Source organism: Scyliorhinus torazame, chromosome 30 (assembly GCF_047496885.1).
Source record: "Scyliorhinus torazame isolate Kashiwa2021f chromosome 30, sScyTor2.1, whole genome shotgun sequence".
NCBI lineage: Eukaryota > Metazoa > Chordata > Chondrichthyes > Carcharhiniformes > Scyliorhinidae > Scyliorhinus > Scyliorhinus torazame.
The window spans coordinates 29,743,406-29,864,090 of NC_092736.1; the positions used below are offsets into that span (position 1 = coordinate 29,743,406).

The following is a 120,685-nucleotide window of genomic DNA, read 5'->3' on the forward strand; positions in this document are numbered from 1 at the left end:
ATCCGGCTGCGCACCACTACATCCGGCTGCGCACCACTACATCCGGCTGTGCACCACTACATCTGGCTGCGCACCACTACATCCGGCTGCGCACCACTACATCCGCATGGGCACCACTACATCCGGCTGCGCACCACTACATCCGGCTGTGCACCACTACATCTGGCTGTGCACCACTACATCCGGCTGCGCACCACTACATCTGGCTGCGCACCACTACATCCGGCTGCGCACCACTACATCCGGCTGCGCACCACTACATCCGGTTGTGCACCACTACATCCGCATGTGCACGACTACATCTGGCTGCACGCCACTACACCTGGCTGTGCACCACTACATCCGGCTGCGCACCACTACATCTGGCTGCGCACCACTACATCTGGCTGCGCACCACTACATCCGGTTGTGCACCACTACATCCGCATGTGCACGACTACATCTGGCTGCACACCACTACATCCGGCTGCGCACCACTACATCCGGCTGCGCACCACTACATCCGGCTGCGCACCACTACATCCGCATGTGCACGACTACATCCGGCTGCACACCACTACATCTGGCTGCACACCACTACATCTGGATGTGCACCACTACATCCGGCTGTGCACCACTACATCCGGCTGTGCACCACTACATCCGGCTGTGCACCACTACATCCGGCTGTGCACCACTACATCCGCATGGGCACGACTACATCCGGCTGCACACCACTACATCTGGCTGCACGCCACTACATCTGGCTGCGCACCACTACATCTGGCTGCGCACCCCTACATCCGGCTGCGCACCACTACATCCGGCTGCGCACCACTACATCCGGCTGCGCACCACTACATCTGGCTGTGCACCACTACATCTGGCTGTGCACCACTACATCTGGCTGCGCACCACTACATCCGGCTGCGCACCACTACATCCGGCTGCGCACCACTACATCCGGCTGTGCACCACTACATCCGGCTGTGCACCACTACATCCGGCTGCGCACCACTACATCCGGCTGTGCACCACTACATCCGGCTGCGCACCACTACATCCGCATGTGCACGACTACATCCGGCTGCACACCACTACATCTGGCTGCACACCACTACATCTGGCTGCGCACCAATACATCTGGCTGCGCACCCCTACATCCGGCTGCGCACCACTACATCCGGCTGCGCACCATTACATCCAGTTGTGCACCACTACATCCGCATGGGCACGACTACATCCGGCTGCACACCACTACATCCGGCTGCGCACCACTACATCCGGCTGTGCACCACTACATCCGGCTGCGCACCACTACATCCGCATGTGCACGACTACATCCGGCTGCACACCACTACATCTGGCTGCACACCACTACATCTGGCTGCGCACCAATACATCTGGCTGCGCACCCCTACATCCGGCTGCGCACCACTACATCTGGCTGTGCACCACTACATCTGGCTGCGCACCCCTACATCCGGCTGCGCACCACTACATCCGGCTGCGCACCACTACATCCGGCTGCGCACCACTACATCCGGCTGCGCACCACTACATCCGGTTGTGCACCACTACATCCGCATGTGCACGACTACATCCGGCTGCACACCACTACATCTGGCTGCGCACCACTACATCTGGCTGGGCACCACTACATCTGGCTGCGCACCCCTACATCCGGCTGCGCACCACTACATCTGGATGCGCACCACTACACCCGGTTGTGCACCACTACATCCGCATGTGCACGACTACATCCGGCTGCACACCACTACATCTGGCTGCACACCACTACACCCGGTTGTGCACCACTACATCCGCATGTGCACGACTACATCCGGCTGCACACCACTACATCTGGCTGCACACCACTACATCTGGCTGCGCACCACTACATCTGGCTGCGCACCCCTACATCCGGCTGCGCACCACTACATCTGGCTGCGCACCACTACATCTGGCTGCGCACCCCTACATCCGGCTGCGCACCACTACATCCGGCTACGCACCACTACACCCGGCTGCGCACCCCTACATCCGGCTGCGCACCACTAAATCCGGCTGTGCACCACTACATCTGGCTGCGCACCACTACACCCGGCTGCGCACCACTACATCTGGCTGCGCACCACTACATCTGGCTGCGCACCCCTACACCCGGCTGCGCACCACTACATCCGGCTGCGCACCACTACACCCGGCTGCGCACCACTACATCTGGCTGCGCACCACTACATCTGGCTGCGCACCACTACACCCGGCTGCGCACCACTACATCTGGCTGCGCACCACTACATCTGGCTGCGCACCACTACACCCGGCTGCGCACCACTACATCCGGCTGCGCACCACTACACCCGGCTGCGCACCACTACATCCGGCTGCGCACCACTACACCCGGCTGCGCACCACTACATCCGGCTGCGCACCACTACATCCGGCTGCGCACCCCTACACCCGGCTGCGCACCACTACATCCGGCTGCGCACCACTACACCCGGCTGCGCACCCCTACATCTGGCTGTGCACCACTACATCCGGCTGTGCACCACTACATCCGGCTGCGCACCACTACATCCGGCTGCGCACCACTACATCCGGCTGCGCACCACTACATCCGGCTGTGCACCACTACATCCGGCTGCGCACCACTACATCCGGCTGCGCACCATTACATCCAGTTGTGCACCACTACATCCGCATGGGCACGACTACATCCGGCTGCACACCACTACATCTGGCTGCACGCCACTACATCTGGCTGCACGCCACTACATCCGGCTGTGCACCACTACATCCGGCTACGCACCACTACATCCGGCTGTGCACCACTACATCCGGCTACGCACCACTACATCTGGCTGCGCACCACTACATCTGGCTGCGCACCACTACATCCGGCTACGCACCACTACATCCGGCTGTGCACCACTACATCCGGCTACGCACCACTACATCCGGCTACGCACCACTACATCTGGCTGCACGCCACTACATCTGGCTGCGCACCACTACATCTGGCTGCGCACCCCTACATCCGGCTGTGCACCACTCCATCCGGCTGTGCACCACTACATCCGGCTGTGCACCACTACATCTGGCTGCACGCCACTACATCTGGCTGCGCACCCCTACATCCGGCTGCGCACCACTACACCCGGCTGCGCACCACTACATCCGGCTGCGCACCACTACATCCGGCTGCGCACCCCTACACCCGGCTGCGCACCACTACATCCGGCTGCGCACCACTACACCCGGCTGCGCACCCCTACATCTGGCTGTGCACCACTACATCCGGCTGTGCACCACTACATCCGGCTGCGCACCACTACATCCGGCTGCGCACCACTACATCCGGCTGCGCACCACTACATCCGGCTGTGCACCACTACATCCGGCTGCGCACCACTACATCCGGCTGCGCACCATTACATCCAGTTGTGCACCACTACATCCGCATGGGCACGACTACATCCGGCTGCACACCACTACATCTGGCTGCACGCCACTACATCTGGCTGCACGCCACTACATCCGGCTGTGCACCACTACATCCGGCTACGCACCACTACATCCGGCTGTGCACCACTACATCCGGCTACGCACCACTACATCTGGCTGCGCACCACTACATCTGGCTGCGCACCACTACATCCGGCTATGCACCACTACATCCGGCTGTGCACCACTACATCCGGCTACGCACCACTACATCCGGCTACGCACCACTACATCTGGCTGCACGCCACTACATCTGGCTGCGCACCACTACATCTGGCTGCGCACCCCTACATCCGGCTGTGCACCACTCCATCCGGCTGTGCACCACTACATCCGGCTGTGCACCACTACATCTGGCTGCGCACCACTACATCCGGCTGTGCACCACTACATCTGGCTGCGCACCACTACATCCGGCTGTGCACCACTCCATCCGGCTGTGCACCACTACATCCGGCTGTGCACCACTACATCTGGCTGCACGCCACTACATCTGGCTGCGCACCCCTACATCCGGCTGTGCACCACTACATCCGGCTACGCACCACTACATCCGGCTGTGCACCACTACATCCGGCTACGCACCACTACATCCGGCTGTGCACCACTACATCCGGCTACGCACCACTACATCTGGCTGCGCACCACTACATCTGGCTGCGCACCCCTACATCCGGCTGTGCACCACTACATCTGGCTGCGCACCACTACATCCGGCTGTGCACCACTCCATCCGGCTGTGCACCACTACATCCGGCTGCGCACCACTACATCCGGCTGCGCACCACTACATCCGGCTGTGCACCACTACATCCGCATGGGCACGACTACATCCGGCTGCACACCACTACATCTGGCTGCACGCCACTACATCTGGCTGCGCACCACTACATCCGGCTGCGCACCACTACATCCGGCTGCGCACCACTACATCTGGCTGTGCACCACTACATCCGGCTGCGCACCACTACATCTGGCTGTGCACCACTACATCCGGCTGCGCACCACTACATCCGGCTGCGCACCACTACATCCGGCTGCGCACCACTACATCCGGCTGTGCACCACTACATCTGGCTGCGCACCACTACATCCGGCTGCGCACCACTACATCCGCATGGGCACGACTACATCCGGCTGCACACCACTACATCTGGCTGCACGCCACTACATCTGGCTGCGCACCACTACATCCGGCTGCGCACCACTACATCTGGCTGTGCACCACTACATCCGGCTGCGCACCACTACATCTGGCTGCGCACCACTACATCCGGCTGCGCACCACTACATCCGGCTGCGCACCACTACATCCGGTTGTGCACCACTACATCCGCATGTGCACGACTACATCTGGCTGCACGCCACTACATCTGGCTGTGCACCACTACATCCGGCTGCGCACCAATACATCTGGCTGCGCACCACTACATCTGGCTGCGCACCACTACATCCGGTTGTGCACCACTACATCCGCATGTGCACGACTACATCTGGCTGCACACCACTACATCCGGCTGCGCACCACTACATCCGGCTGCGCACCACTACATCCGGCTGCGCACCACTACATCCGCATGTGCACGACTACATCCGGCTGCACACCACTACATCTGGCTGCACACCACTACATCTGGCTGTGCACCACTACATCCGGCTGTGCACCACTACATCCGGCTGTGCACCACTACATCCGGCTGTGCACCACTACATCCGGCTGTGCACCACTACATCCGGCTGTGCACCACTACATCCGCATGGGCACGACTACATCCGGCTGCACACCACTACATCTGGCTGCACACCACTACATCTGGCTGCGCACCACTACATCTGGCTGCGCACCCCTACATCCGGCTGCGCACCACTACATCCGGCTGCGCACCACTACATCCGGCTGCGCACCACTACATCTGGCTGTGCACCACTACATCTGGCTGTGCACCACTACATCTGGCTGCGCACCACTACATCCGGCTGCGCACCACTACATCCGGCTGTGCACCACTACATCCGGCTGTGCACCACTACATCCGGCTGCGCACCACTACATCCGGCTGTGCACCACTACATCCGGCTGCGCACCACTACATCCGCATGTGCACGACTACATCCGGCTGCACACCACTACATCTGGCTGCACACCACTACATCTGGCTGCGCACCAATACATCTGGCTGCGCACCCCTACATCCGGCTGCGCACCACTACATCCGGCTGCGCACCATTACATCCAGTTGTGCACCACTACATCCGCATGGGCACGACTACATCCGGCTGCACACCACTACATCCGGCTGTGCACCACTACATCCAGTTGTGCACCACTACATCCGCATGGGCACGACTACATCCGGCTGCACGCCACTACATCTGGCTGCGCACCCCTACATCCGGCTGCGCACCACTACATCTGGCTGTGCACCACTACATCCGGTTGTGCACCACTACATCCGCATGTGCACGACTACATCCGGCTGCACACCACTACATCTGGCTGCACACCACTACATCTGGCTGCGCACCACTACATCTGGCTGCGCACCCCTACATCCGGCTGCGCACCACTACATCTGGCTGTGCACCACTACATCTGGCTGCGCACCCCTACATCCGGCTGCGCACCACTACATCCGGCTGCGCACCACTACATCCGGCTGCGCACCACTACATCCGGCTGCGCACCCCTACATCCGGTTGTGCACCACTACATCCGCATGTGCACGACTACATCCGGCTGCACTCCACTACATCTGGCTGCGCACCACTACATCTGGCTGTGCACCACTACATCTGGCTGCGCACCCCTACATCCGGCTGCGCACCACTACATCTGGATGCGCACCACTACACCCGGTTGTGCACCACTACATCCGCATGTGCACGACTACATCTGGCTGCACACCACTACATCTGGCTGCACACCACTACACCCGGTTGTGCACCACTACATCCGCATGTGCACGACTACATCCGGCTGCACACCACTACATCTGGCTGCACACCACTACATCTGGCTGCGCACCACTACATCTGGCTGCGCACCCCTACATCCGGCTGCGCACCACTACATCTGGCTGCGCACCACTACATCTGGCTGCGCACCCCTACATCCGGCTGCGCACCACTACATCCGGCTACGCACCACTACACCCGGCTGCGCACCCCTACATCCGGCTGCGCACCACTAAATCCGGCTGTGCACCACTACATCTGGCTGCGCACCACTACACCCGGCTGCGCACCACTACATCTGGCTGCGCACCACTACATCTGGCTGCGCACCCCTACACCCGGCTGCGCACCACTACATCCGGCTGCGCACCACTACACCCGGCTGCGCACCACTACATCTGGCTGCGCACCACTACATCTGGCTGCGCACCACTACACCCGGCTGCGCACCACTACATCTGGCTGCGCACCACTACATCTGGCTGCGCACCACTACACCCGGCTGCGCACCACTACATCCGGCTGCGCACCACTACACCCGGCTGCGCACCACTACATCCGGCTGCGCACCACTACACCCGGCTGCGCACCACTACATCCGGCTGCGCACCACTACATCCGGCTGCGCACCACTACACCCGGCTGCGCACCACTACATCCGGCTGCGCACCACTACACCCGGCTGCGCACCCCTACATCTGGCTGTGCACCACTACATCCGGCTGTGCACCACTACATCCGGCTGCGCACCACTACATCCGGCTGCGCACCACTACATCCGGCTGCGCACCACTACATCTGGCTGTGCACCACTACATCCGGCTGTGCACGACTACATCCGGCTGCGCACCACTACATCCGGCTGCGCACCACTACATCCGGCTGCGCACCATTACATCCAGTTGTGCACCACTACATCCGCATGGGCACGACTACATCCGGCTGCACACCACTACATCTGGCTGCACGCCACTACATCTGGCTGCACACCACTACATCCGGCTGTGCACCACTACATCCGGCTACGCACCACTACATCCGGCTGTGCACCACTACATCCGGCTACGCACCACTACATCTGGCTGCACGCCACTACATCTGGCTGCGCACCCCTACATCCGGCTGTGCACCACTACATCCGGCTACGCACCACTACATCCGGCTGTGCACCACTACATCTGGCTGCACGCCACTACATCTGGCTGCGCACCACTACATCTGGCTGCGCACCCCTACATCCGGCTGTGCACCACTACATCTGGCTGCGCACCACTACATCCGGCTGTGCACCACTCCATCCGGCTGTGCACCACTACATCCGGCTGCGCACCACTACATCCGGCTGCGCACCACTACATCCGGCTGTGCACCACTACATCCGGCTACGCACCACTACATCTGGCTGCACGCCACTACATCTGGCTGCACGCCACTACATCTGGCTGCGCACCACTACATCCGGCTGTGCACCACTACATCTGGCTGCACGCCACTACATCTGGCTGCGCACCACTACATCCGGCTGTGCACTACTACATCCGCATGGGCACGACTACATCCGGCTGCACACCACTACATCTGGCTGCGCACCCCTACATCCGGCTGTGCACCACTACACCCGGCTGCGCACCACTACATCCGGCTGTGCACCACTACATCCGGCTACGCACCACTACATCTGGCTGCACGCCACTACATCTGGCTGCGCACCACTACATCTGGCTGCGCACCCCTACATCCGGCTGTGCACCACTACACCCGGCTGCGCACCACTACATCCGGCTGTGCACCACTACATCCGGCTACGCACCACTACATCTGGCTGCACGCCACTACATCTGGCTGCGCACCACTACATCTGGCTGCGCACCCCTACATCCGGCTGTGCACCACTACATCTGGCTGCGCACCACTACATCCGGCTGTGCACCACTCCATCCGGCTGTGCACCACTACATCCGGCTGCGCACCACTACATCCGGCTGCGCACCACTACATCCGGCTGTGCACCACTACATCCGCATGGGCACGACTACATCCGGCTGCACACCACTACATCTGGCTGCACGCCACTACATCTGGCTGCGCACCACTACATCTGGCTGCGCACCCCTACATCCGGCTGCGCACCACTACATCCGGCTGCGCACCACTACATCTGGCTGTGCACCACTACATCCGGCTGCGCACCACTACATCTGGCTGTGCACCACTACATCCGGCTGCGCACCACTACATCCGGCTGCGCACCACTACATCCGGCTGCGCACCACTACATCCGGCTGTGCACCACTACATCTGGCTGCGCACCACTACATCCGGCTGCGCACCACTACATCCGCATGGGCACGACTACATCCGGCTGCACACCACTACATCTGGCTGCACGCCACTACATCTGGCTGCGCACCACTACATCCGGCTGCGCACCACTACATCTGGCTGTGCACCACTACATCCGGCTGCGCACCACTACATCTGGCTGCGCACCACTACATCCGGCTGCGCACCACTACATCCGGCTGCGCACCACTACATCCGGTTGTGCACCACTACATCCGCATGTGCACGACTACATCTGGCTGCACGCCACTACATCTGGCTGTGCACCACTACATCCGGCTGCGCACCAATACATCTGGCTGCGCACCACTACATCTGGCTGCACACCACTACATCCGGTTGTGCACCACTACATCCGCATGTGCACGACTACATCTGGCTGCACACCACTACATCCGGCTGCGCACCACTACATCCGGCTGCGCACCACTACATCCGGCTGCGCACCACTACATCCGCATGTGCACGACTACATCCGGCTGCACACCACTACATCTGGCTGCACACCACTACATCTGGCTGTGCACCACTACATCCGGCTGTGCACCACTACATCCGGCTGTGCACCACTACATCCGGCTGTGCACCACTACATCCGGCTGTGCACCACTACATCCGGCTGTGCACCACTACATCCGCATGGGCACGACTACATCCGGCTGCACACCACTACATCTGGCTGCACACCACTACATCTGGCTGCGCACCACTACATCTGGCTGCGCACCCCTACATCCGGCTGCGCACCACTACATCCGGCTGCGCACCACTACATCCGGCTGCGCACCACTACATCTGGCTGTGCACCACTACATCTGGCTGTGCACCACTACATCTGGCTGCGCACCACTACATCCGGCTGCGCACCACTACATCCGGCTGCGCACCACTACATCCGGCTGTGCACCACTACATCCGGCTGTGCACCACTACATCCGGCTGCGCACCACTACATCCGGCTGTGCACCACTACATCCGGCTGCGCACCACTACATCCGCATGTGCACGACTACATCCGGCTGCACACCACTACATCTGGCTGCGCACCAATACATCTGGCTGCGCACCCCTACATCCGGCTGCGCACCACTACATCCGGCTGCGCACCATTACATCCAGTTGTGCACCACTACATCCGCATGGGCACGACTACATCCGGCTGCACACCACTACATCCGGCTGTGCACCACTACATCCAGTTGTGCACCACTACATCCGCATGGGCACGACTACATCCGGCTGCACGCCACTACATCTGGCTGCGCACCCCTACATCCGGCTGCGCACCACTACATCTGGCTGTGCACCACTACATCCGGTTGTGCACCACTACATCCGCATGTGCACGACTACATCCGGCTGCACACCACTACATCTGGCTGCACACCACTACATCTGGCTGCGCACCACTACATCTGGCTGCGCACCCCTACATCCGGCTGCGCACCACTACATCTGGCTGTGCACCACTACATCTGGCTGCGCACCCCTACATCCGGCTGCGCACCACTACATCCGGCTGCGCACCACTACATCCGGCTGCGCACCACTACATCCGGCTGCGCACCCCTACATCCGGTTGTGCACCACTACATCCGCATGTGCACGACTACATCCGGCTGCACTCCACTACATCTGGCTGCGCACCACTACATCTGGCTGTGCACCACTACATCTGGCTGCGCACCCCTACATCCGGCTGCGCACCACTACATCTGGATGCGCACCACTACACCCGGTTGTGCACCACTACATCTGCATGTGCACGACTACATCCGGCTGCACACCACTACATCTGGCTGCACACCACTACATCTGGCTGCGCACCACTACATCTGGCTGCGCACCCCTACATCCGGCTGCGCACCACTACATCTGGCTGCGCACCACTACATCTGGCTGCGCACCCCTACATCCGGCTGCGCACCACTACATCCGGCTGCGCACCACTACACCCGGCTGCGCACCCCTACATCCGGCTGCGCACCACTAAATCCGGCTGTGCACCACTACATCTGGCTGCGCACCACTACACCCGGCTGCGCACCACTACACCCGGCTGCGCACCACTACATCTGGCTGCGCACCACTACATCTGGCTGCGCACCACTACACCCGGCTGCGCACCACTACATCTGGCTGCGCACCACTACATCTGGCTGCGCACCACTACACCCGGCTGCGCACCACTACATCCGGCTGCGCACCACTACACCCGGCTGCGCACCACTACATCCGGCTGCGCACCACTACACCCGGCTGCGCACCACTACATCCGGCTGCGCACCACTACACCCGGCTGCGCACCACTACATCCGGCTGCGCACCACTACACCCGGCTGCGCACCACTACATCTGGCTGCGCGGGACGGCCGGCATTCTTGAAAGCCGGTTATGGCCGCTGGGCACATCACCCGTCATTGGGAATGCGCCAACCGATGTTCTGCACCCCTCCCGACACCTGCCCGCGAGCCTGAGTTTGAAAATGACTGATCTACAAGGCACAAGTCAAACATAGAAACACACAATAGGGGCAGGTGGAGGCCATTCAGCCCTTCAAGCCTACCCCGCCATTCATTATTATCATGGCTGATCATCCAACCTTGGATCACGAGAGATATTGCAGGTATCGTCAAAAAGAAAAAGGAGGCATTTGTCAGGGCTTAAAGGCTGGGAACAGTCGAAGCCTGCGTGGAATATAAGGAAAGTAGGAAGGAACTTAAGCAAGGAGTCAGGAGTGCTAGAAGGGGTCACAAAAAGTCATTGGCAAATAGGGTTAAGGAAGATCCCAAGGCTTTTTACATAAAAAGCAAGAGGGTAGCCAGGGAAAGGGTTGGCCCACTGAAGGACCGGCGTGGGAATCTATGTGTGGAGCCAGAGGAAATGGGTGAGGTACTAAATGAATACTTTGCATCAGTATTCACCAAAGAGAAGGAATTGGTAGATGTTGAGTCTGGAGAAGGGGGTGTAGATAGCCTGGGTCACATTGAGATCCAAAAAGACGAGGTGTTGGGTGTCTTGAAAAATATTAAGGTAGATAAGTCCCCAGGGCCTGATGGGATCTACCCCAGAATACTGAAGGAGGCTGGAGAGGAAATTGCTGAGGCCTTGACAGAAATCTTTGGATCCTCACTGTCTTCAGGTGATGTCCCGGAGGACTGGAGAATAGCCAATGTTGTTCCTCTGTTTAAGAAGGGTAGCAAGGATAATACAGGGAACTACAGGCCGGTGAGCCTTACGTCAGTGGTAGGGAAATTACTGGAGAGAATTCTTCGAGACAGGATCTACTCCCATTTGGAAGCAAATGGACGTATTAGTGAGAGGCAGCATGGTTTTGTGAAGGGGAGGTTGTGTCTCACTAACTTGATAGAGTTTTTCGAGGAGGTCACAAAGATGATTGATGCAGGTAGGGCAGTGGATGTTGTCTATACAGACTTCAGTAAGGCCTTTGACAAGGTCCCTTATGGTAGACTAGTACAAAAGGTGAAGTCACACGGGATCAGGGGTGAGCTGGCAAGGTGGATACAGAACTGGCTAGGTCATAGAAGGCAGAGAGTAGCAATGGAAGGATGCTTTTCTAATTGGAGGGCTGTGACTAGTGGTGTTCAGCAGGGATCAGTGCTGGGACCTTTGCTGTTTGTAGTATATATAAATGATTTAGAGGAAAATGTAACTGGTCTGATTAGTAAGTTTACAGACGACACAAAGGTTGGTGGAATTGCAGATAGCGATGAGGACTGTCAGAGGATACAGCAGGATTTAGATTGTTTGGAGACTTGGGCGGAGAGATGGCAGATGGAGTTTAATGCGGACAAATGTGAGGTAATGCATTTTGGAAGGTCTAATGCAGGTAGGGAATATACAGTGAATGGTAGAACCCTCAAGAGTATTGAAAGTCAGAGAGATCTAGGTGTACAGGTCCACAGGTCACTGAAAGGGGCAACACAGGTGGAGAAGGTAGTCAAGAAGGCATACGGCATGCTTGCCTTCATTGGCTGGGGCATTGAGTATAAAAATTGGCAAGTCATGTTGCAGCTGTATAGAACCTTAGTTAGGCCACACTTGGAGTATAGTGTTCAATTCTGGTCGCCACACTACCAGAAGGATGTGGAGGCTTTAGAGAGGGTGCAGAAGAGATTTACCAGAATGCTGCCTGGTATGGAGGGCATTAGCTATGAGGAGCGGTTGAATAAACTCGGTTTGTTCTCACTGGAACGCCGGAGGTTGAAGGGCGACCTGATAGAGGCCTACAAAATTATGAGGGGCATAGACAGAGTGGATAGTCAGAGGCTTTTCCCCAGGGTAGAGGGGTCAATTACTAGGGGGCATAGGTTTAAGGTGCGAGGGGCAAGGTTTAGAGTAGATGTACGAGGCAAGTTGTTTACACAGAGGAGTGGGTGCCTGGAACTCGCTGCCGGAGGAGGTGGTGGAATCAGGGACGATAGTGACATTTAAGGGGCATCTTGACAAATACATGAATAGGATGGAATAGAGGGGTACGGACCCAGGAAGTGTAGAAGACTGTAGTTTAGTCGGGCAGCATGGCTTGGAGGGCCGAAGGGCCTGTACCTGTGCTGTACTTTTCTTTGTTCTTTGTTCTTTGTTCGCCAGATCCTGCCTTTCCCCCCATATCATTCTATTCCTTTTCCCCCAAGTGCTGTATCTAACTGCTTCTCGAAACCATACAATGTTTTGACCTCAACTACTTCCTGTGATAATGAACTCAACAGGTCGTCGACTCTCTGGTGAAGAAAGTTCTCCTCATCTTAGTACTGAATAGTCAACCCCTTACCCTCAGACTGTGACCCCTGGGTCTGGACACCCCCACCATCGGGAACATCCTTCCTGCATCTACCCTGTCCAGTCCTGTTAGAATTTTACAGGTTTCTTTGAGATCCCCCCTCAATCTTCTGAACTCCAGTGAATACAATTCTAACCAACTCAATCTCTCTTCCTACATCAGTCCCGCCATCCCAGGTATCAGTCTGGTAAACCTTCGCTGCTCTCCCTCGAGAGCAAGAACATCCTTCCTTAGAGAAGGAGACCAAAACTGCACACAATCCTCCAGGTGTGGCCTCACCAAGACCCTGTATAACTGCAGCAACACATCCCTGCTCCTGCACCTGAATCCTCTCGCTATGAAGGCCAATGTACCTTTTGCCTTCTTTACCGCCTGCTGCACTGCACGCTTACCTTCAGCAACTGGTGTGCGAGGACACCCAGGTCTTGTTGCACAGTCCCTTCTCCTACTTTATGGCCATTCAGATAATAATCTGCCTTCCCGTTTTTGCGACCAAAGCGAATATCCTCACCTTTTTCCACATTATACTGCATCGGCCTGTTATTTGCCCACTGACTCAGCTTGTCCAAGTCACTCTGAAGGATCTCTGCATCCTCCTCACAGCTCACCCTCCCACCCAGCTCTGTGTCATCTGAAAATTTGGAGATATTGAGCAGGATTCTCCACTTCGTGATGCCAGAAGCGGGAACTGCGATCGGGCGGAGAATGATGCGTAAATGAAGGATGGGGGTTTTGCACCTGGTACTGATTCCAGTGCCGTGCTCCAGTGCCTTGCTGGCGGTGGCGTCGAAGTTTGTGCCCCGTACCAGTGGGCCCATGTAAAAGCGTCAATTGCATGGGTTCAAATCACGTCAGCGGGTTGGACACAGTATGCTCCACCCCTCCACGATGCTCCGCCCCTCCACGATGCTCCGCCCCTCTTAGGCAGAAGCCACATGAATTGGTGAAAGTATTTCCGAGCGGGGCCTGGGCATCATGGCTGATGAGGGGGTGCGAGAGGGTAAGAAAACTTTGAGAAAGTCTCCAGATTTGTCACACTTGCTGGGAGGGGTGGCCGTCTGGGCGGTGGGGGGGGGGGGGGGGGGGGGGGGGGTGCGTGGTGTAGCGGGAAGCAGCTTGGCGACACGTCTGTAGCCTTGGCTCAGACCGCCATTGCTGCAGTCTGGGTTTTAAACACACCCCTTTGGTGCTCCTCACAGGCCCCTGGCTGCTCACTCTGCTGACTGCTCACTGCATCCTGGAAATGTTCACAGAGCCTCTGGTCATCTGGGAGTCCACCCAGGCCGCCCCTCTGGAAACCCTCAGACCCCGGCTGACCCATCACCGGGATGGGCGTGGCCAAGCTCAATCAGTGGCCAGTCAGGTGCTGCCACTCCTCAGTTCACTCATCAGAAGCTCAGCCCCCCTGCAGGGGAAGCTGGGGAATAGCAGAGCTCACCCCAAACAAAGCACACAGGCACCGTGGCCTTTGGCACCCTCCCTGGCACACTGCCCCTCTCGGGGCAGAGGCCTCATCAGTGACACGATCAGCTAACCGACTCCGCAGGACCACTGGCTGTCTCCAATTCCGCCGATCCACCTTGCCCCTGCTCCCATCCATTCTACTCCCGGTCAGGTTGTCACAACTTGTGTGTCACGCCCTTGAACCCACATCACACTGCAGCTACGCTGCCAGCAGACGCACACTTTCCTCACTCACCACCGTCTGTAGGACCTGCCCACACAGGGAGGCGATCGGTAGCACCAGGTCATCTTCTCAACTGCACAACCAGGTGCCACCCTGCTGGCGGAGTAACACATGGCCCACCCAATGAATAAACGCACAGTAGACCCCACTGTGGGAAAGAGGAGGGGGCCACAGAGCCTATCGCTGACATGGGTTGTGGTCCCTACCGGTATCTCTGTTGACAGGGATGGGTGGTGAGGATGGAGGCTCATTGTCAGCATGGTTTTGTTGAGGGGAGCTATTGTCTGACCAACTTGATTGAATTTTTCGAATTCGAAAAGGTGACCAGGTGGTTAGATGAGGGCAGTACATTTGACGTGGTCTACTTGGACTTCAGCAAGACTTTTGATAAGGTGCCACACGGGAGACTGTTGGCGAAGGTGTCCATGGCATCCAAGGAAATTGGGCAAATTGGATCCAGAATTGGCTGGGTGGCAGGAAGCAGAGGGTGATGGGCGAGGGGTGATTTCCTGACTGGAAGCCTGTATCCAGTGGGGTCCCGCCGGGATCAGTATTGGGATCTTGCTGTTTGTGGTTTATATGAATGACTTAGACATGAATGTAGGAGGGTTGATCAGTAAGATCACAGATGACACGAAAATTAGTGGGGTAGTAATAAATTCTGGGGTCTCAACAGGTGACCCTCGCCTCTACCGCCTTCTGAGGTGGGGAATTCCAAAGCTGGGCAACGCTCCAAGAAATAATTCATCCTCATCTCTGTCCTATAATTTTAAAATAAGGCCCCTGATTCTAGACTCACCCACACGAGGAAACATCCTCTCCACATCCACCTTGTCAAGATCCTCATTCAGAATCTTATCTAATTCAATCAAGTCACCCCTCACTCTTCTATTATTAGTCTATCTGCGATGGAACAATGACGATCCGTCTGATAGCAATGAATTTTGTTCCCCTTTAAGCCAGGAATTTGTACAAATAATTGGAGTCTGTTACCTTTTAGTGGTTGAAAATAATCTGATTCATCACCACTTCACCACTTCACATCACCATTCATCATCAAAGGATGATGGTATTCGGGTAAAAGTTGGACACCTCGCAATACCTGGCATGAGGTAACATAAATCTAGAGGGCTGGGACAGGTTGTCGCAGGTGTATCTAAAGAAATGCTCCTAACTGTGCAGTCACGCATAGAAAAGAAAGGAACAAGTTGCATTTCTGCAGCGTCTTATGACATTTTCGATTGTCCAAAGTAACGCTTTGAAACCAAAGGGTTGAGTTTGTAAGAGTTCTTCCTGTTATTTCCTTTGTTCCCATTTATTTTGCTTTATAATTTTTGGTCCGTGGACCCATATTTGGAATGTTCCTTTAAGTAGAAGACTCCAGCTGAAGCAGCCTGCTTTCCAGGACACTGTGCTCCCAGGTTTTGTGTTTGGAGAGGAGAAACGCACTCCTCGGCATCGAGTGAATCTTCGGAACCGGTCTTCGCGGAAGTTGGTTTGATTGGCTAACCGACAACTGGTGTGTTGGCCAGGGGCAGTGTTCTACCTGACAACAGTTTGTCATTGGTCCCTGCGTGGTGCTTTCTGAGAGAACTGGACAGAAGTGTTTAGACCTTGGAAGGAGAAGGAACTCTCTCGCTCTCTCTCAACTTCCCTCCTGCTTGCTGAAGTGAAGGAGCTGCTCTATTGCTCTGAAAAAGCAGTGAGCACCTGGCACATTCTTTGCTGTGGACCTGAGTCTGCAGAGAAAGGAGACAACCTGCCCAGAGAAAAAAACATCTTCTGTCTAGAAGGAAGAAGTACCAAAACGGAAGCCTGAACTTCAGAAAGAACTTGACTGGACGTCATCAAAGACCTTTATCCCTTTATTTTTATTTATATTTTCTTTCCCTGTCCACGTCAATGATTTATACATATCCAGCAGAACCTTCCTGCTCTTAAACTCTCTGCCTCGGCGACCTTAAGGGACCGGTGTACATGCACACCAAAGTCTCTCTGATACTTGGAGTTTCTCAGTGTCTTGCCGTTCGTCATGTATTCCCTTGTCTTGTTTGTGTTACCCAAGTCCATCACCACACACTTATCCGGATTGAATTCCATTTGATCAACTACAACTACAGCGTGTTGTAGTAAAAACATTTATTTAACAACAGTATTATCTACACGAGGCCCAGTTACATCTCACCGGCCGATCTTTGATATCACTGCTGGTAAGCTACCCCGCCACACAGCATCACCCTCTCCTTCCTGCCACTCGGCCAATTCTGGATCCAATTTGCCAAATCTCCTTGGATCCCATGCGCTCTTACCTTCGCCATCAGTCTCCCATGTGGGACCTTATTAAGTCTTTCTGAAGTCCAAGTAGGCTACTTCAAATGCATTGCCCTCATCTACACATCTGGTCACCTCTTCGAAAGATTCAATCAAGTTGGTGAGCCGCTGGAGGGAGGGAATAAAGTCACAAAGTACTGGGGAAACTCCGCAGGCTTGGCAGCATCCGTGGAGAGAGAAAGAGCGTTAATGTTTTCAGCGCAATATGACTCCACTTCAAAGCTGAAAAAAGTTGTTTGGCTGATGGAGGAGCATGACCGTTACGAACAAGGAGCAGGAGTAGGCCATTCGGCCCCTCGAGCCAATCTGATAGTAGCCTCAAATCTGCATCCCGCCTACCCCCCCGGTAGCCTATCACCCTGTTGCTCACCAAGAATCTCTCCATCTCAGCTTTAAACCTATTCAAAGACTCTGCTTCCATTGCCTTTTATGCCTTCCACGGCTGGGGCCGGTTTAGCACAGCGGGCTAAACAGCTGGCTTGTAATGCAGAACAAGGCCAGCAGCGCGGGTTCAATTCCCGTACCAGCCTCCCCGAAAAGGCGCCGGAATGTGACGACTAGGGGCTTTTCACAGTAACTTCATTGAAGCCTACTTGTGACAATAAGCAATTATTATTATTATTATTTTCAGGAAGGGAGTTTCAGCGACTCGTCGCCCTCAGAGAGAAAAATAGCTGGCCTTCTTGCCAATGATGACTGAATTTCTATTCTCCGTCGCTAGGGCATGCATGTTTTTAAAAAAAAAATTAGAGTACCCAATTAATTTTTTCCAATTAAGGGCCAATTTAGCGTGGCCAATCCACCAACCCTGCACATGTTTGGGTTGTGGGGGGGCGAAACCCACGCAAACACGGGGAGAATGTGCAAACTCTGAGGCTGGTTTAGCACACTGGGCTAAATCGCTGGCTTTTAAAGCAGACCAAGGCAGGCCAGCAGCACGGTTCAATTCCCGTGCCAGCCTCCCCGAACAGGCGCCGGAATGTGGCAACTAGGGGCTTTTCACAGTAACTTCATTTGAAGCCTACTTGTGACAATAAGTGATTTTCATTTTCAGCCCAGTGTACAGTAATATGGTATACCTACACATTTGAGGCCAAAACATTGTGTGTTTTCAAGAAGGAGTTAGACTTGGCCCTTGAGTGGGAAAGCAGGAACAGATTACTGAGTTGGATAATCAGCCATGGTCATACTGAATGGAGCAGCAGGCTTGGAGGGCCGAATGGCATCCTCCTGCTGATATTTTCTATGTTTCTTTGTTATTTCAAGCATCATCCAATTGGATAATAAGTCTTTTTCTTTTCCAATTGGTGTAGGAAGGCCATGTGTCACACATTAGTTGGCCAACTAATGGCTGGAGCGTTAAAACTTCCAGGAATACATTCGATCGCAGTTGGCGAGCCGAGTTGGTAACTAGCCGTGGCTGATTTGAGATAACTGTCCAGAGAAGCGGGGTCGGAGGTGAGGAGATTTCTGGGCAGGGAGTTGTTAGGAGTTGGAAGGCATTGGCTGAATGACAGCTGCCGACTGCTACATAAAATCAACAGGGATTTGTGATTGGTTTGATTTGGGTCGCAGAGTTGGGTGAAGCGGGAATGAAATCAAAATCTTTCATCATCAGGGGCCAAGTCTTTGAAAGACTCTGGGCGATTCTGTCTGCACAGTTATCAAATGTTCAACCAAGATAGAAGAAAAACTTTATTTAATCGTCCAATGATTTTTTTTTTTTCTGTTTGTGATTGATCAGTGTGTCCAAGTGATGAATCCTTCATTCCGTGAAGACTGCAGGGCAGTCCTGCAGTGTTGGCAACCATTGGTGGAGTGGCACAGTGGCAGTGATGGGGCGGCAGGGTGGCACAGTGGTGGGGTTGTACGGTGGCACAGTGGTGGGGTTGTACGGTGGCACAGTGGTGGGGTTGTACGGTGGCACAGTGGTGGGTCAGCATGGTGGAACAGTGGTTAACATTGCTGTCTCACAGCGCCACACTCCCGGGTTCGATTCCGGCCTCGGGCGACTGTGCGGAGTCTGCACGTTCTCCCCGTGTCTGCGTGGATTTCCTCCGGGTGCCCCGGTTTCCTCCCACTGCCCAAAGATGTGCAGGTTAGGTGGATTGGCCATGCTAAGTTGCCCTTAGTGTCCAAAAGGTTATTTGGGGTTTATGGTCATAGCTTGGGGGTGTGGGCCTCGGTAGGGCCCTCTTTTGGAGGGTCGGTACAGATTCGATGGGCTGAATGGCCTCCTTCTGCACTGTAGGGATTCCATAATTCAACCTCACAACTTTCAGGACTCATAGTTACCAAGTGTGCCAAATTTGTACAATCTCTCCTTTTCACATTTACAACCCAAAGGGGGCGTAGTGTGGGACGGTGAGTGTATTGTTTACCCTTACCCCATGGACGGATTGGTCTGAACCCCCCCCACACACACTTTGATTGACAGCTCCGGCTGAGTTCACTGCACCTTCTGCCTGGCATGTGTTTGGGTGAGTCAGAACACCCTGTCTCATTAGCACGGCCCAGGACACGCAAGCTCACCACCAACAACAACTCGGCCATAAGACAAGCTGTAAACATCAGCAGCGACCCTCTCCAAACCTCTGCAGTCTGCATTGCGCCTGGTGTGATTTTTCCACGGCCTGTGTGTGTAATTTTTTTTGTTATATCCAGATTGCAGGGAAGGGCAATATTTTGGAAAGTCTGCGCGATTGCAGACTGCAAGAGCTCCTTTAAATAGTCCAGGGACTGCCAAAGGGGAGGCAAGGGAGAGTGGTGATTGACAGCTCCAACCATTTCTACAAGAGGGCAAAAGGCAAGCCTGAAGAGGGAGGAGGTGAGGACAAAATAAAACTGCTTCGCCATTGTATGAGGGCTATTATTTTCCACATTTAGGAACCTTTAAAGTCTGGCTCCAGTTGTGAAACACACTTCTAGTGACAAAGGTAAGTGAACTTCTCTGGAGAGTAAAGTATGGCTCTCTCCCTCTCTCTCTCTCTCACACACACACACAGCCCTCTGAGGCCATCGTTGGTCTATTTTTAAACTCAAACATGCCAAAAAATTTTCACCCTGGCTGCGTTCGATATTTAGCTTGCAAAGTTTCTTAATTCCCCTCCCTTCCATAATTGCAAACGTTTAAAAAAATGACACTGTGAGGTTTGCTGTTTCAGTGTTGATTTCTACGTAGATTTACTGTTTTGTTTCGGGTCTAATTCGATGATTGCAGGAACTAATTTCCCTTTTCATGTTGAAACTTCCTTTAACAGCTGGTTGGATTAAAATCGCAAGGAGTGGTGAGGAGGGACGAGAGTTTGAAAGGATCTGCGGGATTCTCCAAGGGTAGAATGAGTTCCAAACGAGTAATTCGATCCTACTCCGCCAACGGCCGCTTTTCTTGTGACAGCCACCAGGAGGAGGAACCTCCTTCCAGGGGAGATGCCAGCCGCAGTTACTTCCTCAACGTGCGACCTGAGAACAGGTGAGATGTGGAGCAAAGGAGACTCCCGCCCTGCTGATCACAGCAACGTTCAGTCCAGCCTAACCTGGCCCTCCCTCCATTCAGTTGGATCATGGCCCGTCTGTATATTAAGCCGCACACGCCTTGGGACTGGGTTCTCCACTCCGCCCCCACAGCCGCCTGTTTCTTGGCGGACGGCGCCATTCGCTACTCCCGTCGCTCGTCAATGAGATTTCCCATTGAGGCCGCCCCCCCCCACCCCCCCCCCCCCCTCGCCGCCAGGGGACCCGCTGCCGGGATTTGTCCTGCCAGCGGAAATGGAAAATCCCAACAGGCGGAGAATTCCGGGAACCCTCGCTTCCCCATTCCTTAAGGACCCCGCCCATCAGAAATCTACCAACCTCAGCTTTTGCCATTTTCAATTATTCCCCCCCCCCCCCCCCCCTTCCCCGCCCTCCTCTCCCCAACCTTTTGCTTTTTTGTGGGGGAGAGAGAGCGTTCCAGATTTCTGAGACCCTTCGCAATTGGAGCGCCAATGTTATTTCAGCCGGAGGCAGGACTCACAGCAGATCTGGGTGGGTGGCTTGTGCGTCTTGGGTTGTGACGATCGAGGGAGCCGTTTGGGAGGGGAGGGGGGCTGCTGTTGTCAATGGCAGGGAATCCCAGAAACTCAGGAAAACTGGAGTGCCGGCGGAAGTTAGTGACAGGATGTTATTTTAATTTTTGTCCTTAGTTCAAACCCGCACACCACCACCCCATCCCAACTCTCCTATAGTTGGCCCCAACTCTCCTATAGTTGGCCCCAACTCTCCTATAGTTGGCTAGTGGGACAGCCAGAGACAAAGACTGAAGCTGGGGACAGGAGAGGAGGGAGGGAGACATCGTGAAGGGATGGTGAGATTATGGGGGGAGGTGGAGTTTGTAGAGAGTGAGAGGCAGATATGTCTGCAAGACCTGTGTGTGTGGGGGGGTGGGGGGCTCCTCCTGACCCAGAGCACTGCTAGAAAGGCTTCTCCAGACTGGTTCTGACCCTTCTCAGCTCCCGTCAGCTGCCAGGTTTCCCAAGTCTGAGAGACAGGTTAAATACTTTTGGGTGCTTGATGACTTGCAACTAATGTCAGAACAGGTTATCAGACTGGTGGATGACTGATGGTTCTCATTGATCTGTTTGGGTCCTGGCGTAATAAGGGTGAAATCCCTGAAACTAGTTTCGATCCTATGACCAATTGGGGAATACTTCTGAGGTCAACCCATTCTATTATGGATGGGGAGAGGACTCCCTGATACAAAGGGAAATTGATAGTGGTCATTGAGTTTCGATCTTCCCTTTGGTCTGGTGTGAAACATGGAGACAGACAGTCAGGAACTCCATAGTCTTTAGGTGATAAATAAATAACCTTTATTGTCCCAAGTAGGCTTACATTAACACTGCAATGAAGTTACTGCGAAAAGCCCTTGGTCGCCACATTCCGGCGCCTGTTCGGGTACACAGAGGGAGAATTCAGAATTCTCAGCTTGTACGGGAATTGAACCCGCGCTGCTGGCCTCGTTCTGCATCACAGACCAGCTGTCTAGCCCACTGAGCTAAACCAGCCCTCTGATCTACCCTTAAACAATGAGAAGTGTGAATTCCCCTGATAATATTCACCTTGCCATGTCCATTCCAGGGGGGAGGTGGTCCCACCCAGGGTGAGCCAATTAGATCTTTGCAGAAGCTTTTTAGTCTGTGTTGAATAAGCTACGATCACCTGACCCCTTGGCAGCCTTCTTAACAATTCAGCAGTGTCCATTTATTTGACCATTTACAGTCTCAAAACCTTTCGTCAATTGAAAATCTCCCGTAAGCTGTTTTATGAAGAAAGGCCTAATTTTTTGAGTCCTTTACAACAACAGAAGTCTTTACTGTGGCCTTTCCTCTCTTAGTTTTCCTCAAATGGGGAATTCCAAGACTGATGCCACATTTTAATTGTAGCCTAAACACTTGCACAAACCCACCTTCAATCCATTGCTTTTATATTAATGGCTCCCATTCGCCCCCTCACGGCCTTTTCTATTTTCCCCTTTAAAGATCGACGTGTTTTCACCCAATAATCCTCTGTTTTCCTGAATTTTAGTTTTCCCTTTCCCCTCCCCCCAGTCGCACTCCACATTTCGCCCCACCTGCCATGAGGATGTCTGTTTCGATAAGCTCTCTGTCATTCCATGCAGTCTCTCACATTTGATAGCACCCCTCCACAACCATTCCCCCTTGTGCCTGTGAGCTCACAGCGTTTATTTCACTGGAAAGGGGAGGTACCCTCAATAATGACGCTTAGAGATTAAACTGTAAAGAAGGCTTTATTAGACTAATAACTATGCTAGAGCTAGAGACGAGAGCTGACTGTTACACAGACCATGAGGCAGCCCTTTATGTATGGCTCACAGATGGGCGGAGCCAGAGGCGGAGTCCCCAGGGTTCCAAGCCCGGTCTTAAAGGGGACATCACCTTACATGATGATAAGGCAGTAACTGTTCATCACAAAAGGTAAAGAGGTCCTGGACACTTCCGCAACGGCAGAACCGTTACTGTGCCAAAGGAGGCCATTCAGCACATCGTGTCTGTCCCCAGCGCTCCGAATGAACATTCCCCCCCGTGCCATTTCCACTGCCTCCTCCCTGTATCTCGGCACACCCTTGCTTTTCAGAGCGCGGCCTAACTTCCTTTTGAACGTTTCGATTGAACCTGCTTCCAGCACACTCCCAGGCGCAGCATTCCAGCCTTTAAACACGAGCTGCGGGGAAATACCTTTCCCTCGTATCGCCCTTTTGCTCCTCTCGCTTTAAACCAACGCCCTCTCGTTCTCCATCTTTCCACGAGTGGGGACAGTTTCGCCCAATTATCCTCTGTCCAGGCCCCTCATGATTTTGCACCTTAGAATTCCCACAGTACAGAAGGAGGACATTCGGCCCATTGAGTCTGCACCGGCCATCTGCAAGAGCACCCTACTTAGGCCCACTCCTCCCTTAACCCCATAATCCCACCTAATCCACGCATCTTTGGACACTAAGGGATACTTTATCATGGCCAATCCACCTAACCTGCACATCTTTGGACTGTGGGAGGAAACCGGAGCACCCGGAGGAAACCCACGCAGACACGGGGAGGACGTGCAGACTCCGCACAGTCAGTGACCCAGCGGGGAATCGAACCTGGGATCCTGGCGCTGTGAAGCCACAGTGCTAGCCACTTGTGCTACCGTGCTGCCCAAGTTTAATAATCCTTCGCGGAACTGCTTCCAATGCATTTAAATCTTTCCTTAAATAACAAAACTAATACTGTACAGAATACTCCAGATGTGGTCTCCCCATTGCCCTGTACAACTGAAGATAAGCTCTCTAATTTTGTATCCAATTCCCCTCACAGTAAACGATAACTGTTAGCTTTCCTAATTACTCGCTGTACCTGCTTCCATGCATTGGGACACCGAAACCCTCTGAATCTCACAGCTCATTTAGATAATAAGCTTCCTTTATATTCTTCCTGCCAAAATGGACAATTTCACATTTTCCCACATTATACTATCTTTGCCAGATCTTTGCTCACTCGCTTATCTTATCTCTGTCCCTTTGTAGCCTCCTTATGTCCTCTTCACAATTTACTTGCCTACCGACCTTTGTGTTGTCAACAAATTTACAACGGCAGCACTGGAAGATCTTGCCATTGGCCAATGGCTGCCTCTGCCACTGGAAGATACGCCATGGGGGGACTGAAATCCCCACCATATGTCTTGGTCCATATTCTCTCTTCGACTCTTTAATCTCGCTTTATGCTTCCTTTCTGCACTCAGTCGTCCTATAGTTTTCTTCTGTATTCTACTCTTTGGGCGAGATTCTCCGATTGCCAAAATTGCGTGTGGCGATTGGCCGGAGAATCCCTTTTGGCGGCGAAATTGGGGGGGGCGGTGCCGTTTTTCGGACGCTCCGCCTCCTCAAAAACAGCGTAATCGCTGTAAAGGCTCACGCCGTTGGGATGGCCTCAGGACGTCGTCACCTGAGGCCCTCCCCCAATGCTCCGCCCCCGATGGGCCCACCTCCTGATGCCGTCGGGGACCTGGCATGGCGGCTACGGTCTGCGTCCGGCGCTGCCACGGTCGGGGTGGGGAGCCGTTCCGCCTGCTGGGGCGGCTTCGGCGGGGGCTGGGGGGACTGGTGGTGGGGGGGGGGGGGTCCGGGGATGGCGAGGGGGGTTACAGGGGGCCACTATCTGGCAGGCCAAGTCTGCGCGTGGCCGGCACTAATGTCGTACGGCACGGCCGCCGCAGGTCGCCGCCTTGCGCATGCCGCGGCCACGGACCCGGCAATTCTCCGTATCTGCAGGTAAAGCCGGGGCTTTACGTGGCACGGCTGCTCGCCCCCCCCCCCACTGGGCGGAGTGTTGGCGCGGGAGCGACGCCGACTTTTTCATTGCAAAACTAGACACTTCCTCTGGACTCAGCCTCAAAATCGGAGAATCCAGCCCTATGTCTGCCAAATGCCTCTTCACCTTTCTGTCTGTCCCTGGAACCCCACCTTTGATGGGACTTCCTTATGCCTGTTTGGAACTTACTTAATCTGCATTTTCTCTCTCTTGTACCTGTGCTGGAAGGGTTTTTCCACTGTACATTCAGTGTTTGATCTGCCATTTTTCCAGCCTGTTACCCTGGGCGAGCTTTATCCCACTCCGATCAAACCAAATTCTCTTCCCGCATCGAGTGCTGCGCTGAGTGCGTCTGTTCCACAGCTAGTTATTCTCGGAGCAGGTCGCTGGTCTGCTGCTAGTTGCTTATACCTTGAGGGGCGACTCTCCGCTTCAAGCGGCGCTGACCAGGAATCTCTCCCGCTCTTTAGGGCAGCACGGTAGCATTGTGGATAGCACAACTGCTTCACAGCTCCAGGGTCCCAGGTTCGATTCCGGCTTGGGTCACTGTCTGTGCGGAGTCTGCACGTTCTCCCCGTGTCTGCGTGGGTTTCCTCCGGGTGCTCCGGTTTCCTCCGCAGTCCAAAGATGTGCAGGTTAGGTGGATTGGCCATGATAAATTGCCATTAGTGTCCAAAATTGCCCTTAGTGTTGGGTGGGGTTACTGGGTTATGGGGATAGGGTGGCGGTGTTGACCTTGGGTAGGGTGCTCTTTCCAAGAGCCGGTGCAGACCCGATGGGCCGAATGGTCTCCTGCACTGTAAATTCTATGATTCTATGATTCTACCACCAGCCATTGGCGCGTTTGGAAGGATTTTGCAAGTTGATGCACTCAAGCTGTTTGACCGCGTTACGAACGCACCTTCCTGGGGTCGGACTCGAAACCGGAGTTTCTGGCTCAGAGACAGGAACGCTAACCCGCTGCGCCACAAGACCTCCTAGTTCCATTCCAACGAAACGATTTAATTTCTATCCCAAAAGCATTAGATTGGATTGCATTTCTCTTTTTCTATTTTCGATGGTTAATTTATTTGCATTCAGCTTGGGCCAAGTTCTGACACACAAAACTGGCCAATCGCAAAGATGGGGCAAGGCATCATGACCCCCTGACCCCCCACTGATGTCACCCCCAAGGGCATATGTCAGGTAACGTCAAGTGCCACAGCCCATGGAGTACGTGGAAAACCTATCCCCTCACAGCGCCATCTCTTTAATATTCCCCTCAACTACTCGTTTTAGCAGAATCCACATTCTACTGTGCAATGTGCAGTCCATTGCTCTGCCTATTATGGTCTTGCTCTTTACGTCAGTGAATGGAAATAGGAGTGTAAACTCAGGTTGTTGTAGATTGGCGGATACTTGAAAATTCCAGCTGGGGGTCACAGGAGACCTTGCGTTTTTCACTTTTGAGACCTGGAAGGTGGCATCGAAAGTACGATTCGTATAAATAATCTGACCTGTCAGGACATCGCTCAGTCTTTTCTTCCCCTTATTTTTAAAGAGGCAATTTAACGTGGCCAATCCACCCACCCTGCACATATTTGGGTTGTGGGGGTGAGACCCACGCAAACATGGGGAGAATGCGCAAACTCCACACGGACAGTGACCCGGGGCCGGGATCGAACCCGGGACCTCGGCGGCGTGAGGCAGCAGTGCTAACCCACTAAGTACAGGAGCATTTAATGCATTATTTCTCGAATAGAAAAAAGGCACGGAAATGGATAGATTGCTCATATTGTTTACCGATCTGCTTTTACCCCCCCCCCCACCGCCTCGTTACCTAGTCCATCCCTTGATGGACTGTTAAAATTGTACCAATGAAAACAGTCCTACAGACATTTCACAAGTTTTGCTCCAGCTTACTGAGAAAACGTAAGTTTGCCCCTAATTTCGATTTGATTTGATTTGATTTATTGTCACATGTACCGAAGTACAGTGAAAAGTATTTTTCTGTGGCCGAGGGAACGTACACAGTACGTACATAGACACAAGAATAATCAACAGCGAACATTGACAAATGGTCCATCAACAAAACAGTGATTGGTTACAGTGCGGAACAAGGGGCCACACAAAGCAAATACATGAGCAAGAGCAGCATAGGGCGTCGTGAATAGTGTTCTTACAGGGAACAGATCAGTCCGAGGGGGAGTCGTTGAGGAGTCTGGTAGCTGTGGGGAAGAAGTTGTTCCTATGTCTGGATGTGCGGGTCTTCAGACTTCTGTACCTTCTGCCTGATGGAAGGGTCTGGAAGAGGGCAAAGCCTGGGTGGGAGGGGTCTCTGATAATGCTGTCTGCCTTCCTGAGGCAGCGAGAGGTGTAGACAGAATTAATGTGGGGGAGCAAGCTTGTGTGATGCGTTGGGCTGAGTTCACCACAACTCTGCAGTTTCTTGCGATCTTGCACCGAGCAATTGCCGTACCAGGCTGTGATGCAGCCGGATAGGATACTCTCTGTGGCACATCTGTAGAAGTTGGTGAGAGTCGATGCAGACATGCTGAATTTCTTTAGCTTCCGTAGGAAGTAGAGACGTTGTTGGGCTTTCTTGGCTGTTGCATCAACGTGAGTGGACCAGGACAGACTGTTGGTGATGGTGACCCCCCCAGGAACTTAAATCCATTACAATTCTCTCACGGCCTCAAAAGACACAAAATGCCTTCCCAATCCCATCCTTGAGGTCCTTCTACCGAACAGAATGTGATGCTGTTGGCCAGTCTACAGAACATGACACAGAACATTACCATTAGTAAAATCTTTACGGCAGTTGTAACTTGCGCCATTCATTTTGTTTCTCTCTCCCCAGGGCGTTTGACTTCGGGAAAATAAGTATTGATTGAAACATATAACAGTGTGCGACACAGCGGCACAATTCCCGGCTTGGGTCACTGTCTGCGCGGAGTCGGCACGTTCTCCCCGTGTCGGCGTGGGTTTCCTCCGGGTGCTCCGGTTTCCTCCCACATTCCAAAGTTGTCAGGTTGGGTGGACTGGCCATGCTAAATTGCCCCTTAGTGTCCAAAAGGTTAGATGGGGTTATGGGGGATGGGTTGGGGGGGTGGTGGGGATAGGTAGGGAGAGCGTCAATGCAGACTCGATGGGCCAACTGGCCTCCTTCTGCACTGTGGGGATTCTATCCTTCTCTGAAAATTTACCTCGACCTCACTGATGGCCTTCTGATTGGTGCATCATTTCCATGGCGAATAAAGCGTGAATGCTCCTGTACTTTAACCTGGTGTCACCTGATGTAGGAACAGTGTCGTCACAGAGCTGATTATTTATGCTCATTGTGTCTGAGATGCCGCTCTCTTGTGTTAAAAACGCAGGGTATCCAATGGGCCTCAGCAGGGAATCTATAAGCATCCGCCAATCTACAGACTTCCCTAAACCAATAGGAGTTACCATTTCTGTTTAAGAGGCAGGCCACAGTTAGCAGAGCTCCATCTCGACAGCAGATTAATACACAGCACTGTGCGTCGTAGAATGTGAAACTTTGTAGGACAACGATTAGTTGAGGTGAATATCATCGATCCGGGGTTTTGAGGGGAAGTTAGGTGAGTTTTCCATTGTCCAGTGAAGCTCAGGATTTCCCAACGTATGCTCTTGGGGCGTAGTCAGAAGGGAGGTCAGGGGTCGTGACCCCTCACCCCCCAACAATCACTTTGCGGCTGGCAGGTTTTGTGTGTCAGAACCCCGTGAAAGCGGACTGCAAATACATGACTCCACAAGCTTTCCGATTCTCGATCATGACTGTGGCCGTCACCGCTGTTGTATTGTATATACTGCATACAAGGGTATTACGGTAAGGCCCCTGTACTATAGGTACGGGGGTAGATTCCTGCCTGCTGGCTCCGCCCAGTAGGCGGAGTATAAATGTGTGTGCTCTCCGAACTGTAGCCATTTCGGCGGCAGCTGTAGGAGGCCACACATCTCTGTGTAATCATCGAGAGTAACACATCTACTCTCGTCTGGCCGTAGTTGATAGTGCATCAGTGACTGAGCTTCAGTTGTGAATCTGTTGCCCGCACCCTCAATCCTTCGAAGTTGTGCTGCTCCTTTGTGAAGTTCTGCGTCCCAATTTTTCCCTGAAGCCTTTCTTACCGAAGATGTTGGGTTGGATTCTCCTTACCCCAGCTGCATTGTTTCCTGGCAGCGAACTGTTCGGGGTGGCGGGATTCTCTACCCGCTGTGGGTCAATGAGATTTCCCATTGAAGTCACCCCCATGCCACGGGGAAACTGGCAGGCGGGGGCGCACTGCCCTCAGGAAAAGGGAACCATTATCATCTCTCTCGATGTTATTTTGGCCACATTTCAAAACAGGTAAAGAAAAAGGCAACTATTTTTATAAGATTAAAAATTCTGGAAAGTATTCAGCTGGATTCAGTGCACCTTGGCACAAGAAATGGAGTTAAAGATTCAGAACGATGGCCGTTCATCAGAACCCTCTTTCAGGCCTGCAGAAAGGTCACTATTAGCTCTGCGGCTCTCGCGACCAAAACTGCCGGGCCTGCTGATCGTTTTCCAGACTTTTCCGGCACCTTGTCCTGTTTCAGCTGAATTTGAATTTGATTTTGTTTTATTGTCACGTGTACCGAGGTACAGTGAAATGTATTGTTCTGCGTACAGTCCAGACAGATTGTTGCATACAAGAGAAATAGGACGTACGATAGATACACAATGTAAACACATAAGCACAGACATCAACATCGGGTGAAGCGTACGGAGTGTAGTACTACTCAGTAGAGAAGTTGTGTGGAGAGATCAATTCAGTCCATAAGAGGGTCATTCAGGAGTCTGGTAACAGTGGGGAAGAAGGTCTTTTTGAACCTGTTAGCGCGTGTTCTCAGACCTTTGTATCTCCTCCCGAAGGAAGAGGTTGGAAGTGAGAATAACCAGTGGGAGGGGTCTTTGATTATACTGCCCGCTTTCCCCAGGCAGCGGGAGGTGTAGATGGAGTTAATGGATGGGAGGCAGGTTCGTGTGATGGACTGGGCAGTGTTCACGACTCTCTGTATTTTCTTGCGGTCCTGGGCCGAGCAGTTGCCATACCAGGCTGCGACGCAGCCGGATAGGATGCTTTCTATGGTGCATCTGTAAAAATTGGGTAAGAGTCATTCTGAGTCAATGTGGACATGCCGAATTTCCTTAGTTTCCTGGGGAGGTCTTCGTCGTAGCGTTGACGTGGGTGGACCAGGGCGGATTGTTGGTGATGTGCACAACTGGGAATTTGAAGCTGTCGACCATCTTCACCTCGGCCCCGTTGATGCAGACAGGGGTGTGGAAGACACTTCGCTTCCTGAAATCAAGGACCGGCTCCTTAGTTTTGCTGACATTAAGGGAGAGGTGGATTCAGGGTTCATAATTCAGACAGCACCAAGTATCCTAACGCTGTCAGATTTGCGGTAAGACCCCAACTTGTCATCGGTACCTTTTTGGGAAGGAAACCTGTATCGTTAGATACACGTGACTCCTGTCCTGCACATGGTTAACTCATAAAAGCCCGCTGAAGTGGTCCAGCAAGTTATCAACCAGGAATGGGTGATAATTGCCAGCGTTGCCAGTGGTGCCCAATTCGTGAGAATTAGTTCAAAAAGTTTAAGAAAACGTTTAAGGGCAGCATGGTAGCATGGTGGTTAGCACAATTGCTTCACAGCTCCAGGGTCCCAGGTTCGATTCCTGACTTGGGTCACTGTCTGTGCGGAGTCTGCACGTTCTCCCCGTATGTGCGTGGGTTTCCTCCGGGTGCTCCGGTTTCCTCCCACAGTCCAAAGATGTGCAGGTTAGGTGGATTGGCCATGCTAAATTGCCCTTAGTGTCCAAAATTGCCCTTAGTGTTGGATGGGGTTACTGGGTTACAGGGATAGGGTGGAGGTGCGGACCTTGGGTAGGGTGCTCTTTCCAAGAGCCGGTGCAGACTCGATGGGCCGAATAGCCTCCTTCTGCACTGTAAATTCTATGATTCAACACTAAATTGAAACAAAGAACTCACGAAACAAAGCAACAGATCCCCTGTGGGTATGTAAGGTCATCCTGATCAATGGTACTCTATTCTTCAGCGCACGACATCGGCGGATCGATTCCTGTACACGTTCCACCCGTAGTCTGTGCCAGCTGTAAGTGCTGGGAGGCCATTGGGCACTAAATCCCAAGATGGTTCTGGCTGAGGAAGACCATTGGGCCCATCTTCGCTCATCGATCCTGCCAATCATTTGCTCCATTTGTGACAGTGATGACCCTCCGAAAGGACTTCAGAGGCCGTAAAGCACTCTGGGACGTCCTGAGGTTGCGATAGCCGCAACAAAGGGCGGAATGTTCTTGCCTCCCCCGCCACGGGAACCATCACGGCGGAACGGGATAGTGGATGGGCCCGACAAAGGTCCATTGACTTTGGGTGGGAATTCCCCGCCTGGTCCTTTCAGTCTGCTTCCCCCATCATGCCTCTATTGATCGTTTCCTTAAATTATTCCAGGGTTTCCACCTCCGCCACTCTATCTGGGAATGTTAGTCATTCTTCGTGTGAAGAATTCCCAGCCTTAAATTTACTACGGTCACTTGTTTTATCAAGGCCTATTTTACCATTCTCTGTAATTTATCATGGAATCCCCACAGTGCAGAAGGAGGCCATTCGGACCTTCGAGTCTGCACCGAACCTCTGAAAGAGCACCCTCCCTAGGCCCACTCCCCCGCCCTTTCGATGTAACCCCACCAAATCTTTGGACAGTAAGGGTCAATTTTTAGCGCGGCCAATCCACCTAACCTGCACATCTTTGGTCTGTGGGAGGAAACCGGAGCACGAGGAGAAGGTTCAAACGTACCACGGCAGTGAGCTCTCACATTGTGGAGAACCTCAGTGCCATTATAGGGGCAAGCTGCTCGAATCGGACTGTGTGGTGACACACTGGGACACTGCAGTGTGGAGACCGGGAATCTACTGTCCCCCCCCCCCCTGACCATTGTCCTGGAGCTGCCAGTAGTCTTCAGGGCACTGGCGTGGTCCCAGGGTTTAGCATGGTTGGACATCCCAGCTCCCTAAATACATATAATTAAAAAAAGCTGCCTTGCCAGTAACAGCCTGGCTAGGCCGCGCGCAGACTGAGGCGCCCTGAACATGGTGCAGGCAGTGTCCAGGGCAGCCCGTTTTTCTGAAGGGCCTCTGTTTGCATGGGCACGTGGGGGGGGTCTGTTCCCTCACTTTCAGCTTTGTCAATACGGCAGTCGGCCCACTCCTGCCAGGGCACCACGCCCTCCTCGCCAGGATTGGATACCCTGGGTCACAGGTTGCAACATCAGCAGGTTTCTCGGCCAATGGGTTTGTGACATTACACGAGCTATCTGGTGGGCTGTTTCGGCCTCCACAGTGGCGAACATCGTCATGGGTGGGATGGGAATGTTTGGAGAGCGGCCAGAAGTCAATTGGGCCCGATTTTCAGCTACTGCCCCCAACGATGCCCGGAATGGGAAAATCCCGGCCATTGTACTCCCTTGATTATGATGAATGGGGTGATGCCTTTTCAAAATAGCAGACGCAGGAATGTTACACCATGAAGGTGTGGATTATTATATTATCTTCAGCTGTCAACAGTGGCGCAGTTGGTCCTGCTGTTGCCTCTGAACTGCAAGGCTTCGGGTTCAAGCCCCACTCCAGGGCTTGACTGCAGAAATCCAAGGCTGTCACTCCAGTGCCCGACGGAGGGAGTGCAGCTCTCTTGCAAGTGTTGCCCTCTGGGTGAGTTGACAGCCTCAGGCCCCACCTGTCCTCTCAGGTGTAAAAGATCACCTGGCCCCATTTTGAAGACAAGCAGGGTTTTGGTCAAGATTGGTCCCTCAGTGGGCGTTACGGTGACACAGTGGCTAGCACTGCTGCCTCACGGCGCCGCGGACCCAGGTTCGAATCCCAGCCCCGGCTCACGGTCCGTGTGGAGTTTGCACATTCTCCCCGTGTCTGCGTGGGTTTCACCCCCACAACCCAAAGATGTGCAGGGTAGGTGGATTGGCCACGTTAAATTGTCCCTTAATTGGAAAGAAATAGATTGGTCCCTCAAGAAACAGTACAAAAGCACATTATCTGCTGATTGGGCAGGGTGGTTTGTGGGATTTTGCTGTGGGTAAATTGGCCGCTGTAGTTTTCTGCATTGCAACAGTGATGACAGTTCAAAAATACTTCACCGGCTGTGACGTGCTTTGAGGCGTCTATAAATGCAAGTCATTTTTTGTGAAGGGAATGTATCCATTAATCTATACAGATGTCGCCTTAACCCACCAATAAGATTACAGTGCCTAACTCACTCCCATGGATTCATCACGTTAGTTACATCGATTAAATTTAAACCCATTATTATTCGCATCCACTCTTTTTTTTTAACCTGTAAACTGTCCGTACCCATCGATTAGTTTGCAATTTTTAACTTGCATCCCTGGAGTCAGCATTCACAATCTTGGTCCGCTCATTTTTAAAATCCTTTCACAAATTGTGCTTGTCGCTGGCTAGGCCAGCATTCACTGCCCATCCCCAATTGCCCCTTGAGAAGGTGGCGGTGAGCTGCCTGCTTGAACCGCTGCAGTCCCTGAGGTGTAGGTGCACCCACTGTGCTGTTAGGAAGGGAGTTCCAGGAATTTGACCCAGCGACAGTGAAGGAACGGAGCTATATTTCCCAAGTCAAGGTAGTGAGTGGCTCGGAGGGGAACCTCCAGGTGGTGGGGTTCCCATGTCTCTGCTGCCCTTGTTCTTCGAGATGGTAGTGGTCTTGGATTTGGAAGGTGCTGCCGAAGGAGCCTTGGTGAGTTGTAGCAATTCATTCTGTAGATGGTCCGTACGGCTGCTACTGTGCGATGATGATGGAGGGAGTGAAAGTTTAAGGCGGTTGATGGGGTCCCAAACAAACAGGCTGCTTTACCCTGGTGGTGCCGAGTTTTTGGAATCTGTCAGTGGTGGGTAGTCTGGGGAATTCTTGCTATGATTTTCACTGACATAAGAAATGTTTTTATGATTCAATTTAAACCTTAACTTGGCCAGATCGACCTTGCACATATAGGTCAATGTAAAAACAGTGATGGCAAAATTATGTATTTTCATTTGTAATGAATTATGTCCTTTTGATAAAAAGAGACATGCTGTCAAAGTTTTTCATCTTGTACCCATCAGGACAGATGTAAGAAATTTCAAAGGAACAATTTAGAACCTAGAACATACAGTGCAGAAGGAGGCCACTGGCCCCATCAACCCATTTAAGCTCTCACCCCCACCCCAGCCCCGTAACCCAATAACCCCTCCTAACCTTTTTGGTCACTAAGAGCAATTTATCTTGGCCAATCCACCTAACCTGCACGTCTTTGGACTGTGGGAGGAAACCGGAGCACCCGGAGGAAACCCACGCAGACACGGGGAGAACGTGCAGACTCCACACAGACAGTGACCCAGCGGGGAATCGAACCTGGGATCCTGGCGCTGTGAAGCCACAGTGCTATCCACTTGTGCTACCGTGCTGCCCAAGTTTAATAATCCTTCGCTGAACTGCTTCCAATGCATTTAAATCTTTCCTTAAAGAACAAAACTAATACTGTACAGAATACTCCAGATGTGGTCCCCCCAATGCCCCGTACAACTGAGGATAAGATCTCTAATTTTGTATCTAATTCCCCTCACGGTAAACGATAACATTCTGTTAGCTTTCCTAATTACTCGCTGTACCTGCTTCCATGCATTGGGACATCGAAACCCTCTGAATCTCACAGCTCATTTAGATAATAAGCTTCCTTTATATTCTTCCTGCCAAAATGGACAATTTCACATTTTCCCACATTATACTATCTTTGCCAGATCTTTGCTCACTCGCTTATCCTATCTCTGTCCCTTTGTAGGCTCCTTATGTCCTCTTCACAATTTACTTTCCTACCCAGCTTTGTGTTGTCACAAATTTCTACTGCATGAAAAATATTCTGTATTAACTGTTCAAAAGGGTTAAAATTGGATTTTACTCTGATATTTAGGAAGAATATCTTGATCATTATCTTTTCTCTTCAGGCAAACGTTTTGCAGCATAATTGCTCAGATAACCGAAGAGACCCAGCCAGGTTTTGAAGCCACACTTAAATGTCACGCAGTATCTGACAATTCTGATGTCAAGTTTACCTGCATTGTGACAGGTAATTATATGGGAACTCAGTTATGTTCTTTGATGCAGGCATGTGATGTTGAATGGTTTTGTGTGCCAAATAAGCTTTTATCTTTCTGATCAAAACATTATCTGTGCAGCTTGCATAGTGCAGGCCGTGCAGTAAGGTGCCACAAGCTCGATGCCAGTTTTCAGAGCAAGGCCCACAAGACGAAGGCTACATTTGAATATTCAGAGGGCTCCAGCCTATGGTGTTCAATGGGGAGACCCTGGATTGAATCCCAGTATTGAGCATGCAAACCAAATGCTAGAATCTCACATTGATAATCAGGAGACCGAGCTCGAGCTGTTCCCTACTGTTTCGGAGATAGGCCAGCAGAGGATTTGTCTTGTGCTTATGACATAGAACCTCAGGGAGCTCACAAGTAACATGTCTGAACTCAAATACCAATCGCTAGCATTGCCCAAGAGCTCAATTCGTCTTTGGCTATTCCATATTTACATAGAAACAAAGAAAATAGAAGCAGGAGGCCATTCGGCCCTTCGAGCCTGCTTTGCCTTTCATTATGATCATGGCTGATCATCAAGTTCAATACCCTGATCCCGCCTTCCCCCATATCCCGTGATCCCTTTAGCCCCGAGAGCTGTATCCAATTCCTTCTTGACATTACTCAATGTTTTGGCCTCATCTACTTTCTGTGGGAGTGAATTCCACAGATTCACCGCTCTCTGGGTGAAGAAATTTCCCCTCACCTCAGTCCTAAAAGGTTTACCCCTTATCCTCAAACTCTGACCCCTAGTTCTGGACTCCCCCACCATCGGGAACATTCTTTCTGAATCTACCCTGTCTAATCCTGTTAGAATTTTGTAAGTTTCTATGAGATCCCCTCTCTCTCTTCTGAACTCCAAATTGATTTAATCTCTCCTCGTACGTCAGTCCCGCCGTCCCGGGAATCAGTCTGGTAAACCTTCGCTGCACTCCCTCGAGAGCAAGAACATCCTTCCTCAGAGAAGGAGACCAAAACTGCCCACAATACTCCAGGTGTGGCCTCACCAAGGCCCTGTATAATTGCAGTAAAACATCTCTATTCCGATACTCAAATCCTCTCGCTATGAAGGTGAATTGGACATTCTGAATTCTCCCTCTGTGTACCCGAACAGGCGCCGGAGTGTGGCGACTAGGGGCTTTTCACAGTAACTTCATTGCAGTGTTAATCTAAGCCTACTTGTGACAATAAAGATGATTAATTATGACTGGGTTAGAAATGTCCTTCTCTAACTGGGTGGTTGGTGGTGTAAAGGTAATATCCCATGCTTAAGGATTCAGGTTAAATGTCACTGGAACATGGGTTCAATCCCCAGCTGACGGAATTTTAATTTAATGATTGAATCTGGAATTGAATGCCAGCCTCAATAATGGTGACCACGAAACCAGTATCCCATCTGTTCACTAGTGTTCGTTAGGGGAGGTAATCTGCCAACTTTACCTGGTCCGGCCTACAGGTGACTTCAACATACCATTTGCCTTCTTTACTGCCTGCTGTACCTGCGCGCTTACTTTCAGCGACTGATGCACGAGGACACCAAGGCCTCGCTGAATATCTACCTCTCTAAATTTACACCCATTCAAATAATAACCTGTGTTCCTATGTTATGGGCCAGGGTTTAGAGAACACCAAAGTATATCATGGAGTTCACCTGACCCACAACTTTTAATATATTTTGGTTATGGGGAACACAAGGGTCCACTCTCCAGGTGTGATGCAACAGAGATCTAAAGTATTTTAAAAACAAAACAATGTTTATTCTATGAATTCAGTTAACACTTTATAAACACACAGTAAACAGTGTATCAACTACCAACACTGATAATCCCCACAGATACAGTACTCTATAGGTAACCCTTAATAACTTTCCTAACAACATCCATAAGTCAAAGACAGCAGGTTTGAAATCTCTACAGAAAGCAGGTATCACTTTTAAATTATCAAGTGATCTGAACACTTTTTTAACATACAGAGAGAGAGAAACCCCAACGTCCTTGTAGTCTGAATACAGCTTTCAACTGAAAATAAAACTAAGACACACGGCAGCTTCTAGCTCCAAGTAAAAGATAGAATCACATTCCAGCTCCACGCACACAATGACATCACTGCAGCCATTTCATAAAACACACTTTTCTTAAAGGGACTCTCAGATGACACCTATTTTTTTGCTACCGAATTCACTGGCGTTGAATGACAAATACCCCAAATAGCAGCTAATTTGGAATATCTTACCTGTTACCAGGGTCTCACAATACTTCACAGCATAGGCATGATGGATCAGTTCCAAAGGAGGTCCTGGGAATATGTTGACACATGTGTTCGGGATGGGTTTGTGCAAACCATCAGGAGTTCACCATTATATAGTCCTCATTGTGGGGTATGAGTGTACATTCTCCCCGTGTCTGCGTGGGTTTCCTCCGGGTGCTCCGGTTTCCTCCCACAAGTCCCGAAAGACGTGCTGTTAGGTGAATTGGACATTCTGAATTCTCCCTCTGTGTACCCGAACAGGCGCCGGAGTGTGGCGACTAGGGGCTTTTCACAGTAACTTCATTGCAGTGTTAATCTAAGCCTACTTGTGACAATAAAGATGATTAATTATGACTGGGTTAGAAATGTCCTTCTCTAACTGGGTGGTTGGTGGTGTAAAGGTAATGTCCCATGCTTAAGGAGTCAGGTTAAATGTCACTGGGACATGGGTTCAATCCCCAGCTGACGGAATTTTAATTTAATGATTGAATCTGGAATTGAATGCCAGCCTCAATAATGGTGACCACGAAACCAGTATCCCATCTGTTCACTCGTGTTCGTTAGGGGAGGTAATCTGCCAACTTTACCTGGTCCGGCCTACAGGTGATTTCAGACCCATAGCAATTAACTGCCCACTAAATTAGTCTTGCACGCCACTCGTTTGTACCTAACTGAGACAGAGAAGTTGAACCAGGCAGATTGCAGTGGTCCAAGAAGGCAAATAATTAATACCTCCTCGAGGGCAATTATGGGGGGGGGCACTAAATGCTAGCCCAGCCAGAGACACCCACATCCTGTGAGAAGAATAAATAGGAATGGCAGCACAGATTTGACAGGCCATCTGGTCTATTCCCACTCCTATTTCTCGTGTTCTTGAAAGGGTCACCAACATCATATTAATTGATTCAAGAAAGTAGAGTAGTGTTTTTGCTTGAGGTGGCGTGAAGAGTGTGTCCTGAATTTGTTAACCATCCTACTTAGGCCCACAACCCCATCTGACCTGAACTTTCTTTGGACTGTGGGAGGAAACCGGAGTACCCAGAGGAAACCCATGCAGACATGGGGAGAACGTGCAAACTCCACACAGACCAAGGCTGGAATCAATGCATTGGCCATGCTAAATTGACCCTTTATGTCCAAAGGTTAGGTGGAGTTATAGGGTTACAGGTATACAGGCGGGGGATTCGGCCTAGGTAGGGTGCTCTTTCAGAGGGTTGGCGCAGCTCAATGGGTTGAATGGTTTCCTTCTGCACTGTAGGGATTACATGATCTCTGATGTGGAATCTCCAATCCTCTGGCCTTTAGAGCTAAGAGAGAAGTCACCACGCTGACACCTATGAATCATAGGATCAATGCGTGGCCTAACGATGTAGTGCATTTATTCAGTGCAAGATAACATAGTGAGATTTATCAGAGTACAATGTGATCTCTTAAGTAGATGATTGACCAAACGGCTATTTATATTGCAATGATTTAATAATGATCTGCTGTACGTTCGCTTCTGGAACGTTGATGTCTCAAACACAGCCATTATTCTGGGTTGGCAATGTTTCAAATGGAACAAATGAGCTCGAGGATGGACAGAAAGGTGGACTGTTATCTGTTAGCCCCAGAGGTCTGAGAGCAACATTTGAGATTGAAAATTAAAATGCAGCTCTGAAAAACAACTGGACCTGTTTTTGAGACTCTGTGATGGCTCCTGTCTCAGTTTACAGTCTTGTACAATGGCAAAAACGTTATTTATATTTTATTTTTGGAACACGCCACATGACCTGCATGCACAGGGACGAAACCTGGAGAGACATTTGAGCCGAAACGAGTGGTCGTTGCATGATCACATGAATGATCCCCCACATTGAAGGCTCCCGGCTCCAGGTTCTCCTGCCGTAGCTCTCGGATGTTTGCCAGTAGCCCCCTCCCCCACCAAGTTTGAGAAGCTTTCAGCAATGTGCCCGTGAGAGAAAACGTGCTTGTCGCTGCGATAAACCAGACCCCCGCAAAGTCAAACGCACGAGGGAAACTCTCTCTGAGCACAGGAAAATCAGGCCTGGCGGAGGGCCCGAGGAGCCAACAAAATGAACCAATTAAAAATCAGGCTGTCTTCCCCGTCCCTCCCCCTCCCCCCTCAGGTAGGCCCTGTGATGTTGACTGTTCCCTTTTAATATTTTCCCCTGGTAATGGTGCTCAATGATCAATAAACTATAGGACAACGTCAGTAATCAGTGTCAGCTGTGGCTCAGTGTTTAACACTCCTGCCTCGCAGTCGGGTATGGCGTGTTGAAGGCCCACTCCAAACACCTGAGCACAGCAATCCAGTGCGACACTGAGGGAGTGCACGGCACTGTCAGTCTCCATCCTTCGAGCCCCCGTCTGTCCTGTCAGGTGGATAGCAGACACGCACGGCGGTATCTCAAGAGAAGAACGCCTGAATTCTCTTGGTGTTCATAAGAACATAAGAACTAGGAGCAGGAGTAGGCCATCTGGCCCCTCGAGCCTGCTCCACCATTCAATGGGATCATGGCTGATCTTTTTTGGACTCAGCTCCACTTTCCGGCCCGAACACCATAACCCTTAATCCCTTTATTCTTCAAAAAACTATCTATCTTTATCTTAAAAACATTTAGTGAAGGAGCCTCAACTGCTTCACTGGGCAAGGAATTCCATAGAATCACAACCCTTTGGGTGAAGAAGTTCCTCCTAAACTCAGTCCTCAATCTATTTCCCCTTATTTTGAGGCTATGCCCCCTAGTTCTGCTTTCACCCACCAGTGGAAACAACCTGCCCGCATCTATCCTATCTATTCCCTTCATAATTTTATACATTTCTATAAGATCCCCCCCCCGCATCCTTCTAAATTCCAACAAATACAGTCCCAGTCTACTCAATCTCTTCTCGCAATCCAACCCCTTCAGCTCTGGGATTAACCTAGTGAATCTCCTCTGCACACCCTCCAGCGCAAATATGTCCTTTCTCAGGTAAGGAGACCAAAACTGAACACAATACTCCAGGTGTGGCCTCACTAACACCTTATACAATTGCAGCATAACCTCCCTAGTCTTAAACTCCATCCCTCTAGCAATGAAAGACAAAATTCCATTTGCCTTCTTAATCACCTGTTGCACCTGTAAACCAACTTTTTGCGACTCATGCACTAGCACACCCAGGTCTCTCTGCACAGCAGCATGTTTTAATATTTTATCATTTAAATAATAATCCCTTTTGCTGTTATTCCTACCAAAATGGATAACCTCACATTTATCAACATTGTATTCCATCTAACAGACCCTAGCACATTCACTTAACCTATCCAAATCCCTCTGCAGACTTCCGGTATCCTCTGCACATTTTGCTTTACCACTCATCTTAGTGTCGTCTGCAAACTTGGACACATTGCACTTGGTCCCCAACTCCAAATCATCGATGTAAATTGTGAACAATTGTGGGCCCAACACTGATCCCTGAGGGACACCACTAGCTACTGATTGCCAACCAGAGAAACACCCATTAATCCCCACTCTTTGCTTTCTATTAATTAACCAATCCTCTATCCATGCTACTACTTTACCCTTAATGCCATGCATCTTTATCTTATGGAGCAACCTTTTCGGTGGCACCTTGTCAAAAGCTTTCTGGAAATCCAGATATACCACATCCATTGGCTCCCCGCTATCTACCGCACTGGTAATGCCCTCAAAAAATTCCACTAAATTAGTTAAGCATGACCTGCCCTTTATGAACTCATGCTGCGTCTGCCCAATGGCACAATTTCTATCCAGATGCCTCGCTATTTCTTCCTTGATGATAGATTCCAGCATCATCCCTACTACCGAAGTTAAGCTAACTGGCCTATAATTACCCGCTTTCTGCCTACCTCCTTTTTTAAACAGTGGTGTCACGTTTGCTAATTTCCAATCCGCTGGGACCACTCCAGAGTCTAGTGAATTTTGGTAAATTATCACTAGTGCGTTTGCAATTTCCCTAGCCATCTCTTTTAACACTCTGGGATGCATTCCATCAGGGCCAGGAGACTTGTCTACCTTTAGCCCTATTAGCTTGCCAGAATTAGAAACTATCACGCAGAAGGAGGCCATTCGGCCCATTGAGTCGCCACCAGACCTCAGAAAGAGCACCCTACCTTGGCCCACTCCCCCCCGCCCTATCCCTGTAACCCCACCTAACCTGCTCACCATTGAACACTGAGGGGCAATTTAGCGTGGCCCATCCACCTAACCTGCACATCTTTGGCCTGTGGGAGGAAACCGGAGCCCCCGGAGGAAACCCACGCAGACACGGGGAGAAAGTGCAGACTCCACACAGACAGTGACACACGCCGGGAATCGAACCCCGGTACTTGGTGCTGTGAGGCAGCAGTGCTAACCACTGTGCCACCATCCTGCCGAACGCTTAACTCTCAACCGATGCCTTAAAACTCCCCCAGAGATAATCTGCTTATTGTTGTGCGTGGGATCTTGCTGTGCATCATTTCTACATCACAACAATGAGTACATTTCAAAAGTTTTTAAAGCACTTTGGGATACCCTGAGGTTGTGAAGGGCTCCAGTGATCGAGAACACATGGCCCCGGGTATTTTGGGGCCTGTTTATTTTCTTCACCATGGTGTAACATAGGTTGGGACACATGTCTTGGGATATGTTTATGTGGCATGGGGATTAACTTCAATGCATTCCGTTGCTAGGTCACCCAGCGCCAGAGATCACGTGGTACAAAGATGACAAGGAGATGGACCGATACTGCGGCCTTCCCAAGTATCAAATTTTCCGCCACGGAAAGAAGCACTCACTTCACCTGTACAAGTAAGTAGCGGACAGCAGCGGAGGTGTTTGGTAACGTCACTGGACCAGCAAACCCCACAACGGGATTGAAAGCTAGCCTCAGTGATGATGACCACGATGACCAATTGTGGCATAGACCTCATCACATTCGGGAAGGAAATCTGCCATCCTTACCTGGTCTGGCCTACAGGTGACTCCTGACCCACAGCAATGTGGTTGTTTCCGAACTGCCTTCTGAACTGGCCCAGCAAGCCCCTCAGTTCATGGTCACTTAGGGATGGGCAACAAGTACTGGCCTTGCCAGCGAAGCCCACGTTCCCAGAAACAATACATTTTTAGAATGGAAAAGGAAGATGTGTGGAAGTTTTGAAGAGGAGCCAAACTACAGATGTATAATTTGAATGTGGGGACCAAATGTGATATTTCCAAGTTCGCGCATGTACAAAGCTAGACAAGAAAGTGTGTTGAGAGGAAGATGTAAAGCAACTACAGGAAGATTTGTGTGAGTGGACAAGAACATGGCAGATGGAATATAATGTGGAAAGATGTGAGGTGATCCACTTTGATAGAAGAAACAGAAGTGCAGAGTATTTCTTAAATGGTAAGAAATTAGAAAATGTAGATGTACAAAGGGACCTGGATGTCTTTGTCCATAAGTCACTGATGGCAAACATGCAGGTGCAGCACGCAATTAGGAAGGCTAATGGAATGTTAGCCTTTATAAATAACAAAGAACAATACAGCACAGGAACATGCCCTTCGGCCCGCCAAGCCTGCACCGGTCATGATACCACCCTTGGCCAAAACTCTAAAAGAACAAAGCAACTTTATCACAAGAGGATTTGAGTACAGGAGTAGTGAGTTCTTGCTTCAATTGTATAGAAGCTTGGTTAGACCGTACATGGAGTACTGTGCACAGTTTTGGTCCCTTCCCTTAGACAGGATATTATTGCCATAGAGGGAGTACAACAAAGTTTCACCAGACTTGTTCTGGGTATTATGTGCCAGGGTTTAGAGAACATCAAAGTATATCATGGAGTTCACCTGACCCACAACTTTTAATACATTTTGGTTATGGGGAGCACAAGGGCCCACATTACAAGTGTGATGTAACAGAGATCTAAAGTATTTTAAAACAAAAACAATGTTTATTCTGTGAATCCAGTTAGCATTTTATAAACACACAGTAAACATCTTATCAACTATCAACACTGATAATCCCCATAGATACAATACTCTAGAGGTAACCCTTAGTAACTTTCCTAACAACATCCATAAGCCAAAGACCCTTTTTAACAAAGACAGCAGGTTTGTCTTCCTTACAGAAACAGGTATTACTTTGAAATCATCAAGTGATCTGGAGACATTCTTTAACATTCAGAGAGCGAGACCAAAATACACCTTGGTTTGAATGCAGCTCTCCAACCGAAAACGAAACTAAAACTCAGAGCCAAAAACAGCTTCCAGCTCAAAACGAAAGTAAAAAGCCGAGCCAGAACCCAGCTCCACCCACACAATGACATCACTGCAGCCACTTGAGAAGACAAACATTTCTTAAAGTGACATTCCCATGAAACGGTTAAGGCGGGACTGTCTTATGCAGAGAGACTGGGCAAACTGAGTTTGTGTTCTCCAGTGTTTCGAGGAATGAGAGGTGATCTCATTGAAACCTACAAGATACTTAAAGGAGTAGACAGGGTAGGTACAGGTTAGATGTTTCCTTTGGTCAGGGAGTCTAGAAATGGGGTACAATGAGATGAGGAGAAATTTCTTTACACAGAGGGTGGTAAATGTTTGGATTTCTCTATCCCAGAGGCTGTGGAAGCTCAGTCACTGAGTATATTTGAAGCAGAGATTGACAGATTTCTGATTGACACTACCTGAAAGAGTTATGGGAATAGTGGATGCAAAAGGCAGTGAAGTGTCCAATCAGTATTGAATGGCGGAGCAGGCTCGATGGGCTGAATGGCCTCCTCCTGTTCCTATGTATGCGTCCCTGTGATAGGAGATGGAACTGTTTAAAGTACAGTTAACCCCACTCTGCACCACCCCAAACACCCTCTGAGTCAGTTCGAGCATTGCGTGCAGTTGGAGATTTATCCTTTTACTTTGTCCCATGGAGGGATAGCATGGATTAGGTCCCTCTGGATTTCCCAGCTCCAACTAGCCAATCCACTGGGTAGGTCGGGCACTCTGTCCTCTGCTTCCTCCGCCCAACAACCCCCACCAAACTCCAGAAGTCGAAGCTGAACTAATCTCGAAACAGATACCAACATTGGACTCTCACTGCTGAAAGCTCAGTGTAAATGTCTTCAGAAAATATATGCTGCTCTCGGTGTTCAAAAATCAATAGGAAAATGCTTTGAACCACAAGTTTCCTCCACCAAGGATGCCCACACAGTCCCAGATTAGATACAGCATTGATGAGACCGAGCAAAGCCCTCTTTGTCCCGTGCTCTGAGGTGATTAGGGATCTCACAGAGTCAAACTTCTACTTCACTGCCCATCAAACATACCACAGCGAGGGTGACTGACAGCTAAAGCTCCTGACAGCACCCAGGCTGCATTCCCGAATCATGTACATAGAACATAGAACATAGAACGATACAGCGCAGTACAGGCCCTTCGGCCCTCGATGTTGCACTGAAACAAAAGCCATCTAACCTACACTATGCCATTATCATCCATATGTTTATCCAATAAACTTTTAAATGCCCTCAATGTTGGCGAGTTCACTACTGTAGCAGGTAGGGCATTCCACGGCCTCACTACTCTTTGCGTAAAGAACCTACCTCTGACCTCTGTCCTATATCTATTACCCCTTAGTTTAAAGCTATGTCCCCTCGTGCCAGCCATTTCCATCCGCGGGAGAAGGCTCTCACTGTCCACCCTATCCAACCCCCTGATCATTTTGTATGCCTCTATTAAGTCTCCTCTTAACCTTCTTCTCTCCAACGAAAACAACCTCAAGTCCATCAGCCTTTCCTCATAAGATTTTCCCTCCATACCAGGCAACATCCTGGTAAATCTCCTCTGCACCCGCTCCAAAGCCTCCACGTCCTTCCTATAATGCGGTGACCAGAACTGTACGCAATACTCCAAATGCGGCCGTACCAGAGTTCTGTACAGCTGCAACATGACCTCCCGACTCCGGGACTCAATCCCTCTACCAATAAAGGCCAACACTCCATAGGCCTTCTTCACAACCCTATCAACCTGGGTGGCAAGATAGGTAAACTAGGTAAACTTGAGCCCACAAGTAAGGTAGCCGAATGCGTTGTTAAAAGATGGATCTTAATTATAGAACTAAATAACAAAGTTTAACAGAAACAAAGGAAACAGGAGCGCTGGAATGGCTTGCAGGACTCTCGTGCAGACTGAAGCCCGCACATGCTCAGAAAGGGGAAAGGCTTCTAAGAACACTCTGTAACAATGATTCAAACATGAGATAGAATTAGAAGTTGAAATGCCATTAAGCGAGTCTGAGAGGCTGAGGGAACATAGGCTAGATAAGAAAGAAAGAGTCCAGCAAGGATGGATGGAATGTATTTTAGTGCAAGGAGCCTGAGGAGTGAAACAGATGAGTTTAGGACACAGAGGGCACAGATAGAGAGTATGATATCCCAGCTAGGGCCGGAATGTGGCTGAAAGACGGGCCGGATTGGCAGCTCAACATTTCTGGTTATAGCGTTTTCAGATGAGGTAGAGAGGGGGGGGGTAGACGAGGAGGAGGGGTCACAATATTGATCAAGGAATCAATTATAGTAGTGAGGAGAGAAGATATCCTGGAAGGAGTATGAAATGAGGCCATATGGGTAGAAGCAAAAAACACATTGTTGAGTGTGTGGCCCCAAATGGTCAGCGAGAGACGGAGGATCAAATGTGGAATCAAATTTCAGAAATGTGTCGGAATAATAAGGCAGAAATAGTCGGCGGTTTTAACAACCCAAATATTAACAGGGATAGTTCTGGTGTGCAAGCTAGGCAGGGAGGGAAATTCTTCAATTGCATTCTGGAGAACTTTTTTTAGCCAGTACATAGAATCCAAACAGTGCAGAAGGAGGCCATTCGGCCCATTGAGTCTGCACTGACCCTCTGAAGGAGCATCCTACGTAGGCCCCTCCCTCCCTCCCCTAACCCTGTAACCCCGTAACCCCACCCAACCTGCACATTAAGTGGCCATTTTAGCACAGCCAATCCACCTAACCTGCACATCCTTGGACACTAAGGGGCAATATATCACGGCCAATCCAACTAACCTGCACATCCTTGGACAGTAAGGGGCAATATATCATGGCCAATCCACCTAACCTGCACATCCTTGGGCACTAAGGGACAATATATCATGGCCAATCCAGCTAACCTGCACATCCTTGGACACTAAGGGGCAATTTTAGCAAGGCCAATCCACCTAACCTGCACATCCTTGGACACTAAGGGGCAATTTTAGCAAGGCCAATCCACCTAACCTGCACATCCTTGGACACTAAGGGGCAATTTATCATGGCCAATCCAGCTAACCTGCACATCTTTGGACTGCAGGAGGAAACCGGAGCACCCGGAGGAAACCCACGCAGACGCGGGGAGTAAACGCAAACTCCACACGGACAGTGACCCGAGGCGGGAATCGAACCTGGGTCCCTGGTGCTGTGAGGCAGCAGTGCTAACCACTGTGCCACCGTGCCGGTGATTCAACTGAGGTGAACTTGGGGTTCCAAGTTCTAAGCACTCATGGGGTAAAGAAGCTTCTCCTGAATTGCTTATTGGGTTTATTGGTGACTGTCTTAGATTTAAGGCCTCTTCTTTAGAGAAAAGACCTTCAGCCTGTTCAGACTTTCCCTATAATTCGAACCCCTCAGTTCTGGTGTCAACCTTGTAAATCTCCCTTCTCCAATGAACGTTAATTGGAGGCCAGAACTCTGCTCAGTATTCCAAGTGTGAATGGAAGTGTCTGCCCAACAAGTTATTTTGATACCTTAACGTCTTTATTAGGCAACCCCCCAGTCTTACATTAATCATGAAGATAACAATTATAATAACTCAGAAGGAAGCTGTTGTTAACAAAGGTTAATTTCTTTACATATGTACAATAGTCTGCGTAATACACCCAGTGTGAGCCTTGCTGGGAGGACTTGCTCACCAGGCCCTGAGTTGGGCCTGCTTTTTTACCTTGCTCATAACGAGCCCCAGGTGGGTGACCTCCTGGGAAGCTCGTACCCCACGAGTCCCACCGGGAGATCGAGTATTATTTCTCCCTGGTCTTCGGAGGAGGGGTTATGACAACAACGCAAGTGGCTACAACTCAGATCTCACGCAGCCTCCTGGATTAGAGCTATTGAGAGTATTATGTTCAGTGCTGGCCACCGTACCCTCGGAAGAGTATATTGGCCGCACAATCCAAAATCAGCAGAATGATACCAGGGCGAAAAGGGCATATTGCAGAGGCTAGGCGTGAATTCCCCTCAATATAGAAGATGAAAGGTTGATCTACTCGAGGTGTTTAAGGTGATTCGAGGATTAGAAAGGGAAAAACGACTTCCTCTATTAGGGATAATCACACCACCTTAACGCAAGAGTGAGATGATACAGGGAAGCACAGAAAATAGTGAAAATCTGGAATACTTTTCCTCGAAAGGTTGTTGAGGGTGTGGGGAAAATGACACTTTCAAGTGTAATAACAAACAAAGGCAAATGGATGGACTTACAATATATGACCGAATTGGGGCTGGTTTAGCACACTGGGCTAAATCGCTGGCTTTTAAAGCACTCCAAGCAGGCCAGCAGCACGGTTCAATTCCCGTACCAGCCTCCCTGAACAGGCGCCGGAATGTGGCGACGAGGGGCTTTTCACAGTAACTTCATTTGAAGCCTACTTGTGACAATAAGCGATTTTCATTTCATTCCATTTCATTTCAATTGACTGTCAGAAGAGGCTCCAGGTGCTTGAGGGTGGTCCCTATGTTTCTTCATTGACCCGTCTACCGGAGTGACTATCCCCAGTCCCCACATTATTTGATACTTTTCCCACATCAGTGTACATTTCAATGTCCGTATCTCAGTGCACTCAATGTTTTCTTGACTGACTTCAGAGATTAGGCTTGTAACCAGGAAACGTTTGTGCCAACAGGTGTACAGAGGACGATGCGGCCATTTACCAAGCTTCCGCCAGGAATAACAAAGGGATTGTGTCCTGCTCTGGCGTCCTGGAGGTTGGCACCATGAACGAATACAAGATTCACCAGCGATGGTTTGCCAGGCTCAAGCAGAAAGCGCACACCAAAAGGCGCGAGTTGGAGGAGACTCGGATTAGGGGAAAGGAGAACATGGTGCACACGGCCAACGCCCGACGCCAAGACTTCCTGAGGGCGATCAGTCCAGAGAGGGCCCAGCGGAAACGCAAGTCACATAGCGAGGCCAATGCCAACTCACCACCCGACTCTTTAACCAGTAGAGACGATGTGGTCAAAGCGCGCATCCCTGATCTTGAGGCAGTGCCACGCAAGAACATGGCCATCACACCAAGCACAACGAATGCTTCAGCAACTGAGGTTCAAAATGGCTACTTGACGGGTCCCCAGGGGACCCAAACTGCCGCAGTTAAAGGCGGAAAGCCGCCGGTGAATAATTCACTGGAGGGCCTGGTGGAAAATGGCATTTCGTTCATCAATTATCTCTACGAAACAACTGAGCTTACTAAGTCGCAACCCACCGGCAAGGAGTTTGCAGCGAGCAAGAAGAAACGAAAGCTTTCAAAAGAAGAGGGCGAACTATTGGCGGGAAAAGCTGAGGAAGGCTTCCAGGGCGATGAAAGTGCGCTAAACGGGATTGATAGGAACAAGGACCCTGGCACTTTATTGCAGCCCCTCCCAGATACTATGAAGGGAGAGGCAAAATGCGGCGATCCTCAATCTGTTAGGACTGGGGATTACATGGAGATTGATGAGCAGGTGTCATCAGCAACATCAGGACGGAGGCAACATTCATCAGCACCTTTGAGTCCAAAAGCTGCGTTTCCAGGGAAACAAAAAGACCTAACGCCACTACAGTGCCAGCCCCCCAAGGTCACAGATCCTGAAGAGGCTAAGTTGACGATTGGCGCAAAGTCAGATCAAGAGCCAGTATATTCCAGTCTCCAAGCGCCTGGCAAGGATGCGTATTTTTCTGTGAAAGATATGTTCTTTGAAATTATTCAGGAACCTGGGATGCACAGGCTGCCGCAGTTACCTCAGGTCACGCAGACTAGCGAGCAGGCTAGCTCCCAGGACCATGCTGGCCAACAGGAGGAACCTTCATCTGAGAGCATTCATGTGCCATACTTGATGGATGCGATGCCAGGATGTGACCAGAAGCGAGGCCAAGCATCGGAGGATCTGCAAAATGCAGGAAGGCCCAAGCCTGAGATGGACATCGCAATGCCCGGGGTCCATTCAGATATTCAAAATGTAGGCACATTTGACAATGACACGTCCGACAGTGTTCAGCAGACTTCTGGGGTAAGAGGGCCCGAAAAGAGGAATGAATCTTTAGAGTGTGGCTTACCGTCCATGGACGTGCCTGGTAAAGGGGTTCAAGAGGATGTTAACAATCCTCTCTGTGTTTTGGATACGGCGCCACAACCGGCTCCGTGGCTCGTGCGCTTGCTGGCGGATGTCCTGCCAGAGGAAAAAACCAAGGCTTCACCTCCACCAGCGGACCTCGCAGAGGGCACGGAAGCAGTCTCGCCAGCCCAGCAGCTGTCTCAGCAAGCTCTCTCTGAGGTAAGCACCTTCTTCGTCTGGGGTGACCTCATGCAAGTTTGTGTCCCGGGTTGGGCTCGTGGGTCATGCAAAAAGCACATCAGGCCTATTTATAGGAGCATTAAGCACGCACTGTTTGACAGGAATTGAATGTGATGACATCTGTTCTAGCTGTGCTTTTGATTATAGCGATGGGTCACCTCCAGAATGGGAGGAAAAACCGTAAGCTCATCCAAACAGGCGACACATGATACCATAACATGTGCAAGGGAGCACAACTGTCAGGGAAACATCAGTGAATTAGGGATAAAGTAGACCCTCTCTTTAACACTTTGTTTTGGAGCCTACACAAGAAGATTTCAGTAACGGAGCAGTGGTGCAGCGAAGGAGTTTTAAATGGGTCTCTCCATGAGGGAGAGCGATTTTTGATTTGATTTGATTTATTGTCACACGTACCGAAGTACAGTGAAAAGTATTTTTCTGCGGCCGAGGGAACGTACGCAGTACGTACACAGTAGACAAAAAGAAACAAATGGTACATCGACAAACAGTGATTGGTTACAGTGCGGAACAAGGGGGGCCAGATAAACAGATGACCTGTGTTGTACTTGTTCTATTTTAGAAATGGGACAGTAACAGGTCGCCGATAAAGAAAGTTAGAACGGAGGCAGCCCCTGTGATCAGGTGTCAGCAGATAGGAGCCTCAGGTTGAGGTTCTTGCTCCATTTAGAGGATCCATTCCTTTCTTATGGAAAGATAATGGCTGCTACCATTTCGAGAATAAGGACTGGATTGGATTGGATTTGTTTATTGTCATGTGTACCGAGGTACAGTGAAAAGTATTTTTCTGCGAGCAGCTCAATGGATCATTAAGTCCATGAGAAGAAAATACAATAAAAAGAAAATACATAATAGGGCAACATAATAGGGCAACGTAAATACATAGACACCAGCATCGGGTGAAGCATACAGGAGCATACAGTATTAACAGGTCAGTCCATAAGAGGGTCGCTTAGGAGTCTGGTAACAGCGGGGAAGAAGCTGTTTTTGAATCTGTTCATGCGTGTTCTCAGACTTCTGTATCTCCTGCCTGATGGAATAAGTTGGAAGAGTGAGTAAGCCGGGTCGGAGGGGTCTTTGATAATGCTGCCCGCTTTCCCCAGGCAGCAGGAGGTATGGATAGAGTCAGTGGATGGGAGGCAGGTTCGTGTGATGGACTGGGCGGTGTTCACCACTCTCTGAAGTTTCTTGAGGGTCTTGCGCCGATGCAGCTCGATAGGATGCTTTCTATGGTGCATCTGTAAAAGTTGATAAGAGTCAGTGTGGACATGCCGAATTTCCTTCGTTTCTGAGGAAGTATAGGCGCTGTTGTTCTTTCTTGGTAGTAGTGTTGGCGTGGGTGGACCAGGACAGATTATTGGTGATGTGCACCCCTAGGAATTTGAAACTGCTAACCATCTCCACCTTGGCCCCGTTGATGCTGACAGGGGTGTGTTCAGTACTTTGCTTCCTGAAGTCAATTACCAGCTCTTTAGTTTTGCTGGCATTTGAGGGATAGATTGTTGTCGCTGCACCACTCCACTAGGTTCTCAATCTGGTTTAGCACACTGGGCTAAATCACTGGCTTTTAAAGTAGACCAAGGCAGGCCAGCAGCACGGTTCAATTCCCGTACCAGCCTCCCCGAACAGGCGCCGGAATGTGGCGACTAGGGGCTTTTCACAGTAACTTCATTTGAAGCCTACTTGTGACAATAAGCGATTTTCATTTCATTTTCATCTCCCTCCTGTATTCTGACTCATCGTTGTTCGAGATCCGTCCCACTATGGTCGTGTCATCAGCAAACCTGTAGATGGAGTTGGAACCAAGTTTTGCCACGCAGTCGTGTGTGTACAGGGAGTAGAGCAGGGGGCTAAGTACGCAGCCTTGCGGGGCGCCGGTGTTGAGGAGGTGTTGTTGTTCATTCTTACTGATTGTGGTCTGTGGGTCAGAAATTCGAGGATCCAGTTGCAGAGTGGGGAGCCAAGTCCTAGGTTTTGGAGCTTTGGTATGAGGTTGTCTGGGACTTTGATGTTGATTGTTATGATTGTGGATCTGACGCCAACAGTGGTTAGGACCTTGAACAGAAACCCCAATATTGGCTGTGAGGAAAGGATGCCTTGCTCCAGGAATGATTTCATGCAGAAATAGGGATGTTGTATATTAAAACAAACTTTATTACTAACACAGTATTAAAGTCTTTAACATCACACAAGAAAATACTTACAATCACCCCTTAAACAATGCTAAGCAACACAATAACCTTTAACTGCTATCTTTACTTCCATTGAAACAACAAACCATCTCCGATTCCAATCCACTTTTAAATATAGTTAGCACTCAGGAATATTTGCTGTACAGAAATGTATTTTGAGACTGTTCGAAAAGATAGATCTGAACCCTGTCAGAACCATGCAGAATATCTGGCTTTCTTTCTTCAGAAACCTTTCAGCTCATCTTCCAGCCACAAACTAAAAATGAACCTCAACACCTGACGACTTCAACCCCTTGACTCTTTCCATGAACTACATCAACTAAACTGACCACATTGACTCTAATTAACTACTCCACAAGGAAGCCTCTTAATATAAACAACATTCCATTTGCCCTTACTTTTACAATGTTTTAATTGCACCCATGTAGCCCAAGTGCCCACTGATATGGCAAACCAGGATTTAAAAAAAAAATGACTGCAGCAGTTATACACACACTAATTCAGGATTTTAACCCTTACTGCACCAAATACATATAATACAATATATCTGGAATTCCTACATTCATCACACTACCCAGGAAGCAGTTTAGCTTTCGTCACTCAATAGAACAGAATGTGAGTGTCGCTGAAAAAAGAATTGATGTCAAAGTTTTTCATCTTGCACTTAGCAGGACAGATGCAAGAAAGCTAAATTTCAAGGGAACGCCAGCTTATACTGCACGAGGAGAGGGTGCTGACTGGTTGGCAGGTGGGCTATGATTGGTAGAAGCATTGTCATGGAGAATGCACCTGGGAACAGTTGTTTGATTTCAAACCTGGTTAGTCGACTCTGATTGTTCAAGGCATTTCCATGGGAAATGAACCAGGGAATGGCTGTTTCCCCAAACTTTTGTTAGTTCAAAAAAGTACAAAGCGTGGACATGTTCTTTTTGGTTTCCAAAGGACAGGACCCTAAATATCTGTAGCTTCAAGCACATGGAAGCGAGCCAGACTGTGAGCCCAACTTATAATGATAAAGTGTAACTTTTAGCACAATTAGGATTATTCAGTAAGTGTTGTCTACTCACGAATCTCATCTAATCTTGGACACTATGTGCATTAGGTGCATTTTCCATGCCAATTCGTCCACCAATCAGAGGCCTCTTGCCAACCTATCAGCACCTCCTTCTCATGCAGCATGAATGGTTGTTCGCTTTGAAATTTGCCATCCTTGTGTCTGTTCTGATGGGTGCCAGATGAAAAGCTTTGATAGCATGTCTCTTTTATCAGCAATACTCAGTTTAGCTTTCTTCTCCATTGACAGTGACCCTTCACATGCTGCTAACCAAAGAGACATTCTTGGTCCGAGCATAACACTTTGCAATGAGAGTCAGTCAGTCACACCGATGGAATTTGGGCAGCACGGTAGCACAATGGTTAGCACAGTTGCTTCCTAGCTCCTGGGTCCCAGGTTCGATTCCCAGCTTGAGCCACTGCCTGTACGGAGTCTGCACGTTCTCCCCGTGTCTGCGTGGGTTTCCTCCGGGTGCTCCGGTTTCCTCCCACAGTTCAAAGATGTGCAGGTGAGATGGATTGGCCACGCTAAATTGCCCTTAGTGTCCAAAAAGGTTGGGTCGGGTTACTGGGTCACGGGGATAGGGTGGAGGTGTGGGCTTGGGTAGGGTCCTTTTTCCAAGGGCTGATGGAGAGTTGATGGGCCGAATGGCCTCCTTCTGCCCTGTAAGATCTATGTTTCTATGAATTCAAAGAGTGCAGTTTGTTACCGGGGATTGAACCAATTGGTGTGGCAAAGCACGCAGGCGCATGTAATGGAATTACCGTCGCTTTAACTCAACATGTCAAACCCGTTGATGATAAAAACGCGAATGGTGCTCGTGCTTTGTTCCATGTATTGCACCCTGGGTAACCTTTGTTCACAGATGGCGACCTTTGTTGTATTCCGCTCTGCCCACATTGTCAGGCAAAAGCCTGTTTTGGACAACAGGGCAGGCGGTTCAGATTCTATACTTTTGGAAGTGGGATAGGAGAATTTTGAACGTTAGTTTTCTGTTGTAAACCCAGGGTCAAGTATAAAACCTTGTCATGCGATCAAGGCAAGACAATCACCAGCTTGCATGGGAACGAAACCCCCAAGGGTTCAGCTTACCGCGGGAGAAACATCAAATCGCAGAAACCTGGGGCGAAATTCTCCGTTATCGGCGCAAAGTCCGCCGACCGGCGGCCGAAACGGCACAAATCCCACCTGCATCACGCTGCCAAAAACGTCGCAAAGTCTCCGGCCCGGAATGGGCGAGCAGCGACGTGACGCTATCCACGCTGGCTCATGTGGTTCGCGCCGTGCGGCGTGTATGACGTGCCCGCTGGCCCAGCCGGTAACGGTGGACAGCCACCCGCCCGTGTCTAGCCCGTCTGCCCTGACCATTGCCCCCATCCCCCTCATCTGGGGAGGACTGGGCCTCTTCCTGCTGCTCCTCCACTCCGCCCTCCTCTGCCTGCGGCACATCGCCCCTCTGCTGGGCTATGTTGTGCAGGACGCAGCACACCACAATGATGCGGCCGACCCTATCTGACCGATACTGGAGGGCGCCCCCAGAGAGGTCCAGGCACCTGAAACGCATCTTCAGCACGCCAAAGCACCTCTCTATCACTCCCCTTGTCGCTACATGGGCATCATTGTAGCGGTTCTCCGCCTCATTGCGTGGCCTCCGTATAGGCGTCATCAGCCACGATCGCAATGGGTAGCCCCTGTCGCCCAGCAACCAGCCCCTCAGCCGGGGATGGCGTCCCTCATACATGCCGGTGATGTATGACCGCGACAACACGTATGAGTCGCGTACACTGCCCGGGTAACGGGCGCAGACGTGCAGGATCATCATGCGGTGGTCGCAGACCACCTGTATGTTCATCGAATAGGTCCCCTTCCTATTGGTGAACACGGCCCTGTTATCTGCACGGCGACGTGCATCCCATCAATCGCGCCCTGGACCATGGGGAACCCAGCCACGGCAGAGAAGCCCACGGCCCGGGCATCTTGGCTGGCCCGGTCCACAGGGAAGCGGATGTAGCGGTGCGCCATGGCATATAGGGCGTCTGTCACTGCTCGGATGCACCGGTGCACCGATGTCTGCGATATGCCGGACAGGTCCCCACTCGGTGCCTGGAATGACCCCGTTGCATAAAAGTTCAGGGCCACCGTAACCTTGACGGACACGGGGAGAGGGTGTCCCCCGCCAGTGCCACGCGGTGACAGGTGCGCCAGCAGGTGGCAGATGTGTGCCACGGTTTCCCGGCTCATCCAGAGTCTCCTCCTGCATTCCCGGTCCGTGAGGTCCTGGTATGACTGCCGGGGCCGGTACACACGGGGCGCCCTCGGATGCCTCCGTTGCCGTGGGGCCGCGACGTCCTCCTCCCCCTCCTCGTCCTGTCGGTCAGGCTGCCGCCTGCCCCTCTGCAGCAGCCTGCGCCGCCTCTCTGGCACGCTCCTCCTCCTCCTCCTCCTCATCCAGGGCAACATGGACATTAGCGGCTGCCGCCACGGCGGCCAACATCGCTGGCTGATCGGAAAACATGACGGCCTGGGGGGTGGGGGACGACGACAGCATGTCATCATTGCCCATACCCCCTCCTCCCCCCAGCCAGGTGGCATGGACCGCATGGGTCCAACTGTTGGAGGCTGGCACCTGGCCAGGTGGACCAACTCACTTGCCCTCGCACCCCCCCTCCCCGGCACGGACACCCCCCCCCATCCCCCTCCCCGGCACGGACCCCCCCATCCCCCTTCCCAGGCACGGACCCCCCATCTTCCTCCCCGGCACGGACCCCATCCCCCTCCCCGGCACGGACCCCCCCATCCCCCTCCCCGGCACGGACCCCACCCCCCTCCCCGGCATGGACCCCATCCTCCTCCCCGGCACGGACCCCATCCCCCTCCGCGGCACGGACCCCATTCCCCTCCCCGGCACGGACCCCCCCCCCCCCAACCCCCTCCAGCACGGACCCCATCCTGCTCCCCGGCACGGACCCCATCCCCCTCCCCGGCACGGACCCCATCCCCCTCCCCGGCACGGACCCCCCATCCTCCTCCCCGGCACGGACCCCATCCCCCTCCCCGGCACGGATCCCATCCCCCTCCCCGGCACGGACCCCATCCCCCTCCCCGGCACGGATCCCATCCCCCTCCCCGGCACGGACCCCATCCCCCTCCCCGGCACGGACCCCCCCTCCCATCCCCCTCCCCGGCACGGACCCCATCCCCCTCCCCGGCACGGATACCCCCCATCCCCCTCCCCGGCACGGACCCCATCCCCCTCGCCCGCCGCACTCACACACACAAAACCCTACACACACCTCTCCCCACACATTCAGACTGCGGCCACGCCGTCGCCTGTCCAGCGGCCAACCCCCCAGGCCGTCACCCACCTCCACGCTGGTCGGCGTGAACCGTGAGCGCAGGTTGACGCCGATTGAAAGGTGGTTTGATTTACGTCGACGGGACTTCGGCCCATCCGGACGGGAGAATATCGGCAGCCCCAAAATCCACTGCCTTGCGCCCACCCGTGCCATTCTCCGAGGCGTGCGGCGCCATTGACGCCCCGCCAACTTTTCTCCCTTCGGAGACTTCGGCGGGCGGCGGGGGCGGAATTCACGGCGGCCAACGGCCATTCTCCGACCCGCTGGGGGGTCGGAGAATCTCGCCCCTGGAGTCTCAGTGGGGATAAACTGCCCGGAGTGTTGATGGATTCACTTGCCTTTCGGCGCTGCGTTGAGGGAGAGCTGCTTTGTTGCCATCCCAATAACATGCTGAACTGACGTCCCACCTACCTGCTGATCCTGATATGAAACTGTCATAGCATGGCTTCTGGGCTGCCCAGTGCGCTGAACAATATTCCTCCTCCTCCCCCTCAGTGCTGTGAACACTGCCGTTTGGGCAATCGAGCAGTGAACAAAGTGGCTGCCACGTTCGCCTGAGCGACAGCAGATCAGAAGTAATTAATTGCCGGACTTTGGGTTTGTTGTGAGGATGTTAAAGGTGCGATATAAACCCAGAGTCAATCTTTCCCCTTTGAGAGGTGCAGGTCGGGATGTGCGGAGTTTGTGAGGAAGGGTGATTATTCTGCAGTTGCACATGGTGACCACTGCCCTTTGGGGAGGTTTTAAACGCAAATTTCTTTGGGGTGAGTGAACATGCGGGGTAGTATCCACAATAGGGTATTGTGTACATAATTGGTGGGATTCTCCGGCGCCCCACCCTGCCGCGTGTTTCGCGGTGGCCGCCATTTGTTGGCAGCGGGATTCTCTCTTCCTGCCGCTCGCCAATGGCATTTCCCATTGAAGGCAGCGCACGCCCCAGGGAATCCGGGGTGGCGATGGCGGTTTGACATAGAATTCTGGGCAATGCGTGAACGTCAGGCGCAGAATTCTCCCATCCCGCGTGTGGTGGCGGGCTGGAGCGGAGAATCTAGCGGGAGCCAAAACACGGGAGGGCCGCCGGTGTAAAATCACGTTGCATCTCTCTCAATGGCGGGCCGGTCGTCCCGCTCTCTGGTGGCGGGAGCTCCATTTGTATCTCATGAATGGTCATTAACACAGCTGTCCGTCGATACCTGGTCAGGCCTTTCAAACCTGCCTCACGCCAACAGGAAATCACATCGCCGGAGGACCGGATTGATAAAGAGTGGCGTGCACAAGGCGGCCCTCAGCTCGAGCCGAGTGCAGCAACGTTCTGCCGCTGCGCTGCTCCTAACACGCTGTACACCACACTGCCGGGACAGACCGGGCCCTGCTCTCCATCTCCATGCTGAGCTGGTCAGTACTGCCCCTGGGGTCAGGGAGTATAGGGGTCTCCCTCCACACCCCCCCCCCCCCCCCTGCCTCCAGGTGCCACACACCAGTGTCTATCGGGGCAGCGATGTGCGCTGGGACCCTTGCAACCACAGCAGCAACGGTCCAAAGTTTGACCGCGGAGTGGAGTTTGAGGGGAGGCTGGGGGTGGGTGGGCTGATGAAGACAAGTGGCGGGGTGCAATGTGGAAGGAGGGCTGAAGACGGGGAGGGTGGAGAAAGGGCAAACAGAAGGGGGCAGCGTGGGAGGAAGGCTGTGTCGTGTTCTGTAGACTGGCCGAAGTGAATGATGAACTATAGAACATCTAGTTTAAATAATTTATTATGGAATAACTGCGTGATAAGATAACTAGGATAAATAAAATAATAACCTACTAACACTAATTAACTATTGTAAAACTACTGCAAAATACATCTATCCTCCAGCACGACCTACTCCCAACTCCCCGAGCCATAGGGTCACATGATGGGTTTACACTGCCACCTTGTGATCGGAGGTCATGCATCATGTGCAAACTTGCGTTTGATAAAGTTTCCCATGGCAGGTTGATGGAAAAAGTGAAGTCGCATGGGGTTCAGGGAGTACTAGCTAAAGAACTAGCTAGGCAACAGGAGACAGAGAGTAGTGGTGGAAGGGAGTGTCTCAAAATGGGTAAAGGTGACTAGTGGTGTTCCAGAGGGATCCGTGCTAGGACCACTGTTGTTGGTGATTATACATATAAATTATCTGGACGAAGGTATAGGTGGTCTGATTAGCAAGTTTACAGATGATACTAAGATTGTGGAGTTGCAGATAGCGAGGGGGACTGTCAGAGAATACTGCAAAATATAGATAGATTGGAGAGTTGGGCAGAGAAATGGCAGATGGAGTTTAATCCAGGCAAATGCGAGGTGATGCATTTTGGAAGATCTAATTCAAGAGCGGACTATACGGTCAATGGAAGAGTCCTGGGGAAAATTGATGTACAGAGAGATGTGGGAGTTCACGTCCATTATACCCTGAAGGTGGCAACGCAGGTCGATAGAGTGGTCAAGAAGGCATACAGCATGCTTGCCTTCATCGGACGGGGTATTGAGTACAAGAGTCGACAGGTCATGTTACAGTTGTATAGGACTTTGGTTAGGCCACATTTGGAATACTGTGTGCAGTTCTGGTCGCCACATTACCAGAAGGATGTGGATGCTTTAGGGAGGGTGCAGAGGAGGTTCACCAGGATGTTGCCTGGTATGGAGGGTGCTAGCTATGAAGAAAGGTTGAGTAGATTAGGATTGTTTTCGTTGGAAAGACGGAGGTTGAGGGGGAACCTGATTGAGGTCTACAAAATTGAGAGGTATGGACAGGATGGATAGCAACAAGCTTTTTCCAAGAGTGGGGGTGTCAATTACAAGGGGTCACGATTTCAAGGTGAGAGGGGGAAGGTTTAAGGGAGATGTGCGTGGAAAGTTTTTTACGCAGAGGGTGGTGGGTGCCTGGAACGCGTTGCCAGCGGAGGTGGTAGAGGCGGGCACGATAGCATCATTTAAGATGCATCTAGACAGATATATGAACGGGCGGGGAACAGAGGGAAGTAGATCCTTGGAAAATAGGCGACAGGTTTAGATAAAGGATCTGGATCGGCGCAGGCTGGGAGGGCCGAAGGGCCTGTTCCTGTGCTGTAATTTTCTTTGTTCTTTGTTCTTGTGCATATCATCACAGGCTGAGCAAGGAGTGGGTGGAGTCAGGGCAGCAGAAAGGGGCAGTGTGGGAGGAGGGCTGAGCAAGGAAGAGGGAAGGATGGGTGCTCAGGATGGCAGGCAGAGGGGCAGGGTGGTGGGTGAAGAGGATAAACAATGGAAGGCAGAGGGAAGACCAAAGAGAAATGAAAAAATGAAAATGAAAATCACTTATTGTCACAAGTAGGCTTCAATGAAGTTGGTACGGATTGGTGGTTAGGAGCGCCTATCTCGTAGCGAGCGTTGAATTAAGACTTACTTCTTTCAGTAGTCACTGCCAAGGTTGGTTCGCGTTGCTGGGTGACCCGGGCAGGACAAAGAGAGCAAGTTGAGCTTGGGGGCTTAACTTTATAGTCCCCAGGGGCTTCCCGCCTTTCGGGGCGGACCCTGTACCTGGTTCTAGGTGATTGGACTTCGTTCCAATTGCTTGGTTCGATTTCTCCAATACTGGAGCGGCTCGCTGATTGATGGGCGGTCTTGAGGTGTTCGTTAACCTCTTTTGTGTTGGCTCCTGCTGGCGCCGGGGAGTCTGGCTTAGTTTTGTGTGTCCCAAATGTTGCTATTGTTCCCGGGGATTGCTCATTAGTATGTAGACGGCTGCTACATTATTATGCTGATGGTCGCTGGTATCGATGCTGTCGGGGCTTTTGAAGAGTTTTAATACACAGCAAACCTGCACCTGCTGGTTTCTGCCTGTGTTGGCTGAATTTCCCTTCAGCCTTTGCCGTTCGCCATTTTAAATCGGGAGTTGGCCAATTTAGGTGGCTTCACCTTTAACAGAAGCACATCAGGTTTACATTCACTACGGAGAACATTCATAATTCTGAATTCACCAAATGATCAAGAGATAGTCTTCTCGTGGCAGAGAGAACAGTACACCTGCTCTGTCTGGCTTCAGCTCCAACACTGAAAACAAAACCAAAAAACACAGACACACCCAAGCTTTTCCCAAAGTGAAACTAAAAAGCAGAGCCAGAGCTCGGCTCCACCCACACTCTGACATCACTGCAGTAACATGAGCAGCCAAACATTTCTTAAAGCGACATTCTCATGACAGTAGGGAGGGAACACTTAATACGGGGATGGGGGAGGTGCACAGAGCGAACCCCTGTGCATTACAGTGCAGGTGGGGTGGGTGCAAGTCCACATGTGGCATGGATGCATTGCAGATGATGGGCCCGGGGCAGAGGAGGGTGTGAATATTCACCACCCACAAAGACAGGATCGAGGTCAGCCCCCGTAGCCCAGGACGAAGCAGCAGAGCAGAATTCCAACTTTGCGCTTTTAAAGGGAGAGGGACAACTCAACAGCCTAACGCCAAAGGTTTCCAAAGCTACATAGTGGAAGACAGGGATACATAAGAACTAGGAGCAAGAGTAGGCCATCTGGCCCCTCGAGCCTTCTCCGCCATTCAATGAGATCATGGCTGATCTTTTGTGGACTCAGTACAGCTTTGGAGAGTAAAGGCTACAGTGAAGAGGGCACGGCGGCATTAACTGTGCCATCGCATCAGTGAGGGGAGTCACAGGTTGACAACGAAGGCCATTTACCAGTGGCCAAACGGATTCCATTTGTTCACCATGCCCCCACAGAGCTCCAGATGTCACGTCAGTGGAATGGAATTCTGCCCACCTCTACGCGTGTGCTAGAGTCTTGGGAGTAAGAGAGCATGAGAACCAATGTGATCTCAGCTGCCAAAGCTTACCTGCCCCACTCCCCCTATAGTTCTCCCATTCACACCTTTCTTTTTGGCACCCTTTAACCACTTCTGGTCTTAAATATATCATAGAATTTATCAATGAATTTACAGTGCAGAAGGAGGCCATTCGGCCCATCGAGTCTGCACCGGCTCTCTAAAAGAGCACCCTACCCAACCGCACTCCTCCACCCTATCCCCATAACCCAGTAACCCCACCCAACACTAAGGGCAATTTTGGACACTAAGGGCAATTTATCATGGCCAATCCACCTAACCTGCACATCTTTGGACTGTGGGAGGAAACCGGAGCACCCGGAGGAAACCCACGCAGACACGGGGAGGATGTGCAAACTCCGCACAGACAATGACCCAAGCGGGAATCGAACCTGGGACTCTGGAGCTGTGAAGCAATTGTGCTATCCACAATGCTACCGTGCTGCCCTGGGAAAGAGGAGGCAATACAAATATCCTGTAAAAGAGAAAGCAAAAGTGAGAATGGACCCAGTGGTCCAGGCATCTTTCCTCTGAACTCTCATTCGATACAGGAGGTGAAGGAGGGAGAGGCGTTTGATCAATATTTAGCAGCAATTTGCTGATGGCACTAATTTTTTTCAGTAAGCAGTAAAAACAGCAATTTTGTACTTTTAAACTTCTCTGCGAAGGATTTTGCTTCAGCTTTCACACGTGGTTTTTGTCATAATATACATCAGTACGGTGCAATCACATACACACACTGATGGACATGCAGTAGGACCAACCAGCATACATAACACCACAGCCAATCACCAGTGAGAGCACAAGCACTATAAAGACGGGACAGGAGCGTTCCCGCTCATTCTAGCAGCAGCCAGCTCGTAGCACAGAGCTCACAGCCTGCAACACAGACATTCACCATGTACTGAGTGCCTCACCATAGCTAGTGATAGGAAAGGGTCCACAGTTAAGCTGGTATTGCTTATACCCACGTTTACAGTATGTTAACATAGTTGAACAGTTAATAAAATAGCGTTACACCACTTCCAGCATTGTTGGCTTGTTTGTGAACCAGAACACCCAACACGACATGGTACAAGGAGTGGCCGCAATCTAGCCCCTGTGAGACCTACCTGCAACTTCTCAGCATTCCGGCATCCTACAGCATGGAGAACATCAACCCGCCGCCGCCGCTCCGCATCATGGGCAATCTCGGGGTAAATTGGAAGATATTTAAACAGCGCTTCCAGCTCTTCCTCGAGGCCACGGACAGGGAGAATGCATCGGACACCAGGAAGATCGCCCTCCTTCTCTCCACAGCTGGGCAACATGCCATCCACATCTTTAACTCCCTGACATTCGTGGATGACGAGGACAAGACCAAGTACAAGACGGTGCTCCTCAAATTCGACACACACTTCAGTGTTGAAGTCAACGAAAGCTTTGAAAGGTACCTGTTCCAGCAGCGCTTGCAGGGTAAGGACAAGCCTTTCCAATCCTATTTAACACACCTCCTCATCCTCGCGCAGTCCTGCGGCTACGGGCCCACCTCCGACTCCATGATACGCGACCAGATTGTTTTTGGGGTCATGTCGGACACCCTGCGTCAGCAGCTCCTTAAAGTTAAGCAACTCACCCTAGCGACTGCCATCGAGACCTGTGTCCTGCATGAGAATGCCACCAGCCGGTACTCCTACATACAGGCAGCTGAAACGGTGCGGCAAGGGCCCCATGAGGCCGAACGGGTGCAAACGATCGAACACCTCCCGGGCCGCAGTCTGGAGGAGGGCGGCCATTTTGCGCGCTTTCTGAGGCCTCCCGCGCTTGTACGCGCCAAACGAGGGGATGGTGACGTGGAGGAACGCGATGCGCAGGCCCGCACCACGCAAGACCGTACCGCGCATGTGCGGTGGCGCAATGAACGCACTGACGTCACGACGTGTGGCAACTGTGGGGCCCACTTGAAGCGGCAATGCCCTGCAAAATCGCGACAGTGCCTACGCTGTGGCAGGCTTGGCCACGATGCTGCCTGCAGTCGAGCAGCCCAGCCTGCCAACTCGCAATGATTTAACCAGCCTCGCAGGAATGTTCGGGCAATCCAGCCCACCTTCACCGAGTCCGATCCTGACTTCATGCAGACCAGTGACACTGAGGACAGGGAGCCTTTTCGAGTCGCTGTCATCAACAAGAACAAGCTGTCCCCGAGTCGAACGCACCAGCCGCTGTCCGTGCACAGCATTGATCCGGACCACGAGTGGTGTGCCACCCTGACGGTCAACCGATCCCAGATCAGATTCCGCCTGGACACTGGTGCTTCTGCCAATCTCCTCGCATGGTCAGCATTTCAAACCCTGGGGGTCAAACCAACAATTCTTCCATCCAATTGCCACTGGTCGACTATAATGGTAACGTCATCCCCGCCACCGGGTCATGCCAACTCGAGGTGACGCACAACTCGCAAAAAGTCACCCTACCCTTCGAGATCGTGGGCTCCTCAAAGGACTCCCTGCTCAGGCATGCAAGCTCCTCAACCTCGTGCAGCGCGTACATTCCCTCTCTCCAGAGGACACGTCTGACTTCCAAGATGCGGACTTCAGGGCGCAACTAAGTGCCAACATCACTCAACACCGAGATGTCATCGAAGGCATGGGCACACTTCCCTACAAAATCCTGCTCAAACAGGACGCCACGCCTGTGGTTCATGCACCTCGCAGAGCCCCAGCACCCCTCAAGGACCGCCTCAAGCAGCAGCTGCAGGACCTTCAGGACCAAGGAGTGCTCTCCAGGGCGACGGAAACAACCGACTGGGTCAGTTCCATGGTGTGCGTCAAGAAGCCCTCCGGCGAGCTCCGGATCTGTATCAACCCGAAATCGTAACATCATGCGGGAGCATTACCCTATCCCCAAGCGTGAGGAGATCACGTGCGAGATGGCTCGAGCCAACATATTCACCAAGCTGGATGCATCAAAGGGCTTCTGGCAGATTCAATTGGACAAGTCCAGCAGAAAGCTGTGCACTTTCAACACCCCATTTGGCAGGTACTGCTACAACAGAATGCCATTTGGAATCAGATCAGCATCTGAAGTGTTCCACCGCATCAGGGATGATGGAGGGCATCGAGGGTGTGCGCGTCTATGTGGACGACATCATCATCTGGTCCACCACCCCGCAGGAACATATCAGTCGCCTCCAACGTGTTTTTAAGCGAATACGGGACCAAGGCCTGCGCCTCAACAGAGCCAAATGTTCTTTCGGCCAGCCCGAACTCAAGTTTTTAGGAGACCACATCTCCCGGTTGGGTGTGCGGCCGGATGCGGACAAGGTGGCAGCCATCACGGCCATGCAGAAGCCGGCGGATAAGAAGGCGGTGCTCCGGTTCTGAGGAATGGTCAACTTCCTAGGAAAGTTCATCCCTAACCTCGCTTCCCACACCACGGCTCTCCGCAACCTAGTTAGGAAGACGACGGACTTCCAGCGGCTTCCCGCCCACCAGCGTGAATGGGAGGAGCTCAAGGTCAAGCTGACCACCGCCCCGGTATTGGCGTTTTTCGATCCTGCAAGAGAGACGAAAATATCACCGGACGCCAGCCAGTCCGGCATAGGGGCGGTGCTCCTGCAACGAGATGACGCCTCGTCATGGGCCCCTGTTGCCTATGCGTCACGGGCCATGACCCCCACAGAGCAGCGCTATGCGCAAATCGAGAAGGAGTGCCTAGGCCTGTTGACCCGTGTCTACAAGTTCCATGACTACGTGTATGGCCTTCCCCAGTTCACTGTGGAGACCGACCATCGCCCGCTGGTCGGCATCATCCAAAAAGACCTCAATGACATGACCCCTCGCCTACAACGCATTCTGCTCAAGCTCCGGAGATACGATTTCCAGCTCGTGTACACACCGGGTAAGGACCTGATCATAGCCGATGCTCTGTCCAGGGCAGTCACCACTCCGTCCGACCCAGAGGGTTCGTTTGCCAAGTCGACGCCCATGTGGCCTTCACGGACGCCAATCTGCCGGCCACGGATGAACGCCTAACCCACATTCGCCGTGAGACTGCGGCTGACCCCCTGCTACAACGTGTGATGCGCCACATGACTGACGGATGTCCGCAGTTCTATAATATTCAAGACGATCTGGCAGTCGTTGATGGCGTCCTCCTGAAGCTGGACCGCATCGTGATCCCACACAGCAGGCATCACCTGGTTTTAGAGCAGCTGCACGAGGGCCATCTTGGCGTAGAGAAGTGCTGACGGAGGGCTCGAGAGGCTGTCTACTGGCCTGGCATAAATGAGGACATTGCCAACACTGTGCTCAATTGCTCCACCTGTCAGCGGTTCCAGCCGGCCCAACCATGGGAGACCCTACAGCCCCATGAGTTGGTGACGTCCCCCTGGTCTAAGGTAGGCGAGGACCTGTTCCATGCGCTCGGCAGGGACTATGTTCTCATAGTTGATTATTTTTCCAGCTATCGAGGTTGTACTCCTGCACGACATCATGTCATCGGCTATTATCCGTGCCTGCAAAGAGACCTTTGCTCATCACGGCATCCCACTCACTGTGATGTCAGACAATGGCCCCTGCTTCGCGAGCTTTGTACACGTGACGTCCAGTCCTCTGTACCCCCAGTCAAATGGCAAAGCAGAAAAGGGCGTCCACATCGTAAAAAGGCTCCTTTGCAAGACTGCTGATGCAGGATCTGACTTCTGCCTCGCCTTGCTGGTCTATCGCTCGGCTCCACTGTCCACGGGCCTGTCACCAGCCCAGCTGCTGATGGGTCGCACCCTCAGGGCCACTGTACCGTCCATTCACGTCCCAGACCTCGACCATGCTCCGGTCCTTCAGCGGATGCAACAGTCTCGCGCGCAGCACAAGGCGGCGGATGACGCTCGAGCGACTGATCTTCCTGCTCTGGCACCAGGTGACAACGTCCGAATCCATCTTCCGGAGGGTGGCTGGTCTGCGACTGCTGTGGTTCTTCGGCTGGTGTCTCCCCGCTCATTCCTGGTTCGTCTGCCTAATGGCTCCATTCGCCGCCGCGATCGGCGTGCCCTTCGTCTGGTTCCACGCTCGCTACGCGATCCTCCGCCGGTGCCACGCCCTCCTGTTGTCCCCGACCTGGACTTTGTAGAGCTTCCTGATACTCTGCATCCTCCTCACTCAGCCGTGGCCCAGCCCGATCCTCGCCTGTGGCTCCTGACCCACCCTTGAGGCGGTGAACCCGAATTCGTCGCCCAGCTCAGAGACTTGATTTATGAGCCTTACAATGTTGGACTCAATGCTTTGTTCTTTCATCCTGTTTCAGCATTTCACTAGCCTGTTTATAGCTTTCGTTATTAGTTTTGTTGTTGGTGTAACACCTTGTTTTTCTTTTCTCTGCAGCAGGCACCTTCCCGTGTATATAGACTAGCCTCATGTACATAGTTATGTAAATACTGCACACACATGGTCAGATACATTCATTACACGTTATTTATTCTCACATCGGCACATGTTCTTTGTAAAAAAAAGGGGGATGTCATAATATACATCAGTACATTATGGTGCAATCACACACACACTGATGGACATGCAGTCGGACCAACCAGCATACATAACACCGCAGCCAATCACCAGTGAGAGCATAAGCACTATAAACTCAGGGGACAGGAGCGTTCCCGCTCATTCTAGCAGCAGCTAGCTCGGAGCACAGAGCTCACAGCCTGCAACACAGACATTCACCATGTGCTGAGTGCCTCACCATAGCTAGTGATAGGAAAGGGTCCACAGTTAAGCTGGTATTGCTATACCCACGTTTACAGTATGTTAGCATAGTTGAACAGTTAATAAAATAGTGTTACACCACTTCCAGCATTTTGGCTTGTTTGTGAACCAGAACACCCAACACGACAGTTTTTGATGTGGCTTTTGTCTAATACCCCCTCACTCCCTCCCCCCACGTCTCCACAAGCAAACGCTCCAGTATTTGTGGGTGATGGGCAAGAAATTTGGCGGTAACCAAGAGCCCAGAAATGGAGGAGCGCAGAGTTCTTGGAGGGTTGTGGGGTTAGATGGAGGTTACACAGATATGAAGGGGCGAGTTTGAACATAAGAACTAGGAGCAGGAGTGGGTAATTCAGCCCATCGAGCCTGCTCCACCATTAAGTACGATCATGGCGGATCTCTCGTACCCAACTCCACCGTCCTGCCTGTTCTCCATAACCCTCCAACCCATTACTAATTAAAAATCTGTCTAACTCCTCCTTAAATTTACTCAATGTCCCGGCATCCACTCCACTCTGGGGTAGTGAAGTCCACAGATTCACAACCCTTTGAGAGAAGTAATTTCTCCTCATCTCTGCTTTAAATCTCCTTCCCCTTATCCTGTAACTGTGACCTATTGTTCTAGATTGCCCCACGCGAGGCAGCATCTGCTCTCTGTCTACTTTGTCAATACCTTTTATCAGCCTATTTACCTCAATTAGATCTCCTCTCATTCTTCTGAGCTCAAGAGAGTATCGGCCTAAACTGCCCAATCTCTCTTCGTAAGATACACCCCTCATTCTGGAATCAATCTGATGAACGTCCTCTGAACTGCCTCCAATGTAACTACATCCCTCCTCAAGTAAGGGGACCAAAACTGTACCCAGTGCTCCAGGTGCAGCCTCACCAATGCCTTGTACAGTCACAGCAACACTTCCCTACTTTTATATCCTATTCCTTTAGTTATAAAGGACAAAATTACATTTGCTTTCCTTATTCTCTGTTATATGTGTACACGACTTTTCTGTAACTCATGCACGAGGTCACCCAGATCCCTCTGCACTGAAACACTCTGGGTGTTTATATCTCCATTTAGATAATAAGCCGCCTTTCCGTTTTTCCAACCAAAAGGGTAACCTCACACTTTTCCACATTAAACTCCATCTGCCATATTTTGGCCCACTCACTTAACCTATCGGGTCTGATTAGCAAGGTGGTCTGATTAGCAAGTTTGCCGATGATACTAAGATTCATGGAGTTGCAGATAGCGAGGAGGACTGTCAGAGAATACAGCAAAATGTAGATAGATTGGAGGGTTGGGCAGAGAAATGGTAGATGGAGTTCAATCCAGGCAAATGCGAGGTGATGCATTTTGGAAGATCTAATTCAAGAGCGGACTATACGGTCAATGGAAGAGTCCTGAGGAAAATTGATGTACAGAGAGATCTGGGAGTTCAGGTCCATTGTACCCTGAAGGTGGCAACGCAGGTCGATAGAGTGGTCAAGAAGGCATACAGCATGCTTGCCTTCATCGGACGGGGTATTGAGTACAAGAGTCGGAAGGTCATGTTACAGTTGTATAGGACTTTGGTTAGGCCACATTTGGAATACTGCGTGCAGTTCTGGTCGCCACATTACCAGAAGGATGTGGATGCTTTAGAGAGGGTGCAGAGGAGGTTCACCAGGATGTTGCCTGGTATGGCGGGTGCTAGCTATGATAAAGGTTGAGTAGATTAGGATTGTTTTCGTTGGAAAGACGGAGGTTGAGGGGGGACCTGATTGAGGTCTACAAAATTATGAGAGGTATGGACAGGGTGGATAGCAACAAGCTTTTTCCAAGAGTGGGGGTGTCAATTACAAGGGGTCACGATTTCAAGGTGAGAGGGGGAAAGTTTAAGGGAGATGTGCGTGGAAAGTTTTTTACGCAGAGGGTGGTGGGTGCCTGGAACGCTTTGCCAGCGGAGGTGGTAGAGGCGGGCACGATAGCATCATTTAAGATGCATCTAGACAGATATATGAACGGGCGGGGAACAGAGGGAAAATAGTCGACAGGTTTAGATAAAGGATTTGGGTCGGCGCAGGCTGGGAGGGATTCTCCGTCCCGTCGCACCCGTTTTCTGGTGCGCGGCACCCCCACCGGCAGGGGGATTCTCCGTCCCGGCAGCCAGCCAATAGGGTTTCCATCGAGAAATCCCCGGGCGTGAGTGCGATGCCGGCGATTCCGCCGACGAAGAATCCAGCCCCTTATTCCCTCATCGCAACTCACTGTCAACAAAACTTTAGTGAAAATAAAATAAAAGTGTTTTTGATTTGAAGATATTGCTGGACACGGCACCGATGTAGGTCAATGAGCGCAGCGGTTGTAGAATCCACACAGTGATCATATGGAATGAATGGGAGCATACAAAAATAAAGGTTTATTGATATGTACATTAACTACTCCACTAGCCTCTGCGGGGGACGTAACAGCGTTCAATGGACTTAGGTGTGAGTTAGGTTACTGGCGATAGGGTTTTGCCTGCGCTCAACCTGTGGAGGGGAGGGGCAGCACGGTGGCGCAGTGGTTAGCACTGCAGTCTCACGGCGCCGAGGTCCCAGGTACAATCCCGGCTCTGGGTCACTGTCCGTGTGGAGTTTGCACATTCTCCCCGTGTCTGCGTGGGTTTCGCCCCCACAATCCAAAGATGTGCAGGGTAGGTGGATTGAACACGCTAAATTGCCCCTTAATTGGGAAAGAATGAATCGGGTACTCTAAATTTATAAATAAAAAATAAAAAAACCTGTGGAGGGTAATGGGAAGCAAGCCAGGAGACCACCAGAGTCATATCTGTACCTGTCACCAGGTAGGCCGGGCGCTTTAGAATGGGTAAAGCTCGGAACTTTCAAACGCTGAGGTTTAATCGAGAGTCGTTCATCAAGCATTACAAAGATAGCTGTTCCTGTCAGCCTCACAGTTAATGCCCAACTGATGTTAAATAAGGGCTACCACCGAAGCAACTCAGGTTTCTGAAGTTGCGAGACGACAGTTGTCTTTCCAGTCGTTCGACAAGCAACTTTGATCAACAATCGTCCAAATAAGAATATATTTGCAAGAGCGATGGTCAGAAATAAACTGTGGCTATGAATAGACACTGGTAAGCACTTTGGGATGTGCCTTACAACTTGAAGGCCTGAAAGGACCAGGCCTTAAAAATTGAGGGGAAAGAAGGCCCAAATCAGGAACATTTCATGTCACCAAGAACAGCATCAGGAATGAACAAATAGGAAAATTTCCGTAATTTAATTGATATGTTTCTCATCCGTTACACAATACAAAATCTAAACAGGAGTTTCAGTTTAGCCATGGCTCTGTATCCACTGCTCTGATCAGAGCCGAGTGTTCTGTTTGCTTTTACCTTTCTATGAGGAATATTTTTTTCACCGTTCTCTGAAGGGAAAATTAATTAATTACATCTTAAATTGCATGCCATTTAAGTCTTCGCCTCTGCCCAGTCGGAAAACAACTTTTTCCGATTTGATAAATGAGACAGGAGGACTTTGTCTCTCTTTCTCTGTAGCTTTCAAAAGCTTCAAAAAGGCGGTGCATATAACCCACCGAATGTAGCCCCCACGTGATGAACTTCAGTAGCACTGACAGATCGAATATCCTCTCGGACCACCTCGGGGCCGATCCTGTTTCGGATTTCAGATCATTCCGGTTATCGGATATCGCCTATCGGCCGAGGCCTCCTCACATTACAGCGGCTGAAGCCTACTGTCATGTGAGAGTACCTTTAAGAAATGGGTGTTTAAGAAATGTACCTTTACGAAATGGGTGTTTATCAGTGATGTCAGAGTGTGGGTGGAGCTGGGCTGTCTGTCAGCTTTTTACTTTTGTTTTAGGCTGTTTGCTGCAGGTTGTGTTTTAGTTTCATTTTCAGAGCTGGATAGTTGCAGTCACAGCCAGAAGGTGTATGAATCTCTCTCTGTAATCTAAAGACTGTAAATCGATCCTTTGGTGATTTAAAACTAATAATTGCTCTCAGTAGTGACTTTAACCTGGTGTGCTTGTGTTAAAGGTTATGTTTTTAAGTCTTATGGATGTTAAAAGGAAAGCTTAAAGATTACTTAGTGTTGTATTCTTTGGGGGTTGTATTTCAATTAATGGTTGCTAAGATGTTCACTGTATGTTTTAAAAAGGTTAACTTGAGTTCATAGAATAAACATTGTTTTGCTTTAAAAAATACTTTTCCATTTCTGCTGTCCCACACCTGTAGAGTGGGCCGTGTGCTCCCCATGCCACAATCTATTAAAAGTTGTAGGTCAGGCGAACTCCATGATACACTTTGGGGTTCTCTAAGCCCTGACCCATAACACAACCTGAAGTAAATAAAACGGGGAGAAAACTTTAAGATGCACCACTGAATAATAAACACAGGTGCCTGGAATAAGTTGCCGGTATTGCTTGTAGGAGAGGATTCACCAGGTAAACGCTGCAGGCAAGCAACCAGACTTCCTGCGCTAAAGGTTGGGGCAACCAATGAGGTTCGTGTCGGTTTGGGTCAATGGCTGGAGGCATTGAGGTTGCGATGTTTGGGCCTGTTTTTTGATTCATGGACAAAGGATACTCGGCCTGTACCTCAGGTGCCCAGAGCTATCGCTCACTCTGTGGAATCCCTCAAATCCTGTGGTCGAGCCTATTTATTCAGAGTCACGTAGAATCAAATCTCACCGTGGAATTCTTTGAATTCAATTCTAAGAAAACTCAATCTGGAAATAAAAAGCCAGTAACAAATAAAAGTCACCACCAAACTGTTGCAAAACCCAAAACTAATGTCCTTTAAGGAAGGAAATCTGCCTTCTCCACCATGCCTGCCTTATGCTTCATTGAGATTCTGTGCCCATTACAATCTGTAATCTTATCGTCTGATATATTCCCATTCCTCTCGTCACCACCAAGGCTGATAACTCAGCTTTGCTAGGCAGCAGTGAATTCTGGCAGCAGTGCAGCATAGTCCAACAACATAGGACTCCATGCGTTCCAAACAGGTGTCGCGCTAAGCCATCCCAGAATTAATGACTCAGAACAAAGCTCTGCAGTCCTCCAATTGCGAATGGTGGTGGACAATTCAACAGCTAACGGGAGGAGGAAGTTCTGCACACATTCCCAACCCCAGTGATAGCAGAGCCCAGGACACGAGAGCAAAAGACAAAGTTCAAGCAGTTGCAACCCTCTTGGCTTCAGGTGCCAAGCATATCATTATTCTCTGGCATTTTTCTCTAGATGCCAATCTTCAGCCAATGCAATGCCCGCCCATGAGCGGCACGGTGGCACAGTGGTTAGTGCTTCCTCTCTCACATCACCAGGGACCCGGGTTCAATTCCGGACTTGGGTGACACTCTGTGTGGAGTCTGCACGTTCTCCCCGTGTCTGCGTGGGTTTCCTCCGGGTGCTCCAATTCCATCCAGCAGAGGGCAGTACAGCGGAGCTGCTGATAGGCTGTGGCGGTGGAAATTTGCATACTTCCGTTGTGGTCACCCTTACTTGAAGGTGGTTTGTGGAGGAGCTGTTGTCAAGTGACACTGATGGGTGACGGTGAGAGGGGCTGGGAGGAAGCGGTCAGTACAGGGATTCCCTGAGTTCGTTCCCCTTAGTAACAAGTATACCGCTTTGGATACTGTTGGGGGGGGGAGACTTATCAGGGGTAAGCCATGGGGTACAGGTCTCTGGCACAGGGTCTGTCCCTGTTGCTCAGAAGGGAAGGGGGAGAGGAGTAGAGCATTAGTCATTGGAGACCCCATAGTTAGGGGGGAGAGATAGGAGATTCTGTGGGAATGAGAGAGACTCGCAGTTGGTGTGTTGCCTCCCAGGTGCCAGGGTGCGTGATGTCTCGGATCATGTTTTCAGGATCCTTAATGGAGAGGGGGAGCAGCCCCAAGTCGTGGTCCACATAAGTACCAACAACATAGGTAGGAAAAGCGATAGGGATGTAAGGCAAGAATTCAGGGAGCTAGGGTGGAAACTTAGATCTAGGACATACAGAGTTATTATCTCTGGGCTGTTACCCGTGCCACGTGCTAGTGAGACGAGGAATAGGGCGAGAGAGAGGAGTTGAACACGTGGCTACAGGGATGGTGCAGGAGAGAGGGTTTCAGATTTCTGGATAATTGGGGCTCATTCTGGGGTCGGTGGGACCTCTACAAACGGGATGGTCTACACCTGGACCAGAGGGGTACCAACATCCTGGGAGGGAAATTTGCTAATTCTCTTTGGGAGGGTTTAAACTAGTTCAGAAGGGGCTTGGGAACCTGAATTGTAGCTCCAGTATACAGGAGGTTGAGAGTAGTGAGGTCATGAGGAAGGTTTCAAAGTTGCAGGAGTGTATCGGCAGGCAGGAAGGTGGTTTAAAGTGTGTCGTCTTCAATGCCAGGAGCATCCGGAATAAGGTGGGTGAACTTGCGGCATGGGTTGGTACCTGGGATTTCGATGTTGTGGCCATTTCGGAGACATGGATAGAGCAGGGACAGGAATGGTTGTTGCAGGTGCCGGGGTTTAGATATTTCAGTAAGCTCAGGGAAGGTGTTTTTAAGTTGTATTTTAAATGTGTGTAATGAATAAAATACATCATGACTAGCACCAAGGTTTGATAAATATCTCCACTCATAAGAATTAAATATCTCATTGACTCCATCACTGATAAATTATCATATCAGCTTTGTTCTAGCCAAAACAGCCACAGATTCTGCTTTTTGACTTATTTTACTAATAAACACAAATAAAGTAAAGTCAGCTTATGTCATGCGAATTTGGATCACATGCCCAACAGCAAACAGTGATCCAGACCTTTTGGTCACTGGGTGGTCAGAGACCGGATATATTCTGAGACATGGATAGAGCAGGGACAGGAATGGTTGTTGCAGGTGCCGGGGTTTAGATATTTCAGTAAGCTCAGGGAAGGTGGTAAAAGAGGGGGAGGGGTGGCATTGTTAGTCAAGGGCAGTATTACGGTGGCAGAAAGGACGTTTGATGAGGACTTGTCTACTGAGGTAGTATGGGCTGAGGTTGGAAACAGGAAAGGAGGGGTCACCCTGTTAGGGGTTTTCTATAGGCCTCCGAAAAGTTCCAGAGATGTAGAGGAAAGGATCGCAAAGATGATTCTGGATAGGAGCGAAAGCAACAGGGTAGTTGTTATGGGGGACTTTAACTTTCCAAATATTGACTGGAAACGCTATAGTTCGAGTACTTTAGATGGGTCTGTTTTTGTCCAATGTGTGCAGGACGGTTTCCTGACACAGTATGTAGATAGGCCAACGAGAGGCGAGGCCATATTGGATTTGGTACTGGGTAATGAACAAGGACAGGTGTTAGATTTGGAGGTAGGTGAGCATTTTGGTGATAGTGACCACAATTCCATTGCGTTTACTTTAGTGATGGAAAGGGATAGGTATATGCCGCAGGGCAAGAGTTATATCTGGGGGAAAGGCAATTATGGCGCGATGAGGCAAGACATAGGCTGCATCGGATGGAGAGGAAAACTGCAGGGGATGGGCACAATGGAAATGTGGAGCTTGTTCAAGGAACAGCTACTGCGTGTCCTTGATAAGTATGTACCTGTCAGGCAGGGAGGAAGTGGTCGATCAAGGGAACCGTGGTTTACTAAAGCTGTTGAAACACTTGTCAAGAGGAAGAAGGAGGCTTATGTAAAGATGAGACATGAAGGTTCAGTTAGGGCGCTCGAGAGTTACAAGTTAGCTAGGAAGGACCTAAAGAGAGAGCGAAGAAGAGCCAGGAGGGGACATGAGAAGTCTTTGGCAGGTAGGATCAAGGATAACCCTAAAGCTTTCTATAGATATGTCAGGAATAAAAGAATGACTAGGGTAAGAGTAGGGCCAGTCAAGGACAGTAGTGGGAAGTTGTGCTTGGAGTCTGAGGAGCTAGGATTCACACAGGAAAAAGACAATGTTGTCGAGGAGAATTCTGAGATTCAGGCTACTAGACTAGAAGGGCTTGAGATTCATAAGGAGGAGGTGTCAGCAATTCTGGAAAGTGTGAAAATAGGTAAGTGCCCTGGGCCGGATGTGATTTATCCTAGGATTCCCTGGGAAGCTAGGAAGGAGATTGCTGAGCCTTTGGCTTTGATCTTTAAGTCATCTTTGTTTACAGGAATAGTGCCAGAAGACTGGAGGATCGCAAATGTTGTCCCCTTGTTCAAGAAGGGGAGTAGAGACAACCCCGGTAACTATAGACCAGTGAGCCTTAGTTCTGTTGTGGGCAAAATCTTGGAAAGGTTTATAAGAGATAGGATGTATAATCATCTGGAAAGGAATAATTTGATTAGAGATAGTCAACGCGGTTTTGTGAAGGGTAGGTCGTGCCTCACAAACCTTGTTGAGTTCTTTGAGAAGGTGACCAAACAGGTGGATGAGGGTAAAGCAGTTGATGTGGTGTATATGGATTTCAGTAAAGCGTTTGATAAGGTTCCCCACGGTAGGCTACTACAGAAAATACGGAGGCATGGGATTCAGGGTGATTTAGCAGTTTGGATCAGAAATTGGCTAGCTGGAAGAAGACAAAGGGTGGTGGTTGATGGGAAATGTTCAGACTGGAGTCCAGTTACTAGTGGTGTACCACAAGGATCTGTTTTGGGGCCACTGCTGTTTGTCATTTTTATAAATAACCTGGAGGAGGGCGTAGAAGGATGGGTGAGTAAATTTGCAGATGACACTAAAGTCAGTGGAGTTGTGGACATTGCGGAAGGATGTTACAGAGGGACATAGATAAGCTGCAGCACTGGGCTGAGAGGTGGCAAATGGAGTTTAATGCAGAAAAGTGTGAGGTGATTCATTTTGGAAGGAATAACAGGAAGACAGAGTACTGGGCTAATGGTAAGATTCTTGGCAGTGTGGATGAGCAGAGAGATTCGGTGTCCATGTACATAGATCCGTGAAAGTTGCCACCTAGGTTGAGAGGGTTGTTAAGAAGGCGTACGGTGTGTTAGCTTTTATTGGTAGAGGGATTGAGTTTTGGAGCCATGAGGTCATGTTGCAGCTGTACAAAACTGGTGCGGCCGCATTTGGAGTATTGCGTGCAATTCTGGTCGGCGCATTATAGGAAGGATGTGGAAGCATTGGAAAGGGTGCAGAGGAGATTTACCAGGATGTTGCCTGGTATGGAGGGAAGATCTTATGAGGAAAGGCTGAGGGACTTGAGGCTGTTATCGTTAGAGAGAAGAAGGTTAAGAGGTGACTTAATTGAGGCATACAAGATGATCAGAGGATTGGATAGGGTGGACAGTGAGAGCCTTTTTCCTCGGATGGTGATGTCTAGCACGAGGGGACATAGCTTTAAATTGAGGGGTGATAGATATAGGGCAGATGTCAGAGGTAGGTAGGTAGGCCAGACTTGTTCCCAGAACCTTGTGACTTGTTTGTGAAAGTGACTTACTACTCAGAGAGTAGTAAGGGCGTGGAATGCCCTGCCTGCAACAGTAGTGGACTCGCCAACACTAAGGGTATTCAAATGGTCATTGGATAGACATATGGACGATAAGGGAATAGTGTAGATGGGCTTTAGAGTGGTTTCACAGGTCAGCGCAACATCGAGGGCCGAAGGGCCTGTACTGCGCTGTAATGTTCTATTCTACGTTCTATCCCACAGTCCAAAGATGTGCAGGTTAGGTGCCATGCTAAATTGGTCCTCAGTGTCCAAAGGTTGAGTGGCATTATGAGGATGGGGTGGGAGAGTGAGCCGAGGGTGGGGTGCTCTTTCAGAGGGTCGGTGCACACTCCATGGATCGAATGGCCTCCTTCTGCACTGTAGGGATTCTATGATTATCAAGAGGGGCTGAGTGCACTGGGTAAAGCTTAGGCTATTGGTCCTGGCAACATCCTGGTTGTAGCACTGAAGACATGTGCTCCAAACTGAGTCTATCTGTTCCTGTACAACTACAACGTGGACCTTTGCCCAACAGTGTGGAAAACTGTCCTGGTATGTCCTGTCCGCAAAGAAGCAGAACAAATCTAGCCCGGTCAATTAGCATCCTGTCAGCCTCTTCTGAATGATCAACAAAGCGATAGAAGGAACTGTCACCATGGTTATCAAGTCACACTTTCTCACTCATCTGGAATGCTCTGTCTGAAAAATTAATGGAAGCTGATTCAATAGCAACTTACAAAAAGAAATTGGATATGGATTTGAAGATGGAAAATTGCAAACCTGTGGGGAAAGAGTAACAGAGGAGTGGGACCACCGCATTAACTCTGTCAAGTAGCCAGCACAGTGACGAGAGCCAAATAACCTCCTCCTGGGCTACATCATTCTGTTGCTGAGTTTGAATTCAAGTGGAACCACGCTCTGCCCCAGACCACATTACAGCGCCGGGCCGCACGTGCCCTTGACGTCAATGTCAGGTATGGCGCCCACCAAGAGCTCCAGTCCAGCTGAAGCCAGCTGGGATCAGAGGAAATCTCTCCAGTGCCTGGACTCATAGCGGGAGCAAAGGAAGATGATCGTGGTCATTGGGGGCCAAACATCTCGGTGCCGTGAACGGCTGCAGCCTTTCCTGTAAGCAGTGTCCCGCATTTATCCCAACCACCAGGCGTCTCCCCGTACTTCGCAACCAGTGAATTGTTACAGTGCAGGAAACCCAGACAACCTCCTGCAAACAGCAATGTGATAAGGATCAGGAAATATATCTTTTTGATTGAGGGATGAATATTGGCCAAGAATAACCATTCTTTGAAATAGCGCCATGGAACTTTCCACATCCACCCAAACAGGTGATGGCACCTCAGTTGAACATTTCACCCCAAGGCAGCAGCTCCCTCATTCCCTCAGTGTCTCATTGGAGAGTTAACCGTGACATTTCCTCTGGATCTAGGGACTTGATCCCAGAACCTTGTGACTCGTTTGTGAAAGTGACTAGCTCTATCTTCAAACGATCTGCCTTTGGCTGCTTCTGCCAGCGTTATAACCCCCAAGAGACCCACGGGGATGACCCAATTTATACCCCCCCCCCTTCCCAGCTGAGGGGTGGAGGCCCAACAACGGGGCTCGATAAAACCCACCGATAAAAGCCAGCCAGGAAGGGAACCAAGATCTTCAGATGGTCCTGAAGATAGCATCAGGATAGCACAGCGGTTAGCACTGTTGCTTCACAGGGCCAGGGTCCCGGGTTCGATTCCCGGCATGGCTCACTGTCTGTGCGGAGTCTGCACGTTCTCCCCGTGTCTGCGTGGGTTCCCTCCGGGTGCTCCGGTTTCCTCCCACAAATCCCGGAAGACGTGCTTGTTCGCTAATTTGGACATTCTGAATTCTACCTCTGTGTACCCGAACAGGCGCCGGAATGTGGCGACGAGGAGCTTTTCACAGGAACTTCATTGCATAAGCCTACTTGTGACACTAATAAACAATAATAATAAACCTTCTTGGGAGACAAGCTATCCGCAAAAGGGATTCAGCCCGACCAAGATAAAATAATTCTACAGATGCCAAACCCTAGGGATAAAAAAGGCATTTTAAGAATGTTAGGTATGACAAATGTTATTGGCAACCATCTCCAACCAAAGCAGGACATCTGAGGGAGACCATAAAGACGAGTACAGCATTCCCTCGGAAGGCGACGGGCCCAGACGGGATCCCTGGTCGTGCACTCAGAGCCTGCGCGGACCAGCTGGCAGAGGTATTCACGGACATCTTTAACCTGTCCCTACTCCACTACAAGGTCCCCACCTGCTTCAAGAAGACCACCATCATACCGGTGCCAAAGAAGAACCAGGCAACGTGCCTCAACGACTACCGATCAGTGGCCCTGACTTCAGTCGTAACGAAGTGCTTCGAGAGGTTGATCATGAAGCGCATCACCTCCATACTCCCAGAACGCCTTGATCCACTGCAATTTGCATACCGCTGCAACCGGTCCACATCAGACACCATTTCCCTGGCCCTACACTCATCCCTAGAGCATCTCGAAAACAAGGACTCCTACATTAGACTCCTATTTATTGACTAGAGCTCCGCCTTCAATACCATAATCCCAGCCAAGCTCATATCAAAGCTCCAAAATCTAGGACTTGGCTCCCCACTCTGCAACTGGATCCTTGATTTTCTGACCAACAGACCACAATCAGTAAGAATGAACAACAACACCTCCTCCACAATAGTCCTCAACACCGGCGCCCCGCAAGGCTGCGTACTTAGCCCCCTACTCTACTCCCTGTACATACACGACTGCGTGGCAAAACTTGGTTCCAACTCCATCTACAAGTTTGCTGACGATACGACCATAGTGGGCCGGATCTCGAATAACGATGAGTCTGAATACAGGAGGGAGATAGAGAACCTAGTGGAGTGGTGTAGCGACAACAATCTCTCCCTCAATGCCAGCAAAACTAAAAAGCTGGGAATTGACTTCAGGAAGCAAAGTACTGAACACACCCCTGTCAGCATCAACGGGGCCGAGGTGGAGATGGTTAGCACTTTCAAATTCCTAGGGGTGCACATCTCCAAAAATCTGTCCTGGTCCACCCACGTCAACGCTACCACCAAGAAAGCACAACAGCGCCTATACTTCCTCAGGAAACTAAGGAAATTCGGCATGTCCACATTGGCTCTTACCAACTTTTACAGATGCACCATAGAAAGCATCCTATCGGGCTGCATCACAGCCTGGTATGGCAACTGCTCGGCCCAGGACCGCAAGAAACTTCAGAGAGTCGTGAACAGCGCCCAGTCCATCACACAAACCTGCCTCCCATCCATTGACTCCATCTACACCTCCCGCTGCCTGGGGAAAGCGGGCAGCATAATCAAAGATCCCTCCCACCCGGCTTACTCACTCTTCCAACTTCTTCCAACGGGCAGGAGATACAGAAGTCCGAGAACACGCACAAACAGACTCAAAAACAGCTTCTTCCCCACTATCACCAGACTCCTAAATGACCCTCTTATGGACTGACCTCATTAACACTACACCCTGTATGCTTCATCCGATGCCAGTGCTTATGTAGTTACATTGTGTACCTTGTGTTGCCCTATTATGTATTTTCTTTTATTCCATTTTCTTCTCATATACTTAATGATCTGTTGAGCTGCTTGCAGAAAAATACTTTTCACTGTACCTCGGTACACGTGACAATAAACAAATCCAATCCAATCCAGTGGTCCAGGGACCATGGGCAAGGATGGCAGGCGCTCACAGTTCTCACACTCTTTGACCGACTGTCCTACTCCAGCAGGATCTGCGCGACGATACGCACAGATTGAAAAAGAATGCCTCGGGCTCATTAATGGGCTACCGAGCTCCGTGTTTATTTGTCTGGGCTTCCAACCTTCATTGGAGACTGACCACAGGCCACTGGTCGCCATCACAAAAAACAAATCTTAGCCAGATGTCGCCGAGGCTGCAACGAATGTTCATGAAGTTGCGCAGGTATGAGGCGGGATTCTCCCGAGTCGGCGCAATGGGCCGACGCTGGCGTAAAAAACGGCGCAAACCACTCCGGCGTCGGGCCGACTGGAATTAGCGGAATTCTCTGCACTTCCGGGGGGCTAGGCCGTCGCCGGAGGAGTTGGCACCGCACCAGCGGGACTGCGTGAGTTAGCGCAAGCGCAGAACGGCCGGCGTGGTTCAGCGCATGCGCAGGGGGGGGTGTCTTCGCCGCGGCGGCCATGGCGGAGCCCTACACGGGCCGGCGCGGAAGGAAGGAGTGCCCCCACGGCACAGGCCCGCCCGCAGATCGGTGGGCCCCGATCATGGGCCAGGCTACCGTGGCCCCCCCCCCCCCTCCCCCCCCCCCCCCGAGGAACGCACCAGCCAACTTACCTGCCAGGTCCCGCCGTGCGGGATCATGTCCCATCCATGCCAGCGGGGCTGGTCAGAAACCGACGGCCGCTCGGCCCTTCGGGGCCCGGAGAATTGCCGCTGCCAACGGCCCCCGACCGGCGTGGCGTGATCCCCGTCCCAGCCCGGAAACCGCTGCCGGGGAATACGGCAGCCGGCGTCAGAGTGGCGGGGCGGGATTCACGCCGCCCCCCCCCCCCCGGGGATTCTCCGACCCGGCGGGGGGGGTCGGAGAATCCCACCCTTGATTTTGAGGCGGTGTATACACCGGGTAAACATCCTATCGTGGCTGACGCGCTTTCCAGAGCTCCCGGCACTGGGAACCACCCCAGCTGAATGAGGACATACAGGTCCATGTAAACATGGTGGCAGTGTCTCTGCCTGTCTCTGATCCAAGTCAAAGATCATTAAAGAGGGAGGAACTGTTAAGGTCACTATCTTGCAGAATGTGGTAAAATACATCCATGAAGTATGGCCCAAAGGATCGTGTTCAAGTTTCTACAATATTTGAGCAGAATTAAGTGACGTTAATGGATTTCTGTTGTGGTATCACCGGATTGTGATTCCACAGACATTGCGGTCAGTGACCCTCGTCAAGTTGCATGTCGGGCACTTAGAGGTGGAAAACTGCACGAGGAGAGCCTGGGGGGCAGTTTATTGGCCTGGGATCAACCTGAGGCATTGAGCTGATAGTGGAGAGCTGTGAAACATGCCAAAGATTTCAGCGAAAGCAGAGCAAGGAACCTATGCAGATGGGCAAGACAGTCACTACTTGGCAGAAGGTTGGCATGGACCTTTTCCATTTCAATGGAAAGGAGTACCTCCTGGCCATAGACTATTTCTCGAACTACCCAGAGTTAGTGCAGTTGTCGAATTCAACGGCAAGATGCGTTATTAAGAACATCAAAGAAATGTTTGCGCGACACGGCATTCCGAATGTGGTCATGAGCGATAATGGTCCTTGTTTTGACTGCGATGAATGGGCGGAATTTGCGTGGCAGTATGATTTCCAACGTGTTACGTCCAGACCGCATATGTCAAGCGGCAAGGCTGAAAAGGGAGTGCTGATTGTCAAGCAGATCCGAAAGAAAGCACTGGACAATCGCGTTAATAAACAGGCAACTACGCACCACTCTACCTCGTTTTCCTCAATAGCCCGTAAACCACTTGTTAACAAGACAATTGACCTGTCAGAAAAGGAAGCAGAAGGGGTCCTAAACAGGCACAGGTACTGCAAGCAGGTCCAAACACATATCGAATTATTACAGATGAAGGTGCACTTGAAATGAAAATGAAATGAAAAAAAAAAAGAAAATCGCTTTTGTCACAAGTCGGCTTCAAATGAAGTTACTGTGAAAAGCCCCTAGTCGCCACATTCCGGCGCCTGTTCGGGGAGGCTGGTACGGGATTTGAAACCGCGCTGCTGGCCTGCTTTGGTCTGCTTTAAAAGCCAGCGATTTAGCCCTGTGCTGAAGGCACGTGAGAACACCACCCACCAGGTACGCGGTACATACTCGTGCGACTCGGCCAACGTTGTCTACCTCATACGCTGCAGGAAAGGATGTCCCGAAGCGCGGTACATTGGCAAGACCATGCAGACGCTGCGACAACGGATGAACGGACATCGTGCGACAATCGCCAGGCAGGAATGTTCCCTTCCAGTCGGGGAACACTTCAGCAGTCAAGGGCATTCAGCCTCTGATCTCCGGGTAAGCGTTCTCCAAGGCGGCCTTCAGGACGCGCGACAACGCAGAATCGCCGAGCAGAAACGTATAGCCAAGTTCTGCACACATGAGTACGGCCTCAACTGGGACCTTGGATTCATGTTGCATTACATTCACCCCCCCCCAGCATCTGGCCTGCAAAATCCTACCAACTGTCCTGGTTTGAGACAATTCACACCTCTTTAACCTGGGATTACCTCTCTCTCTGGATCTGTAAAGATTTAATTACCTGCAAATGCTCGCATTCCAAGCATTGTCTTGCATCTTTGACTTTGTTTATATATATGTTTCTGGAACATACCTCTTCATTCACCTGAGGAAGGAGCAGTGCTCCGAAAGCTAGTGATTCGAAACAAACCTGTTGGGACTTTAACCTGGTGTTGTAAGACTTCGTACTGTGCTCACCCCAGTCCAACGCTGGCATCTCCACATCATGGGAAGGAATAGAAGAGCTTTGCTCAAAGTATGGCAACTGTTTGATATGCAACCGCCAGAAGAAGCACGCAATAGTCCTGAAACATCTGAAGAACATACGGAACAAAGACAACAAGAGGATGATACATCGATACACGAAGAACATCAAACGCAGGCAACAAATATTAAAGAACTTGAAGAACCTGTACCAGTTCAGAACAAGAATAAGATGCAAGTCAGAAAGACTGAACTTGTAACAGACTGTAAAAAAACCCAAATGCTGAACATGTAAATAATTATGCATATCATGATAAAATGTAAAAAGTAATTTAATGTATGTAAATAATGTTATTTTACAAAGGAAAGGGGATGTGATGATATGCATAAGGCAAGTTTGTCCATAATGTTATGCACGACCTCTGACCACTAGGTGGCAGTGTAAACACACCACGTGACCCTGTGGTCTGGGAGTTAGGAGTAGGTCGTGCTGGAGGATAACGTATTCGCAATAGTTCCACAATAGTTGATTAGTGTTGGTCATTTATTGTTTTATTTATCCTAGTTGTCTTATCACGCAGTTGTTCTACAATAAATTATTTAAACTAGATGTTCTGTAGTTCATCATTCGCTTTGACCAGTCTACAGAACCTGACAGGTGTTTTCCCTGGTTGGGGAATCTGGAACCATTGGACACAGTCTCAGGGTACCGAGGGGGGGAGGGTGGTGGGGGGGGTGGGAGCGATGTATAGACCAAGTCACCGAATGTATTCAAGAAAGAGATGGATAATTATTTAGATTTTAATGGCTTCAAGGGATATGGGAAGAAAGCAGAAATATAGCATTGAGATCGAGGGTCAGCCATGATCATATTGAATTGAGAAGCAGGCTCGAAGGGCCTTCTCCTGCTCCTAGTCTCGAGGGTTCTATGAAGCAAGAGCCTGATCACTCTTTCTGTTGGTCCTTCAATGAAGTCAGGATCAAAGGGCAGCATTGGGTTTGTGGAAATTCCTGGTCCATAATTTACTGAGAAGAAAAAGAAAATGTTCAACGTCTTTCTCCTCAAACAACATCGGATTTGTCTGCCAGGATCTGCGGAATTCATCCAGGAAAAGGTTTTCAAATAGATTTGTAAGCGTTTATTTCTAGTGGAGAAGTTTGCTGTTTGTGATGGAGGTGATCATTTTCTAAGACCTTATGGGTTAAACAATGTTCTCTTCGGTTTTCATAGAATCACTACAGTGTAGAAGGAGGCCATTCGGCCCATCGAGTCTGCATTGACCCTCTCAATGAACACCCTGCCGAGTCCCACAGCCCATTCTATCTCCATCACCTGGTAACCCAGTAACCCCACCTAACCTTTTGACCATGGCCAACCCACCTCACCTGCACATCTTTGGACTGTGGGAAGAAACCAGAGCTCCGGAGGAAACCCACGCAGACAGTGACCCAAGGCGGGAATTAAACCCAGGTCCCTGGCGCTGTGAAGCAGCAGTGCTAACCACGGTGCCACCGTGACGCCCATGTACAAGTAATTAAATCCTTGGGTGGAATTTTACATTGCCCCCCTGAGGAGCAGGATAGCAGCCAGATGTATAAAACCAGGCACTGTGCCCACCCATCACTGCTGCTTTTTGATCCAGAATGACCATTGGGGGCACATGCCTGGGTCAAATGGCAACCAGTCCGTCTTTTTTCCTGGCTGTCGTTGGGCGGTGGAGAGGTTGCCTTGTGATCAGACACGCTGTGCCCAATGGAGACCCTCACATCCATGGCATCCCCTCCAACTACGTGCTCCTCACCAGAGCCTAACTGGCAGAGCAACGCTACCCTGGTTTGGGCCTGCCAGCCTGGCCCCAGCGAAACCTGTACTTAGCTCCCCACTGCCCGACTTCATGGCTCCTCTTCGCCAGCGATTTGCCGCCGTCCCAACAGTGGCCACCACCCTTGGTGGCGCTGCTGGGACCCGAGAGCTGCCGGCCATTTGATGTCCTCAATTTGAAGAAAAGACTAGGACTGCCATCTGGGGGTCCCTAGGTCCCACGGCCAACATGGAGTTTATTTCCTTTCATACTTTCTTTTGTCCTTTACAATCGGAATGTTTCTTAAGATGAACTCAAAATGAGTAATAATGTAATAATAATCTTTATTGTCCCAAGTAGGCTTACATTAACTCTGCAATGAAGTTACTGTGAAAATCCCCTAGTCGCCACACTCCGGCGCCTGTTCGGGTACACAGAGGGAGAATTCAGAAAGTCCAATTCACCAAACAAGCGCATCTTTCGGGACTTGTGGGAGGAAACCGGAGCACCCGGAGGAAACCCACGCAGACACGGGGAGAACGTGCAGGGTCTGCACAGACAGTGACCCAAGTCGGGAATCGAACCCGAGTCCCTGGCGCTGTGAAGCAACAGTGCTAACCACTGTTCCGCCCAGAAAACGGGAACATTTCTTCTCAATCTCGTTGCTTTGCCCGAAAGGCACCGCTGAGATTTGAACTCAGGATCTCCTGTTTACAAGACAATCGCTTTAACCATCGAAGCTACAGTGCCAATTTACGCGATGCTGTACTCCTGATTGTAGTTTTCTCCTGTCCTGTGAACCAGTCTGCTCCACGTGTGAAAATATATGTCTTTCGAATTCTCTCGAAAGGCAGTTGGGGCAGTCTTGTGTTTCGTTTCTCAGCAACTATTACCATCTTGGCTCCACTTTCTCCCTCTACGTTGTCCGCTCTTCCTCGTTTGAAAATGAAATGAAAATCGCTTATTGTCACAAGTAGGCTTCAATGAAGTTACTGTGAAAAGCCCCAGTCGCCACATTCCGGCGCCTGTTCGGGGAGGCTGGTACGGGAATTGAACCGTGCTGCTGGCCTGCCTCGGTCTGCTTTCAAAGCCAGCGATTTAGCCCTGTGCTAAACCAGCTTGTTCCCTTCTCTTGGCTTTCCTTGTTCTCCGCACTCTTGAGGCATATTTAGTATGGAATGGGGCCAGGCCTAGCAAAGTAAACATAAAAGTCAAGGGCAGCATGCTCTAACCCTGACCAGAAAAGGCCCTTCTATTGACCCCAATAACTATCCACCTGGACTCTGGTTTCTGGACCAGTTTTCTCCAGCACTCAATTAGCAACTCAAGCCACACGGGCTTTATCACAGGCACCTAAGAGCTGAGTGTATGCTGCCCCTTGTGCCTCTCTGTAATGATGATAATAATAGCCGCAGTGTGTGCATTGTGGTATCAATAGTGTTACTGATTTAAAGTTTCCTGTCTTTTTGTTTCCTTTTTCAGACGGTGGGATTTAAGGAGCAGGCAGAATCCGACGCCTCACCTGTTTCTGAGAGTAATGGCAACGGCTGCAGTGTTGGCTCCTTCAACAGCGAGTGGGAGAAATTGGATTTCTTGAACACCTCTGAGCAGAGCGACATCTCCGATGAGCCTCGCACGCCAGAGACCACAACTTTGGAAGGGATGCTGCCGGAGAGGAGAGATTCCCCCAGCGGGGGCACCTTGCCGCCGCCGAAAGACGAGGAGCCACAGGCGGCTGCAGCGAGGAGAAGTCAGCCCGTCCGCCAGCAAGAGATAGGCCTCAAAGCCGACGTAGAAGAGATGGAGGTAACCAGCTCTGCTCCTACCGTGGATCACGCCCCAGGTGGAGGCAGGCCTCAGACGGCGGGAGAGGGCCCCGTTTCCGCGGGCAACGTGGCCCCTGAAGTGGAGGAGGTCAGAACCTCAGCAGGCCCCGATCCATCGACGGAAGGGCCTTCCATCGACTTAGCCCTCCCGCCTGTTGAAGAAAATTCTGCCGAAGCAACTTCTCCAGACAGAAAACTACCCGAGGCGATCATTGCTGAGATCGAAGGTGAATTCCTGAAAGTTGATCGCGCGGAGGAAGCGGAAGCTGAGGAGCCAGTGCGGCGGGATGTGCCCGCGGACAGCTTTGGTGCGCACTTAGTTGAAAAGCTCTTGTCTTACTTAAAGATACCCAGTTTCCTATTGGGTGAGAAAACCCCCACTGTCGAGGTGGGCGAACCAGAAGTGTTGCCAAATATCTCACCTGTGTCTGAACTGCACGCAAATACTGAAGTCACAAGCAGGAATAAATCACTCCCTAAAGAGTCAATGTCAGAGAACGAGGTTGTCCAAACTCCACCAACCGTGTTGCTGGCCGGCACGGAAGATCTCCACGGGGATGAGGAACCTGCCTGTACTGGACCTTCCGCAGAGATTGATGTCGACCATGTCACGGCGTTACCGAGCAACGTGGAAGACTCTGAGGTGGGCGCCTTGACCTCAGTCCCAGCTTTGGTGAAGGCAAGCATTGACCCCGCCCTCCCTGCCACCACCCCGCCAACTATTCCTGAACGCAACCGCGCAACGGGGGCACCAGACACGCAACCATCTCTGCACCCAGGGGTTGGTGTGGTCCAGGCCCCTTTGGAAAACCTCGGCGTTAGCCGCCCAGAGGTGGTGGCACCAAAAGACCAAGAAGTTCCAGGTGTGCCCACTCTGCTGCCCACCGTGGATGTTGAGAACCTTGACGGGGAAGGAGAAGGTGTGACTGGCTTCTCACCTGCTGAAGTCCATACTGACCAATACACAGCGCCATGCTTGGTGGGTGTAACAGAGGAGAGCCGTGTGGCAAAGGGGGTTACTGATAATGGAAGTCAGCTGCTTGACGTGGTGTCCATTCCAAGTAATGAAACTGTGGGCCCAAAGGCAGTAATACCGAGGGCTGTCGACGAAACGTCAGGCAGCGACTTGCAAGTAGCAAAGTGTCCCTTAGATGCACGAGAGCCCAAAATGAACCGAGTGCCGTCCATTGTGGTGGGCAGTGAAATGTTTACAAATACGGCCAAGGCAGAGGACAGCGAGGCAGTAAAGAAAGACATACCCACCGTGCCGCTTCTGCCAGCTTTGGGCGTCAAGGTTAAGCCCAGTGATGCCCCGCCGATCATCCCGTCCGCCACAGCGGCGGAACTCGCGTCGGGGGCGCGCCGCAAGATCTTCCTCCCCAGGTCCAAGCAGTTGGACGATCCCGAAGGGCCGCCCCCCGACGTGCTCCACCTGCCGACGCAGCCAAAGAAACAGGAGGCGGTCAAGAGAGTCCACCAGACACAGGGGGACGTCGGGCCCCCCGGGGAGGAGTCGAGCCAGTTTTTGTTGGCGCCCAGGAGGAGCGGCGCCCTATTGCCGGCCCCTGCGGTGCAGCAGACCCCGCCCACGGAGAGGCGCTCGCCAACCATGGCGCGGAAGATGGACACGCTCGAGGTGCCAAAGCAGTACGGGGAAGCTGGCGATCAAAGTGGAAGTTCTGCAGCAACTAGAGGAGAGATGAGTAAGGACGTCAAACCTGCCTCTGTGAAAAGTGAGGCGAAACCAGAGGAGGGCAAATCAACCAAGAACCCTTTTAAAGGTAAAAGTGTGAATGAACCCTCCAGGGTTACCTCGGCGCTCGCAGTGAGGAACTGCTAATGGTTTGGAGAGTTGGCGTTGTTAAGGAGTTAGCTGCCAGCTCCCTTTGTAGCCCCGGCTGGGACTGGGTGGGAACCCAAATTCATCCTTGACAGTTTTCCAAAGAGTTTGGCATTAATTTCTCCCTGAACCTCACAACGATTCAATGACAGGTAATGACAATCCAATTCATTCATCAATCCAATGCCTGGCTTATTTGGAAGCTAGTTCCTGTGTTGGGGAGTCATGGCGATGCATTTTAGCTGCCAAGGTTATCTGTGGCTGCTTTCAGGGGAGATGTTTAATCCTCTAACTTGACCCAAATCTGTCTATTTCCAGGTTTACCAGTGGTGGATACTGGGCAGGCAGCCAATCGAAAGAATTTAGTGAGGTTGGCAGTATCTTCCTAGAATCATAGAATGGTTAGCGCACAGGAAGGGGACATTCGGCCCATCAAGTCAGTGCTAGCTGGGTTTAGCTTTGTAGTTTGATCCCTGGCTGGTCAGGTTTGCCAGGCCCCTGATAGCCCAGTAGCTGAAATGAGGTGAGGAGAGCTTCAGGGAGCAGGTAAATAATTTGTCCTCGTAAACCCCTTGCCCACTGTCCCATTCACCCCCCCACATCCTTCCTCAGCCCTTACAACAGAGCCAGCACCCATACGGCAATCCCCCCCCCCCCCGAGGTTGGGCATCAGACCTTTCCGCACTCCTTGGGTCCAGGATTGGACCCTGCCTACCCCCCACATCCCCACCTCCACCACCCCTCCCATCGCCGCTACTAAACTCACCCCCTCCCACCCCCTTTGCACCCCTGCCCCCACCCCACCCCAATCACTCACGCTCCCATCTCAACTCCCACCTCCACTCCCATCCTCCCTTCTACCCTCGTCTCTACCCTCAATCCTATCTCCCATCCAGACTCTCATCCACACCCATATCCCTCTTATTCCCCAACACCCCATCCCATTCCCCCACACCTCAACCCTGCCCCTGCACTCCTTCTCCCAAGCCCCCATACCCACGCTTACCCACCAGCTCCCACCCCTGTCCTGCCCACTCCACCCCTGCATCTACCCCCATACCCCATACCCAACACTGCCTCTACGCCCCACTTCCCAAGCCCCCAAGCCCATGCTTACCCATCAGCACCCCCCCCCTCCGTCCTGTCCCCCCCTCCCCTCCCCCCCCCCAACCCCTGCCTCCCACTAGTAGCAGGCCGCAGGCGGGTGGCATACCTGGTCTTGCTCGCTCCTCCGGACATTCCTCCCAACTCGACCGGCAGTCCAGCTGCCCTACGGGTGAGGAACCTGATTTGGGGGACGGGATCCAATAATCCCACTTCCTATCCGGGGGGTTTCTCTGCGATTGGCCACTTGATGGAGGAGAATCTGAATCCAGACCCTTCAGCCCATCACCTGAGCATTGTTCTGCTGAAGCTAAACCAATCATTTCCGAGCTTTTGTAACCAGTTGGGTTAAGTCTCAGTGACACCGAGTGGGGAAATGTACGGTGTGGACTGTATGTCACCAAGGCCTTTATACCGCAAGGTGTTGAATCCAAAGGAGGATTTGGAAGCGTTGGATGGACCAATCTATCTGGTTGAAGCTGCTTTTCCGATATGGTTTCATATGGAAAAGTGAGACTTTATTTCGCTGAGCGCAGTGGAAATTCTGGCTGGCAATCCGGTGAATTTAGCTCAGTCTCCCATAAGCTATGATGGAAAATCTTGCATGGTCACCTGATCTTTGCCAGTCAATCCCCAACCCCTCAAACTCCAGATCATAGAATCCCGACAGTGCAGAAGGAGGCCATTCAGCCCATCGGGTCTGCGCCAACCCTCCGAAGGAGCACCCCACCCGCCCTATCCCCGTGGCCACACTTAACCTTTGGACGCGAAGGGACAATTCATCACGGCCAATCCACCCAACCTGCACGTCTTTGGACTGTGGGAGGAAGCCGGAGCACCCGGAGGAAACCCACTCAGACACCCGAGGCCGGAATTGAACCCGGGACCCTGGAACTGTGAGGCCGCAGTGCTGACCAGTGCGCCACTGTGCTGACCATAGGATGGTTGTCACCTCTGTTTGAAAGGACAGTGAGAGGATGACATCAGCAGCAACTTGTCTCGTGTTATAGGGTGCAGAGTGGTCACGTTATGCGAAGGAGAGGTGCCAGTTTTTTATTTCATTGATGCCTCGGGCAAGTGTCCTCTGTGATTTGGATGAAGGTTTTACAGTATTATTGTACGCTGGCAAACAGATTTGGAAACTTGAGCCAGAAATCCTGGAGCCTCTCACAGCGCATTCCATTTTTGTCACCGTCCCAGAGGCAACAGTGACACAAAACTTAAACTCACTTTGCGGACAAGGCCTCATGAAAGGGATGCATTGGGGGATACAGAGAGCAGGTTTTATTTACTCCACTGGTGGGAGAGACTCTTTAGCTATCGCGAGCTTGCCTTTTTCTCACCCTGGGAATCAGGCGAGCCAGCCCATTGCGCTCCCTGAATTAAAGCTGGCCCCTGGGATCGATTCCGGGCCTATCCAAGGTCGGCTCTGAGGAGTTCGGCCTGCTCCCTCAATGGCCGCCGCTCACTGGTGTTCCTGAGGCCCTGCATCTTTGGGGCCCCAGCGACCAGACTTTTTAACATTCCCATTCCTTCAGCTCCCCAGGTGATTCGAAAGATTAGAGTGGAGCAGTTTTCAGACGCCTCTGGGAACCTGAAGATTTGGTGCCAGTTCTTCAACGTTTTGAGCAACTCGGCCGTCAGGTGGCAAAAAGATGGACTTCACTTGGATGAGTTGAAACGAAGGTAGCTATCGCCATCCTGTTCTACCTGCCTACCTTACACCATGGCCCAGTGATATATATATATTGCACACTCGTTCCAAAAGGGTGTAGGTTCATCAGGGTAATGCTACCCTTCTGAGGCCCTGGGACGGGGGGGATTCTGGTCTGGCTTGGGTACAAATTTAGCATGGTACAGAACCTCTGGGATCAGGGTTACCAACACTCCAGGGTTGCCCTGGAGACTCTTGCAATTGAAAATTAATTCCCAGGGTGATCCAAGCGAAAACATCACCCAGCCATTCGCTTAAAAAATAAATAAAAATAGAAAATGCTTTTCAAACACAGCAGGTCCAGCAGATTCTGCGGAGAGCGCTGGCGAAGAGTCATATACGGACTCGAAACGTTAACTCTGTTTCTGTCTCGCTGCCAGGCCGGCTGAGATTTTCCAGCATTTCCTGCTTTCATAGAATCCCGACACTGCAGAAGGAGGCCATTCGGCCCATCGCGTCTGCACCGACCCTCAGAAAGAGCACCCCACCTAGGCCCACTCCCCCTGCCCTATCCCCGTAACCCCCACCTAACATTTGGACACCATTTATCGTGGCCAATCCACCTCACCTGCACATCTCTGGACTATGGGAGGAAACCGGAGCACCCGGAGGAAACCCACCCAGACACGGGGAGAACGTGCAAACTCCGCACAGTCAGTCACCCGAGGCTGGAATCGAACCCGGGACCCTGGCGCGGTGAGGCAGCAGTGCTAACCACTGTGCCATCGTGCATCTGCAGAATTTTCTGATTATTTAAGAACTGATTTTGCTGAATTGTTATGAACGGTTGTCTGACTGGTGGTCACGGATCAAGAGTAAGTTGGTTTTACAGTTGGTATATTGCTTCGAGACAGAAGAACCATATAGGAGCTGAAGTAGGCCATTCAGCCCACGGCCTGCCCTGCTGTTCAATACGATCGTGGCTCGTCTCGGCTTCAATTCCATTTCTCCATTTCCCCCTCTGCCCCCCGATATCCTTTAATTCCCAGAGATTCTCTATCCCCAGCCTTAAATATACTCAACAATGGATCATCCTAAACCCTCTGGGATAGAGAATTCCAAAGATTCACAACCCTTTGAGTGAATTAATTGCTCCGCATCTCAGTCCTCAATGATTAACCCCTTACCCTGAGACTGCGTTTTAGATTCTCCAACCAGAAGAAACAATCCCTTAATGCCCATCCAATCGAACCCTTTCAGAATTTTCACAAAGGGTCATCCAAGACTCGAAACGTTATCTCCCTTCTCTCTCCACAGACCTGCTGCGATGGTCCCGCAATTCCTGAATTTGTTTCAGATCCCAGCATCCACAGCTTTTACCCTTCAGAGTTTTGTGGGTTTCAATGAGATTTCCCCTCATTCTTCTCGATGCCAGAGGAACATAGGCCCAATATTACTCAGTTTCTCTTCATAGGGCAACCCTTTCTTCCCAGGGATCAATCTAGTGAACCTTCGCTGTACCAACTCCAATGCAAGTACATCTTCTCTTAAATGTGGACACTGAAACTACACACCGTATTCCAGATGTGATCTCATCAAAATCGTGTACAACTCTAGCCAGACTTCAATATTCTTGTATTCCAATCCTCTTGCAATCCAGGCCATCGTGTCACTTGCCTTCCTAATTGCTCGGTGCACCTACATGCTAACTCTCTGAGTTCCTTGTACAAGAACGCCCAAGTTTCTTTGAACATCAACCTTTGGAAGGTACTCACTTTTCAAAAAATATTCTACTTTCCTATTCTCATGACCAAAGTGAATAACTTTGCAGTTCTCTAATTATACTCCATCAGCCTTCTTGTTGCCCATTGACCTCACCTGTCAATATCTCTTTTCAACCTCTGTGTCCTCCACACAGCTTACCTTCCCACCTGGCTTGGTATTATCAGTAAACTTTGATACATTACTCTGGATCTTCGTCTAAATCATTAATATAGTTTGCAAATAGCTGCGGCCCCAGCCCTGACCCTTGCAGCAATCCACTAGTCACAGCCTGCTAAGTTGGATTGGCCCCTTTTATGCCCGTTCTTTGTTTTCTATCTGTTAACCAATCCTTTATCCATGTTAACTCAACCCCAAGAGCCTTTAGCTTGCCTATTATCCTTTTGTGTGGCACCTTATTGAATGCCTTTTAGAAATCCAGGTATACTACATCTACTGGTCCGCCTTTATCTAGTTAGATCCTCACAAGTTACATCCTGAAAAATCTCCAATAAATTTGTCAAACAAAATTTCCTGTTAACAAAACCATGTTGATTTGGTTCTAATTATAAGATGTTTTCCCAAATGCAATGTTAAGACTTCCTTAATAATAGATTCCAGCATTTTCCCAACAACTGATGTTAAGCTAACTGGCCAGTACTTCATTGTTTTCTCCGTGACCCTTTTATCCGCTGAAATTAATTTTCCTAATTTCCTCATTCTCTAGCCGTTAGGTTCCCATCTATTTTTGGTATGAAACTTGCGTCTTGTTCTGTGAATGCAGACTCAAAGTATTTGTTCACTGTCTCTGCCATTTCCTCATCCCCCATGATAATTTCTCCCGCCTCTGCTTCAAAGGGACCAGCATTTACTTTAGCTACTCTCTTCCTTTTCACGTAATTTATAAAAGCTCTTACAACCTGTTTTTATATAACTGGCAAGTTTACTCTCATATCCTATTTGTTTTCTTTTCATTACCATTTTGGTGGTGTTCTTTAAGCTTCTAACACACACCCAGACTTGTTACTTACGAACTTAACGTGGAATTGAATGGTATTATGATCACTATTTTCCAGTGGATATTTTGCGACAATATTATGAATTAACCCTGCTTCATTACACAAAATAAAGAATGAAAATTGGCTCAAGCGATGGCATCAGTATCACTTTGTTCATTCAAATAATTGTTTCATTTAAGTGAGACTTGCAAATTCCTCTCACGTCATTGCTGTTGCATTTGCAACCACAGACTGTATTCACACCTTCTGCCACTTCAAGCCATGCCAATCACTTTCCATTTACAACCACATTTTGTTGTGTTGGGTGTTCTGGATCCGTGGAACACATACAGGTCACCAACACATGAAATAGTGCAACACTATTTTATTGAATCATTAACTGTTTAACATATTCTAACTGTGGGTTAACACAATACTAGCTTTAACTAAAGACCTTTGTTCTAACCAGTCGATGCACTCAGCACATGGTGAATGTCTGTGTTGCAGGCTGCGAGCTCTGTCCTCCTAGCTAGCTGAAAATGAAAATGAAATGAAAATCGCTTATTGTCACAAGTAGGCTTCAAATGAAGTTACTGTGAAAAGCCCCTAGTCGCCACATTCCGCCGCCTGTTTGGGGAGGCTGGTGCGGGAATTGAACCGTGCTGCTGGCCTGCTTTGGTCTGCTTTAAAAGCCAGCTATTTAGCCCAGTGTGCTAAACCAGCCCCTAGCTGCAACTCGAATGAGCGGGAACTCTGCTGACCCCTGTCTTTATAGTGCGTGTGCTCTAACTGGTGATTGGCTGCGGTGTTGTGTGTGTTGATTGGTCCCACTGTGTGCCCATCAGTGTGTGTCTGCACCATGATATACTGGTGTATATTATGACATACCCCGTTTTATAAAAATATGTACCTGTGTGGCAATAAATAGTGTATGGTGAGAATGTCCCTGTGTGCGAAATATTTACAGGACTATGTACATGAGAACCAAGCTATTTACATGGGAAGGTGCCTGGTGCAGAAAAACAGTATGCAACAAGAATAACGAGATCAACACTATATACAAACCATGTAAACGATTAAACGGAAGAACAGAACAAATCAGAAAGTCCATAAGTCCACAAAGTTCACAGATTAAGTCTCTGAGGTTCATAGATCATAGAATTTACAGTGCAGAAGGAGGCCATTCGGCCCATCGAGTCTGCACCGGCTCTTGGAAAGAGCACCCTACCCAAGGTTAACACCTCCACCCTATCCCCATAACCCAGTAACCCCACCCAACACGAAGGGCAATTTTGGACACTAAGGGCAATTTATCATGGCCAATCCACCTAACCTGCACATCTTTGGACTGTGGGAGGAAACCGGAGCACCCGGAGGAAACCCATGCACACACGGGGAGGATGTGCAGACTCCGCACAGACAGTGACCCAAGCCGGAATTGAACCTGGGACCCTGGAGCTGTGAAGCAATTGTTGGCGACGAATTCTGGTTGACCCCCTCAAGGGTGGGTCGAGAGCTGCTGGTTCAGGAGCGGGCTGGACTGCGTCAGAGTGAGGAGGATGCAGAGTGACCGGGATCTCTGCATAGCCCAGGTCAGGGTCAGCACGGGGGCGAGGCGACAGTGGAGGATCACGTAGCGAGCGTGGAACGAGACGAAGGGCGCGTCGATTGCGGCGCAGAATGGAGCCATCCGGTAGACGAACCAGGAACGAGCGGGGGGGCCACCTGCCGAAGAACCACAGCGGTTGCAGACCAGCCACCATCCGGAAGATGGACGCGGACATTGTCATCTGGAGCCAGAGCAGGGAGATCAGCTGGTCGGGAGTCATGAGCCGTCTTGTGCTGTGCACGAGACAGTTGCATCCGGCGAAGGACCGGCATGTGGTCGAGGTCTGGGACATGAATGGACGGCACATTCGTCCTCAGGGTGCGACCCATGAGCAACTGGGCTGGCGACAGGTCAGTGGACAGTGGGACGGGGCGATAGGCCAGCAAGGCGAAGTAGAAATCAGACCCAGCATCGGCAGCCTTGCAGAGGAGCCGTTTGACTATATGTACTCCCTTCTCCGCTTTGCCGTTGGATTGGGGATACAGGGGACTGGATGTCACATGCACAAAGTTGTACCTCCTGGCGAAGTTGGACCATTCCTGGCTTGCGAAGCAGGGGCCATTGTCCGACATCACAGTGAGTGGGATGCCGTGTCGAGCAAAGGTGTCCTTACAGGACGGATGACTGCAGAAGATGTGACGTCGTGCAACCGTATCACCTCCGGGTAATTCGAAAAGTAGTCCACGATCAGGACACAGTCTCTACCCAGCGCGTGGAACAGGTCGATGCCCACCTTGGTCCAAGGTGACGTGACCAACTCATGGGGCTGCAGGGTCTCACGTGGTTGGGCCGGCTGGAGGCGCTGACAAGTGGGGCAGTTGAGCACTGTGTTGGCGATGTCCTCATTAATGCCGGGCCAGGAGACAGCCTCTCGGGCCCGTCGGCGGCAGTTTTCCACGCCAAGTTGGCCCTCGTGTAGCTGTTCCAGGACAAGCTGGCGCATGCTATGCGGGATGACAATGCGGTCCAGTTTCGGAAGAACCCTGTCTACTACCGCCAGATCATCTCTGACATTATAGAACTGAGGGCATTGGCCCTTGAGCCACCCGTCCGTTAGGTGGCGCATGACACGCTGTAGCAAAGGGACAGCCGCCTTCTCGCGGCAAATTTGGACGAGGCGTTCACCCGTGGCAGGTAGATTGGAGGCCACGAAGGCCACATGGGCGTCAACCTGGCAGACAAATCCCGCTGGGTCACATGGAGTGTTGACTGCCCTGGAGAGAGCGTCAGCAATGATGAGGTCTTTGCCTGGGGTGTTTACCAGCTGGAAGTCGTATCGCCGGAGCTTGAGAAGAATACGCTGGAGACGAGGCGTCATGTCGTTCAAGTCTTTCTGTATTATATTGACCAGCGGGCGACGGTCGGTCTCGACGGTGAATTGAGGAAGTCCGTACACATAATCGTGAAACTTAACCACACCGGTCAGAAGGCTCAGGCACTCCTTTTCTGTCTGCGCGTAGCGCTGCTCCATGGGGGTCATCGCACGTGACGTATATGCAACAGGGGCCCATGATGAGGCCTCATCGCGTTGCAGGAGCACTGCCCCAATGCCGGATTGGCTGGCATCGGTCAAAATTTTGGTCTCCTTTGCTGGATCAAAGAAAGTTAAGACCGGGGCCGTGGGCAGTTTTGTTTTGAGTTCTCTCCATTCGTGCTCGTGGGCAGGGAGCCATTGGAAGTCTGTCGTCTTCCTGACCAGGTTCCTGAGAGCCGTGGTATGAGAGGCGAGGTTAGGGATGAACTTCCCTAAAAAGTTGACCATGCCCAGAAATCGGAGGACCGCCTTCTTGTCCTCTGGTGTTTTCATGGCTGTGATGGCAGCCACCTTGTCCGCATCCGGCCGCACGCCCAACTGGGAGATGTGGTCCCCGAGGAACTTGAGTTCCGTCTGACCAAAAGAGCATTTGGCCCTGTTGAGGCGGAGGCCATGCTCATGAATACGCGCTGGAGACGACTAACATGCTCCTGCGGGGTGGTGGACCAAATGATTATGTCGTCGACATAGACGCGAGTTTTGTGAAGAGCTTGGCGCGAGCCATCTCACGTGTGATCTCTTCGTGCTTGGGAATTGGATAATGCTCCCTCATGATACTGCGATTTAGATCCTTGGGATCAATGCAAATTCTCAATTCGCCGGAAGGCTTTTTTACACATACCATGGCACTGACCCAGTCGGTTGATTCCGTGACTTTGGAAATCACTCCTTGGTTCTGGAGGTCCTGCAGCTGCTGCTTGAGGCGGTCCTTAAGGGGTGCTGGGACCCAGCGAGGTGCGTGCACCACAGGCGTGGCATTCAGTTTCAGTAAGATCTTGTAGGTGTACGGGAGCGTGCCCATGCCCTCGAAGACTTTGTGGTGCTGGTTGATAATGGCGTTGAGTTGCGCTCTGAAGTCAGCGTCCTGAAAGGCAGACGCGTCAGCAGGAGAGAGAGAGTGAACTCTCTGAACTAGGTTCAACAGCTTGCATGCCTGTGCGCCAAGCAGGGAGGCTTTCGAGGAGCCCACGATCTCGAAAGGAAGGATGGCTTTGCGCGACCTATGCGCCACTTCAAGTTGGCACGAGCCGCTAGCAGGAATGACGTTGCCATTATAATCTAATAGCTGGCAGGCTGATGGGAGGATGGCTGGTTTGACACGAAGGCTTTGGAGGTCAGACCGCGCAATGAGATTGGCGGAGGCACCAGTGTCCAGACGGAATTGTATCTGGGACCGGTTGACCGTCAGGGTGGCACACCACTCATCGTCTGGATCGATGCTGTATACCGACAGCGGCTGGTGTCTTTGCTTCGGGGACAGCCTGTTTTTTGTCACGACACCGACTTGAAAAGGCGCCTTCGGGTCCTCGGTGTCACTGCTGTGTGGGAGGTCCGCACCGGACTCGGTGACCGTGGGTTGAATTGCCCGAACGTTCCTGCGAGGCTGGCTGAAGCGATATGAATTGGCAGGCTGAGCTGCTCGACAGCAGGCAGCATAGTGGCCAAGTCTGCCACATCGTAGGCATTGTCGAGGTTTTGCAGGGCTTTGCCGTTTAAAATGGGCGGAGCCACAGTTGCCGCACGTCGTAGCGTCAGCACGTTCGCTGCGCCGCCGCGCATGCATGGTTCGGTCATGTGTGGTGCGTGCCTGCGCATTACGTTCTTCGACGTCGCCGTCCCCTCGTTTGGTGCGCGGGTGTCTGGGAAAAGCGCGCGAAATGGCCGCCATCATCCTGGAGTTGCTCAATCACTTGGACCCGTTACGCCTCGTGGGGACCTTGCCGCGCCGTTTCAGCCGCTTGGATGTGGGAATACCGACTCGTGGTGTTTTCGTGTCTCACTGGCAGTCGCTAGGGTGAGCTACTTTACTTTGAGGAGCTGCTGACGTAGGGGGTCCGATTGAACACCGAAAATGACCTGGTCGCGTATAATGGAGTCGGAGGTGGGCCCGTAGCTGCAAGACTGCGCAAGGATGCGGAGGTGGGTGAGAAAGGAATGGAAAGGTTCATCCTTACCCTGCAAACGCTGTTGGAACACGTAGCGTTCGAAACTTTCATTCACCTCTACGCTGCAGTGAGTGTCAAACTTGAGGAGGACCGTCTTGAACTTTGTTTTATCTTCATCATCCGCAAAGGTGAGAGAGTTGAAAATGTGGATTGCATGGTCCCCGGCCGTGGTGAAGAGAACAGCGATCTTCCTGGTGTCCGAGGCGTCCTCCCTGTCTGTGGCCTCAAGGAAGAGCTGGAAGCGCTGTTTGAATATCTTCCAGTTGGCCCCGAGGTTGCCGGCGATGCGGAGCGGCGGCGGTGGGCCGATGTTGTCCATGTTGCAGGATGACGGAATGCTGGCGGAAGGCAGATCACTTACAGGTAGGTCTAACAAGTGCTGGTATGCAACCACTCCTGGTATCATGATGTGTTGGGTGTTCTGGATCACATACAGGTCACCAACACTTAAAGTAGTGCAACACTATTTTATTAAAAGGTTAACTATTTAAACATAATTGAACTGTGGGTAAATACGATACTAGCTTTAACTAAAGACCTTTGCCTTGTCCTAACCAGTTGATGCACTCAGCACATGGTGAATGTCTGTGTTGCAGGCTGTGAGCTCTGTGCTCCTAGCTAGCTGCTACTCGAATGAGCGGGAACTCTGATGCCCCCTGTCTTTGTAGTGCGTGTGCTCCCACTGGTGATTGGCTGCGGTGTTGTGTATGTTGATTGGTCCCACTGTGTGTCCATCAGTGTGTGTCTGCACCATGATATACTGGTGTATATTATGACACATTTGTAAGATAATGAAAAGCTTGAAACCATTGAATGCATGTACTGGTTACCAGTAGTTTAATAAATCCTGCACTTTAACCAAAGGCTGCTGTCCTACTCCAGGGGGAGCCAAAGCCCTCCAGTGCCCTTCCTACAGCAGCACCTCCTTGAACCCCTCTGAAAATGAGGAACCTTCCCGGCTATGCTCATTCGCATTGTGTTTAAAGTTCAAAATGATGCACACATTGGCCGAAATTTTCCAGCCCTTACTGCTGACAGTATTTTCCAGTCCCGCCGATGGTGACCCTCTGTGGGACATCCTCAGGAGGTAGAGGGTGTTGCCAAGATCAGTCAGAAGATCCTGCCTCCGGCCAATAGCAGGCCGCCTCCGCTGCCAGATAATATGCCATGTGGAACTGGAGTTGGGCGGGACTGGAAAATGCCGCATTGGGTCCTCTCAGCAGTGGAGCTACTGATCCAATCATAATGCAACATTAGCTGTGCATTAGGACTGAGGGAAAGCTTCATGGAGGCCAAGCCTCCAAGATGTTAATGCCGTCTAAAGAAGTCATCAGTCAGCGACAAGGACCCTGGATGTTTTGTCCCTCCCCAGTTTGAACTGAAAATTGGCCGACAAAGAATTTTCCTGAAATTTGCTGGGACGGGTGAGTTGCGGGAGAGGTTTGAGATCCCGAGGGGGAGTGAGTTTAGGTACTGGCAGGGACGGGACTTTGCGCGAATGGAGCTATCCACGTTCCCCCGACTACCGGAATACACGCTGCTGGAGAAATTGCTGCTCCCAGCTGAGGTGTGGGAGGACAGGATTGGGGATATATATGGATGGTTGGGAGGGCAGGGTGAGGTGCTGGTGGATAGGATTAAGCGGAAGTGAGAGGAGGTGTTGGGGGAGGGAGAGAGGGTGGGGTCTCTGGTGTGAGGCGATGCGGCGAGTGAACTGAACATCCTCCCTGTGCCAGAATGAGCTTGATTCAGTTCAAAGTGGTACACATGGTCCACGTGACCCGGGGGCAGAGAAGTGGGTTCTTCCCGGGAGTAACGGATGGGTGCGAGAAGTGTGGGCGGGGGTGGGGACGGCGAATCATGCTCACATGTTCTGGGGTTGTGATGCGCAATCAATTACTCTCGAGACAAGGTGAGGCATAACTAATAGGCTTTAATCTGCTAGAACTCTTCCCCAGCAGCTTCGGTACAGAAAGTGAAGGCTGCTGGGACGGCATCGGTTCTTATACTCCGCCTCTCAGGGCGGAGCTATGTACATCGGCCAATGGTAGACTCCTGGGTTTAGCCAATGGCCATCCACCTCTCAGGTACCGCAACACCTGGTATTACCACAGGTTGTAATAAGTTGGAGAAGTTCTGGGAGGTGGTGTTCGGGACCTTATTGAGGAAAGTGGGGGGGGGGGCTGAGGTGAAGCCGGATCCGTGGTGGCCATCTTTGGGGTTTCGGAGGTGCCGGAACTGCTGGAAGGGGGCCGATGTTGCGGCCTTCTCCCCTATGATTGCCCGCTGATGGATTCTTTTGAATTGGAGGTTGTCCATGCCACTGGGGGTGGCGGCATGGCTGGGGGGATCTGAATGAATTTCTCCAGTTGGAAAAGTTTGCCTTAAGGGGGTCAGAAGAGGGCTTCGCGGTCCCGTGGAGGCCGTTCACAACGATATTTCAGGATCTGTTCGTGGGGGGGGGGGGGGGCGGGGGGAGTGGACAGATGGGATTAAAAGGGGAAAAATGTACAAAATGTTAACTCTGTTTTGTCGGAATGCGGTTTTGTTATTGTTTACGATTGGAATGAAGTATCTTTAAAAGAAAAACAAAGAGATTTCCCGTTTAGGAGAATGGTCTCCAAGGTTTCTAGGCCCGAGGCTTTTTACTGCCAGTCGCAGTCTAATCATTTGCTTGCTGCATTTCCCCAGTGCCGGCGACGAGAGTCAAGTGTCACTGGCAATTGTACAGGCCTCAGCGAAGGACTGTGGCGTTTACAGGTGTGTCGTGGAGAATGAATATGGCTCTGATGTCACTGACTGCCTCTTCAGCAATGAAGGTGAGTGAAGGTGCCTCCGTGGGGGAGACTGTGACGGGGTTTGAGGAGATGCGTTGTACCCAGAAGATGCATATAGTTTGGAATCCTCTTCTGCCAAACATAGTTCACGCTGGGTCAGTTGTTATTCTCATACCTGAGATTGAGGGGAACAGGGAAAAGGCGTGGAGTTGGAGTTAGGTGAGGTGACATTATTTGTCATTCTGTGGCCGTTGTCACATTATGGTAACTTGCTGCGAACAAAGAATAAAGAAAAGTACAGCACAGGAACAGGCCCTTCGGCCCACCAAGCCTGTGACGACCATGCTGCCCGTCTAAACTAAAATCTTCTGCACTTCCGGGGTCCGTATCCCTCTATTCCCATCCTATTCATGTATTTGTCAAGAAGCCCCTTAAATGTCACTATCGTCCCTGCTTCCACCACCTCCTCCGGTAGCGAGTTCCAGGCACCCACTACCCTCTGTGTAAAAAACTTGCCTCGTACATCTCCTCTAAACCTTGCCCCTCGCACCTTAAACCCATGCCCCCTAGTAATTGACCCCTCTACCCTGGGGAAAAGCCTCGGACTATCCACTCTGTCCATGCCCCTCATAATTTTGTAGACCTCTATCAGGTCGCCCCTCAACCTCCTTCGTTCCAGTGAGAACAAACCGAGTTTATTCAACCGCTCCTCATAGCTAATGCCCTCCATACCAGGCAACATCCTGGTAAATCTCTTCTGCACCCTCTCTAAAGCCTCCACATCCTTCTGGTAGTGTGGCGACCAGAATTGAACACTATACTCCAAGTGTGGAGTCCTCTCGATCACCTCACCCACTGTAACACAGAACCCAAGAGGTTGAGGGTACCCCAGGTTATACAGGACGACAGAGCTGTGCATAAATTGGCTCCTACGATTCAACAAGTGTTACGGTACCCGGGCCAGAGCCCAATGTAAATTGGGAAACCGGATAAGACCCCAACAATTTTCCAGTTTGTAATCTGTGGGGAAAGGATACTTCGCTCCAGGAGTCATTCCACCGACAAACTCGGGATCTTTTATATTAAAACAAACTTTATTACTAACGCAGGATTAACCCCACTAACATCCAAGGAAAACAACAGCTTTTCAGTTAAACAGTTCTGAAAACAAAATAAAGGTCTTCGAGCTCACTTTCCCATCTACGTCTAAACGTTCAATTCAGCAAAATCCACGCGCACAGATCAAATGCCACTTATTAATAAAGTTAACACTCAGTGGCTTACAGGTTTATTCCCAAAGTCCTTGGGAGAGAAGCTTTCGGAAGTCAGTCTGAGAAACACCCCTATTTTCCTCAGAACGCAGAACAGAACTCTAAAACACGGAACTGAAAACAACAGACACGGGGCAGGACTGAAGTCGAAACTAAAAATAACGGATCCAGCTTCTCCCATGAGTGACATCACAGCGTGCCGAGCCGTTAACCCCTTAATCACAGCTTTAGCGAACATATAACCAGGATACCTGAATCTAAGTTTGCTTAACAACATTACTGCAACCGACATATAATGCAATATAAAAATATCCTACAAACATAAGAACTAGGAGCAGGAGTAGGCCATCTGGCCCCTCGAGCCTGCTCCGCCGTTCAATGAGATCATGGCTGATCTTTTGTGGACTCAGCTCCACTTTCCGGCCCGAACACCATAACCCTTAATCCCTTTATTCTTCAAAAAACTATCTATCTTTATCTTAAAAACATTTAATGAAGGAGCCTCTACTGCTTCACTGGGCAAGGAATTCCATAGATTCACAACCCTTTGGGTGAAGAAGTTCCTCCTAAACTCAGTCCTAAATCTACTTCCCCTTATTTTGAGGCTATGCCCCCTAGTTCTGCTTTCACCCGCCAGTGGAAACAACCTGCCCGTATCTATCCTATCTATTCCCTTCATAATTTTATATGTTTCTATAAGATTTCCCCCTGCATCCTTCTAAATTCCAACGAGTACAGTCCCAGTCTACTCAACCTCTCCTCGTAATCCAACCCCTTGAGCTCTGGGATTAACCTAGTGAATCTCCTCTGCACACCCTCCAGTGCCAGTACGTCCTTTCATCACTTCAAACAGCATTTGAGTGGCTTTGAATGGATTTGGGGACAGGCCGGGACCGTGAAAGGCTCAATATGTCAGTCTCTCTTCCGTTTTCTTTTACTGCTGTGCAAAGTGTCAGTGCGTTTTGAATAAAGATCTAACTGGTCTGTTTATTGCTGCAGTGTTGTCCGGATTGATTTCAAGAGAAGAAATTGAAGGTAAGACCCCAACCTCCAATCACCTCACTGATCCCTGCCGATCAATCACAGCTCTGTCGTCCTGTATAACCCCGGGCACCCTGACCTCTTGGGTTGTGTGTTACAGTGGGTGAGGAGATCGAGATGACTCCCATGCTGATTACCAAAGGTCTAACTGATGAAGGGTTCTGGGGCAGCAAACTCTTTGGCAGAGTTATGACAAAGGAGCTGCATTTTGGCGCTGGATTTCGACGAAAAGCGAGCCGGGTGAAAGTTATCTATGGACTGGAGCCAATATTCGAATCCGGGGCGACCTGTATTATCAAAGTGCGGAACTGCATATCCTTTGGGACCAAAAGGGAGAATGGCCTTATTGAAAGAAACCATGATATCACAATGCAGGTAAGGATGGAATGTTGAGTTAGATCAAGAAGATTTGATTGGGAATCCCCACAGAAATTGCGTACAGTCTTGGTCCCCTTATTTAAGGAAAGATATATTTGCCGCAATTCTCCAGCCATTTGCTGGTGGCGGGATTCTCTGGGTGCGCCACCCCACCTGCGGTATTCCCAGCGGTCTGGTGGTTTCAATGGGAAATCCCAATGACAAGCGGAGCGAACAGAGAATCTTGCCACCAGCAAATGGAGCAGCCAAATCCTCCATCCTTGCTAGGAGCGGTCAGGGGGCGGACTCGCAACGGAGAATCCAGCCCATTGGAGGCCGTACAGAGGAGGTTTACTAGGATGATCCTGGGAATGGAGGGATTACCATATGAGGAAAGATTAATCAGGTTGGGTCTGTGCTCCTTGGAGTTCAGAAGGATGAGAGGTGATATGATTGGAACATGTAACATTCTTAAGGGATCAGACAGGGTACATGTTGGGAGGATGTTTCCACTCATGGGAAAGTGTAGGACCAGAGGGCAGAGTCACAGAATAAGGGGGTGCTCATTTAAGATGGATTTGAAGAAGAATTTATTCTCTGAGTGGTGAGTCTTTGGAATTCTTTATCCCGGGGAGCTGTGCAGGTCGAGTCCTTGAGCATTTTCAAGGCCAAGATCAATAGGTTTTTAATCAGTTTGGGAATTAAGAGTTGCGGAGATAAGGCAGGAAAGTGGACTGAGCGAGTGTTAGATCAGCCATGGTCTTACTAAATAGCAGAGGAGGCTCGAAGGCCTAATCCTATTTCTTATGGTCTGTATTTTTGCTTCCTGCAACTTCCATGGTCGCGTTGGTATTCTCAAAGTTTTAGATCATTTGAACCAAAGAGCTTTCTTCACCCGAATCATAGAATCATAGAATTTACAGTGCAGAAGGAGGCCATTCGGCCCATCGAGTCTGCACCGGCTCTTGGAAAGAGCACCCTACCCAAGGTCCACACCTCCACCCTATCCCCACAACCCAGTAACCCCACCCAACACTAAGAGCAATTTTGGACACTAAGGGCAATTTATCACGGCCAATCCACCTAACCTGCACAACTTTGGACTGTGGGAGGAAACCGGAGCACCCGGAGGAAACCCACGCAGACACGGGGAGAACGTGCAGACTCCGCACAGACAGTGACCCAAGCCGGAATCGAACCTGGAACCCTGGAGCTGTGAAGCAATTGTGCTATCCACAATGCTGCCGTGAATGCATCATCTGGACCTCACAGTGTAAAGTCCCTTGTTTTATTTTCACAAAATTACCACATTCCTAAAATCTGTCAAGGTACATTCCATCCCAGTCCAAATGTGACATTATCTAAAGTGCATTACAGATCTTCCAGTACGGTTCAAAGGTTATCAGGGGTGGAGTGGAATGTAGAACTTGGAAACTCAAAAACAGATCAGCCATGATCATACTGAATAGCAGAGCAGGCTCGACGGGCCGAATGGGCCAACTTTGCATGCTGGTACATGAGGTGTCTCATTGCACCTACAACTACAGGTTAGATTTACCATGTCCATTTACGGGTGGCGGTGGGATAGTGGGAATTTTACCTGACTGGTACTCCAGAGACCCAGAGTGATGCTCTGGGGACCTGTGTTCGAATCCCCGCCATGGCAGATGGTGAAATTTGAATTCAGCAAAAGAATCTGGAATGATGATTAATGAAACGATTGTCGATTGTCGTCAAAACCCATCTGGTTCACTGATGTCCTTTGAGGGAAGGAAATCTGCCGTCCTTACCCGGTCTGGCCTACATGTGACTCCAGACCCCCACAGCGATGCGGATGACTCTTAACTGCCCCTCACTTTAAGGGCAAATAGGGATGGGTGGTAAATGCTGGCCCAGCCAACAACGCCCACACCCCATAAATCAAAATTCCTCTGTTGCGGACAATCTGAGGGATTTTACACAGTTCCCAGCTTCTCTATGGCAGGAGGGCCATAGTCCGTGGCCTTTCCCCATTCAGCCTTTACAGCGGCCGCCCCAGGTTTTGGCGTGTCCCCCAGCACGTATCCTGGACCGTGGAATGTGCCAGGCTGTAAGACCCGGGAAGCCAACAATTCCATGCACTGGAAGAGCAGCAAGAAGCAATCAGGGCCTCCAGGTAGCCTGTTTTCATGACGTGATTGTACTCCCTGCTCAGGTAAAACTGCCTTCATGATAAAGGAACAGAAAGGCAATACAAACAATTGGACAGTGTTACCATTTTCTGGATAGTGGAATCCGCTCATCAAAGATAGGGCCTCCCGGTGGTATGTATATCTTTCCTCATTCTCATGCCCCTCCCCCCTCCCATCCCGAACTCCCCCCAACCCCAGAAACCATCTTTCCTGAATCATTGGGTGGGATTTTTCTGGCCCCACCTGCCCCAGGACTGAAAGTCCCTGCCCGTGGTCAACGGACCTTTTCCTTGCCCGTCGAATTCTCCGCCCCGCCCGCGGCGATCCCCGTGACGGGCGGGACCAGAGGATTTAGGCCACTGTTTGAAAGAAAACTCTTTATTAACTCTCTTCTTAGCTTTGGAACACCTCAAGTCCCTTCTCACTCTTAAGTATAATTTCCCATCCCTGACAATGGCCGAGGCTGTGAGACTTTCACATTGTTCCTACGGTGGTGGCAAAGGATGCGCTGATGGTATGGTTTGTGATAACCGTTTGGATCTGTGAGGGGACTAATTATTTTCTTTTGTTGAAATTTACAGGAATGTAAGCTTCAAAACACAGCAAGGGAGTACAGTAAAATATTCGCAGCTGAAGCACGGGTGATTGAAGCCTTTGGCCCAGTCCCAGAGTGAGTGTTCCTGTGTGCTAATCCTTTCCGGATATTTGCTTTTCTGTCAGTCACTTGTTCCTCACACGGGTTTTCGTTTCCAGGGTAATTCCGCTGCACCTGCTCTATCGTCCCGCCAACAATATCCCTTATGCAACCATAGAGAAAGATCTGAATGGACAATTCGAAAAGTATTCAATGGAAGACAAGAGCAGGAATCTGTCAGCGTCTGAAATTGGGCAGAAGTGTCACACCTTTCAGCACTGGGTTTACCAATGGACGAACGGCAATTTGCTAATAACTGACTTACAAGGTAGGGTTAAAATTGCACTGGGCAGCAAGATTACTCGCTGAGTCCCTCTGCTGGGGAGCCTGTACCTAATGGCAGTGTGTTTGCGAATCATTCGAAAACCCACCACATATGAAACCCATGTAGATTCGTTGATGTTAGGGCATTGCAAAAACAGGCCGATCTTCAGAGAAATGTGGTGACAAATCCAGTGATCGCGCGCCTTCATGTAAATTCAAACAAGCTTACATTCCACCTGCTATGCAGAGCTATAAATACAGCATCATGCTCAATGCAGTCATCACTGGAATCTGCTTTACGACAGTGGAAAGGTAGGGTAATCAATGAGGCAGCTGCAGGGGAAGCAGAGGCAGTGGCGTAGTGGTATTGTCACTGGTCTCGTAAACCAGAGACCCAGGGTTCAAATCCCACCACGGCAGATGGTGCAATTTGAATCCAATAAAAAATCTGGAATTAAAAAAGTGACGATGACGATCGTAACAATCCAAGAGGTTCACTAATGTCATTTAGTGAAGGAAGTCTGCCGTCCTTACCTGGCCTACATATGACACCAGACCCACAGAAATGTGGTTGACTCTCAAGGGCAATTAGGCTGGATTCCTCGGACTGGCAGCGGGAGGCGCTGCCGCGGTCGCTGGCGGCGAAATTCTCTGTTCCCGCTGCTGCCAATGGGATTTCCCACGGCAACCCCCCCACCCTGCCGGATGCACCGATGAACAGCCAGAGAATTTCGGTCGACTAAGCAAAGTGATGGGCGATCTCATTGACAGCGCTACCACGCGGCACTTGCGCGGCATGAACCTGCTTGCTGGCGTTCAGTATGGGTTCCGCCAGGGCCACTTAACAAAAGAGCTAATTCCAGCCTTGGTCCAGACACCGACAAATGAGCTGTATTCAGGCGGTGAGGTAAGAACGGCTGTCCTTGGCTTCAAGGCAGCATTTGACCGAGTGTGGCATCAAGGAGCCCAGGACAACACTGCAGGGGTTCCCCAGGGTAGTTGTTGCCGCAAAGAGACAAGGTATGAAGGTGGCCAAACTCTGGATTATTGTGAAACACGATGAGAGGTTTATTAAGGGTTTTGCTCATCCAATCAGGATGGGGATCTGCTTAATGTCCGCGCGAACACTCTGCTGACGTTACCGGCTCCCAAGACAAAAACGGCTGGAGAATGGCCGGTTCCGTGGCCGCGCGTGTGCATGGCGACGACCTGCAGCGGTCGCACCGTAAAACATGGCACCGGCCATGAGCGGACTCGACCTGCCAAATACTGCCCCCCCCCGGCCACCCCCCACCAGTCCCCCAGCCCGCGCAGAAGCCCCTCCCCCCCCCCCCCCCCGGCCAGCAGCACGGCTCCCGGCCGACTGTGCCGCCGCCGGACACAGTCCGCACCCGCCACGCCGGGTTCCTGATCGCTGAGACCACGAGTGGACTCGGCCCTTCAGCGGCGGTGAATTGCGGAGGCCTTGGGCAATAGAGGGTCAGGCCCGCGAATGATATGCCAACGGTGCTCAAACACCGCGCGCGCGATGCATTTACGCCATTTTCAGGATGCCCGAGGACCCCCATTTGGCGTCAAACCGGCGCCGACCGCGCTTTTGCCATCGGAGGCTATTCTCCGCCCAATCGCGTTTTGCGATTTTGCCCGACGGTGAATCGCGCCCCTTGTTCCCAGAGCAACACGGTGGGAAGCACTGCTCAAAGTGAATAGTTTCATTGAGAAATGATGGAGCAAAAGAACATTTTGTTGGGAATGGCCAGCAATTTGGGAGAAGAGATGGATTGAGGATACTCTGAGACATCGAGGGAAGAATGGATCCTCCTCTGTAATAATCTGTCCCAAGGAGTCTTGTTAAATTATTTATAGTGGGCACATGCCAATCTGGCACAGCTGGGCGCTATGTTAAAAACATACCAAGCATCCTATTCACTGGCACCTCTTACGAATTTACCACTTCAGGGGCGGGATTCTCTGCAATCGGCGCAATGTCTGCCGACCGGCGCCAAAAGCGGCGCGAATCAGTCCGGCATCGCGCCGCCCCAAAGGTGCGGAATTCTGCTAACCACTGTGCAATTGTGCTAACCACTATGCTCCCGTGCTGTGTTACTGAGATCCCGGTGATTTGCGTGTTCTTCCGATTGTAATATCTGATAATTCTCAGAGAGTTGGTCGGCACAGTGGTTAGCACTGCTGCCTCACAGCACCAGGGACTGGCCTTGGGGCACTGTCTGCGTGGAGTTTGAACTTTCTCCCCGCGTCTGCGTGGGTTTCCTCCGGGTGCTCCGGTTTCCTCCCGCAGTCCGAACAAACCCTGCAATCCCCAGGGTAGAACAGCGCAGCCTTCTGGATCCTTCTGTTTGAATTAAAGGTGGCTGGCTGCTTTGCCTTAAAGCCACAGGTCCATTAAACACCCATGGATCAGAAACTTAACAGCAGAAATAAAAGAAAGGGGGAAGAAGGGAATAAACAGGAACAAAGAGGAAGGACCTTACCCGGTCAGGGATCAGGGGGTCAATAGTGGAAGTGTACCGACCTCCACGAGGGCATATGTGGTTCACACCTGTCCTCTCTCCAGAGTTTGAAAGTTCTTCAAAACAGCCTTCCCACATCGGTCCCCTTGCTCAAGGGTTTAATGGGAGCCACATTGATGGTCGCTGGTCTGGGGTAGGGACTGGGGGTGGCTTGAAAAACCAGATAATTGGAGATGCATCCTGGAGGATACCATTGACCAGACACTGGACTTGACTAGCAATGTAAATACAGTGGCTGTAAGAGCAGGTCAGAGTCTAGGGACCCTGCGGTGAGTAACTCACCTCCCGACTCCCTAAAGCCCATCTACCACCAACAAGGTACAAGTCAGGAGTGTGATGTAATGCTCCCCACTTGCCTGGATGAGTGCAGCTCCAACAACACGAGCAGCTCGACACCATCCAGGACAAAGCAGCCCCGCTTGATCGGCACCCCATCCACAAACATTCACTCCCTCCACCACTGCCGCACAGTAGCAGCCGTGTGTACCATCTACAAGATGCACTGCAGCAACTCACCAAGGCCCCTTAGGAAGCACCTTCCACACTCACGAGCACTGCCATCTAGAAGGGACAAGGGCAGCAGATACCTGGAAACACCAACGTTTGGTGGTTTCCCTCAAAGCCACTCACCATGCTGATTTGGAAATATATCGCTGTTCCTTCACTGTCGTGTCAAAGTCCTGGACCTCCCTTCCTAACAGCACTGTGGATGTACCTACACTTCAAGTACTGCAGTGGTTCAAGGAGGCATTTCACCACCGCCTTGTCAAGTGGCAATTGGGGATGGGCAATAAATGTTGGCCCAGCCATCGGCATCCAAATCCCTTGAATGAATTTTTAAAACATCCATTCTGATCCAACTGACATATGTGAATGGGATGCCCTCTCATTCAAGTGTGGTGACGTCAGTGCTGGAGGGCGTGACCCCAGGGTGGTCACCTGGGCCATGACCCCGGGAAATGGGAGTGTCTTGTTTATTTTCAAACAAATGTCACAGCCCATTAATCCATCTTCTTTTGTGTGTGTGTTCTTATCCACACAGGAGTGGGGCTGAAGCTCACGGACGTGCAGATTGTGACAACATCCAAAGGGTAGGTTCGGGTTGTGAGCGGTCCGGCTGGAAAACTGGGCTGCAATAGAATGGCACGTTTCATCTCGGGAAACTGAGTTAAATCCAGGCCAGAAATCCCCGCCCCCTTTCTCTGACACACGTAACAACGTTTGGAGCACCTCCAATATAATAAAATGCCTTAAGGTGCTTCAAGCAAAGTTTGACTTCTCGCCACACAAGGAACATAGAACATAGAACATTACATAGAACATAGAACATAGAACATTACATAGAACATAGAACATAGAACATTACAGCGCAGTACGGGCCCTTCGGCCCTCGATGTTGCGCCGACCTGTGAAACCACTCTAAAGCCCATCTACACTATTCCCTTATCGTCCATATGTCTGTCCAATGACCATTTGAATGCCCTTAGTGTTGGCGAGCCCACTACTGTTGCAGGCAGGGCATTCCACGCCCTTACTACTCTCTGAGTAAAGAACCTACCTCTGACATCTGTCCTATATCTATCTCCCCTCAATTTAAAGCTATGTCCCCTCGTGCTAGACATCACCATCCGAGGAAGAAGGCTCTCACTGTCCACCCAACCAATCCTCTGATCATCTTGTATGCCTCAATTAAGTCACCTCTTAACCTTCTTCTCTCTAACGAAAACAGCCTCAAGTCCCTCAGCCTTTCCTCATAAGATCTTCCCTCCATACCAGGCAATATTCTGGTAAATCTCCTCTGCACCCTTTCCAATGCTTCCACATCCTTCCTATAATGCGGCGACCAGAATTGCACGCAATACTCCAAATGCGGCCGCACCAGAGTGTTGTACAGCTGCAACATGACCTCATGAGGTCTCAGCTCAGGAGAGGCATTAGGACAGGTAATCGGGTAGAGAGGTGGAGAGCCTTAGGTCCCAGGCACTGCCACGAGATTGGGTGTACTCAAAATCTGAGATGCACGAAAAATTAAGATGTCACACGGGGGTTGTGGAGCTCGAGAAGATTACAGAGGTGTGTGGGGTGGGGGGCTTGGGGGTGATTGGGATAAGGCCATGGAGGAATATGAAAACAAGGATGCGAATTTTAAATTCAAACGAAATATAATGCAAATGAAGAGACGACTGATCTCAACCCATTTCCCCGCAGCATGGAGAACCCTAACCCCTGACCCCGAACTTTAAGCAAAACTCGGGTTCATAAACATTAGAGTCACTAACTAATCCAATACAACATTCAGGAGAAATTTATTTACGAGCCAATGGCTAGAATGAGAAACTTCAGTGCAGAAGGGGGCCATTCGGCCCCTTGAATCTGCATCAACCCTCTGAAAGAGCACCCTAGCTAGACCCACACACCCACCCTATGCCTGTAACCCCACCTGACCTGCACATTCCTGGACACTAAGGGCAATTTTATCATGGCCAATCCATCTATCCTGCACATCTTTGGACATGTGGGAGGAAACCGGAGCACCCGGAGGAAACCCACGCACACACGGGGGGGACGGACGTGCAGACTCCGCACACACAGCCACCCGAGGCCGGAATTGATGCCCGGGACAATGGCGCTGTGAGGCAGCTGCGCCGACCACTGTGCCACCGAGTTGGCATTTCAAATGGGAAAGAGCTGTGTAAGAGCAGTGTACATTTTGGAAATACGTAAGAGTTTGATTGATACTTGAAAGCAAAGATTGGCCAATGTTCTTTAGCATGATCTATCAGCCCAACAGCTGTGTGGTCCAAATGGCGAGCTTGTCTCCTCTTTGGATCACGAATGGCCCACAGTGTAATTGTAACATTTCTTTGGTTTCCATTGGATTTTGGCAAATTAATTTAGAGAGGCTACTGGAGGGGGGATTGAAAAGATTCACACAGGCGCGGATGACGTGTGAAGACGTGTTGTTTGGGAAGAGTAGGGGGTGCTTCACATGGTCACACTGACCTCCCAATGCTCTAACGACGGAAGCATTCCCTCCCATTCGCATGACGAACAAAGAAGCATTCACAGAATGATCATGAATATGTGAACTATTGATGACGAAAAGTCAATGTGTTAAATATATCGAAACACACGGAATGTACAGGCATTTTGTGCATTTCAATGTTCATGCTCCATGTGGGCCCTCCGGGTCCCTCTTAACACCCATAGCACCTTCTCTTCCATGAATTTATCAAGTTTCCTTATCAATGGATCCATGCTATTCGCCTTGAACCTACAAGTGGTGATAAATGGGCGGCACAGTGGTTAGCATTGCTGCCTCACAGCGGCAGGAACTCGAGGCCTTGGGTGGAGTTTGCACGTTCTCGCCGTGTGTGCGTGGGTTTCCTCCGGGTGCTCCGGTTTCCTCCCACAGTCCAAAGATGTGCGGGTTAGGTGGGGTTACGGGGGTAGGTCGGGGGAGTGGGCCTAGGAAGGGTGTTCTTTCAGAGGGTTGATGCAGGTTCAAGGGGCCGAATGGCCCCCTTCTGCACTGTAGGGATTCTGTGTCTACGTTTCTCATTCTAACCACTGTCTAGTAAATAAGTTTCTCCTGAATGTCGTATTGGATTGGTTAGTGACTCTAATATTTATGAACCCTAGTTTTACTTTCCTAGATGAGTAGAAACCTTCACCTATCTGGTCAAAATGTTTCGTAATCTCAAAGATCGCTATTGTGGGAGGTGGGGGAATATTCTCTTGATTTTCTTCCTCACAGCTTTGTGGACTTAAAATTCTACTCGGATTTCTTTGCAGGTATCAAGGACTGAGAGGGAACTGCGCGTCATCAGTTATCGAAGAGTTTGCCACTGCCCATCAGTGTAACCGTTACTGTGAGGCCCTGGGACTGAAAAGCATCGCGAGCCTCCAGCAGGCCAGGCCCAAAGCACCAAAGAGCCCGCTGATGACCAGGAAGGCCCACTCAACTCAGTCCAGTCCTCAGTCCCAGAGGAAGGGTCATTCCAGCCCTCAGATCCAACGGAAGGACCCTCAATCTAGCCCACTGGCCCATCGGAAAGGCTTGTCCAGCCCTCAGTCCCCTCGAAAGAGCGCCACGAGCCCAGTGGTGGCTCGCAAAGCAGGCGGCCCGGAGGACCACGGGCAACAGACCGTAAAACACAAAACTGTGGAGATCCCCACGTCTGTCAAACTGCGGTAAACACCCTGGCAAAATCGTTCAACCGGATTACGGCAGGGTATCGGGCACTTTGTACTTTGGCGAGCAACTGTTTAATGTGGAAAGATTTGAGTGAAGCGAGGGATACGAGAAACCAATGAGAGTTAAGTGTCATCGGCAATAATGTCCCCGGGTTAATGTCCGCAGGGCACGTGGTAGCTTTTAAAATTACAAGTCAGATCTTGGGGTGGGTGACATTGAGTAACAGAGGGTTCCAATGGGTGGTTCTGAAGATGCATTAAACGTGCATCAACGGAACCCTGAGATTTCCTCTTGAACCCGCCGCCTGCGTTTTACCATTCTTTATATCGGCGTAGAACTTTGTCTTGGGGGAGTGGTGCGTAACAGGTCATTCCGTTAAACGCAACACTTGATATCCGGCTCCGTTGCAAACAGTGGAATTAAATATCAGGGACCTCACCACCTGAGATGAAATTCTAGGCCGTAGTGTATGATTTATTTGTGTTTTTCGATTGGCTTTTGAGTTTGAGGCAGGGGAAGAGCCTCTACTGCAGGCATGCCGAGGTAGCAAGACATGGGTGAAAGAGCGTTAAAGACAAGCGAGGCTCAGGTACTCTGGGCCTCATCATGGGCTCTTCAGTGTGATGAGTAGTTTTCCTTTGGTAGCAGATTACGGGTAAGTAAACAATTCGGTGTATATTATAATTAGCTGGATGGAAGATTACCTGGGACCATTATTGGGAGATTGACACAAGTTTTGTATCGTTTTAAGGACAAATCTTCAAAATGCTGGTATCAGTTTGGTTTGCGTTTTTTTTTTGCGATGGCTGAAGAATTCAGCTCTGTTGAGAGACGGCTCTTAGCGAATAATGCAGAAGGTTTACCAAGGTTATTAGTCGGCTGTGTCGAGGCTGATTATAACTCACTAATCTGGATGAATCTGCAGCTGAAAAGCCAATCTTGACCGATGCCATGTGTACGAGGTAATGGATCTCTTCCCCGAATACTCTTGCTTTTGGATCATTGAGTCCCATTTTTCCTCAATTGCATTTTCAGCTCCGACCTCGCCATCACGAAATTCTTTCTTTTTGTTTTTTTGCTGTGTAACTGAATTCAATTGGGGAGGATTGTGACTGCGTAATGAATTCCTCCTGGATTTCTGTCTGTCTATTTGGGTGAAATGGAAGATTGGGCGTGATGTGCGAACAGGGCGTATTCCTCTCTGTCTGATTCCTCTCTGCGTTGCCGTCATGTTAAACAGATGGGACAAGAGTAACCGCAGGCCCCTGTGTTCTCGCCCTCACCGGGGCCTGAACCCAGGGCCCTCTGAGGACTGAGAGGGCGGTCGTTAGGTTGGCGGCCGACCGGCTAATTCGACCTGGGTGAGAAATTGGGCCAATGGAGCCACTGTTTCTAGCGGCTGTGAGTTCCCTTTGAGCTCCAAAATGGCACCTGTGAGAACTTATTGGGCGAATCAGGCCCGTGCGCCGCACTGATGAGGGCTTCAGAGTAGGCGTTTTGAAGTGTCTGCCACGAGTATGTAGAGCAGGCATGTTATGATGTTGATCAGCCTGTGATACCGATTTGAGATCCAGGTGCCATTTTGAAGCTCAGCAGCCCCCAGCTAACACCCTCTCTTAACCTTGTACACACTTAGCAACAGGAAGGACCCCTCTACCACCCCTCCCCCCACCAAAGCTATTTAAAGGGATCATCAACTGCTTATAGGTTAATTGCTGATTGATTTCCTTTGGCTTCTCTTACTGTGATTCTACAAGTATCTGGTGCTACTGAGGCTGGTTGCAAGGTGTAAGAGCGAGCGGGTAGGGGTGTCGGCAGGCGCTGAAGGAAGCCTTGATGGCTTCAAGGCTTCTGCATGGTATGGACCCGCGAGTAGGCGTTCCCCTTGGAATAGCACAGGACTGGGAAAATTAACAGAGGCCACGCACAACAGGACAAAATGCTGGAAGAGGGAGGAGGGGCAAGGGGGGCTCACAGAAACCATGTCCGCCCAGAGAGCAATCCTCCTACCTGATCTTTATCAAGGAACAATGTGCACTTGATTCTGACCATCCTCGCTGAAATATGCCACCTGCTGCTGTAGCCACAACTGTGACCATAAAGCAAGGACAGCATCGCCAGTGAGCAGGACAGGTGGTTCTGACGAATGTGATATAAAATAGTTACTTTAGAGATATTAGTTAATGTAATGTAGAAATAAGCCACTTTGATTCTGGCAGATAGAGACAAAGGGATTTGAGACCGCATGGAAAAAGCAAGAAGAGGTGTGTCTATGAGAGTGATGCTGCATTGATAGGGGCCAGAGAAAGGGATTGGAAGTGAGCCAATCAGAATAGATCAAACAGGTCAGGAGGGATATAGGCTGACCTATGGGCGTCGAGTATGTGAAACTTGATACCATTTGAATTGATTTGCAGAGATCCCTTTGTCTCTTTGTTCATTCGCTTTCTGGGATGTAGGAGACTGGATGTCTCTTATGTTTCTGTGAGATGAATTAAGCTTGCAAGCTAAATAAAATAACTTCTTTTTACGTGCGAATCCAACTCGACTTTTATTGAGGCCGGACTGACGGAGAAAGAAATTTGGGAATCAACAGTTCTGTCGATCAACTTTTATGCATCTGACTCCATCCAGGTTGGAGTTGGAGGTATTTGCAACACCTCACAGTTTGCTGGCCATGGTTGAGGCAGAGTAACTGAAGCTTTCCATTCAATGAGCACTGACTACACACCTCAATCTGCCTTGCCAGGGACAAGCGGGTGAAGAAAGTGCATGGTTTTGCAGGCGTCCTGATGGGTGCCGTTAGTCAACATCACTTGGCAGACACTGGGCACTGCATGCCAACTATACTGGGACTGAAATGTCCAGCTGGTGTATGGCCACACATAGAGAATCATGCAAGTCAGCACTCAATATCCTGGCCGCTGGCATGATGCCTTCATTCCCTGGCAGTCCACTGTGTCCATTGAACCACCATGCCAACTGGGTGATGCGGGTGACTGCTGATGACATGTTGCACAACGCATTGCAAATGCTTAGCCTGCGTACAGTACAGCTCTGCTGCCACACCACATGTGATGGCGCAGAGCATCAGCAGGTTGAAACAACACTCCGCCACCCCAAACCCTCTCCAGGGGGGTCTGCGGGGCTCACCAAGGTGGGCGCCAGGCTACGTGGTGGCCTGCTGTGTGCCGCCCAACCTCGCCATCACGTCGGACCAGCCCTTGCCACACGCTGTGCGGCAAGTGGCTGGGGGGCCAGAACACGAGGAGGAGAGGCTACCCAGGTTGTCCATGAAAAACCCATCCGAGCGCGACACCCATAACCACATCCCCTGGTCCCCATTCACCAACAGCCCCACACTCACCGTCACTGCTTGGCCACAATATCAAAATATAGTTCAGCACAAAATAAACATTCCAAACCAAATTTACAAATGGAACCATGTCACCTTGCGTAGAAACGCCAACCTATCACCCTTGTTTATTCTCTGAGTAGCTGTCTTCTGTATACGTTGCCTTCCCCCAGTGTTCCCGCACAGTGCTACCCCACTGGCTGTAGCATGGCTGGTGAGACGCTGCTGATTTTCACTGGCGGAGCCTGTAGATGTTGTCGAAGGGTGACCTCTGGGCCAGGTCAGACCTTGAGCCCACCTGCGAGGCCATTGAACTCCTTGCGGCACTGGATCAGATCCTCCGGGCTTGGCCAGCCGAGAGAGCGTCTGGAGGGATTCGTATCCCCCCACCCCCCCCCACCCCTCCCATCCCCGTGGATACAGGAGATGTCTCCTGCTTCCCACTTCCTTCAGCAAGGCCTCCTGCTCAGTATCCAAGCAACTCTCTCCAGCGCTGAGCCACTCCCTAATACTTCCCGGGTCAGATTCACTTCCCGCACAACTCGGCTGCAATACACCTCCTGTCTAAATGGCGCAGGCTTACAATATTGACGCCCAGCTCATACGTCCATCCAGTGAACAGCGAGGTCAATCCTGGTTGCACACTGAAATGCTTCAACATATTGCAGCGAGGGTTCCACAGGGATCAGTGTTGGGACCTTTGCTCTTTGTAGTATATATAAATGATTTGGAGGAGAATGTAACTGGTCTGATTAGTAAGTTTGCAGACGACACAAAGGTTGGTGGAATTGCGGATAGCGATGAGGACTGTCGGAGGATACAGCAGGATTTAGATTGTCTGGAGACTTGGGCGGAGAGATGGCAGATGGAGTTTAATCCGGACAAATGTGAGGTAATGCATTTTGGAAGGTCTAATGCAGGTAGGGAATATACAGTGAATGGTAGAACCCTCAAGAGTATTGAAAGTCAAAGAGATCTAGGAGTACAGGTCCACAGGTCACTGAAAGGGGCAACACAGGTGGAGAAGGTAGTCAAGAAGGCATACGCATGCTTGCCTTCATTGGCCGGGGCATTGAGTATAGGAATTGGCAAGTCATGTTGCAGCTGTATAGAACCTTACTTAGGCCACACTTGGAGTATAGTGTTCAATTCTGGTCGCCACACTACCAGAAGGATGTGGAGGCTTTAGAGAGGGTGCAGAAGAGATTTACCAGAATGTTGCCTGGTATGGAGGGCATTAGCTATGAGGAGCGGTTGAATAAACTCGGTTTGTTCTCACTGGAACGAAGGAGGTTGAGGGGCGACCTGATAGAGGTCTACAAAATTATGAGGGGCATAGACAGAGTGGATAGTCAGAGGCTTTTCCCCGGGGTAGAGGGGTCAATTACTAGGGGGCATAGGTTTAAGTTGAGAGGGGCAAGGTTTAGAGTAGATGTACGAGGCAAGTTTTTTACGCAGAGGGTAGTGGGTGCCTGGAACTCGCTACCGGAGGAGGTGGTGGAAGCAGGGACGATAGTGACATTTAAGGGGCATCTTGACAAATACATGAATAGGATGGGAATAGAGGGATTCGGACCCAGGAAGTGTAGAAGATTGTAGTTTAGTCGGGCAGCATGGTCGGCACGGGCTTGGAGGGCCGAAGGGCCTGTTCCTGTGCTGTACATTTCTTTGTTCTTTGTTGTTCTTTGAGGGGGCACAGGGTAATCATGTTTTCAGAGACTATGCAATTTAGCCTCCAATTAAACCACCACCCAGGGATCAGCAATCCACAGTACAAACTTGAACCAACAAACACCAAATGAATCATCCATTCAAATTTTTATCGCAAGATTTTGGATGGGCTATTTAATCCACCTTGGCTTAGGCCTTCAGAGTAGAATTCCTACATTTGGGCGGTACGGTGGCACAATGGTTAGCACTGCTGCCTCACAGCGCCAAGGACCCGGATTCAATTCCGATCTCGGGTCACTATCTGCGCGATCTGCACTTTCTCCCCGTGTGTGCGTGGGTTTCCTCCGGGTGCTCCGGTTTCCTCCCACAGTCCAAAGATGTGCAGGTTAGGTGAATTGGCCATGATAAAATTGCCGCTTAATGTCCAAAAGGTTAGGTGGGGTTCGGGGTTAAAGGGATGGGGTGGGGGGGGCGGCACGGTGACGCAGTGGTTGGCGTTGCTGCCTCGCGGCGCCGGGGTCCCAGGTTCGATTCCAGCTCTCTGTGTGGAGTTTGCACGTTCTATCCCGTGTCTGCGTGAGTTTCCCCTTGATTGGGAAGAATGAATTGGATACTCTTTAAAAAAAAAAGGGATGGGGCGGGGTAGTGGGCCTTGTTGGGGTGGGGGGGGGTGCTCCGTCGGAGAGTCGGTG

At 50.9% G+C, this 120,685-nt stretch overlaps 1 protein-coding gene and 1 non-coding gene across 2 annotated transcripts; one reads left to right on the forward strand and one right to left on the reverse strand.

Annotated features, from left to right (window-relative positions):
- The first annotated feature begins 20,147 nt into the window (after window positions 1–20,147).
- Window positions 20,148–120,461, forward strand: alpk3a (alpha-kinase 3a). Its single transcript, XM_072493084.1, has 14 exons — window positions 20,148–20,542; window positions 20,867–21,078; window positions 35,506–35,627; window positions 42,587–42,704; window positions 48,811–50,440; window positions 86,874–88,998; window positions 91,700–91,847; window positions 102,355–102,482; window positions 104,711–104,746; window positions 104,853–105,127; window positions 107,862–107,950; window positions 108,034–108,242; window positions 111,812–111,860; window positions 114,565–120,461. The coding sequence occupies exons 2-14, from the start codon at window positions 20,945–20,947 to the stop codon at window positions 114,965–114,967; spliced, it is 5,466 nt and encodes a 1,821-aa protein (XP_072349185.1). The 5' UTR covers window positions 20,148–20,542; window positions 20,867–20,944; the 3' UTR covers window positions 114,968–120,461.
- On the reverse strand, window positions 86,068–86,141 carry trnat-ugu (transfer RNA threonine (anticodon UGU)). The gene has a single exon. It is a non-coding gene; the product is annotated as a tRNA-Thr (tRNA).
- Window positions 120,462–120,685: the final 224 nt, after the last annotated feature.

Bases quoted from the DNA above. Each gene is read 5' to 3' on its own strand.
- alpk3a (XM_072493084.1), top strand. From the start codon at position 20,945: ATGAGTTCCAAACGAGTAATTCGATCCTACTCCGCCAACGGCCGCTTT. The intron at 21,079-35,505 runs GTGAGATGTGGA...TTTTCTCTTCAG, and splicing joins AACGTGCGACCTGAGAACAG to GCAAACGTTTTGCAGCATAA. The intron at 102,483-104,710 runs GTGAGTGAAGGT...TTATTGCTGCAG, and splicing joins CTGCCTCTTCAGCAATGAAG to TGTTGTCCGGATTGATTTCA.